This window comes from Oncorhynchus mykiss, chromosome 16 (assembly GCF_057628025.1).
Source record: "Oncorhynchus mykiss isolate SJ-2025 chromosome 16, ASM5762802v1, whole genome shotgun sequence".
Lineage (NCBI taxonomy): Eukaryota > Metazoa > Chordata > Actinopteri > Salmoniformes > Salmonidae > Oncorhynchus > Oncorhynchus mykiss.
This window is the reverse complement of record NC_143037.1, coordinates 16,079,389-16,223,567: the sequence shown is the minus strand read 5'-3', so window position 1 is coordinate 16,223,567 and position 144,179 is coordinate 16,079,389. Positions and strand designations below refer to the sequence as shown.

General features: G+C 42.4%; 2 protein-coding genes and 1 long non-coding RNA gene across 7 annotated transcripts; 2 read left to right on the top strand and 1 right to left on the bottom strand.

Annotated features, from left to right (window-relative positions):
* Window positions 1-13,343: 13,343 nt before the first annotated feature.
* Window positions 13,344-18,366, bottom strand: LOC118939513 (uncharacterized). Its single transcript, XR_005036453.2, has 3 exons — window positions 18,312-18,366; window positions 14,321-14,353; window positions 13,344-13,716 (listed from the first exon to the last, which is right to left on the bottom strand). It is a non-coding gene; the product is annotated as an uncharacterized LOC118939513 (long non-coding RNA).
* Window positions 18,367-23,355: 4,989 nt separating this feature from the next.
* On the top strand, window positions 23,356-104,619 carry pemt (phosphatidylethanolamine N-methyltransferase). 5 transcript variants are annotated; one of them, XM_090202037.1, is made up of 7 exons: window positions 23,356-23,442; window positions 39,888-39,995; window positions 61,872-61,987; window positions 73,659-73,804; window positions 80,205-80,316; window positions 99,056-99,130; window positions 104,112-104,619. In XM_090202037.1, exons 1-7 carry the CDS (start codon window positions 23,416-23,418, stop codon window positions 104,164-104,166), a joined length of 639 nt encoding a protein of 212 aa, XP_090058163.1. In that variant the 5' UTR covers window positions 23,356-23,415; the 3' UTR covers window positions 104,167-104,619. The 5 variants fall into 5 exon arrangements, with proteins under 5 accessions (XP_090058163.1, XP_036802202.1, XP_090058164.1 ...); XM_036946307.2 differs by having other exon boundaries at window positions 23,408-24,299; XM_090202038.1 differs by lacking the exon at window positions 23,356-23,442 and adding an exon at window positions 23,489-23,772.
* A 7,251-nt stretch (window positions 104,620-111,870) lies between these two features.
* On the top strand, window positions 111,871-116,859 carry rasd1 (RAS, dexamethasone-induced 1). The gene is made up of 2 exons (XM_021564919.3): window positions 111,871-115,577; window positions 115,804-116,859. The coding sequence occupies exons 1-2, from the start codon at window positions 115,304-115,306 to the stop codon at window positions 116,328-116,330; spliced, it is 801 nt and encodes a 266-aa protein (XP_021420594.1). The 5' UTR covers window positions 111,871-115,303; the 3' UTR covers window positions 116,331-116,859.
* The last annotated feature ends 27,320 nt before the right edge of the window (window positions 116,860-144,179 follow it).

The window sequence follows — 144,179 nt, the reverse complement described above, 5'->3', positions numbered from 1 at the left end:
ATGTAATGACATAATGTAATGATATATTGTAATGGAGCTGACAAACATTGGCATATCAGAAAGGACCTTGACCAGCAAGACTGGGAGAGTGAAAAACAGATTGTGCCTTTTGTTACTGTATATTTTTTTCTTATATACTGGGTATGAGTCATGATGTACTGTACAAACATCCATTTTACTGAGTGGGAGTTGGTCTTTTCAATCAACTGAAAGAGGTTTATTAAAAGTAGTGCCACCAAATGCTGTGGAAATATTCATATGGTTAGTGTGTTGTTGAGACACTTATTTTAGAAATTCAGTGTGCAATATGTGAAAACGTCAGAGAAAATGGAAAAAATACAAAGAATTGTATTGAATAGAAAAATACAATAAGTGCATCACCGTGCCTAGCTCAATTGTACAGCTGAAGTTTCTAACACAGACCTGGATCATTCTTTATTCCATGACATTGGTTTTAAGTCAGTCAGAATTCATGAAGTCATGCTCCATGTTTACCTGTTAACTCATTTTCAGGTTGAGAGCAACAGTTTAATTTTAGAGCATCCAGGCCTTATTTCTTAGAAATTCCTAGAATGTTGTCTAATGTCCGCTATATGGCTACGACAAAAATAAATAATGTCTCTACTTTCTACAGAGATAACCGTCCTCTTCATATCGTCATGGCAACCATCTGATGTGTCTGACTAGCTAACTTCATCCTTTTCTTTGTCAATATTTTTTTTATAGCCTCCCACCCCCAATAAACAGACCTCTCATTTCCTCTTGACCTTCATCCCATCTTCCAATGAAAGCTCACCTTGTAGTTGACCTAGGATTAACCATGCAATATTTGAAGCCATGGCTGTTGTGTGTGACTTACAAAACTCCAAAAAGCCAGCTGTGTTTTACAGTGAAACATTAGTTAAACATTGTGGGAACACGTCTATGAGCCACTAGTGTATAGTGCATTTAACCAAGGTTACAAAAAGTTATTGTTTTTAAAATCTTGTGATCTTAAATGCTACTCTTTTTGAAGCTATTGTTGTATCTTAATTGGCACCAGACTGAGGTTGCAAAACTACCATCTCTCTCCTCTTCTGGCTCTATGCTAAAGAAGCCCCAATGATTACCGCTGGTTACATTACTTTGTCAGGACTACTTTAAAATGTTGGTAATTCAATACCTGTCCAAGAGATGGGCAGAGTGCATTATGCAAGTAAACCAGATTTCGCCCCCGCAATCAACATTAAGTCTTGGCTCTGGGCAGAAAGCATCTCTTGTCAGCTGCGTACCACAGTTTTTTGGAGCAGTTTTACAGCTAATTTCCTGTAATTTGAGGAGGGGGGGGGGGGGGGGGGTGCACCATATAAATCCTGTTAAATTACTAGAGGGGCGCTGTCATAAGTCCTTGAAGTTCCAGAATGGGGTGAACATGGCAGCCATATCGGTCAGGGAGAAATCCAAACCAGTCTAATTGGAATGAATGGCAATAGAGGCATAATACAGATTTTACTTATGTAGGAAAATAAAACAAAGGCATGTGATTTATCAGAAATTGTGTAATAGAATTATTGTCAAAGTAAAATATTGTCATATAAATCATGTATACAGTTTACACAGGTTTTATACAATGTCAGCACAACTGTTAGTCCGGGAGCTTGATGAAATAGGTTCTCTTGGCTGAGCAGCCATGCACACAAGCCTAAAATCACCCATGTGCAATGTCAAGCATTGGCTGGAGGGGTGTAAAACTCACCGCCATTGGACTCAGAAGCAGTGGAAACGAGTTCTCTGGAGTGATGAATCACGCTTCACCATCTGGCAGAGCAACGGACAAATCTGGGTTTGGCGGATGCCAGGAGAAGCTACCTGCCCAAATGCATAGTGCCAACTGTAAAGTTTGGTGGAGGAGGAATAATGGTCTGGGGCTGTTTTTCATGGTTCGGGCTAGGCCCCTTAGTTCCAGTGAAGGGAAATCTTAATGCTACATCATACAATGACATTCTAGACAATTGTGTGCTTCAAACTTTGCGGCAACAGTTTGGGGAAGGCCCTTTCCTGTTTCAGTATGACAATGCCCCCATGCACAAAGCGAGGTCCATACAGAAATGGTTTGTCGAGATCAGTGTGGAAGAACTTGACTGGCCTGCACAGAGTCCTGACCTCAACCTCATTGAACACTGACCTCACTAATGCTCTAGTGGCTGCAGAGTCCCCGCAGCAATGTTCCAACACCTAGTGGAAAGCCATCACAAAAGAGTAGAGGCTGTTATAGCAGCTCAGGGGGGACCAACTCCATATTAATGTCCATGATTTTGGAATGAGATGTTCGACAAGCACTTTTGGTCATAAAGTGTACTTATTTCCAATGATACAACAAACATCCATTGCTGGATTTAATGTTAACGAACAAGTGTAACTTCTTAAATTGCTTTGATTGCCCAACATTTGGGATACCATTTGACCATTGCAAACCGTGGAAATTCATCAAAGGAAATCTGTTTGTTGAGAATCAATTTGTTGCTATCCATTGACCAATCTCCTGCACCGAAAAGAGAACTAAATGGTTTGTTTATTTCCCCTTTTCTCGTCACTGATTTGTCAAGATAGAACAGGGGTAAAAGGCTGCTGAGTGTTTGTTTGGACCTGAAGGCTTGATAAATCCAGGCATTATCCCATTCTTAATTTTTCCTAATAGATCTATCTGTTACACTCTGACGCATACATTCGGTTCCACTGCTGGGATGCAGTGATCAAAACTGGATATAACTGGGTTTCTCTAATTATAGTTCCTCCTTATCAGTTTCCTTGCTCTTCTCCTCAGATTTCCTGAGTTCAAAAATATCTTGTGATGTGGGCATGTAATTAAAACTTTAAATATTCCATGATGCTACACTGAACAAAAATATAAACGCAACATGAAACAATTTCAAAGATTGTAACGAGTTACAGTTCATATAATGAAATCATTATATCATTATATATATATCCTTGTCTCATCCTTGTCTCATTGCGCACCAGCGACTCCTGTGGCGGGCCGGGCGCAGTGCACTGAACGGTGGTCAATTTAAAAGACAATTAGATGTTTACAGTCAATAACAGACCATGTTTTTCTTTCCACTCCACATCCTCTATTTCACATCGGAGCAGAGATAAATGCAGAAAAAAAGCTTGGCATATCAAGAATGAAAGACAAAGGCGAGCGTCATCTTCTGTTACCTATTTCTGTGCAGTATTTTTTTTTTTTTTACGTGTTATTTCTTACATTGGTACCCCAGGTAATCTTAGGCTTTATTACATACAGTTGGGAGGTACTACTGGATATAAGAGCAACGTCAACTCACCATCATTACGAACAGGAATACGACTTTCCGAAGCGGATCCTCTGTTTTGCCCACCACCCAGGACAATGGATCGGATCCCAGCCAGCGAACCAAAACAACGTCGCCGTAAAAGGGGCAGACGAAGCGGTCTTCTGGTCAGGCTACGGAGATGGGCACATCGCGCACCACTCCCGAGCATACTACTCGCCAATGTCCAGTCTCTTGACAACAAAGTTGATGAAATCCGAGCAAGGGTAGCATTCCAGAGAGACATAGGAGACTAATTCATTGCTTCACGGAAACATGGCTCACTCGAGACACGCTATCGGAGTCGGTACAGCCACCTGGTTTCTTCACGCATCGCGCTGACAGAAACAAGCATCTTTCTGGTAAGAAGAAGGGCGTGGTGTGATAATAACAACATACAGGAACTCAAGTCCTTTTGTTCACCTGACTTAGAATTCCTCACAATCAAATGTTGACCGCATTATCTACCAAGAGAATTCTCTTAGATTATAATCAGACACGCATATATATTCAAACTTTATTTGACTCTATTTAAACTGGAAACCACATATCATGAGGCTGCATTCATTGTAGCTGGGGATTTTAACAAGGCTAATCTGAAAACAAGACTCCCTAAATTCTATCCGCATATCGATTGTGCTACCAGGGCTGGTAAAACCCTGGATCATTGTTATTCTAACTTCCACGACGCATATAAGGCCTCCCCCGCCCTCCTTTTGGAAAAGCTGACCACGACTCCATTTTGTTGCTCCCAGCTTATAGACAGAGACTAAAACAGGAATCTCCCGCGCTCAGGTCTGTTCAACGCTGGTCCGGCCAATCTGATTCCACGCTTCAATATATGTTCCGCACTGCGTCAAACAACAACATTGATGTATACGCTGATTCGGTGTGCGAGTTTATTAGCAAGTACATCAGCGATGTTGTACCCACAGCAACTATTAAAACATTCCCAAACCAGAAACTGTGGATGGCAGCATTCGCGTGAAACTGAAAGCGCGAACCACTGCTTTTAACCAGGGCAAGGTGACCGGAAACATGACCGAATACAAACAGTGTATTCCCTGCGCAAGGCAATCAAACAAGATAAGCGTCAGTATAGAGACAAAGTAGAGTCGTAATTCAACGGCTCAGACACAAGAGGTATGTGGCAGAGTCTACAGTCAATCATGGATTACAAAAAGAAAACCAGCCCCGTCACGGACCAGGATGTCTTGCTCCCAGACAAACTAAGCAACTTCTTTGCTCGCTTTGAGGACAATACAGTGCCACTGACATGGCCCGCTACCAAAACCTGTGGACTCTCCTTCACTGCAGCCGAAGTGAGTAAAACATTTAAACGTGCTAACCCTCGCAGGGCTGCAGGCCCAGACGGCATCCCCAGCCGCGTCCTCAGAGCATGTGCAAACCAGCTGGCTGGTGTGTTTACGGACATATTCAATCAATCCTTATCGCAGACTGCTGTTCCCACATGCTTCAAGAGGGCCACCATTGTTCCTGTTCCCAAGAAAGATAAGGTAACTGAGCTAAACGACTACCGCTCCGTAGCACTCACTTCCGTCATCATGAAGTGCTTTGAGAGACTAGTCAAGGACCATATCACCTCCACCCTACCTGACACCCTAGACCCACTCCAATTTGCTTACAGCCCCAACAAGTCCACAGACGACGCAATCGCAACCACACTGCACACTGCCCTAACCCATCTGGACAAGAGGAATACCTATGTGAGAATGCTGTTCATTGACTACAGCTCAGCATTTAACACCATAGCACCCTCCAAACCCGTCATCAAGCTCGAGACCCTGGGTCTCAACCCCACCCTGTGCAACTGGGTACTGAACTTCCTGATGGGCTGCCCCCAGGTGGTGAGGGTAAGGTAATAGCATCTCCACCCCGCTGATCCTCAACACTGAGGCCCCACAAGGGTGCGTTCTGAGCCCTCTCCTGTATTCCCTGTTCACCCACGACTGCGTGGCCATGCACGCCTCCAACTCAATCATCAAGTTTGCAGACAACACTACAGTGGTAGGCTTGGTTACCAACAACGACGAGACGGCCTACAGGGAGGAGGTGAAGGCCCTTGGAGTGTGGTGTCAGGAAAATAACCTCACACTCAACGTCAACAAAATAAAGGAGATGATCGTGGACTTCAGGAAACAGCAGAGGGAGCACCGCCCTATCCACATCGACGGGACAGTAGTGGAGAGGGTAGTAAGTTTTAAGTTCCTCGGCGTACACATCACGGACAAACTGAACTGGTACACCCACACAGACAGCGTGGCGAAGAAGGAGCAATCAGCGCCTCTTCAACCTCAGGAGGCTGAAGAAATTCGGCTTGTCACCAAAAGCACTCACTAACTTTTACAGATGCACAATCGAGAGCATCCTGTCGGGCTGTATCACCGCCTGGTACGGCAACTGCTCCACCCACAACCGTAAGGCTTTCCAGAGGGTAGTGAGGTCTGCACAACGCATCAACGGGGGAAAACTACCTGCCCTCCAGGACACCTACACCACCCGATGTCACAGGAAAGCCATAAAGATCATCAAGGACAACAACCACCCGAGCCACTGCCTGTTCACCCCGCTATCATCCAGAAGGCGTTGGTCAGTACAGGTGCATCAAAGCAGGGACCGAGAGACTGAAAAACAGCTTCTATCTCAAGGCCATCAGACTGTTAAACAGCCATCACTAACATTGAGTGGCTGCTGCCAACATACTGACTCAACTCCAGCCACTTTAATAATGGAAAAATTTATGTAAAAATGTATCACTAGCCACTTTAAACAATGCCACTTAATATAATGCTAACATACCCTACATTACTCATCTCATATGTATATACTGTACTCCAAACCATCTACTGCATCTTGCCATCTATATGTAATACATGTATCACTAGCCACTTTAAACAATGCCACTTTTATGTTTACATACCCTACATTACTCATCTCATATGTATATACTGTACTCTATACCATCTACTACATCTTGCCTATGCCGTTCTGTACCATCACTCATTCATATATTCTTATGTACATATTCTTCATCCCTTTACACTTGTGTGTATAAGGTAGTTGTTGTGGAATTGTTAGGTTAGATTACTCGTTGGTTATTACTGCATTGTCAGAACTAGAGGCACAAGCATTTCGCAACACTCGCATTAACATCTGCTAACCATTTGTATGTGACAAATAAAATTTGATTTGATTTGATCTTATATCGCCTTTGTCTCGTTTTTTCCCCCCACATCTAGTGCTCTCTATCCTTCTTCTATTGTAGTCTCTCCATTTCATTCTCTCTAATTCACGATCCATTTTGTATTTATTTGTGTTACTATAGCAACATGGCAATTCAACTCACTCTTGTTTTTGGTGCCTTCATCGCTGTCAGACTGCCCTAGTTTCCCCTCTCTGTAAGTGGGCCACATTAATGGCTGAAACCATAGAGGAAGAGTGTGTTTTGTTCTTCTCTCTGCTTCATTACTAACATGCAGGGGTCAGAGGTCAATCACTCAAACATCTAAAGGTGTTCATTTGTGTGGGTGGTCACATGTTTTGTTGGTGTTTGTGCAGTCGCGGTGTGTGTGTGTGTGATAGAGCTGAGGTAAGAGACAAATCCAATCAGACTTTGTCACATGCGCCGAATACAACAGGTGTAGGTAGACCTTACCGTGAAATGCTTACTTACAAGCCCTTAACCAACAGTGCAGTTCAAGAAAGAGTTATGAAAATATTTACCAAAAAAGAATAAAAAAGTAACACAATACAATAACGAGGCTATATACAGGGAGTACTGGTACTGAGTCAATGTGCGGGGGTACAGGTTAGTCGAGGTAGTTTGTACATGTATTTAGGGGTGAAGTGACGATGCATAGATAATAAACAGCAAGTAGCAGCAGTGTAAAATACAAATGGAGGGGGGGGGGGGGGTCAAAGGTCATCAGAGAGAACAGTCTATGACTTGGGTGACTAGAGTCAATTTTGGGGGCTTTCCTCTGACACGGCCTAGTTTATAGGTACTGGATGGCAGGAAGCTTGGCCCCAGTGATGTACTAGGCCATACGCATTACCCTCTGTAGCACCTTACAGTCAGATGCTGAGCAGTTGCCATATCAGATGGTGATGCAACTGGTCAGGATGCTCTCAATGGGGCAGCTGTAAAACTTTTTGAGGATCTGGGGACCCATGCCAAATCTTTTCAGTCTCCTGAGGGGGAAAATGTGTTGATGTGCCCTCTTCACAACTGTCTTGGTGTGTTTGGACCATGATAATTTGTTGGTGATGTGGACACCAAGGAACTTGAAACTCTATACCTGCTCCACTACAGCCCTGTCAATGTTAATGGGGGCCTGTTTGGCCTGTCTTTTCCTGTAGTCCACGATCAGCTCCTTTGTCTTGCTGACGTTAAGGGAGAGGTTATTGTCTCTGACCTCCTCCCAATAGGTTGTCTCATCGTTGTCGGTGATCAGGCCTACCACTGTTGTGTGGTCAGCAAACTTAAAGATGGTGTTGGAGTCGTGTTTGGCCAAGCAGTCGTGGGTGAACAGGGAGTACAGGAGGGGACTAAGCACACACCACTGAGGGGCCCCAGTGTTGAGGATCAGCTTAGCAGACGTGTTGTTGCCTACCATTAAAGAAGGTGTAATTGTGTGTTCTGCTAAGAGCTTTGCTATTTTGTCGGAACAACCATATAATAAGCTGGACATGAGAGTGTGTGACACATGTGGTGTGTCACTATCAACCAGTCCCAAAATAACACAATTGGAGATGATCCATCAAAACATTCCGATTAGAATTCAACCTATTTTACGATTCGATTTTTATGTCTGCTCCTTGTCTTTCCTTTAGCTTTCACCAAACTTCCGCCCTCTGTATCATGTTACAATAGGACAGAGTCCCATGTAAATGGTTTGAAGACATGGAATGTGTATTTAGTGGAAAGCACACCTCCTCTGAAACACACCGAGCTGCCCATCTCCACCCATACGTATACTAGGTCTAAATCACATTGTCCTGTGCTCGTATACCCGTAACCATTGTAGTGGTGATCTTAGCGATGATTTCCTTGGTGACATTGGTTTTGAGCTTTGACAGAAAAACATTTGAGAGGAAATGTGATAGTTTTTTTCCTACCAATCTCAGTTTTATCAGTAGTAGGTTTGACACAGTCAACAAAGAGAGGGAGAGATGAAACCAATGTGGAATAGGCCTACCTTATCTGGTGGATGTTTCCTCCCCTCGTTCGTCTGTTACGAGCACGCTCTTGACATTCTACTGTACAAACAATAGCAGTCTTGATTCATACGGTCTGCTTTCCCAGAAAGAGCTGTGATGTATACAGAGCACGTTGTTTTTCTTTTCAATCCCAGCAAACCAACTGAAATGTATGAGCTTTTGCTGGTTCTCACATTGACATCCCGTTGATTTATTGAAAGAACTTGTGAGTGAATCTACTCCCATTTACAGAGTGGGTTGAACTGTTCCATTGAGTCATAGTTAATTAATAGGGACTTTCCTTACCGTGCTGAGGTCGAGACACTGTGAGACCCACCAGCACCGTGTGACACCAGGTCTCCTGAGCACATTCAGCATTGTAAGAGCTGAGGAGGGTGACACACACGGGAGCGATTGCATCAAAATATTCACACAGTGGAGCCTGGGGCAAGGCTGGGGCTGGATGCTCCAGCAGAGACACATGTAAAACACATGAACCCCCCCCCCACATACACACGCACAAAAGTTATTTTCTGACTGATCACTTAGCTGACCACTCTGTTCTGATGCAATGTGGAAAACATACAACTCCAATATGCATATTAGTGTAGGACATATGATACCGTATGTTTTCTGCTCTGAAGGTTGTGGAGTTTGTCTGTTCTAACAACCCTAATCCAGGATCTGGGGTCGCTGAACAGATGAGTAAGTCAACCTGAGGAATATACACATGTAGCCACAGAGAACTGAAAATAACTGAAAAGTAGCAAACAAAGGTGGAAGAAAATGTTTGACACAAAAGCTCTGTTTTGTTAAAGGAAAACTCTTTGGGTATTTGTTTCATTAGTCCATTGTTGATATAGTCCCAAAATGTTTTGCATGTCAGATAAAGTTTTCAAGATATATAACTTTCAAAATACATAAATACAGCCGGTATAATGGCTATTGCATCACACAATGCTGCATTTTGCATCATATGATGCAAAATACATTATACTGGCTATATTTCTGTCAGTCTGTCTGTTTGGGTAGACATGAGTAACTCCCACCTGTCTTTCTGTCTCTGCCCGTTCGTTTGTCTGTCAGTCTGTTTTGAAAGCAGACAGGTCTGCCCTCGCCTAAAGCCATTGCCATGGATTCCTCAATATGTATCTGCTCTTTGCATCCAGGCAAGAATGAACCAGTTTACTGTCATTCTGGTTCACTCCGAGCAGACATACACAAAAATAATTCACATAAGAACTTTATCTCTTTCTCTAACTTAAAGGAGAATTTAGCTTTTGTATGACCAAATCTCTATTTTTGATGTAAATGGCATGTTATAGAAGGGTCCAGACACTTTTTTTTAAATAAAACTTTATTTAACACTTGTTTGTGAGAAACAAGCAGGACTCTGAAAAAACATAAACAGATGCTCCAAAAACACCAAAATACTGTACGTCCTTTTTAGAAACAGAAGTATAGTGATGCACGTCTTTAGATGTTGTACACAAGTCATTCCGAACTTTATCCGCAAAATGATGTTACATTTCAAAAAGAAGTGAAACTGAAAAACAAAAAGTGTCAGGGCCCTTCTATAACATGCCATTAAGGGGGGAAAATAAGAGATTTGGTTGTAACAAAAAAAAAAAAGAAGCTTTAAGCTCCTTCGGATGGGTCAACCTTGTGGTTCAGACTGCCCTGGGGTTCTGAGGTACAGTCATAACTGTGTGTAACAATTTGAATTGACAGTCTGGAATGTTGACCTATGACCGTCTTACCAAACATTTCTCCTGAGGGTGTTGGGAAGTATGGACATAAGCCATAGTCTCTTCGTCTCTACTTCATCATCAAAGCTATGACCAAGTATTAGGCTGCTTGGCAGATAAGAGATTGTCTAAAAATAAATACACTACCAAGCCACAAAATGTAAATTGCCTTCGTGTTCAAAGAAAGGTGGACCAAAACAGCTTGTTTTATTCTGGTTTTCCCTCAGTCTCTGTAGAACCAGATATAAACCAGGAGCTGCAAGCTCAGGCCTGTTGCATGCAGTCATAGGCCATCTTACATGAATGTCTAGACTTAAAATAACTTTCCAGACACTCAGAGAAGAGATTCTCATCTTGACTCACTGTTCTGTTCACTGTCAGTCACATTTCTTTATGTCTTCTACAGTTCTACCGTAGTGCACTAAAGGTGACAAGCTTCCTCTTCTGCAGTCTACTTCTTTTGGATACTCATGAGGTCCTGTTTGCTGATGTCTAAAATATGTTACAGTAAAGGTATATTTAGACATTTAAGGGATATTTTTTGGAAAACAAATGTTGATACATTTCAGTCATTTAGCAGACGCTCTTATCCAGATCGACAAACAGTTAGTGCAGTCATCTTAAGAGAGCTAGGTGGGACAACCACATTTCACAGGCATAGTAAGTACATTTTTCCTCAATAAAGTAGCTATCAGCAAAGGCAGAGCTAGTAAGGGGGGAAAAAAGAGTAAAGTACGAGTGTTAGTTCATTATTTTTTTTTTCAGATGGTTTTGCAAGATTGGCGAGACTCTGCTTTCCTAGATCAGGAAGCTGGTTCCACCATTGGGGTGCCAGGACAGAGAAGAGTTTGGACTGGGCTGAGTGGGAACTGCCCTCCCGTGGGTCAAGAGACCAGAGGTGGCAGAACAGAGGGCTAGGGCTGGGGTGAAGGGTTTGAGCATAGCCTGAAGGTAGGTAAGTTTCTCTTGCTGCTACGTAGGCAAGTACCATGGTCTTGCAGTGGATGCGAGCTTCGACTGGAAACCAGTGGAGTGTGAGGAGGAGCGGGGTGACATGGGAGAACTTGGGAAGGTTGAACACCAGCATTCTGGATAAGTTTCAAGGGTTTTATGGCACAAGCGTGGAGCCTAGCCAACTGCGAGTTCCAGTAGTCCAGATGTGAGATAACAATTTCCTGGATTGGGCCCTGCACCGCTTCCTCTGTGAGGTAGGGTCGTACTCTACAGATGTTGTACTCTACAGACTAGTAACCTTCCGGTTACTAGTCCAACGCTCTAACCACTAGGCTTCCCTGCCGCCCCAATGAATGGAAGAGAACTTTGGGACCTACTTTCCAATCCGTTTGACAGTGATCCTGGCTCAGTTGACGTGCCGATAAGCGAAATCGAACAGATGATCAAGCTGTCATGTGACCGAATGCTGCAGACAACGCATTCACGTCACTACGGAGGAGTTTTGGTTCCTGACTTCAAATGGAATACCCTGCCTTCTCCCTCTGAGCATTAATGCTGCAATCAAGACAACTGGGAACTCGGAAATCTCAGACTTCCAACTACAGTAAGTTCAAGACAACTGGGAAAAAAATATTTTCTTTTTTGAACAGTTATCCAACTCGATATTCCAACTCAGGAACTCAGGCCTCTTTCTAGAGCTCTGACTTTTCAACCTCAAGATCACTGACGTCATGATTTCGTATTTTTCTGAATTCCCAGTTGTCTTGAAAGCACCATACAACTCATGGTACACTTCACCAGCTCATATCTGTGTGAAGTTCAATTCAGTGCTCTCCTCTGCATTACAACCAAATATCGATCCAGGTTGAATGTGACAGCAGAGATGAGATGCGCAATGTCGACCACGCTCCCTAACTTTGAGAAACTCTGACGCAACATGCATCCAGCACATCTCATTAGTGGTGGTGAGATACGATACATTATGTCAGGCTCATTTGCAATTGACTGTCATAGCCCCACATTAAAAGTATATGATAGTGAGTTGAGAAGACAGATATACTGTTAGAATGTATTTCAATTGAGATGAACTCTGCGTTCTTGACTGCAGATCGGCAGTTCCAAACGCTGCCAGAGACCAGGAATTTCACATGGGTCGGGCGAGCAGGGTACAGTGAATTAGAAGAATTGCAGCCACGGAGTGGGGAGCGTCTATAAAGCCTAGAGGGAGAGGAGTGAATTGGGATTTTAAAAACACACACATACTGTAGTTGCCAAAGCTACAAAAGAGCAGAATGAGATCTGAAAATAACTAGGTAAGATACTCAAGTGAGAGTGGTGTGGAGTCTTCCTCTCTTTCTTTCCTCAAATAATTCTGCAGAACAACTAGGCAAAACCGCCTTTATTTCAGTTTATAGCTGCGAAAACAGGTGACTAAATTACTAATATTCATTGCTAATTGCACAATTAAAAAAATATATTTATAACCTTTCTTTCACTAACACTCGTACTTGTCTTTTCTTAATAGCACTAACTTTTCTGATACTATAACTGTGATACAAGGTTGGATCTCCTAGCTACTTAAAAAAAAAGGTAGCTCCCCAATTTCGTGGCTCGTGACTCTTGCCTCATTGCTGCAACTCCCGTATGGACTCGGGAGAGGCGAAGGTCGAGAGCCACGCATCACACTGCTTGACACAATGCCCACTTAACCCGGAAGCCAGCCGCACCAATGTGTCGGAGGAAACACCATACACCTGGCCACCGTGTCAGCGTGCACTGTGCCCGGCCTGACACAGGAGTTGCTTGTGCGCGATGGGACAAAGACATCGCTGCCGGCCAAGCTCTCCCCTAACCCGGACGACGCTGTGTCTCCCAGACAGAACCTGGTCTCGAACCCAGATACTCTAGTGGCACAGCTAGCACTACAATGCAGTGCCTTAGACCACTGTGCCACTCGGGAGGCTCTCCTAGCTACCTTAACTATAAGTCACTCCCCACTGGGCACAGATGTCAGTAAAACGTCTAGTTTTGATTTACATTTTGTTGAGTTGTCAACTATTGTGAATTTAATGTGAAATCAACAAAAAATAGCACCATGTCATTGGATTTTTAATGAACAAACATATAAAACACAACATGCAACAATTTCAATGATTTTACTGAGTTACAGTTCATATAAGGAAATCTGTCAATTTAAATGAATTCATTAGGCTCTAATGTATAGATATCACATGACTGGGCAGGGCCGCAGCCATGGATGGGCCTGGGAGGGCATAGGCCCGTCCATTTGGGAGCCAGGTCCACCCACTGGAGAGCCAGGCCCAGCCAATCAGAATTAGTTTTTCCCCACAAAATAGTTTTATTAGAGACAGAAATGCTCCTCAGTTTCATCAGCTGTCCAGTCGCTGGTCTCAGACGATCCCGCAGGTGAAGATTGTGACAGGTTGGACGTACTGCCATATTCTCTAAAACAACATTGGAGGCGGCTTATGGTAGAGAAATTAACAGCTCTGGTAGACATTCCTGCAGTCAGTATGTCAATTGCACACTCCCTTAAAACTTGAGACATCTGTGGCATTGTGTTGTGTGACAAAACTGCACATTTTAGAGTGGCCTTTTATTGTCCCCAGCACAAGGTGCACCTGTAATGATCATGCTGTTTAATCAGCTTCTTGATATGCCACCCCTGCCAGGTGAATGGATTATCTTGGCAAAGGAGAAATGCTCACTAACAGCGATGTAAAAACATTTATGCACAACATTTGAGAGAAATAAACTTTGTGTGTGTATGGAATATTTCTGGGATCTTTCATTTCAGCTCATATGGGACCAACACTTTACATGTTGTGTTTATATTTTTGTTCAGTGTAGGTTAAAAGTTAAGTGAAAAATATCCGAAATGCCATTAAGTTGATGACTTTTTGCAAATCCAATACGTTTTCCACATTGATTCAACGTCATCACGTTGATTTAACCAGTTTTTCCCCACTGGGTATGGATAAGAGCATCTGCTAAATGACTAAAATGTAAACGTACTTCTACCCACATCCAAAACCTCTCACTACTTACGTCTCCAACAGAATCATGTCATAGCTTCCCGATCTGTGACAAAAGACAAAAAAATAATCCTAATCAATAGCTATCATACGTGTGCAACAAGATAGGGATGGGTCACTATCGTCCCTATAATCACACCTCTGTGTTACGTCAATGTGGTTCTGCGGGACCTGCAGGTGGCCAGGGCTCGGTAAAGAGTCCCAGGCAGTGGCCCCGGCTGAAAATTCCCATTTACAGCTAGATAATCTGGTTGCTGTGAGATAGGTATTAACTGTAGAAGCACCTGACCTCTCTTTTATTTCCCATTCTCTCTTGCGTTCTCTATGACCCCTGTAGTGTAGTCGCTAATGTACTCTGCACTGTCTTTAACCAGTGCCATATCGAAGGGGGAAAGGGATTAGTTGGTAGGGAGGGGGTTGAGTGCAGTGCCGTTCAGTCTGCACGTGTTTGTGTGCGTATAGGGAAGAGGTGGCAGGCCACGGACATCACACTGTTGCCGGGTGGGAGGCAGGAGGGAGTGAGTCCGTGGGTATCAGTACGCTTGGAGTATTAGAAATACAGAACATTGCTCATGGCTCTCAGTCAATCTCTGTTCTCTTCATCTCCTTCTGTCTTCTACTTCTCCCTTTATCTATCACTCTGTTTCTATCTCTTTTTGAGCATAACTCTCCTTTATCCTCTTCCTCTGTCCGACTGATCAGATCAGAAGTACAAATGTATAATCTCCTTTTGCCCAATCTCTACTGGTCTTCTTGTTGTGATAAAGCACATTCACAAACAAACTGACCTTCTTAAAGTGAAACCGACCATCTTGCATGGCAGGATGTTAGTCTGCTTGATGTCTGAAAAAGGTGCTTGGGAATGCAGTACCAGTCAAAAGTGTGCAAAGCTGTTATCAAGGCAAAAGGTGGCTACTTTGAAGAATCTAAAATCTAAAATATATTTTGACTTGTTTAACACTGGTTACGACATGATTCCATATGTGTTATTTCATAGTTTTGATGTCTTCCCTATTATTCAACAATGTAGAAACTAGTTTGAAAAAATAATGAAAAACCCTGAAATGAGTAGGTGTGTCCAAACTTTTGACTGGTACTGTACATCATGAGAAAACTTTAAGGAAATTATCAGACTTAATTGTTGTGTATAGGCTTCTTCAATTACTAGTTTTAGGATACACAGTATTGTAACTATCATTCATTGCTGTGCATTCAGTCTTTTAAATGGAAAGATGAGGTACTGCATACAGATCATATGCTTAAAGACAAATTAAAATGTCTCTAAGAAATAGTATTTGCTTTGTTCTCTTTTCTATATCTCAAGGTCTGCCATTTGTAAACATCCACCCAGGCACCAACCTCTATTACAACCAATGTTCCCTCTAAACTGTGTGCGTGTGTGCCACGCAGTAGCCTTGAGACTGTGCAGCAGTCCTGGGGAGCTGCACAGCAGAGTGCATGAGAAGAAATATCAGCCCAAGGAGAAAAGCACGAGATTGAACTTCACTCAACTTTCTAGAGTTTCCCCTGTAAGTTAACAGTATCAACGTTTCCCTTTACTGTAGCAACTTGTTGTTGTGATGAATGAGAAATCGGATTCAATGAATGATGGAGCTGAGTTTGCCTTTTTCCCCAGAAATTAATTTAAGGTGCTCCAAAGCTTTTTACTATCATTCTTTATTTCATTTAACTTTGTTCCATTAGTATAGTTTATTTTTATTCAGTTTAGTCACATGATTTCTCAATTTGCCAATCGGTTGTGCAGCCAGACTTATTTGCCATTCCTTTTGCCTCATCCCTCTCAACCATACAATTTTTCAATTCCTCATCAATCCACAGGGATTTAATAGTTTTCACAGTAATTTTCTTAATGGGTGCATGCTTATTAGCAACTCGAATAAGCAATTTCATAAATGTGTCAAGTGCAGTGTCTGTTTGCTACTCATTACACACCACAAACCAACATATATTCTTAACATTAGGCCCAGCCTTTTGAACTTCGGTTTTCCTAGACACTATCTGCCATGTTGAATTCTAGTGAAGTAACCCTTTTGGACCACACTATCTGCCATGTTGAATTCTAGTGAAGTAACCCTTATGGACCACACTATCTGCCATGTTGAATTCTAGTGAAGTAACCCTTTTGGACCACACTATCTGCCATGTTGAATTCTAGTGAAGTAACCCTTATGGACCACACTTCACTAGAATTCAACATGGCAGATAGTGTGGTCCAAAAGGGTTACTTCACTAGAATTCAGCATGGCAGATAGTGTGGTCCAAAAGGGACTAAATCTGCATAATTATGCGGTTCTGGTGAGAACTAGCTAAATGTTTCACAAACTAATCCATGTTGAGTGAGCGTGCCCTCCTTGACTCAACACTGAGAATTCCAAGGTGACTTAACCTGTCATCAACCATTGTTGTCCTAAGGTGGGTTTTAATCAGTTTTAAAGCTTCTCTCGCAAGAAGCACTGCTGACTGGTGTAACAACAGAACTCTTACAATGTCGAAATAGCTCATGGAAGATGGAAGACCTCTTTATAAGGTTCTAGAAACACAACAAAGTCAAGGAGAGTAGACGGTCTGTCCCTTCCACTTTTCTCTCTCCTATCAAGAAGCCCCTTGGTTTGATGAACCTCATGTTTGAGGTCCTCTAAATCTGACTCAAAGGTCTAAGCAAAGTCAAACAGAGGCTCCTCATTCAAGAATGCTGCACTCTTCTTCTTTGAAAAACGCCTCTGCAGCTCAGCTGTGAGACTGTCAAGAACCTGATAAAAGATAGCTCTTTGGAAGCTCTCACCATCACATTGGTCACTATTTTTCTGTCCTACCATAAAATCAACTACCAGCCTAAGTTACTAGTTAGATCATGGCTAGCCCTACTCTGCAGTAAGTAACTTAGCTAGCTATAATGTGCTATATTGTGGTAATTTTTTGAGTAACGTTAACAGATTGATAATAACAATTGTTTGTTTCGAGTTCAAGTATGAAAATCTAACTGAGTTAATGGATTTTAAATTGCTGAATGTTAACTTGCTGAACACTGACATCTGTAGCTTTCTGTAGCACTGTATTACTAGCACAGATGTAAACATAATGTTAGGTTAAATTGGGAACCGATCTCTCTTATCTGATTAACTGTCTGTTAACAGAGCCAAAGGTCTAACGTTAACTTACACAGCGACTCAACTTTCGTAAAAGTTGTTCGTAAAAGTTGTAAACCCGATGCTAAACCTTAAAACTTACTTCAAATATAATGCTTTCGCCAATCGTGAAAAGAGCTTGTGGAGCTGTGGACATATTCTCTCTTCTTCTTCTGTATGTTCTTCTTGTTTATATGTATCTCGCAACCAACGTTAATATTCTCTCTTCCTCATCCTCGATTTCAAAAATGCGCAGCCGAACGTCAAAATAAATGTTTATTTCAATAAGAGGTGAAATTAGATGTCAATCAGCATCAAACTGCCAGTAGCGAATGAAATTTTGCCACCCTGGACACCCCTCTGGCTCCGCCCCTGCCTATAAGCCTAGCATCTTTCCAAACACATGCAGTGTACAGGCATGTCTTTTCGTGTTCACAACATTTTCTTACGATTACACCTGTTGCGTTTCCCTCTTGGTGCACATGTTATATACTGTGACTGATCTCCAGTTCAAAGAGCAAGATACAAAAATAAAAAGAATAACAATGAATAAATACAAAATTCGAATGAAAAGGTCCTCGCACTTCACATCACCACACATGGATGCCTATAGGTAAACGGATGTAATGATGAGAGGTGTTGATAGAAGTGTGCCCTGAGAAACATCACTCATCAAACAGGATATGCTATAGGATATTGTGTACTTTCTCAGGTGAAAAGAATCAACACGTAAGAGGCAGCTACCTCAGAAAACCTTGAAGATGTTGATGAGTGAACACCATGCGCTCAGTCAGTAATGCTGGAAAGGTGAGTTGAGGTAAACGGAGGGAGAGGAGGAGGAAGGCTTCCGACACTTACCGTCCTAATGAGATCCCCTGTGGTTAGTCATTGAGCTCTGGCCAGATGATCCCTGAAGATGATTCAGAAGAGCATACCGTAAATGGCTAGAGATATGGGATGACGGCTCTGTTGCTTCCTTAACGTAATCATCCAGGGAAAATCAGTTCATTCTTTTATCATCATCCTCTGTGCCTATCCATATCTCATCCTGTCTACACCTACTGTCAAAGCATTTAGTGTCAAAGGCTGTTGACTTTGTGGTCCTGTGTGGCTCTGTCAGTAGAGCATGGCACTTGCAACGCCAATGGTTGTGGGTTTGATTTCAGCTGGGGCCACCCATATGTAAAAATATATGCACAAATGACTAAGTTGCTCTGGATAAAAATGTTTGGTAAATGGCTTGCTGTATATGATTATATACTGTATTTCTTAGCCTCTGTGACTTACCTACAGTGCATTTGGAAAGTACAGTCTTATTCTAAAATGGATTAAATTACTTTTTTCCCTCATCAAGCTACACACAATACCCCATAATGACAAAGTGGTTTTCAGACATTTTAGCAAATTTATAAAAAATAAAAACCAGAAATACCTTATTTACATAAGTATTCAGACCTTTTGCTATGAGACTCGAAATTGAGCTCAGGTGTATCCTGTTTCCATTTATTATCCTTGAAATGTTTCTACAACTTGATTGGAGTCCACCTGTGGTAAATTCAATTGATTGGACATGATTTGGAAAGGCACACACCTGTCTATATAAGGTCCCACAGTTGATTAAAACCTGCTCCAGAGCGCTCAGGACTTCAGACTGGGGTGAAGGTTCACCTTCCAACAGGACAATGACCATAAGCACACAGCCAAGACAACGAAGGAGGGGCTTCGGGAGAAGTCTCTGAATGTCCTTGAGTGGCCCATCCAGAGCCCGGACTTGAACCTGATTGAACATATCTGGAGAGACCTGAAAATAGCTGTGCAGCGATGCTCCCCATCCAACCTGAAAGAGCTTGAGAGGATCTGCAGAGAAGAATGAGAGAAACTCCCCAAATACTGGTGTGTCAAGCTTGTAGCATCATACCCATGAAGACTTGAGGCTGTAATCGCTGCCAAAGGTGCTTCGACAAAGTAAAGGGTCTGAATACTAATGTAAAATAAATATTTCATTAATTTTTTATTTTTTTTAGAGAGATTTGCAAACATTTATAAAAATCTGTTTTTGCTTTGTCTTCATGGGATATTGAGTATATATTGATGATTTTAACTTTTTAACTACATTTTAGAATAAGGCTGTAACGTAACAACATTTGGAAAAAGTGAAGGGGTCTGAATACTTTCTGAATGCACTGTATGTGGTCATTACTGACGGTGTCTATTTATATCTTATTTAACTGTGGAAAGGGGGCTGCAATACATATCATGTTGATATGATTTTCAGTTTACTTCCATATGGCTGGTTTCATATTTATCTCCAGGGATCATGAGGAAAAATAATCTAAAACGATTGCTATGTGTATTTACAATCCCCTTCTCCAATCAGATTACTTATTTACCTAGCTCTTATCAATAGATCTTATCAATTTATAAATGACAATGCATGGAGATTGCTGTTATTTATAAGTAGATGCGTTTCCACTTGGAACCGACAGGTTCGCTCGACTTTATTCATGATTGCCTTGCGCGTAAAGGTAGTGGAATTAAGTCAAGGTCAGAATACGGCACATCTCTAGACACACCTCCGCCACACATTCATTTATTCGAGCTCCATCTTAAACGAATAGCGGGTGAATAGCATGCTATTTTCATGCTCAAGTTCAAGGTCAGAATACGCATAGAGAAAATAGCATAAAAAAGGAAATACGTTCCATTTACGCACGCCTAACTCTTACGCACGCTTAACCATGGAGATAAGCAGCGAGAGAGGAGTTCACAGGAACCAATCAAAGGTATCAGATAAGGTTTCATCCAGCATGTTTACCCATTGTTCTCTGAGAGATGGATTTATCTGCTTGTACTGGGCCAATAAGAATAAAATAAAGATTCATTTACCAGAGTGATAAATATACTGTTGCTATGCTGCTGAATATCATATTCTTTGGAGCTTGCAATAAAGGGATTTCACTATACTTGTGCACGTGACATTAAAACTTGAAACTTCTTGTCTCCACATGTTTCGATCCCATTCCCTCCATGTCGTTGTGTCATGTTGAGTCCCTCAATGCCATGATGTGCTTCTATGTCCCGATCATACCATGAATGGTTAACTGAGACTTCAGTATCAGGGGGTCAGATGGGGGATGGTGAGACAATCAGTGATATGTTGCCTGGCTACACCACACACACAGAAGTCAAGTTTCTTCTTTGTAATGAGTCTGGTTTCGGAGTACCTCCCTGACCCTTCACCGAATGCAAACAAATTCACCATTGGCTTTGGTTGGTTAAAGACGATCCTATCGCTGATTACTTTATTTTGTACAATGCCCCTCGTGCCCCGTGTCACCACAAACTACTTGATTGATGGCAGTCTCAGACTAAAGTACTTTGTTTCCAAGATGGCGTAGCAGTCAGACGTCTTTGTCTTGTCTCGTATATATCGTTTATATATTTTTCTTTGCATTCTTTTTAATATTTTTCCTAAACCTCAACTTCAAAATACTCTCCTGCATCCCGCCTCACCTTATGTGGTGTGGATCTGTTTATTTCCCTAAAGTATTTATATTTACCTCCGAACTGGAATACCTCAACTGAAGCTAGCTAGCTATCAGTCAGCTAACCACTGCTAGTGGTCATCAGCTAACCTTTAGCTCTGAAAGCTCTCATCAGTTCGTACATCGCGTTTCAAACCAGAGCATACCGGACCTATTTTTCTCTCCATATCCCCGGATTCCTACCGCAAACTCTGAACCTTTTCATCTGATTCATCGCAGTTAGCTAACCGCAACCCGGTTTGACTACTCCTGGCTAACGTTAACCAAATCCGGAGCAAGCACCAACTAGCCTGGAGCTAGCCCATGCTAGACCCATCTCCCGGCTAGGGCTCCTGGGCTACTCCTAAAGCCCACTCCTCGGCTACAATATCCGGACCCCTTCTAATGCCGGTACGGGGCATGGAACCCCGCCGATCCTTCACGACTGGAATACCGACATAATCTGCCTGAGGATCCCAACAGGCCCCTCAGGCGCGACGTCCCCTGAAGGCCAGTTCTACTAACCGCGGCCTGCTAGCTATATAGAGCATATTGGACTGTTAGCTGATCCATCGGCCAGTTTCTTGGACCACTTTACCAATTGGACTTGGACCCCTCTGGTACTTGGAACCCTACTAATCCCACGACTGGTCTATCGACATCCCTGCACAAGGAGGCAAAAACATACTTTCCCCCATTGCGACGTCCCTCTAAGGCCCTTATGCAAGCCCCGGCCTGCTAACGGCTATCTTGCTAGCCCCGGCCTGCTAACTGTCTGAATCTACTGTCTACCTAATATCAATATGCCTTGTCCATTACTGTCCTGGTTAGTGATTACTGTCTTATTTCACTGTAGAGCCTCTAGCCCTGCTCAATATGCCTTAACCAACCATGTTGTTCCACCTCCCACATATGCGATGACATCTCCTGGTTTAAACGACTCTAGAGACTATATCTCTCTCATCATTACTCAATGCCTAGGTTTACCTTCAATGTACTCTCTTCCTACCATACCTTTGTCTGTACATTATGCCTTGAATCTATGCTATCGTGTCCAGAAACCTGCTCCCTTTACTCTCTGTTCCAAACATGTAAGACAGACAGTTCTTATAGCCTTAGATTGGAAAGCTGCCACGGTCATCCCCCTCTTCAAAGGGGGAGACATTCTAGACCCAAACTGCTACAGATCTATATCTATTCTACCCTGCCTTTCTAAGGTCTTTAAAAGACAAGTTAACAACAGATTACCGACCATTTCGAATCTCACCGTACCTTCTCCGCTATGCAATCTGGTTTCAGATTTGGTCATGGGTGCACCTCAGCCATGCTCAAGGTCCTAAACGATATCATAACCGCTATTGATAAAATACATTACTGTGCAGCCGTATTCATCGACCTGGCCAAGGCTTTCGACTCTGTCAATCACAACATTCTTATTGGTAGACTCAACAGCCTTAGTTTCTCAAATGATTGCCTCGCTAGGTTCACCAACTACTTCTCTGATAGAGTTCAGTATGTCAAATCGGAGGGCCTGTTGTCCGGACCTCTGGCAGTCTCTATGGGGGTGCCACAGGGTTACGTTCTCAGGCCGACTCTCTTCTCTGTATACATCAATGATGTCGCTCTCACTGCTGGTGATTATTTGATCCACCTCTACGCAGACGACACCATTCTGTATACCTCTGGCCCTTCGTTGGACAACCTCCAGGTGAGCTTCAATGCCATACAACTCTCCTTCCGTGGCCTCTAACTGCTCTTAAATGCATGTAAACTAAATGCATGCACTTCAACCGATCGCTGCTCGCACCTGCCCGCCCGTCCAGCATCACTACTCTGGACGGTTCTGATTTAGAATATGTGGACAACTACAAATACCTAGGTGTCTGGTTAGACTGTAAACTCACCTTCCAGACTTATCTTGGCCAGGTCGCAGTTGCAAATGAGAACTTGTTCTCAACTAGCCTACCTGGTTAAATAAAGGTGAAATAAAATAAAATATGTAGCGAACGGCAGAGCAGTGGAAGAATTTAGTGTTGTCATGCTAAGATATGGGATCATGCCTCTGTTTATTCCTTAATGTAATCATCCACAGCAAATAAATGTATTAATGTATCAATCATTGATTGATTTTCATTTGCCAGTGAAAAAAGTACATATACAGTACATACATTTTAAAAACGTGACCAGGATAGCACAATAAAGTAAGAGACTAATTTCCATTGTGGTCTCATTCATCCTCTACTTTAAATGCATTTAGTGTCAAACGCCTGTTAATTTAGCCTGCAAGCACTAATGGCAGTAGGCTAGATGGCAGTAGTGAGATCCAGATAATGTTTTTGAGTAATATCAATGCATGTTATACAGCAACCTTGTTAGACTGTGTCTGCCTGCATAACATTTCAGTTGAATACGCGGTATACAATGCGTTTCATACTCAAATGTTGGTCATCGCAACAGTGATTCTGGTAAATATATGGCCTACCTGGTTGTGTCTCGCGGTTCTGTCTGTCGTTGCTCAATGACGATGACCTTTGAACCGCGTTACCCAGAAAACACCGCGCTGTCGGCTTCAGTGGGTTAGAGTTGGCTGTTGTATCTGTTCTACTACTAGTCTTGGTTAAGATGTTGTCATACATTTAGCTCAGTTATTCTGAAATGCGTTGCTATCAGCACATATAAAGCATTCAAGTTCTCAGTCAGTCGTTCTTTCTACCGTGGTGTGTGTATGAGCGGCGTTGCCGACAGGAGAAATCCCGTGCTGGATTGTTGCGGAGGGCTGAATAACGTGGATTACAGTAAGGTACACGAGTGAGTGGGTAATACATATGGTACTAGTGTGTGCGCATGACATTCAGAGAGGGAAAAAATTGGGATGGTCTACTCAACAACTAACTATCGTTGATTTGTTGTCATTCGCCACACAGTAACCCGTTTTAGACAATGTATCGAAACGAATGAATTGCCACACAACCGCCATAACGTGACATCGACCATTGTCATAGATAATAATGTGCACTGCGCAGAGCGTTGCATTCCGTGAGTGTATGTGAGATGTGACTGAGTTGGTTTAGCTACAACGCAGTGCATAACACGTTTTAGGTAGTAGGCTACAGTGTCGTCATGGTGTAGAGTCAAGCTGCTGGAGAGTTGTGGGTCTGACAGCTTATACAAATAATATTATAGCCTACTGCTTCTGAATATTGCTCGAGCCTGCATGGCTGGACCGTCTCTGGGTATGACTTTGCAACCTGGACTCCGGGGTTAGACGTAACATAGTAAATCAGGGACACTCAAATTAGAATGAAATGTTACATTTTGTAAGGTATGTATTAAAGGTACCTTGATATTTTCTAAATTACAATTTGTACAATATGTTACACATTTTCAATACGTATGATATGTTACAAATTCCAATTTGTTGTGGCTAGGTGGCTAATATTAGCTGGGTAGGGGAAGGGTTAACTAACATACTAAGTAGTTGCAAAGTAGCTAAAAAGTATTAAGTAGTTACTAAAATGCTAAAGTTGTCCGTGATGAGATTTGAACATCCAACCTTTGGGTTGCTAGACGTTCGCGTTATACCCTCAACCATCCTCCTGACGTTTGCGTTATTCTCCCACCCCGACCTTCTGTCTAATGTAACCATATCAAATGTAACATGTCATACTAATTTGAGGTCATGGATTTTTGTTTACGATGTTACGTCTTGCCTATGAGACCAGCCTGCACGTAAGCCTTTATTTATTTATTTATTTATTTATTTATTTATTTATTTATTTACCACCTTTATTTAACCAGGTAGTCCAGTTGAGAACAAGTTCTCATTTACAACTGCGACCTGGGCAAGATAAAGCAAAGCAGTGCAACAAAAACAACAACACAGAGTTACACATGGGATAAACAAATGTACAGTCAATAACACAATCGAAAATCTATATACAGTGTGTTCAAATGAGGTAAGGCAATAAATAGGCCATAGTGGTGAAGGTATTACAATTTAGCAATTAACACTGGAGTGATAGATGTGCAGATGAGGATGTGCAAGTATAAATAATGGTGTGCGAAAGAGCAGGAATAAACACATATGGGGATGAGGTAGGTTTAATGTCTACTTATAAACTGGCTACCTATTTAATCATTTAACCACTAGCCTCTTACATGATTAACAAAGGATTAGCCTACTGTCCTTCATATTACAATGGTTTTGAATCTTGTTAATGACTAACAAGTGATATCTAGACTAATGCTTTACAAACAACCAGTGGATAAGAAATATCTGATGATGGTTTGGTTATAAGCAGACCTTGAACTGAAGTATTAGCCCACCTGCTTAAACCATCGTTTCCTACAACATGCTGGAAATGTAGGCTACATTTACTAGTGCAAATTATAGCGGGTGTTTAACAGAGTCAAACCAGTAACACGTGCAGGTGGGTACACATGGTCAACTGATGTACTGTAGGCTACTTAATTCAGTATCACCACAGAGTAGGCTTGGACATGACCAGTTCAAGTGGTTTGCTGGCCTTTGCAGGCTAGGTCATTGTGTCTATGTGGGGGCGTCAAAAGCTCTTTTCAAAATGAAAAATAAAGTGTTTGCCTTGTGGTAATGGAACTCTAAAATTGACTGAACCCTGACCCCTCTCCTCCCCCATTCAAAGCCCAGTTCAAAGTCGGGTATGTCTAAAAACAACAAGTATCAGGTGAAGAAGGCACTATGCCTCAGTGTGGGGAAACCCAAACAAGCAGCGACGTATGTTCATGTTTGAATTGGAGGGGAACATGGTGTCACTACTCAGTCGTGCAAGGGTCTTGGGTTTGCAATAAAATATATATATATATACAGTACCAGTCAAAAATTTGGACACCTACTCATTCAACGTAAAAAAAACAAACAAAGTGTGTATATCAACTGGTGTGCCTTGTTAAAAGTTAATTTGAGGAATTTCTTTCCTTAGTGCATTTGAACCAATCAGTTGTGACAAGGTAGGGGTGGTATACAGTCGAGAGCCCTGTTTTGTAAAAGATCAAGTCCATATTATGGTAAGAACAGGTCAAATAAGCAAAGAGAAGAGACAGTCCATCATTACTTTAATACATGAAGGTCAGTCAATCCAGAAAATCTCAAGAACTTTGAAAGTGTCTTCAAGTGCAGTCGCAACAACCATCAAGTACTATGATGAAACTGGCTCTCATGAGGACCGACACAGGAAAGGGAGACCCAGAGTTACAGTGAGGGGGAAAAGGTATTTGATCCCCTGCTGATTCTGTACGTTTGCCCACTGACAAACAAATGATCAGTCTATAATTTTGATGGTAAGTTTATTTGAACAGTGAGAGACAGAATAACAACAAAAAAATCCAGAAAAACGCATGTCAAAAATGTTATAAATTGATTTGCATTTTTATGAGGGAAATAAGTATTTGACGCCCTATCAGTCAGAAAGATTTCTGGCTCCCAGGTGTCTTTCATACAGGTAACGAGCTGAGATTAGGAGCACACTCTTAAAGGAAGTGCTCCTAATCTCAGTTTGTTACCTGTATAAAAGACACCTGTCCACAGAAGCAATTAATCAGATTCCAAACTCTCCACCATGGCCAAGACCAAAGAGCTCTCCAACGATGTCAGGGACAAGATTGTAGATCTACACAAGGCTGGAATGGGCTACAAGACCATCGCCAAGCAGCTTAGTGAGAAGGTGACAACAGTTGGTGTGATTATTCGCAAATGGAAGAAACACAAAATAACTATCAATCTCCCTTGGCCTGGGGCTCCATGCAAGATCTCACCTCGTGGAGTTGCAATGATCATGAGAACGGTGACGAATCAGCCCAGAACTACACGGGGGGATCTTGTCAATGATCTCAAGGCAGCTGGGACCATAGTCACCAAGAAAACAATTGCTAACACACTACGCCTTGAAGGACTGAAATCATGCAGTACCCGTATATGTGCTCAAGAAAGCCAATATACATGCCCGTTTGAAGTTTGCCAATGAACAATGATTCAGAGGACAACTGGGTGAAAGTGTTGTGGTCAGATGAGACCAAAATGGAGCTCTTTGGCATCAACTCAACTCACCGTGTTTGGAGGAGGAGGAATGCTGCCTATGACCCCAAGAATATCATCCCCACTGTCAAACATGGAGGTGGAAACTTTATGCTTTGGGGGTGTTTTTCTGCTAAGGGGACAGGACAACTTCACCGCATCAAAGGGACGATGGACGGGGCCATGTACCATCAATTCTTGGGTAAGAACCTCCTTCCCTCAGCCAGGGCATTGAAAATGGGTTGTGGATGGGTATTCCAGCATGACAATGACCCAAAACACACGGCCAAGGCAACAAAGGAGTGGCTCAAGAATATGCACATTAAGGTCCTGGAGTGGCCTAGCCAGTCTCCAGACCTTAATCCCATAGAAAATCTGTGGAGGGAGCTGAAGGTTCGAGTTGCCAAACGTCAGCCTCGAAACCTCAATGACTTGGAGAAGATCTGCAAAGAGGAGTGGGACAAAATCCCTCCTGAGATGTGTGCAAACCTGGTGGCCAACTACAAGAAACGTCTGACCTCTGCGATTGCCAACAAGGGTTTTGCAACCAAGTACTAAGTCATGTTTTGCAGAGGGGTCAAATACTTATTTCCCTCATTAAAATGCAAATAAATTTATAACATTTTTGACATGCATTTTTCTGGATTTTTTTGTTGTTATTCTGTCTCTCACTGTTCAAATAAACCTAGCACGCCACTACTAAAGGACACCAATAAGAAGAGACTTGCTTTGGCCAAGAAACACGATCAATGGACGTTAGAGCGGTGATAATCTGTCCTTTAGTCTGATGAGTTCAAATTTTAGATTTTTGCTTCTAATCGCCATATATTTTTGAGACGCAGAGTAGGTGAATGGATGATCTCTGCATGTGTGGTTTCCACTGAGATGCATGGAGGTGTGATGGGGTGCTTTGCTGGTGACACTGTCAGTGATTTATTTAGATCTCAAGACACACTTAACCAGCATTCTGCAACGATACGCCATCCCATCTGGGTTGGCTGCTTTTTCGTCACTTTGCAGTCCAACTCATCCCAAACCATCTCAATTGGGTTGAGGTCGGGTGATTGTGGATGTCAGGTCATCAGATGCAGCACTCCATCACTCTCTTTCTTGGTTCAATAGCCCTTAGACAGCCTGGAGGTGTGTTGGGTTATTGTCCTGTTGAAAAACAAATGATAGTCCCACTAAGCTCAAACCAGATGGGATGGCATATTGCTGCAGAATGCTGTGGTAGCCATGCTGGTTAAGTGAGTCTTGAATTCTAAAAAAATCACAGTGTCACCAGAATTGCACCTCTTCCATGCTTCACGGTGGGAACCACACATGCAGAGATCATCCGTTCACCAACTCTGTATCTCACAAAGATACGGATGTTGGAACCAAAAATCTCTAATTTGGACTCCTCAGACCACATTTTCATCGGTCTAATGTCCATTGCTCGTGTTTCACGGCTCAAGCAAGTCTACTTCTTATTAGTGTCCTTTAGTAGTGGTTTCTTTGCAGCAATTTCAACCATGAAGGCCTGATTGACACAGTCTCCTCTGAACAGTTGATGTTGAGATGTCTGTTACTTGAACTGAAGCATTTATTTGGGCTGCAATTTCTGTGCCTGGTAACTCTAAGGAACTGATCATCTGCAGCAGAGGTAACTCTGGGTCTTCCTTTCCTGTTGCGGTCCTCATGAGAGCCAGCTTCATCATAGCGCTTGATGGTTTTTGCGACTGCACTTGAAGATACTTTCAAACTTGTTCGGGATATGGGGCAGTATTTGGAAGTTTGGATGACTGAGGTGCCCAAAGTAAACTACCTGCTACTCAGGCCCAGAAGCTAGGATATGCATATGCATTGCAGTATTGGATATAAAACACTCTGCAGTTTCTAAAACTGTTAAAGTTATGTCTCTGAGTATAACAGAACTGATTTGGCAGGCGAAAACCCAAGGACACTTTCTGTTGACCTGCCAGCCAATTCAAAGGTTAAGCTATTGAAAACAAAGACTTCCACCTCCCAAATTGCAGTTCCTATGTCTTCTACAAGATGTCAACAGTTATACATGGTTTCAGGCTTGTATTCTGAAAAACCAACGAGGAATAGTTGTTTATCCTCACGGAGTCCTCTCCTTGCGTGCGAGCTTCGTTCTTTTCCTTTCCTATTGAAAGTAGTTAGCTCCGTATGAAATATTATCGTTTATTTAGATATTAGAGTAGCTAATAATGGATTAGAAACGTCATTTGATTTGTTTGGACAAATTTCACTGGTAACTTTTGGAACTCCTATGTCTGCATTCTGAACGGGTGGATTACTGAACTCAATGTGGGATATAAAGAAGGAATTTATCGACCAAAACGACCATTCATTGTGTTCCTGGGACTCTTGTGAATGCGATCAGAGGAAGATCTTCAAAAGGTAAGTGACTTATTTTGTCGCTATATGGGATTTTGTGACACCTGTGCTTGTTTGGATATTATGCTGTTGTGAGGCGCTGACCTCAGATAATCAATTGCTGTGGTGTCACCGTAAAGCCTTTTTTAAATCCGACGATGCGGTTAGATTGCCAAGATTCTAAGCTAAGGAATCAAAATCAAATCAAATGAAATTTTATTTGTCACATACACATGGTTAGCAGATGTTAATGCGAGTGTAGCGAAATGCTTGTGCTTCTAGTTCCGACAATGCAGTAATAACCAACAAGTAATCTAACTAACAATTCCAAAACTACTGTCTTATACACAGTGTAAGGGGATAAAGAATATGTACATAAGGATATATGAATGAGTGATGGTACAGAGCAGCATAGGCAGGATACAGTAGATGGTATCGAGTACAGTATATACATGAGGTGAGTATGTAAACAAAGTGGCATAGTTAAAGTGGCTAGTGATACATGTATTACATAAGGATGCAGTCGATGATATAGAGTACAGTATATACGTATGCATATGAGATGAATAATGTAGGGTAAGTAACATTATATAAGGTAGCATTGTTTAAAGTGGCTAGTGATATATTTACATCATTTCCCATCAATTCCCATTATTAAAGTGGCTGGAGTTGAGTCAGTGTCAGTGTCAGTGTGTTGGCAGCAGCCACTCAATGTTAGTGGTGGCTGTTTAACAGTCTGATGGCCTTGAGATAGAAGCTGTTTTTCAGTCTCTCGGTCCCAACTTTGATGCACCTGTACTGACCTCGCCTTCTGGATGATAGCGGGGTGAACAGGCAGTGGCTCGGGTGGTTGATGTCCTTGATGATCTTTATGGCCTTCCTGTAACATCGGGTGGTGTAGGTGTCCTGGAGGGCAGGTAGTTTGCCCCCGGTGATGCGTTGTGCAGACCTCACTACCCTCTGGAGAGCCTTACGGTTGTGGGCGGAGCAGTTGCCGTACCAGGCGGTGATACAGCCCACCAGGATGCTCTCGATTGTGCATCTGTAGAAGTTTGTGTGCTTTTGGTGACAACCCGAATTTCTTCAGCCTCCTGAGGTTGAAGAGGCGCTGCTGCGCCTTCTTCACGATGCTGTCTTGTGTGAGTGGACCAATTCAGTTTGTCTGTGATGTGTATGCCGAGGAACTTAAAACTTGCTACCCTCTCCACTACTGTTCCATCGATGTGGATAGGGGGGTGTTCCCTCTGCTGTTTCCTGAAGTCCACAATCATCTCCTTAGTTTTGTTGACGTTGAGTGTGAGGTTATTTTCCTGACACCACACTCCGAGGGCCCTCACCTCCTCCCTGTAGGCCGTCTCGTCGTTGATGGTAATCAAGCCTACCACTGTTGTGTCGTCCGCAAACTTGATGATTGAGTTGGAGGCGTGCGTGGCCACGCAGTCGTGGGTGAACAGGGAGTACAGGAGAGGGCTCAGAACGCACCCTTGTGGGGCCCCAGTGTTGAGGATCAGCGGGGTGGAGATGTTGTTGCCTACCCTCACCACCTGGGGGCGGCCCGTCAGGAAGTCCAGTACCCAGTTGCACAGGGCGGGGTCGAGACCCAGGGCCTCGAGCTTGATGACGAGCTTGGAGGGTACTATGGTGTTGAATGCCGAGCTGTAGTCGATGAACAGCATTCTCACATAGGTATTCCTCTTGTCCAGATGGGTTAGGGCAGTGTGGTTGAGATTGTATCGTCTGTGGGCCTATTTGGGCGGTAGGCAAATTGGAGTGGGTCTAGGGGGTAGGGTGGAGGTGATATGGTCCTTGACTAGTCTCTCAAAGCACTTCATGATGACGGAAGTGAGTGCTACGGGGCGGTAGTCGTTTAGCTCAGTTACCTTAGCTTTCTTGGGAACAGGAACAATGGTGGCCCTCTTGAAGCATGTGGGAACAGCAGACTGGTATAGGGATTGATTGAATATGTCCGTAAACACACCGGCCAGCTAGTCTGCGCATGCTCTGAGGGCGCGGCTGGGGATGCCGTCTGGGCCTGCAGCCTTGCGAGGGTTAACATGTTTAAATGTCTTACTCACCTCGGCTGCTGTGAAGGAGAGTCCGCATGTTTTCGTTGCAGGCCGTGTCAGTGGCACTGTATTGTCCTCAAAGCGGGAAAAAAAGTTATTTAGTCTGCCTGGGAGCAGGACATCCTGGTCCGTGACTGGGCTGGATTTCTTCTTGTAGTCCGTGATTGACTGTAGACCCTGCCACATGCCTCTTGTGTCTGAGCCGTTGAATTGAGATTCTACTTTGTCTCTGTACTGACGCTTAGCTTGTTTGATAGCCTTGCGGAGGGAATAGCTGCACTGTTTGTATTCGGTCATGTTACCAGTCACCTTGCCCTGATTAAAAGCAGTGGTTCGCGCTTTCAGTTTCACGCGAATGCTGCCATCAATCCACGGTTTCTGGTTAGGGAATGTTTTAATCGTTGCTATGGGAACGACATATTCAACGCACGTTCTAATGAACTCGCACACCGAATCAGCGTATTCGTCAATATTGTTATCTGACGCAATACGAAACATGTCCCAGTCCACGTGATGGAAGCAGTCTTGGAGTGTGGAGTCAGCTTGGTCGGACCAGCGTTGGACAGACCTCAGCGTGGGAGCCTCTTGTTTTAGTTTCTGTCTGTAGGCAGGGATGAACAAAATGGAGTCGTGGTCAGCTTTTCCGAAAGGAGGGCGGGGCAGGGCCTTATATGCGTCGCGGAAGTTAGAGTAACAATGATCCAAGGTTTTTCCACCCCTGGTTCCGCAATCGATATGCTGATAAAATTTAGGGAGTCTTGTTTTCAGATTAGCTTTGTTAAAATCCCCAGCTACAATGAATGCAGCCTCCGGATGAATGGATTCCAGTTTGCAAAGAGTCAAATAAAGTTCGTTCAGAGCCATCGATGTGTCTGCTTGGGGGGGGGGGGGGATATATACGGCTGTGATTATAATCGAAGAGAATTATCTTGGTAGATAATGCGGTCTACATTTGATTGTGAGGAATTCTAAATCAGGTGAACAGAAGGATTTGAGTTCCTGTATGTTTCTTTCATCACACCATGTCTCGTTAGCCATAAGGCATACGCCCCCGCCCCTCTTCTTACCAGAAAGATGTTTGTTTCTGTCGGCGCGATGCGTGGAGAAACCCGCTGGCTGCACCGCCTCCGATAGCGTCTCTCCAGTGAGCCATGTTTCCGTGAAGCAAAGAACGTTACAGTCTCTGATGTCCCTCTGGAATGCTACCCTTGCTCGGATTTCATCAACCTTGTTGTCAAGAGACTGGACATTGGCGAGAAGAATGCTAGGGAGTGGTGCACGATGTGCCCGTCTCCGGAGTCTGTCCAGAAGACCGCCTCGTTTCCCTCTTTTTCGGAGTCGTTTTTTTGGGTCGCTGCATGGGATCCATTCCGTTGTCCTGGGTGAAAGGCAGAACACAGGATCCGCGTCGCGAAAAACATATTCTTGGTCGTACTGATGGTGAGTTGACGCTGATCTTCAGTAGTTCTTCTCGACTGTATGTAATGAAACCTAAGATGACCTGGTGTACTAATGTAAGAAATAACACGTAAAAAAACAAAACACTGCATAGTTTCCTAGGAACGCGAAGCGAGGCAGCCATCTCTGTCGGCGCCGGAAGAATCATGTATGACACTTGTGTTATCATGAATGTTTAATATTGCGTGTTTTGTATTTTGAATTTGGCACTCTGCAATTTCACCGGATGTTGTTGAGGTGGGTCGCTAGCAGAACGCCTGCGCCAGAAAGGTTTTAAATTATGGACTGTTGTTAACCTTTGCTTATTTGAGCTGTTCTCAGTGTTGACAACTCATTTTCAGGGGAAGTTGCTAGAGGCAAGTCACACAGAGGCTAGAGGCAAGTCACACATTCCGCTAGCGGAAACCCGCCCTACATTCCGCTGAAAAGGCAGCGCGGGATATTCAAAAACATTTTTTTTTAAATATTCAACTTTCACACATTAACAAGTCCAATAGAGCAAATGGAAGATAAACATCTTGTTAATCTACCCATCGTGTCCGATTTAAAAAAAAATGTTTTACAGCGAAAACACAACATATATTTATGTTAGATCCCCACCAAATCCAAAGCCATTTTTCCCAGCCAAAGATAGTTACAAAAGCAGAAATAGAGATCAAATTAATCACTAACCTTTAAAAATCTTCATCAGATGACACTCATAGGACATCATGTTACACAATACATTTTTGTTTTGTTCGATAATGTGCATATTTACATCCACAAATCTCGGTTTACATTGGCGCCATGTTCAGTAATGCCTCCAAAATATCCAGAGTGATTACAGAGAGCCACGTCATATAACAGAAATACTCATCATAACCTTTGACGAAAGATACATGTTTTACATATGATTAAAGATACACTTGTTCTTAATGCAACCACTGTGTCAGATTTTATAAAAACTTTACGGAAAAGGCATACCATGCAATAATCTGAGACGGCGCTCAGAGGTACACAATATTTCTCCGCCATGTTGGAGTCAACAGAAATACGAAATTACATCATGAATATTCCCTTTGATGTTTCATCAGAATGCAGTGCCAGGAATCCTAGTTCTGCAATAAATCGTTGTTTTGTTCGATAATGTCCATTACTAGTGTCCAAAGTGAAAATGCTGCCCTCTATCCCTAACATGTTAACAGTGTATTGGTAGTTTGTTAACATGGTACCTAACTGATCAACAATTAGAGGTACAAGCTAATAACAAGGTATGCTATGGTATTGAACAAGCAACTTAACTCAAATAATGATGTGTGCGCTAGGCATCTCTCTCCCAGTTGTTGTGCTTTCTGGCTGGCTAGCTGCTCGATGGTTTCCTCCAAATATTTCCACTGTTCTCGCTTACACTGCAGTGCACACTGCCACATCAGCTGTGTCTCCGCCAGTTCCAGAAAGTCCACTCCTGGCATATGATGAGTAAGTATGATGATCATGATCATAGATTGGCAATGAAATCATCTTCACTGTCCAACTGCATTGTCACGGAGCTAGAACCAGCAGAAGAGGATGGAGTGCCCTTTAAACTGTATGCTGCTGTGGTGCCAAACTGCTGCAGAACTTCACTTGGTAGTTTATGCTGGTAACAGGTATCACCAGCCAGCTTCAGTCCATACCGCACCGGGAGTATGGAGTTGAGTGTGCAGTGACATTCTATTTCTTAACTTTGACTTGACCACACTCATTTGGTTGAACAGCCATTCAACCTTCGTATTTGGGTTTGGCAAGGAGAGGGCAGCGAGTGCAGCTTTGCACAGTTATTCAAATGGATTTGACCCGGAAGAGTCTGTGTAGTTATTCACTTCACTCCAAAACTCGACTGAGTCCCACCTAAACATTTCATTGGGAAACAATTGTATCAATTGTTTGGGGCTGGTACCCCAGTAACTCAACTACTTTAATAATTTCAGTGGTGCCTTTATTGTGCTTTAGGGTTTCCTTAACACTGAACAAGGCCATGTCTTGCAAGGCTTCTAGGATGTCTGGGAGCCTTGCTTGCAGCTCCTTGCCTAAAAGCAACAATGTAGTTGATGCACTCTCTCCGAATGACCTTTTCGTCCTCTGGCGCATGACTGAGTTGGTACACCGTGCTCTCAAAAAGGTACCCAAGGTATGGTGATGGACTGAGATGTCCATCAATGGCATCCTTCAGCACAATCATTTTTGCCGTAGGGTTGACTACTCTGCTGCAAATTTATGTTAAGAGGTGTTCCAGATTGTCCAAAAGCTTGACAGGATCTGTTTGCTCTCCCTCAAATGACTTTACTGCAACTTGTATGTCAGACCAGATTGATTTAAATGTCAGGTAGACATATTTGGTCTTGTACATGGCATGGAGCACATCCGCCATGTAGAGCAATGCTCACTGGCCTTTGTCAACTCAGAGTGGAGTTCACATCTTCCCACTGGCTCAATATACGAGTTACCGCAGGCTCAATCGATAGCCAACGTGTGGCACACACTTTGGTGATCTGCAGGGGTTTCTGGCCACAATTAATGGTGGCATACACTGCTTTGTACACCTCACGTCGTTTTGGGGAAATCGAAAACCAGTTGTCGGTGTTCATGATTAAGTTCTCAACACTCGCTACAACTCCTGTACGGGCTCGGGAGAGACGAAGGTCGAAAGCCATGCGTCCTCCGAAACACAACCCAACCAAGCCGCATTGCTTCTTAACACATTGTGCATCCAAACCGGAAGCCATCTGCACCAATGTGTCGGAGGAAACACAGTGCACCTGGCGACCTGGTTAGCATGCATTGCGCCCGGCCTGCAACAGGAGTCGCTAGTGTGCGATGAGGCAAGGATATCCCTACCGGCCAAACCCTCCCTAACCCGGACGACGCTAGGCCAATTGTGCGCTGCCCCACGGACCTCCCGGTCGCGGCCGGCTGCGACAGAGCCTGGGCGCGAACCCAGATTCTCGGGTGGCCCTAGACCACTGCGTCACCCGGGAGGCCCCCAAGATCCTCTTTTTTAAGGTTACACTTCTCAAGAAACTCAACTACCGCTTTTGCTATTGATCTGGCAGCCCCCCTCCCCCTCCAATTCAACCAGCCTGAGAAATGTGGACACAACGGTTATTTTTTTTAGCACTGAAATACCAAATCCCCACACCCAGGTATTTCGAGACACTGACTTCAGTGGACTCATCCAAAAGGAGACTGAACTTCTCATCCCCCACGTCTGAGAAAATAAAGAGCCAGTACTCCCCTAATGATTTCTGTGCATTTGGAAGTTTGTTGCTGCCACAGAATCTGAAAAGGCAGATTTGCAAGCCATACCTAAATGGTCACATGCTAGCAGCGAACAATGCTCCGCAATGGCCATTGCCATAGTAGCTTCTGTGCTTTTGCAGTTATCCACTTTCTTAACCAACTGGTAATGTAGACTGCGTTGCGGGGTTGTACGGTTTTGATTTAGTTATATGCTTTGCTGTAGCACAATGTTTTTTGATGTCATACATTTTTGCAAGTACATCTGATTTGCAGTACGCACGGTATGCCCGACAATCATCCCCAATTACTGGCTTCAGCCACCCTTTAAATTCAGGTACAGTACAGACTCTTTTGATTGAGACATGTTGGTTGATGTAAGTTCTGTTCAAGATCAAACATTTGTGACCAACTAAACGCAAAAAAATAAACATCTCACTCACTGTCAACTGTTTATTTTCAGCAAACTTAACATGTGTGAATATATGTATGAACATAAGATTCAACAACTGAGACATAAACTGAACAAGTTCCACAGACATGTGACTAACAGAAACGGAAGAATGTGTCCCTGAACAAAGGGGCGGGGTCAAAATAAAAAGTAACAGTCAGTATCTGGTGTGGCCACCAGCTGCATTAACCTCTCTGGGATATGTGGGATGCTAGCGTCTCACCTGGCCAAAAGCCAGTGATAATGAAGAGCGCCAAATTCAAAATAAATTACTATAAAAATCTAACTTTCATGAAATCACACATGCAAGATATCAAATTAAAGCTACACTTGTTGTGATTCCAGCCAACATGTCAGGTTTCAAAAAGGCTTTTCGGCGAAAGCAAACGATGCTATTATCTGAGGATAGCAACCCAGTAAACAAAGACAGAAAAGCATATTTCAACCCTGCAGGCTCGACACAAAAGGCAGAAATAAAGAGTCCTCTTCACTCTAGCCTCATTCTGAACAGTGACACTTCTTCATTACACAAAGGAAAAACGTCAACCAATTTCTAAAGACTGTTGACATACAGTGGAAGTGATAGGAACTGCAAGAAATCTGGATTCCCAATGAGAAGCCATTGAAAAGAGTGACCTCAAAAAAAAAAAATCCTAGGGGTTTCGCCTGCCAAATAAGTTCTGTTATACTCACAGACCATTATTCAAAAAACTTTAGAAATGTCAGTGTTTTCTATCCAAATCTACTAATCTATCTTATCTTCTGGGGATGAGTAGCAGGCAGTTTAATCTGGGCACGCTTTTATCCAAAATTCCGAATGCTGCCCCCTATCCTAGAGAAGTTAACTAACTGCAGTGCATCTCCTCCTCATGAACTGCACCAGATTTGCCAGTTATTGCTGTGAGATGTTACACCAGTCTTCCACCAAGGAACCTGCAAATTCCCGGACATTTCTGGGGGGAATGGCCCTAAACCTCACCCTCTGATCCAACAGGTCCCAGACGTGCTCAATGGGATTGAGATCCGGGCTCTTCGCTGGCCATGGCAGAATACTGACATGCCTGTCTTGCAGGAAATCATGCACAGAATGAGCAGTATGGCTGGTGGCATTGTCATACTGGAGGGTAATGTCAGGATGAGCCAGCAGGAAGGGTACCACATGAGGGAGTAGGATGTCTTCCCTGTAACGCACAGTATTGAGATTGCCTGCAATGACGACAAGCTCAGTTCGATGATGCTGTGACACACCACCCCAGACCATGATTGACCCTCCACCTCCAAATCGATCCCACTCCAAAATACAGGCCTCGGTGTAACGCACGTTCCTTCGACAATAAACGCGGATCCGACAATCACCCCTGGTGAGACACAACCGCGACCCGTCAGTGACGAGCACTTTTTGCCAGTTCTGTCTGGTCCAGCAATGGTGGGTTTGTGCCCAGAGGTGAAGTTGTTGCCGGTGATGTCTGGTGAGGACCTGCCTTACAACAGGCCTACACGCCCTCAGTCCAGCCTCTCTCTGCCTATTGCGGAAAGTCTGAGGACTGATGGAAGTATTGTGCGTTCCTGGTGTAACTCTGGCAGTTGTTGCCATCCTGTACCTCTCCTGCAGCTGTGATGTTCGTATGTACCAATCATGTACAGGTGTTGTTACATGTAGTCTGCCACTGCGAGGACGATCAGCTGTCCATCCTGTCTCCCTGTAGCTCTGTCTTAGGCAATATATTGCAATATATATATTGCCCTGGCCATATCTGCAGTCCTTATGCCTCCTTGCAGCATGCCTAAGGCACGTTCATACAGATGAGCAGGGACCCTGGGCATCTTTCTTTTGGTGTTTTTCAGACTCAGTAGAAAGGCCTCTTGTTAGTGTCCTAACTGTGACCTTAACTGACCTTAAGCTGTGAGTGTCTTAATGACCGTTCCACGGGTGCATGTTCATTAATTGTTTATGGTTCATTGAACAAGCATGGGAAACAGTGTTTAAACCCTTTACAATGAAGATCTGTGAAGTTATTTAAATTTGTACCAATTACCATTGAAAGACAGGGTCCTGAAAAGGGGACATTCCTTTTTCTTCTGAGTTTATATTCATTGGGTTTGTCTGGTTGAACGCCTACAATCTTGCTGCTGCCGTCAGCCAACAATGATTTGCAATTTGCTGAAATTGCTGCTGGCCTGCTTCTGCCTGTGCACGAGCTGAGCGCCTGCTGCTGATGTTACTCTCAATGCACTTTTGCAGCCAGGCAGTTGTGTTGTGAGTGTTTGACAGAGAAAATCGTTTTTTGTGTCATTTGGAGGGAAATTGCGTGCATTTTAGCATTTGAGTAACTTTTCAAAAGTTCCAAATACATTTTGAAAAATGGCTAAGTTGTCATCACTGGGCCTGTTCTTGCCATAATATGGACTTGGTCTTTTAACAAATTGGGTATACCACCCCTACCTTATCACAACACATATGATTGTCTCAAATGCATTAAGTGTAAAGAAATTCCTCAAATTAACTTTCAACAAGGCACACCTGTTAATTGAAATGTTTTCCAGGTGACTACTTCATGAAGCTGTTTGAGAGAATGCCAAGAGTGTGCAATGCTGTCATCAAGGCAAAGGGTGGCTATTTTGAAGAATCTCAAATATGAAATATGTTTTTATTAACACTTTTTTGGTTACTACATGATTCCAATTGTGTTATTTCATAGTTGTTATGTCTTCACTATTATTCTACAATGTAGAAAATAGTAAAAATAAAGAAAAACTCTTGAATGATTAGGTGTGTCCAAACCTTTGACTGGTACTGTATATTATTGTCACATACACCGGATAGGTGCAGTGAAATGTGTTTTACAGGGTCAGCCATAGTAGGACGGTGCCCCTGGAGCAAATTAGGGTTAAGTGCCTTGCTCAATGGCACATTGACAGATGTACCCTTAGGTACTGGCCCAATGCTCTAACCGCTAGGTTACCTGCTGCCCTATAAATATTATGCATAAAGCCGTGAAGGATATCCAAAATTGATCACATTAGTCATCAGTCATACTGAAATACTATTTAACACTGACCGAATTAAAATACCTACAGTTCATTTTCCCATCTAGAAAAGGCCTACAACTCTGTTCATATACTCAAAGAAAACCTCTAGGCACTCATCAGTAAAACAACTCCAAATGTCAAAGTTAAACTGTCTTTTGAACTTTGACATAGAATTCTATTTCTGTGCTTCTGATATTTCTCTGTTTCTATGTCTGTCAGGTGGACATGTCAGTAATGGAGGATGTTCTGAAGCATATAGATGTCTCTGACCCCAGGTTCTGTGTTGCTGTCATCGCCATCATCTTCAACCCTTTCTTCTGGAATGTGGTGAGTAATCAAAGCATATATGTAAAATTCATAGACATGATTTCCATTCAAATTAATATTGATGACTAATGAGTAGCCAATGCATAGAAATCAAATTAATAGAATGGATCTTCACATTCAAATGTTTAGTGGCTGTTCTAGCGCAATTCTATTTATCATATAACTAGAGAGCAGTGTTTCCCAACTCTGGTCCTCGAGTACATCAAACAGTACATATTGAAAATCCAATTAAAGTTTATTCGTCGCATACACACTTTAACAGATGTATTACAGTTGAAGTCGGAAGTTTACATACACCTTAGCCAAATACATTTAAACTCAGTTTTTCACAATTCTTGACATTTAATCCTAGTAAATCCCCTGTCTTGGGTCAGTTAGGATCACCACTTTATTTTAAGAATGTGAAATGTCAGAATAATAGTAGAGAGAATTATTTATTTCAGTTTTTATTTCTTTCATCTAGTTCCCAGTGGTCAGAAGTGTACATACACTCAATTAGTATTTGGTAGCATTGCCTTTAAATGGTTTAACTTTGGTCAAACGTTTCGGGTAGCCTTCCACAAGCTTCCCACAATAAGTTGGGTGAATTTGGGCCCATTCCTCCTGACAGAGCTGTACACCAGGTTTTGTAGGCCTCCTTGCTCGCACACGCCTTTTCAGTTCTTCCAACAAATGTTCTATAGGATTGAGGTCAGGGCTTTGTGATGGCCACGCCAATACTTTGACTTTGTTGTCCTTAAGCCATTTTGCCACAACTTTGAAAGTATGCTTGGGGTCATTGTCCATTTGGAAGATCCATTTACGACCAAGCTTTAACTTCCTAACTGATGTCTTGAGAAGTTGCTTCAATATATCCACATAATTTTCCACCCTCATGATGCCATCTATTTTGTGAAGTGCACCAGTCCCTCCTGCAGCAAAGCACCCACACAACATGATGCTGCCACCCCTGTGCTTCACGATTGGGATGGGATTCTTCAGCTTGCAAGCCTCCCCCTTTTTCCTCCAAACATAACGGTGGTCATTATGGCCAAACAGTTCTATTTTTGTTTCATCAGACATGAGGACATTTCTCCAAAAAGTACAAACTTTGTCCCCATGTGCAGTTGCAAACCATAGTCTGGCTTTTTTTATGGAGGTTTTGGAGCAGTGACTTCTTCCTTGCTGAGCAGCCTTACAGGATATGTCGATATGGGACTTGTTTTACTGTGGATATAGATACTTTTGTACCTGTTTCCTCTAGCATCTTCACAAGGTCCTTTGCTTCTTCTGGTATTGATTTGCACTTTTCGCACAAGTTCATCCGTCTCTAGGAGACAGAATGTGTCTCCTTCCTGAGCGATATTACGGCTGTGTGGTCCCATGGTCTTTATACTTGCATACTATTGTTTGTACAGATGAACGTGGTACCTTCAGGCGTTAGGAAATTGCTCCCAAGGATGAACCAGACTTGTGGAGGTCTACAATTGTTTTTCTGAGTTCTTGGCTGATTTCTTTTCATTTTCCCATGATGTCAAGCAAAGAGGCACTGAGTTTGATGGTAGGCCTTGAAATACATCCACAGGTACACCTCCAATTGACTCAAATTATGTCAATTAGCCTATCAGAAGCTTCTAAAGCCATGACATCATTTTCTGGAATTTTCCAAGCTGTTTAAAGGCACAGTCAACTTAGTGTATGTAAACTTCTGACCCACTGGAATTGTGATTAAGTGAAATAATCTGTAAACAATTGTTGGAAAAATGTCTTATCATGCAACCAACTTGCCAAAACTGTAGTTTGCTAATAAGAAATTTGTGGAGTTGTTGAAAAACGAGTTTTAATGACTCTAACCTAAGTGTATGTGAACTTCCGACTTCAACTGTATGTGCGAATGGATTCTCGGACCTCACTAGCATGCCAACGAAAATAATTTAAGACTGAGACTCTCTCCAATACAACCCAACATCCTTTCAAGCACACCCTTCTCATTAACCTGTGGTGAGTTTTTCGCCGTTTCTGATGAACAAATAAGGTTTTATATGTAAGATGGCTAAATAAAGATAACAATTTCCATCATCAGCCTTATGGTGCCTGGAAAAATGGGAGTACTCTAATTTTGCAAAAGAGTTCCCTAACTGCCCTCCCAGTGAAGGAAGGGCACCCTGTGTGAAACATTCTTTTTCTTCAGATTTTCACTTTCAAGATTCTTAGTTCAAAAAAATAATTTAACCAACACCTCTGACAAAAAAAAATGCAATACCTGGTTTGCGTATCCATTGTTGCCTCAGTTAGCATTTACTGGTAGATATCATATGCTAAAATGTATTTTCTACCCTACCTGCTACCCATGTAATTTTTCTGTGAGCTGCTAAGTCGTATACCTCCACTAAACTACTTTGATTCGCATCAAAAAAGTGGGTATACGGCTTATACCTGCGTATACCTTCCACTGCACCACTGGCCCTTTGTGTTTTGCAAAAAGTGCACTTCCCTACATGAGTGAGCTAGTATTATGCTTACTATCCTTTCAGAATCACAAACCTGTCGCACACTGAAGGCCTATAGGTTTGCCACTGTGCAAACATGTCTATAATACATATAAAGACTGTTAAGAGATTGTTTCAAGAAAGGAGTGTATATATTTGGCCTGGCGAAGCGGTTTTATGCTCTGACTGAATGGAAGCTGATCATTCTGACTAGAAGAAATTGAGTCTTCACTATCGAGACCGAGTCAAAGGTATCCGAGACAAGAATGTAGTCTGGAGACCGCTCCCTAGTACTTCAACACTGATTCTGTCCATAGCTGTATACCATATAGTTAAAAGCCTCTCCCAACTTCTCTCTGTTACTCGCCTGTTTTTCCTGCCCCTCCTCGCTTTGCTCTGTTCTTCTCCCTCTATTTCTCCCAACCCATTTCTTTCACAGTTCCTCAGTTTACATATCAAAGCAATCAGTGTTGGAAGTTAATTCAATGAAACTGAACAAATTGTTAGTTGTCTATTGGTTAACATGCTGAAAGAAGTCATCTGTTTTTAAGGCCATGCCTTCAACACATTTGCAGAGACCGAGGATCTGCCCCGGGTTTAGGAGGACAACATGACACGTTTATCTGGGCTGGTTATGCAAATGCACGCCCGTAACATGCATTATCAGCTGGTTATATAACACTTTTATCTTTTAGACTCAGATGTAATATTGAAACACCAAAACAATATTGATTTCCCCCGTCAACTGGTTGATAACAATAACACTTGGCACACTAAACGTCATGAAAGAGGTCATAGTTTGTCGGCATTTGTTTTGTAGCAACTAGTGGTATTCTTCTAATAGTAGAGTGGAGAGTTTTGGGCTAGCAGCACCAAGCCCGAGTGGTCTCTGAAGTTTACAGCCAGTTCTTCAGGTCTTTTTTCTGTGTGGGTTACTCAGATCTTTTTTTGCCAGTCATTCATATCTGTTGTTCAGAAAATCTTAACACATGAAACAAAGTCAGCAAAACTCTCACCATAAGTAGAAACTAAGGGAGACAGAGGTAGAGAAATATAAACCAACTTGAGATGTTCTGACTGTGAGAGACCAGTATATAATTCTATTGAATCGGTACAGCATGTGTCCTCTCTCTCTCTCTGTGAGAATAACCTAAAAGCATTCAAGTGGGTCTGCGGGAAAGGGGAAAATAAAAACTCTATTCAATAGAGGCTATTCAATAGATCTTTTTATATAATTTCAGAGGAAAGGGTAGAGCTTCTTTTCACAAACATCTTACCCAACTTTTCTTTAGCCTGTAAATGTCTACTGGCCTTTAATTGAAAGCGAAATATTCTGAGCACTTGTAAAAATTGTGAATGTACATGGAGGATTTGACACCTGTATAGGGTTTGTTTGAATACCCTTTGGTTGTTGCCTTAGTGTATATAATTTGCTGAGTGCACAAAATATTAGGAACACCTTCCTAATATTGAGTTGCACCCCCTTTTGCCCTACGAACCACCTCAATTCGTCGAGGCATGGACTCTACAATGTGTCGAAAGTGTTTCACAGTTAGTACATTGTTGTAGTCAGACATGAGTTAGCTAGTCCCACCATAGCTCCGTCCAATATTTATTTGTGCCCCAGACATGGGTTGCACCCATAGACTTGAGACAAGTTTGTGTGTTCTAGCTGTGCAGAGAAGGGAAATGAGCTCAGTGAGATATTTCAGCGCTGGTCCTCATTGGCTGTGTCCATTTACTCTTGGTTTTCGTTCTTTTTAATCAGTGATTTGATAATGACCTGAGTAACTAGGTGTGTGCACTCAAGGCAATCACTGTGACCATAATTGATCATTGCAGAGTAGAAATGATAGTTAGCAGGTCGGTGGTTCATGAGATTTGAGTTGTGTAGCAGCTCAGCCTCAAGGTCTGGACAGGACTGTGTGCCCGCCCTACCCCTTACGTTCCTCTGCAGCGGGCTCATTCAGCCATGTTGACATTGAGGTAATGGCAGGGTCAGCCTGTCCCTCTTCTTTCTTCTTATCTCTCTAACTCTATGGCTAGCTGGTGGCGCTAACGTCAACCAGATTACACAATTCTGATTACACTCTCTCACAACCTCTATTTTGTATCGTCTGAGATTCCCATAGATTGGAAAGTTGCCACGGTCATCCCCTTCTTCAAACTGCTACAGACCTATATCTATCCTACCCTGCCTTTCTAAGGTCTTCAAAAGCCACGTTAACAAACAGATTACCGACCAGTTCGAATCCCAGCGTAACTACTCCGCTATGCAATCTGGTTTCAGAGCTGGTCATGGGTGCACCTCAGCCACGCTCAAGGTCCTAAATGATATCATAACCGCCACCGATAAAAGGCAGTATTGTGCAGCCGTATTCATCGACCTGGCCAAGGCTTTCGACTCTGTCAATCACAACATTCTTATTGGCAGACTCAACAGCCTTGGTTTCTCAAAATAATTGCTTCGCCTGGTTCACCAACTACTTTTCAGACAGAGTCAGTGTGTCAAATCGGAGGGCCTGTTGTCCGGACCTCTGGCAGTCTCTATGGGGGTGACACAGGGTTCAATTCTCAGGCCGACTCTCTTCTCTGTATACATCAATGATGTCGCTCTTGCTGCTGGTGATTCTCTGATCCACCTCTATGCAGACGACACCATTCTGCATACCTCTGGCACTTCTTTGGACATTGTGTTAACTAACCTCCAGACGAGCTTCAATGCCATACAACTCTCCTTCCGTGGCCTCCAACTGCTCTTAAATGCAAGTTAAACTAAATGCATGCTCTTCAACCGATCGCTACCCGCCCGCCCGTCCAGCATCACTACTCTGGATGGTTCTGACTTAGAATGTGTGGACAACTACAAATACCTAGGTGTCTGGTTAGACTGTAAATTATCCTTCCAGACTCATATTAAGCATCTCCAATCCAAATTAAATCTAGAATTCGCAACAAAGCATCCTTCACTCATGCTGCCAAACACACCCTCGTAAAACTGACCATCCTACCGATCCTCGACTTTGGCGATGTCATTTACAAAATAGCCTCCCAACTCTCTACTCAACAAATTGGATGCAGTCTATCACAGTGCCATTCATTTTGTCACCAAAGCCCCATATACTACCCACCACTGCAACCTGTACGCTCTCATTGGCTGGCCCTCGCTTCATACTCGTCGCCAAACCCACTGGCTCCAGGTCATCTACAAGTCTCTGCTAGGTAAAGCCCCGCCTTATCTCAGCTCACTGGTCACCTTAGCAGCACCCACCCGTAGCACGCACTCCAGCAGGTATATCTCACTGGTCACCCCCAAAACCAATTCTTCCTTTGGCCAACAGGGTTTTCCCAAACTCTGTCCCCGGGACCCCAATTGCACATTTTTGTTTTTTCCCTGAGCACTACCCAGCTGATTCAACTAATCATCATGATTTGATTATTTGAATCAGCTGTGTAGTGCTAGGGCAAAAACCAAAACGTGCACTTGGGGTCCCGGGGACAGAGTTTGGGAAAACCCTGTTGCATTTCAGTGTAGAAAGTAATTTTGGTGCAAAGGGCAACATCGTCTAATGCTAGGTCGTGAATCTAGCTTGGTTGACATTATAACCTGAGTGTAATATTATTTTTTTCACCTTTATTATAGGACCGAGTTTGTGAAACGCTGCCACACAGTAACAGCACAGCTTCTCCCACCAAGTTGAAGCTCGAACTGCTCCTGCACATGCTGCACACGGCTCCTGTACAGACAATGAAAGATATCAAATTCAAATCAAATTTTATTGGCTGCATACACGGGTTTAGCAGATGTTATTGCGGGTGTAGCGAAATGCTTCTGTTTCTTGCTCCAACAGTGCAGTAATATCTAACAATACACACAATCTAAAGTTAAAGGAATGGAATTAAGAATATATAAATATTTGGACTAGCAATGTCAGTGGCATAGACTAAGACACAGTAGGATAGAATATAGTATATACAGTTAGTATATCAGCCAAGACCTCAGAAAACAATTGTAGACCTCCACATGTCTGGTTCATCCTTGGGAGCAATTTCCAAACGCCTGAAGGTACCACGTTCATTTGTACAAACTGTAGTATGCAAGTATAATCACCATGGGACCAAGCAGCCATCACACCGCTCAGGAAGGAGATGCGTTCTGTCTCCTAGAGATAAACGTACTTTGGTGCTACAAGTGCAAATCAATCCCAGAACAACAGCAAAGGACCTTGTGAAGATGCTGGAGGAAACTGGTACAAAAGTATCTATATCCACAGTAAAACTAGTGCTATATCGACATAACCTGAAAGGCCGCTCAGCAAGGAAGAAGCCTCTGCTCCAAAACCACCATCAGAAAGCCAGACTACAGTTTGCAAATGCACATGGGGACAAAGATTGTACTTTTTGGAGAAATGTCCTCATGTCTGATGAAACAAAAATAGAACTGTTTAGCCATAATGACCACCGTTATGTTTGGAGGAAAAAGGGGGAGGCTTGCAAGCTGAAGAACACCATCCCAACCGTTAAGCACGTGGGTGGCAGCATCATGTTGTGGGGGTGCTTTACTGCAGGAGGGACTCGTGCACTTCACAAAATAAATGGCATCATGAGGATAGAAAATTTATGTGGATCTATTGAAGCAACATCTCAAGACATCAGTCAGGAAGTTAAAGCTTGGTTACAAATGGATCTTCCAAATGGACAATGACCACAAGCATACTTCCGAAGTTGTGGCAAAATGGCTTAAGGACAACAAAGTCAAGGTATTGGAGTGGCCATCACAAAGCCCTGACCTCAATCCCACAGAAAATTTGTTGGTAGAACTGATAAGCATGTGCGAGCAAGGAGGCCTACAAAACCTGACTCAGTTACACCAGCTCTGTCAGGAGGAATGGGCCAAAATTCCCCCAACTTATTGTGGGAAGCTTGTGGAAGGCTACCCAAAACATTTGACCCAAGTTCAACAATTTAAAAGCAATGCTACCAAATAATAATTGAGTGTATGTAAACTTCTGACCCACTGGGAATGTGATGAGAGAAATAAAAGCTGAAATATATAATTAATTTACTATTGTTCTGACATTTCACATTCTTAAAGTAAAGTTGTGATCCTAACTGACCTAAGACAGGAAATGTTTACCTTGATTACATGTCAGGAATTGTGGAAAACAAAGTTTTAAATGTATTTGGCCAAGGTGTATGTAAACTTCTGACTTCAGCTGTACATATGAGATGAGTAATGCAAAATATTTAAACAATACATCACCCTAAAAGACCCTCTTCATTTATACAGTGGATTCTGAAATGGCAACATACACTCTGGTACAGCATGCCTTTTCACCCACACAGTGCCCAACACCTCCCTAACACAATAGCATTGTTGAGTTTTTGACATGACATTTTTCACTCATTCTCCGAGGTGAATGAGGAGGCTTGATGTAAGTTGGTGGGCGGCGGTGGTTCCATTGGAGTTATCAATCGGTGTTGAAGGAAAAACTGCAATCAAACCTCGCTCCCATCCACCTTTCACACTCACCAACACTACAGGTGCCTCACTCCTATGCCCGTTTTAATAAGCAGCCTCTCAGGCCAAGAGGTGGAAAATGCAACTGATGTAGAATGGGTGCCAGCCCATTAGCCAGCAGGGCCGAAGGACCCCTTTTCACCCCTCGGGTGTTTTATTGAGCCCAGCCCAGAACAATCAACCAGACCATGAGTCAGCAAGAATGAAAGGAGCTTAGCAGAACTAGCTGACAAAGGATAAGAAAAGAGGGGTGAAGGGATGAGAGGAGAAGCACAATATAATAAAAGTCTAGCAGGGAGATGTACTGACCATTTGGGCAGGTAAAAAATAATTCATAAAAATATGTTTTACAGGGTGGAATAGAAAGGAAGTAAGATTACTTTTCATTTCAATTGAAAATTGAAATGGAGGGGAGATAAGGGTGAGGGAGCACATCATGAAAGGGAAGCAAAAAATGTGAAACAAAGTGAAGAGAAACGTGATGGGGATTCTGCATGAAGCCTCACGTGTAGTAGTCTGGTATTCAAGGTTCCACCTTTGCTCATCTGAATGAATAGTTTGAATTCAGAATTTTCACTATAAAGCAACATTGGGCAACTCTTCATCTTAGATGGTAGCTACTCCATGTCTTTCCATTGGCTGCCGACATAACAATCTATTAATGTTATTATTGCCAAGGTTACTTTGTTACTACTTCAGACTGTCAAGTGGACCAGGGACATGAGGCTGAGGGATGGGGCTGGAGAAATGTAATCACTCTCAAATTCATAGTCCTTGCATTCACACCGCTGTCTGACTATCCATGAGATCAAAATTATAGTTTTAACCATGTTTTGAGACTATACGGTGTTTTATTTAGATTTGAGTTATTATTTTAGGTTATAGTTATGGGGTAAACAAGCTTATATTTTGGGTTTTTATGGGATACAATAATTGATCTCACAAGGCATTTAGAAATTATAATCTGCAGCATCAATACCATTTAATATACCATTAATTTTAAAGTCCATAAATAAAATCACAAAATTATATTCTTATGAGCTGCTGCACCATACAGCCCTTTGCATATAATTGGGCCACCATGATCTTATCTTACGTTTAATCGTAATTAGTTATATTTAGCCTAATTTATTAGCTTGGATGTTTAGCGTTCCTTTGGATATGACAACTATGGAGCGTGTGTGTGTGTGTACACTCACATTTTTTGCAGTTAGCTCCGAACCCAGCCACACATGCATGCACACCCACAGGTTTTTTTTCCTGGCTCAAAAAGGTTGCTTAAGTGGTGAGCGTAGCGGCGTCGTGGCAATGACCATGGTCAGCCCGTTGGCGTGGCTGAATTCGGTCCCGGGCAAGAACATTTTTCAGGCCCCCATCTTGTGTTTTACAGCCAATTTCCTGCAATAAAAAATATATACAGTGGGGAGAACAAGTATTTGATACACTGCTGATTTTGCAGGTTTTCCTACTTACAAAGCATGTCTGTAATATTTATCATAGGTACACTTCAACTGTGAGAGACGGAATCTAAAACAAAAATCCAGAGAATCACATTGTATGATTTTTAAGTAATTAATTTGCACAGAATTTTGTGGCACCATGTAAGTTGCGCCGAGGTACGCCACAAAGGACGAACCACTGTATGCATTTTTACTTAACATTCATATGTCCTACAACCAGCTGCAGTGGGTTTAGAGCTAGACTGTTTGTTTTTTCAGGGTTTCCTATGAATTTGAAATTCACCTGGATAAACAAGACAATGTTAAAGGCCAGATTCAATATGGTAGCCTCAATGCCCAACTCAGGTGTTCATTAATTCAAAACCTAATTTGCACTCACTGTATATAGACTTCTACTGTATTATTGACTATGTTTTGTTAATTCCTTGTGTAACTCTGTGTTGTTGTATGTGTCAAACTGCTCTGCTTTATCTTGGCCAGGTCGAAGTTGCAAATGAGAACTTGTTCTCAACTTGCCTACCTGGTTAAATAAAGGTGAAATAAATAAGTGTTCGGAGATTTTGAGAATCTGCATTACTTACACTACCGGTCAAAAGTTTGAGAACACCTACTCATTCAAGAGTTTTTCTTTTCTTTTTAAAATGTTATACATTGTAGAAAAATAGTGAAGACATCTAAACTATGAAATAACACATGGAATCATGTAGTAACAAAATCAATAAACAAATCACAATAGATTTTCGATTCTTCAAATAGTCATCCTTTGCTTTGATGACAGCTTTGCACACCTTTGGCATTCTCTCGCATCAGTAAGACGTATTTGTTTTTGTCCCATGTAAATATTCAGTCTTTTTCGTTTTTCTGGTATACATTTCATTATATTTCAATCTCTTTTTTACCATTTTCGAAGTAAATATACCTTCCTGCAACCCGCCTCGCACAATGTGGTACGAATCTGATATTTTTTAGACCTAATAACTGGAACCTCCATCAGAAGCTAGCCAGCTAATTAGCTACTAGCTATTTAGTCCTTGTTAGCCACTGCTAGCGGTCTTTACCTTTAGCACGGACACCAGCCACTTTAGCCCGGATAATACCTGCCAGTCTGCACAGTGCGATATCAGCCCTGAGCATATCGGACAGCTACTTTTTTCCACTACATCACCGGATTCCTGCCGCAAGCTCTGGACCATTGCACCGGATCTTCGCAGCTAGCTAGCTGCTACCATGTGGCTATTGTGGCTAACACCCTTGTCCAGAAGCATGCACCAGTTAGCCTCGAGTTAGGCCCATCTCCCGGCTAGCAAGCGAAGTACACCAACTACAATGCCTCTCTTGCCAATCCTCCCGCCGATCCATCATTACTGGTCTGCTGATCTGCTGACGTAATTCGGCCGACGTGCTCTCAACCGGCCTAAGCATCGTGGATGTGGTGAAGATCCATCTGCTAGCCCCGGCCCGCTAGCTTCATGAAAACTGTCTCCCTCTCACCTAGCGTAGCAATTCACTATGGAACGGCTCCCTGTTTCATCTATTGCTGCTCATTGGACCCTATAATCACACGGCTACACAGCTGATGCCTGCTGGAATGTTCATTAACACGGTACTTAATTTTTTTATCTGTCGGCCCCAGCCTGGAATTCAGGCCCTGTATGTAGCCAACTGACCCTCACTGCCCATTTATCACCATTTACCCGTCGTTGTCTTAGCTGTTTACCCATTGTTGTCTCACCCGTGGTCTTAGCTCTTCCAATCAACACCTGTGATAGCTTTATGCCTCTCTCTGTCCGTATGCCTTGTATACTGTTGTTTAGGGCAGCTCTCATTGTTTTATTTTACTGTGGAGCCCCTAGTCCTGCTCAACATGCCTCAGATAGCCCCCGTGTCCCACCCCCACACATGCAGAGACTGCACCTAGCTTAACTAACACCTCCAGAGATGCAACCTCTCTCATTGTCACTCAATGCCTAGGTTTACCCCCACTGTACTCGCACCCTACCTTTCCCTTGTCTGTACACTATTCCCTGAATCTATCCCTCCAAGCCCAGAAATCTGCTCCTTTTATTCTCTGTTCCCAAAGCACTAGATGACCAGTTCTTAAATCCTTTAGCCGTACCCTCATCCTACTCCTCCTCTGTTCCTCTGGTGATGTAGAGGTTAATTCTTAGGGCTAGGCGTCCTGTCAACTGGACACCTGTTGACAACAACCGGTGAAATTGGAGGGTGCGCAATTCAAATAAATAATTGTAGTAACATACATTTCTGAACATACAAGTATATCTTATATCGTTTAAAATCTTATTATCTTATCTTAATCTTAATCTTAAATTAATCTTAAATTATTGTAATCTACCTGCATTGTCCGATTTACAATAGGCTTTACAGTGAAAGCATACCATGCAAATGTTGAGGACGGTGCCCCACATCAACATATTTTTCAACCAGCACAGGCTTCATAAAATCACAAATGGCGATTAAATAATCACTTACTTTTTGAAAATCTTCCACTGTTTGCAGAACCAAGGGTCCCAGCTACACACAGCCATTTTTCCAGCCAAAGATGGGAGTCACAAAAAGCAGAAAAATAGATCAAATGAATCACTAACCTTTGATGATCTTCATCAGATCACACTCATAGGACTTCATGTTACACAATACATGTATATTTTGTTCGATAATGTGCATATTTATATCCAAAAATCTCAGTTTATATTGGCGCGTAACGTGCAGTAATGTTTTGATTCCAAAACATCCAGTGATTTTTGCAGAAATACTCATAATAAACATTGATAAAAGATACAAGTATTATTCACAGAATTTAAAGATAGACTTCTCCTTAATGCAACCGCTGTATCAGATTTCAAAAAAACTTTACGGAAAAAGCATAATCTGAGAACAGCGCTCAGAGACTAATCCAGCCAGAGAAATATCCGCCATGTTGGAGTCAGAAGTTAGAAGTTAGAATCTTCATCAGAAGGCACTCCCAGGAATCCCAGTTCGACAATAAATGACTGATTTGTTCAATAAAGTTCCATAAACTCCATCATTTATGTCCAAATAGCCCCTTGTTGTTAGTGTGTTCAGCCCAGTAATCCATCTTCATGAGGCGCGAGCACTTTGTCCAGACAAACTCGAAAGGTTCCGTTACAGGTCATAGAAAGTCAAACGATGTATGGAATCAATCTTTAAAATGTTTTTAAACATAAATCATCAATAAGGTTGCAACTGGAGAATTCCTATGTCTGAAGAAAAGCACTGGAACGAGAGCCCACTCTCTCGTGACCGCTCGTCATGAAACCACTCTGCCAGACCACTGACTCAAACAGGTCTCATGAGCCCCTCCTTTATAGTAGAATCCTCAAACAAGTTTCTAAAGACAGTTGACATCTAGTGGAAGCCGTAGGAAGTGCAACTTGACTCAATAGACACTGTGTATTCGGTAGGGCAAGCTTTGAAAATCTACAAACCTCAGATTTCCCACTTCCTGGTTGGATTTTTCTCAGGTTTTTGCCTGCCATATGAGTTATGTTATACTCACAGACATAATTCAAACAGTTTTAGAAACGTCAGTGTTTTCTATCCAATACTAATAATAATATGCATATATTAGCATCTGGGACAGAGTAGGAGGCAGTTCACTCTGGGCACGCTATTCATCCAAAAGTAAAAATGCTGCCCCCTATCCCAAAAAGGTTAACCTTTTCACACGTACCAACACACGGGTGTGATCATCCTACAATGGTCCCTGTAGCGTACGATCAAACCGGTGTGATTAGAACGCTTATTTAGAACGGCCAGTTTCGAATGATGCAACAATCAGCATTTGAGTTGCCCACACTTTTTTCAGAAACATTTTGCACAAACACAGTCCTTACAAAGTTATGTCCAGAATGTGAGGTTTATTTTTGGATGCAATTTTCAGACATTCACAAAAGTATCTACAGCATAACACAATCATCCAAACCACAAAAAATGTAGTCTACATTTGTCCTAGCGCTAACTGAGGAAAAATTGACGTAACACAAGCGGTCATATTTGTATAACTCTCGCTGACAAAGTACAATATGAATTAGCTAATAGCAATGACTATAATTAATCACATCACGGGTGAGCTCACCATGGATCGAAATAATTGAGTAAAACACTCTCTAGAAATCCGGACAATGGGTAGTTTTTGCGCACTGCCATGCTTTTTGTTTCCCTCACAGAAACCATAGATTATAAGAGGAGACAAGATGAGTTTGGTCTGTTTATAGTATGCATGTTCAAGGGAGGTGGGGGGTGTCGTCCAATATTGTCGACATCCCATCATTCATTTCCAGAAGTCCTCAAAAAATGAGTGAACCCTTACTCACCTCATTTTGTTATAACATCTTTGGTCCAACAGACGAAACCCAGAATGCATTGTATGTCAACAAACATGGATACACACAGCTGGAATTATCTTAGCTCATCATAATCAGTACAACCTACAAAAAAATGCAGTAATTGGAATGCATGCAAACAATTGGGAAGTGTGTAGGGGAATTTTGTCCGGGGCAGAAATGTCCCAAAAATGAATTGTCCGCAGAAGTAAAAATGACAATTTTTCTGTGAATGAATGAGGAGGCGGAACACACCCCAATTCAAACTGTTCTTAGAAAATAAAAACTTGTTTGAAAATCATTTTAAATTGAAGTTGTTGAAACAGCCTATAAATAAAAACAGGCTGCGTGCCTTGGTTTGAGGGCAGAGCGGATTAAATGTACTGTTGCGTAACAATCACATTCTGGAATGGAGAGAACGTTCTAACATCACGTGCATAAAATAACTCACTCTGGGGCGACTGTTAGAAATATTTGGAACGGGGTGAAAAGGGTGAAATGCTAGTAAAATGAAATGCATGCTCTTCAACCAATCACTGCCTGCACCCGCCCGCTCGACTAGCATCACTACTTTGGACGGTTCTGACTTAGAATATGTGGACAACTATAAATACCTAGCTGTCTGGCTACACTGTAAACTCTCCTTCCAGACTCACAGTAAGCATCACCAATCCAAAGTTAAATCAAATCAGATGTATTTATATAGCCCTTTGTACAACAGCTGATATCTCAAAGTGCTGTACAGAAACCCAGCCTAAAACCCCCAACAGCAAGCAATGCAGGTGTAGAAGCGTGGTGGCTAGGAGATTATAACAGAACATGGCCAAGATGTTCAAATGTTCATAAATGTCCAGCATGGTCAAATAATAATAATCACAGTAGTTGTCGAGGGTGCAGCAAGTCAGCACCTCGGGAGTAAATGTCAGTTGGCTTTTCATAGCCATTAAGAGTATCTCTACCACTCCTGCTGTCTCTAGAGAGTTGAGAACAGCAGGTCTGGGACAGGTAGCACGTCCGGTGAACAGGTCAGGATTCCATAGCCGCAGGCAGAACAGTTGAAACTGGAGCAGCAGCACGGCCAGGTGGACTGGGGACAGCAAGGAGTCATCATGCTAGGTAGTCCTGAGGCATGGTCCTAGGGTTCAGGTCCTCCTCCGAGAGAGAGAAAGAGAGAGAGAGAGAATTAGAGAGAGCATACTTAAATTCACAGAGGACACCGGATAAGACAGGAGAAGTACTCCAGATATAACAAACTGACCCTAGCCCCCCAACACATAAACTACTGCAGCATAAATCTAGATTTGGCTTCCTATTTCGCAACAAAGCCTCCTTCACTCATGCTGCCAAACTTACCCTCGTAAAACTGAATAACTATCCTACTGATTCTTGACTTTCGGCGATGTCATTTACAAATTTGCCTCCAACACTCAACAAATTCGATGGAGTCTATCACGGTGCCATCCGTTTTGTCACTAAAGCCCCATATTCCAGCCACCACTGCGACCTGTATGCTCTCGTTGGCTGGCCCTCGCTAAATATTCGTCGCCAAACCCATTGGCTCCAGGTCATCTATAAGTCTTTGCTAAGTCTCCGCCTTATCTCAGCTCAGCTCACTAATCACCATAGCAACACCTACCCGTAGCATGCGCTCAGGCAGGTATATTTCACTGGTCATCCGCAAAGCCAACACCTCCTTTGGCTGCCTTTCCTTCCAGTTCTCTGCTGCCAATGAACGAATTGCAAAAATCACTGAAGTTGGATATTTATATCTCCCTCACTAACTTTAAGCATCAGCTGTCAATGCAGCTTACCGATTGCTGCAGCTGTGCACAGCCAATTTGTAAATAGCCCATCCAACCAACTACCTACCTCATCCCCATATTTGTGTTCTTTTTGTTTTTCTGCTCTTTTGCACACCAGTATTTCTACTTGCACATTCTCATCTGCACATCTATCACTCACAATTACTAAATTGTAATTACTTTGCCACTCTTGGCCTATGTATTGCCTTACCTCCTTACTTCATTTGCACACACTGGATATTGTGTTATTGACTATACGTTTGTTTATACCATATGTAACTCGGTGTCTTTGTTTTTGTCGCATTGCATTGCTTTATCTTGGCCAGGTCACAGTTGTAAATGAGAACTTGTTCTCAACTGGCCTATCTGGTTATATAAAGGTGAAATAAAAAACCAGCTTCCCCTGGAATGCTTTTCCAACAGTCTTGAAGAAGTTCCCACATATGCTGAGCTTTTGTTGGCTGCTTGTCCTTGGACCACTCTGCGGTCCAACTCATCCCAAACCATCTCCATTGGGTTGAGGTCAGGGGATTGTGGAGGCCAGGTCATCTGATGCCGCACTCCATCACTCTCCTTCTTGGTCAAATAGCCCTTCCACAGCCTTAAGGTGTGTTGGGTTATTGTCCTGTTGAAAAACAAATGATTGTCACACTAAGCCTAAACCAGATGGTATGGCGTATCGCTGCAGAAATCTGTGGTTGCCATGCTGGTTAAGTGTATTGAATTCTAAATAAATCACAGACATTGTCACCAGCAAAACACCCCTACACTATAACATCTCCTCCATGCTTTACGGTCGAAAGTGCACATGCAGAGATCATCCGCTAACCCACACCGCGTCTCACAAAGACATGGCGGTTGGAACCAAAAATCTCCAATTTGTACTCCAGACCAAATGACACATTTCCACCAGTGTAATGTCCAATGCTTGTGTTTCTTGGCCCAACCAAGTCTCTTCTTATTGGTGTCCTTTAGTATTGGTTTCTTTTCAGCAATTCAACCATGAACAGTTGATGTTAAGATGCGTCTGTTACTTGAACTCTGAATCATTTTTTTGGGCTGCAATTTCTGAGGCTGGTAACTCTAATGAACTTATCCTCTGCAGCAGAGGTATCTCTGGGTCTTCTTTTCATGTGGTGGTCTTCGTCAGAGCCAGTTTCATCATGGCGCTTGATGGTTTTTGCAACTGCACTTGAAGAAACCTTCAAAGTTCTTGAAATGTTCCGCATTGATTGACTTTCATGTCTTAAAGTAATGATGGACTGTCGTTTCTCTTTGCTTGGTTGAGCTGTTCTTGCCATAACATGGACTTGTTTGTTTTCCAAATAGGGCTATCTTCTGTATACCACCCCTACCTTGTCACAGCACAACTGATTGGCTCAAACGCTTTAAGAAGTTAAGAAATTCCAAAAATTACCTTTTAACAAGGCACACCTGTTAATTGACCTCATGAAGATGGTTGAGAGAATGCCAAGAGTGTGCAAAGCTGTCATCAAGGCAAAGGGTGGCTATTTGTAGAATCTCAAATATAAAATATATTTGGACTTGTTTAACACTTTTTTTTTTTGGTTACTACTGCATGATTCCGTGTGTTATTTCATAGTTTTGATGTCTTCACTATATTCTACAATGTAGAAAATAGTACAAATAAAGAAAAACCCTGGAATCAGTAGGTGTGTCCATACTTTTGACCGGTGGTGTATATTTAGAATTAAAGTGCTTTAGATTCATGATTTCACTCTTGATTTAAAATGATTATGGATGGATAACCGATTTGATAGTCTCGATCTCCTGCTCAAATAATGCAATGTTTGTCTCCATAGCTGATTCGTCCTCACGATAGCCAGTGGAGTCAGACTGTAGGAGCACAAACAACGGTTTGCATGGAAACCATTGCTGCTGGTTTTGTAGCGTTGAATTTCAATATAGGATTCAGCCCTTCTGTCTCGTCGAGTGGGGATAAGGTCACTCTCTCGCTCTCACTCTCGCTCTCTCTGTCTCTGTCTCGCTCTCTGTGTGTGTGTGTGTTTCATAACCATTTTGTCTAGAATTCTAAACTCTGGCTTTTCTCTGCACCCTGCATGTATTATTTTCCCCAAGGCTTTGACTAGTCAGGGCTTCCTGTAAGTTGCTCTGGATAAGAGCATCTGCTAAATGACTGAAATATAAATGTCTAGTGGAACAACAGCCACAGTGTGCTATAGATGAGGTTCACCTTGACAGGGGAGAAGGTATTAGTATCGCTTTTTAGACAAGACCGTAATGGTTTTGTCTTTTGGTTGTTTAGTTATATATCAACTGTGCATCTAGACTAACTGTCGAAGGCTGACATTTCTGGTATAGTCTGTGTGATCAGATGAGATAGAAATAGGATCTAATCGAAGATCTAAGACAGATGCTCTAATTTCATTTTCTGAAATGGTTAAACAGTAAATAGCATAGCTGTAGGAGGGGAGGAGGAGTTCTAATGTGTAGCCAGTTATGCATGTGATTAGGGCATGTTCTGTTCCCTCTGTTTCCCTGGGCTGGGGACAGGGACGGAGCGCGGCCGTGCATTAATACGGGGCATGAATCTCATGTGGTGATTAGGCTGGTTCTAAGGCCCTGTCAGAGAACCGGGCCCCGGGGGACTGAGCCTGCACCCACTAAGACACTCAGTACCTCTGTAATAGAGCCTACACAGACACATTTAAGAGCTCCTAATGCATCATATCAGAGACGAGCCAGGACCTTGTTGTCTGAAATACACCCGTGGTAAGTAACTGGATGGAGTGGCCTGTCCAGGCTGTTACCTAAGCCTTGATTGAATCTGTGAATGGTGCTGGCACAGAATGCATTCACACAGTGTGGTAAAGCTTTGATCTACCTGTGTATTTATAGTATCTTCTGTCATAAAGCATATAAGGTACAGTTAACTGCCAAAATAATGGAAACACTTAGTAATTGAGGGATACAAAAGGAATTAAAGGCAGGTACTTCCATACATATGTGGTTCCTGAGTTAATTAAGCAATTCATATCCCATTATGCTTAGGGGCATGTATAAAATTGCTGGGCAGGGCATTATTTTGGATACCATGGCTATGCCCCCATAGGATGACAATGCCCCCATCCACAGAGCACGAGTGGTCACTGAATGGTTTGATGAGGATGTAAACCCATTTGATCACTTATGGGATATTCTGGAGCGCTGCCTGAGACCGAACACTAAATGGTGAAATTTCTTGTGGAAGTATGGTGTCGCATCCCTCCGATAGAGTTCCAGACACAAGGTGCAAATATTCTGTAATATCAAAGTGAAAGTAAATTCTAACATTGACTAAAGATGGATGAAAAATGAAATGCTAATGTACCTTGGTTAGATAAGTATTCACCCCCCGAGTCAATACATGTTAGAAATACCAACAACAGTCGTCTTGGGTAAGTAAGTCTCATAAGCTACCTGTGTTGTGCAATATTTTCCCATTTGATTATTTTCATAATTCTTCAAGCTCTGTCAAGGTGTTGGGGATCATGGTTAAACAGACGTTTTAAAATCTTGCCATAGATTTTCAGACAGATTTAGGTCAAAACTGTGACTTGGCCACTCACCCACTTGGAACATTCATTGTCTTCTTGGTAAGCAACTCCAGTGTAGATTTGACCTTGTGTTGTAGGTTATTGTCCTGCTGAAAGGTGAATTCCTCTCCCAGTGTCAGTTGTAAAGCAGACTGACGCATGTTTTCCTCTGGGATTTTGCCTGTGCTAAGCTCCATCCAATGTCTTTTCATCCTGAAAAACTCCCCAGTCTTTGCCGATGTCAAGCATACCCATACCATGATGCAGCCACTACTACCATGCTTGAAAATAAGGAGGTAGTTACTCAGTGATGTGTTGTTGGATTTGCCGCTAACATAAGGCTTTGCACTTAGGCCTAAAAGTGTATAATTATTATTATTAAAAAATGTTCAGTATTACTTTAGTGCCTTATTGCATAAATACAGTGCCTTCAGAAAGTATTTACCCATTTACTTTTCCCCACATTTTGTTGTGATAGAGCCTGAATTTAAAATGAATTACATCGAGATATTTTTTTTATCACTGGCCTACAACCAATATCCCATATTGTCAAAGTGGACTTATGTTCTACAATATTGTAGTTACTCTACAATATGAACCTAATTGACAGCGTGAAAAGAAGGAAGCCTGTACAGAATAAAAAAATATCCTATTTGCAATAAGACACTAAAGTAAAACTGCAAATAATGTGGCCATTTTGTTTTTTTAAAGTCCTGAATACAAAGTGTTATTTTGAGACAAATTCAAATCCAGAAAAACATCACTAAGAACCACTTCATATTTTCCAGCATGATGGTGGCTGCATCCTGTTATGGGTTTGCACATTTTTACTCCCTTTTTGGTGGTTACATTTGTGTCTCATCGCTGCAACTCCCCAATGGGCTCGGGAGAGGAGAAGGTCGAGTCATGCGTCCTCCAAGACATGAAGCCAGCTGCACCAATGTGTTGGAGGAAACACCGTTCAACTGAAGACTGTCACAAGGAGTCGCTAGAGTGCGATGAACCAAATAATGGCCCTCCCCTAACCCGGACGACCCTGGACCAATTGTGAGCCCTATGGGACTCCCGAACGCCCAAACACTGCGATGCAGTGCCTTAGACTGCAACTAGGGAGTTTTTTATGATAAAAAGAAACAGAATAGTTTAACTCCTAGAGGAAAACCTATTTCAGTCTGCTTTCCAACAGACACCGGGATACAAATTTCTCTTTCAGTAGGACAACAAAGTGTGAATAAATCCAAGGGGTATGAATACTTTTGCAAGGCACTGTAGTTTCAGTGCCAATGAGTTTTGAAGTACCTTCTGAATTCCTGTTCAGAAGAGTGCAGAGAAAGGTGACAATGATATTACACAGCTGAGGAACATGCTTCCTGAGAGTATACTTTTTCATATTGCAAGAAAATATACTTAAGTATACTTTCAAAAACGTATATTTAACTTACATATATACATACATATATTTGAAGCATACTCAAAGAAATGCATGTGCACAAACATTGGCTTATTCCCCAGCATCATTTTCTGCAGTTGATGTTTTGATTTATAATATGATATTGTTTCTCATATTTAGCTTATTCAAATATTTTGATATTCATTTTATAACTGAATAATGTAGTACTTTTAATTACATATACATTCCACATTTTTTTTAAATTATCATTTATTACCAAAAACGTATGTGAACAACTAAAGTGTGAAATCCCAATGGTGCATATATCTCATAAGTGTTAATTGTAAAGGTAACCTTTACATGGCTCAATACAGTAACTAATGTCGTTAATGAGTAGAAGTATACATGAAATACATTATAAATGCACTTTTTTTGTAAAGAAAATACAGGAATTCTGATTCAAATACAACTTATAAATATAGAAATATACTAAAATGGTATTTCATATTATATCTTTTTTGCTCTGTATCTAATATAATAACAATAAACTTAAGTACAAAAAAGTGTCTCAATTTAGATGTTATATGTATTTAATATACTTAAATGCTAATAAAATGAACATTAAATGCATTACATTTATTTAAAATTGTTCCAATTTAGGTAATTTTAAATATACTTAAAATATGTTCTAACATGTATTGACTCAGTGGTGGGAATAGTTATGTAAATGGATTATTTCTGTGTTTCATTTAAATAAATTAGCAAAAATGTCTAAACATTCACTTTGTCATTATGGGGTATTGTGTGCAGATGGGTGAGAATCAATACTATCAATACTTTCTGAAGGCACTGTAATTGTTAAGCCCAAGTTGTTGTTTTGCTTTGACAAAGTCATTTCTGAAGATATATTTATTTATTTTCTGTTTTGTCGTGGAAAACTGACTGTCGAGCATGACACGTCAACCCTGTTGCCCATAGATGTGCTAGACATGTTTTAAGCTTGCATTCAATTGCCACTTCCTGTTGTACACAACAATCTTCGATTCCCCCTGTCACTTGGGGATTCATGGCAGATTTATTAAGGTGACATTGTCCACCCTCTTACGGTCAACCCAGTCACTTTAATTGTCACCTTTTTTATTATCATTTTTTAAATTTAATCTCTGGAGATGGGAAAACATGTTTGTTATGAAGTTGAACCTATACTTTTTATAACAATGTTGAAATAAATAGTTATTTTAGTTATATTACATATTTAGTTATATTCTATGACCAAAAAGGCACTTTATTCATGAAGTAAAACTTGTGTTGCAGGTGGCGCGTTGGGAGCATCGTACGAGAGGCTTGACCAGACTGTTTGGGGGTCCCTATCTGGCCTGCTACTGCCTAGGCACCCTCATCATCCTCCTCAATGTCTACCGCAGTCACAGGTTGGTGTCCATCTCTCTGCGCTCTCTGCCTCTCTGCACTTGTTCTTTCTGCGCTCTCTCTTGCTCGCTTTCTCTAGCTCTCTCTCTGCGCTCTCTCTAGGTCTCTCTCTGCGCTCTCTCTCTGCGCTCTCTCTAGCTCTCGCTCGCTCTCTCTGCCGCACTCTCTCGCTCTCTCTGCCGCGCTCTCTCTGCCGCACTCTCTCGCTCTCTCTGCCGCACTCTCTCGCTCTCTCTGCCACACTCTCTCGCTCACTCTCTCTCTGCCGCACTCTCTCGCTCACTCTCTCTCTGCCGTACTCTCTCGCTCACTCTCTCTCTGCCGCACTCTCTCTCTCGCTCACTCTCTCTCTGCCGCACTCTCTCTCTCTCTCTCTGCGCACTCTCTCTCTAGCTCTCTCTCTGCCGCACTCTCTCACTCTCTCTAGCTCTCTCTCTGCCGCTCTGTCTCTGCGCTCTCTGCACTCTTTCTCTCTGCACTCTCTCTCTCTGCGCTCTCTCTCTCTGCGCTCTCTCTCTCTGCGCTCTCTCTCTGCGCTCTCTCTCTGCGCTCTCTCTCTGCCGCTCTCTCTCTGCCGCTCTCTCTCTCTGCCGTACTCTCTCGCTCACTCTCTCTCTGCCGCACTCTCTCTCTCGCTCACTCTCTCTCTGCCGCACTCTCTCTCTCTCTCTGCGCACTCTCTCTCTAGCTCTCTCTCTGCCGCACTCTCTCACTCTCTCTAGCTCTCTCTCTGCCGCTCTCTCTCTGCGCTCTCTGCACTCTTTCTCTCTGCACTCTCTCTCTCTGCGCTCTCTCTCTCTCTAGCTCTCTCTCTGCCTCTCTCTCTCTGCCTCTCTCTCTGCGCTCACTCGCTCTCTCTCTCTGCGCTCTCACTCGCTCGCTTTCTCTCTCCCTCCCTCCAGGTGATTGTTATCCTCCTTGTTTACTTTAAAGACAGGGAGGGGGGGGGGGGTTACTTGCGTTTGTGTGAGTGGTAGTAGATCAAGGTTATGTTGTATTTATCTCTGATAGTGAAGGGAAAAACAGCCTTCTCCTTCGTCACACTCTTCACACTTCAATTTCCGCTGTGACCAGTCATGTCGAATCCACACTATGGTCAGTCTTATGGCTGAAGGCTGTACAACGGTAACTTTTTGTACTGGTGACCTGTAACTGCTGCAGAATGTCCATCGTGGCGATGCACATTTTAGTTCTAAATCGCTGTATGTTTCTGCAGTATGTTGGAGTACAAGTGTAGCTCAAGGCTGTGGCTCCCAAGACAAAGTGATCTTAAGTTATAGCTAATACCATATCTATCTTTGTCAAGTATCACATGAAACATAGTATTAGCACAAACTGGAGAGACCTTTAGGGGTTTCCCCAAGAAGTGACTGTCTATTCTCTTTTTCCAAATCATTTGCATAGTTGGCCATTATGATTGAAGTGGAAAATGCTCTTTGGAAAATATACAACTTTCATTGAAATGAATGGACCTCTCAGCTCCTCTCCATATTTGGACAGAATGACCAACAGTTTACTGCTTCTGGTATTTTCCTGTTTGTGTTTGTGAGGAGTAACTATCCATTCATAGAGAGCTACTTGTCTGACTTACTCCATCAGTTTAGACAGACAGACCCACTTTTACTTAGTGAAACTAAATGTTGCACAAGTTACTTCTAGTTTCCTGGAATGGATGGCTTTCCCACCCCAAGACTGTCCTTGCACTAACCTGGTCGTGAGGGGTGAGTAGGGGTGGAGGGTGTGCCCCTTTTCCTGGTAGGCAGAGCTGGTTTTGAAAGACGTATTCCGAAAGTACCCAACACCAATTTATCTGACAGTTTCAATTTCCAGCCTCCACCCTCCCATCTCTCCCTGTCTGGTAGCCCATTTAGACATAATGACAGCTCTCAGAGGTGTGGGGAGTAGAAGGGATGTGGAACACAGCTTTTGTGCTTGTATTTATAATCTGCCTTCACCTCTGACGTACTGAATGAACAGAGATTGACAGATGGAGCAGTGTGTTAAACCCTTAAGTTAGAGTAGTGTGACCTGACCTCTTCAATTGCACAACACACACACTCTCGCTAGCTCACCTCGTGGCTTAGTCCGTCCCAGCATGGTGCGTCTGAGCTCTGAGTATCCTAGAGTTAGAAAGTTAGTCTGTGTACACACACAAGCACCACGGACATGCACAGCTTATATGAAGATAAACACTCATGCGCTCGCACTCATGCACACACACACACACACGCACGCAACAAGATTGTGAATATTTGCATGAATGCCATGCTAATCTTCTAAAAGCTATGCCAGTCCCTCTTGCCCGCAACGCCACAGCTATTTTGTCACCACCTCCCTGTGGGCACCAGTCAACAACAATAACACTAACCGAGCCATGGAGAACTTCATAAATTAGCATTTTTAATGAAGACGTTTGTGAATGATTTTTCCCTCTGACCTTTAGGGATGAGATTCTCATAACAAGAATAGACTGAAGAGTTTCAGAAGAAATGTATTTGTTTCTGGCCATTTTGAGCCTGTAATCGAACCCACAAAGGCTGATGCTCCAGATACTCATCTAGTCTAAAGAAGGCCAGTTTTATATTGCTTCTTTAATCAGAACAACAACTTTCAGCTGTGCTAACATAATTGCAAAAGGGTTTTCTAATGCTCAATTAGCCTTCTAAAATTATAAACTTGGATCAGCTAACACAACGTACCATTGGATCACAGGAGTGATGGTTGCTGATAATGGGCCTCTGTATGCCTTTGTTGATAATCCAAAAATAATCTGCAGTTTACCCCTATAATAGTAATTTACAACATTAACAATGTCTACACTGTATTTCTGATCAACTTGATGTTATTTTAATGGACAAAAAATGTCATTTTCTTTCAAAAACAAGGACATTTCTAAGTGACCCCAAACTTTTGAACAGTAGTGTATAAAAAATGAATCAATGCCTTTGAACAGCACTATAATTCTCTAAGAGCTCTTGATTTAGACTCCCTTGATGATGACTCAATTGAAGTGTCTAGATTATTAGGACTTTACCAGTTTATGAGCCCTAAAAGCTCAAACGAGGATGAGGGACCCTTTGTGCTGTACTGGCACCAGAGTGCTCTCAAGTTTTTATAAACATTTACAGTGCATACGGAAATAATTCAGACCCCTTGACCTTTACCACATGTTACATTACAGCCTTATTCTAAAATGGATAACATCGTTTTTCCCCCACATCAATCTACACACAATACCCCATAATGACAAAGTAAAAACAGGTTTTTAGAAATGTTTGCAAATGTATAAAAACTACTGAAATATCACAATTAAATAAGTATTCAAACCCTTTACTCAGTAATCCTCAAGTCCTCTTAGGTATGACGCTACAAGCTTGGCACAGCTGTGTTTGGAGTTTCTCCCATTCTTCTCTGCAGAGCTTCTCTAGCTCTGTCAGGTTGGACGGGGAGCGTCGCTGCAAAGCTATTTTTATCATCTCTCCAGAGATGTTCGATTGGGTTCAAGTCTGGGCTCTGGTTGGGCCACTCAAGGACATTGAGACTTGTCCCGAAGCCACTCCTGCGTTTTCATGGCTGTGTGCTTAGGGTCATTGTCCTGTTGGAAGGTGAACCTTCGCCCCAGTCTGGAGCAGGTTTTCATCAAGCATCTCTCTGTACTTTGCTCTGTTAGTCTTGCCCTCGATCCTGACTGGTGTCCCAGTCCCTGCCGCTGAAAAACCTTCCCACAGCATGATACTGCCACCACCATGCTTCACTGTATGGATGGTGCCAGGTTTCCTCCAGGCGTGACCTTTGTCATTCAGGCTGAACAGTTCAATCTTGGTATCATCAGACCAAAGAAACTTGTTTGGATTAGTAGTTATAACTAGTGATTATGATTGATTGTTTTTTATAAGATAAGTTTAATGCTAGCTAGCAACTTACCTTGGCTTTTACTGCATTCGCGTAACAGGCGGGCTCCTCGTGGAGTACATGTGGTTAGAGCGTTGGACCAGTTAACTGTAAGGTTGCAAGATTGGATCCCCTGAGCTGACATGGTGAAAATCTGTCGTTCTGCCCCTGAGCAAGGCAGTTAACCCACCGTTCCTAGGCCGTCAATTGAAAATAAGAATGTGTTCTTAACTGACTTGCCTAGTTAAATAAAGGTATTAAAAAATATATTTAAAAAATTAATCGGAAATCGGCGCCCAAAAATACCGATTTCCGATTGTTTATGAAAACTTGAAATAGGCCCTAATTAATCGGCCATTCTGATTAATCAGCCTCTAGTAAATAGTGTGGTCTACAGCTTATCATGAGATACTCTACCTCAGGCGTGCAAAACCTTGAGACTTTTTGTGCACCAGCTGTTGTTTACAAATATACGTAGGCGGCTTTCCAGAGGCTGCTGTTCTATCCTGCCGAAAACTTGTAAAACCCGCCAGCTGTATGTTATTCATGTCATCGTTCAGCCATGACTCGGTGAAACATAAGATATTACAGTTTTTAATGTCCCGTTGGTAGGATATACAGTGGAAGTCGGAAGTTTACATACACTTAGGTTGGAGTCATTAAAACGTGTTTTTCAACCACTCCACAAATTTCTTGTTCACAAACTATAGTTTTGGCAAGTTGGTTAGGACATCTACTTTGTGCATGACAAGTAATTTTTCCAACAATTGTTTACAGACAGATTATATTCACATAATTCACTGTCTCACAATTCTAGTGGGTCAGAAGTTTACATATGCTAAGTTAACTGTGCCTTTAAACAGCTTGGAAAATTCCAGAAAATGATGTCATGGCTTTAGAAGCTTCTGATAGGCTAATTGACATCATTTGAGTGAATTTGAGGAAACCGGTACAAGAGTATCTGTCTCCACAGTAAAACTAATCCTATATCGACATTACCTGAAAGTCTGCTCAGCAAGGAAGAAGCCACTGCTCCAAAACCGCCATAAAAAAGACAGACTACGGCTTGCAACTGCACATGAGGATAAAGATCGTACTTTTGGAGAAATGTCCTCTGGTCTGGTGAAACAAAAATATACACTATTGAGAGAGTTGGATGGGGGACTAGTATACTTAATGGAGGCACAAAGACCACTCCAACTGTTTGGCCATAATGACCATTTATGTTTGGAGGAAAAGGGGGGAAGCTTGCAAGCCGAAGAACACCATCCCAACCGTGAAGCATGGAGGTGGCAACATCATGTTGTGGGGGTGCTTTGCTGCAGGAGGGACTCGTGCACTTCACAAAATAGATGGCACCATGAGGAAAGAAATTTATGTTGATATATTAAAGCAACAGCTCAAGACACCAGTCAGGAAGTTAAAGCTTGGTCGCAAATGGGTCTTCCAAATGGACAATGACCCCAAGCATACATCCAAAGTTGTAGCAAAATGGCTTATGGCCATCACAAAGCCCTGACCTCAATCCTATAGAAAATTTGTTGGCAGAACTGAAAAGGCGTGTTCGAACAAGGAGGCCACTAGACACCAACGCTGTCCTTGATATCTAGAAGCTCTTTTCGGTCATAAGATACGGTGGCGGAACATTATGTACAAAATAAGTTACCAATAACACGAAAAAAACGCATACAATAGCACAATTTGTTAGAGGACCGTAAAAAGGCAGACATCTCGTCCGGCGTGGTAAGGGTTTCTGTTTTCTATTTTTAATAGTTTTGCAATAATGTCTAAAAAACTGTTTTTGCTTTGTCGTTATGGGGTATTGTGTGTAAATTGAGGTTTAAAAAATGATTTAAATCTAGATGTGGAAAGGGGGACTGAATACTTTCCGAAGGCACCGTGTAATGCAACGCATGTTCGCGTGTGCGTCTATTTGTGCATGTGCAAGGATACAACACTACGTCACATAACACCTCCGAGTGGTCTTTGTGCCTCCATTAAGTATACTAGTCCCCCATCCAACTCTCTCAATAGTGTATACAGGTATAGCTGTCTTAAATGAAGCTATTCAAGGGTCTGGTTATAAGAAGCAATAGTTGTAGTAGTTGCATAGAGGCTTCGGGTTGTAATAGTGTTTGTAGATGCTTCAGTGTTTGACAGTGTTTTTTGTATTTTTCTTCTGTGGCCCTTAACATCATATGAGGTTCAATAATCACATCCTACTACAGGAGGTTGCTGGCACCTTAACCTGGGTAGGACGAGCTCGCGGTAGTGTTTGATGCCATTCCATTCTCTCTGTTCTGGACATTATTATGAACCGTCCACAGCATTCTGTGTCTATATGAAAACCCTGCTGTCCTCAAGAGAAGCTATTCCCCCCCAAACTCCCCAGACTCAGCCTCTCCTGGCTATTACGGCTTCTGTATTTCTCCCACTCACAGGAAACGTTTGACGAGAAATGATAAATCAATAAAGTAATCAATAAATCCCTTCCTTCATAGGATAACGTTTATTTTGATCTCCTCTGTTCATTCACATCTATGCTCTATGCTATGCTCGCTCTCAGTCTCTCATGATGGGACCGAAGAATTTAAGGTTCTTTTGAACTGTTGAAAGTACTGTATGTATCTCAATGTCAGAGAAAAAATGTTCACTACTCACCTTCTCGACATCCCAGTTTCCTTCAGATGCTGCTTCAAGATGCTGTTATAATCAGGTCTAACTCTTTAACTGTCACAAATTGTTGCAGTATGATTACTCACTCTCTTGAGTGGGGCGTATGTTTATCAAATCTGTTATGTTTAACACCTAAGGTACCATGACAACTTTCTGTGCCTCAGGAGACCCTATTCAGTCAACCAAGTGACAGGAGTCTCAAGCTGTGAGAGTGCCTTGTAAAAGTATCGAGTGCCTTACAAAAGTATTCAGACCCCTTGGATTTCTTCACATTTTGTTTTACAAAGTGGGATTAAAATTGATTTAATTGTCATTTTTTATTAACAATCTACTCTTATGTCAAAGTGGAAGAAAAATTAAATATACTGTACCTGTCAAAGGTTTGGACACACCTACTCATTCCATTTTTCTTTATTTTTACTATTTTCTGCATTGTAGAATAATAGTGAAGACATAAACTATGAAATAACACATGGAATCATGTAGTAACCAAAAAAGTGTTAAACAAATAATTTGAGATTCTTAAAGTAGCCACCCTTTGCCTTGATGACAGCTTTGCACACTCTTGGCATTCTCTCAACGAGCTTCACCTGGAATGCCAACAGTATTAAAGGAGTTCCCACATATGCTGAGCACTTGTTGGCTGCTTTTCCTTCACTCTGTGGTCCAACTCCTCTCAAACCATATCAATTGGGTTGAGGTCAGGTGATTGTGGAGGCCAGGTCATCTGATGCAGCACTCCATCACTCTCCTTGGTCAAATAGCTCTTACACAGCCTGGAGGTGTGTTGGGTCATTGTCCTTTTGAAAACAAATGATAGTCCCACTAAGTGCAAACCAGATGGGATGGCTTATCGCTGCAGAATGCTGTGGTAGCCATGCTTGTAAAATGTGCCTTGAATTCTAAGTAACAGACAGTCACCAGCAAAGGACCATCACACCACCTCAGTGCTTCACGGTGGGAAACACACATGTAGAGATCATCTGTTCACCTACTCTGCGTCTCACAAAGACAGGGCGGTTGGAACCAAAAATCCCAAATTTGAGTTCATCGGACCAATAGACAGATTTCCAATGGTCCAATGTCCATTGCTCATGTTTCTTGGCCCAAGCTAGTTTCTTCTTCTTATTGGTGTCCTTTAATAGTGGTTTATTTGAAGCATGAAGCTGGTTGAGAGAATGCCAAGAGTATGCAAAGCTGTCAAGGCAAAGGGTGGTTACTTTGAAGACTCTCTTATATAAAATATAGTTTTTTGCTTAATACATGATTCCATGTGTTATTTCATTGTTTTTGATGTCTTCCCTATTATGCTACAATTTAGAAAATAGTAAAAATAAAGAAAACCGTTGAATGAGTAGGTGTGTCCAATCTTTTGACTGGTACTGTAATTTACAAACAAAGCATATGTGTTTAGTGAGTCCGCCAGATCCGAGGCAGTAGGGATGACCAGTGATGTTCTCTTAAGTGCATGAACTGAACCATTTTCTTGTCTTGCTAAGCATTCACAATTAATACTTTTGGGTGTCAAGGAAAATGTATGAAGTAAAATGTACATTATTTTCTCAAGGATGGTAGTGAAGTAAAAGTAAAGTACAGATACCCAAAAAAAACTATTAATTAGTGCTTTCAAGTATTTTTACTTAAGTACTTTACACCACTGCCATGAACCCAATGGTCATCTGTGGTGATGACAGCCCGTTTAGAGTTTTCCAAAAGGCACCTACAGACTCTTAGACCATGAGAAACAAGATTCTCTGATCTGATGAATCCAAGATTGAACTCTTTGGCCTAAATGCCAAGTGTCACATCTGGAGGAAACCTGGCACCATCCCTACGGTGAATCATGGTGGTGGCAGCATCATGCTGTGGGGATGTTTTTAAGCGGCAGGGACTGGGAGACTAGTTAGGATCGAGGGAAAGATGAACAGAGCAAAGCAAAGTACAGAGACATCCTTGATGAAAACCTTCTCCAGAGCGCCCAGGACCTCAGACTGGGGCAAAGGTTCTTCCAACACAGCCAAGACAATGCAGGAGTGGCTTTGGGACAGGTCTCTGAATGTCCTCGAGTAGCCCAGCCAGACCCCGGACTTGAACCCAATTGAACATCTCTGGAGAAATCTGAAAATAGCATTGCGGCGACGCTCCCCATCCAATCTGACAGAGCTTGAGAGGATCTGCGGAGAAGAATGAGAGAAACTCCCCAAATACAGGTGTGCCAAGCTTGTAGCGTCACACCCAAGAAGACTCAAGGCTGTAATTGCTTCCAAAGGTGCTTCAACAAAGTACTGAGTAAAAGGTTTGAATACTTAAATAAATGTGATATTTCCTTTTTTAAATACTTGTCTGAAATCTTGTTTTTGCTTTGTCATAATGGGGTATTGTGTGTAGATTGATGGGGGGGGGGGGGGACAATTTCATCCACGTAACAAAATGTGGAAAAGTGAAGGGGTCTGAATACATTCCATATGCACTGTGTGTGTGTGCCATTCAGAGGATGAATGGACAAGACAGGAGATTTGAAGTGCCTTTTGAAAGGGGTATGGTAGTTGGTGCCAAGCGCAATGCTGCTGGGTTTTTCATGCTCAACAGTTACCTGTGTGTATCAAGAATGCTCCACCACCCAAAGTGGGACAGCAGAGGAGAGAGCAATATGAATGAATGAGCCAAAACCTTCAATTTTCATGACCCAGACAACTTGACACAACTGTGGAAAGCATTTGAGTCAACATGGGCCAGCATCCCTGTGGAACGCTTTCTACACCTTGTAGAGTCATGCTCTGACGATTTGAGGCTTTTCTGAAGGCTAAAGGGGGTGCAACTCAATATTAGGAAGGTGTTCCTAATGTTTTGTACACTCAGTGTGTAGGGAAAATGGCCCACTAGTATTATTATTATTATTATTATTATTATTAGTAGTAAATTTTTCCAGCTCTGATATTTTCTTCAAGGACAAAAACAGTTGCGATGAAAATCAATGCACTGCACGAAAACAGGTCCCTTTTCAATTAAAGAATTTGCTTCGGTTGTCTGGTTATTCATCATGTCTGTTGTGTTCTATAGCTGTGTATTAGTAAGAGTGAAAACATGCTACATGTCGATGAAAACTCATACAGTATGTGTTGTCGGACATCTTGTCTCTGCCTGTGTTCTAAGAGGGTTTGGAGTGGGTTTAGTTCACTTTTTTATTCATAATGACTCCTAGCTGACATAGTGACCCAGAGACCTAGAAAATATGAGATTGAAGCTACACCCCGGCTGACTCTTCTCTACGAATCTGGAGATTCGTCATTCCTTCTGTTCTTAAAGGAAACACCAACATAAAGGTCCTTAATAAGGCGTTGGGCCACCACAAGCCGCCAGAACAGCTCGAATGCGCCTTGACATAGACTCTATAAGTGTCTGGACCTCTTGGAGGGATGCGACACCATTCTTCCATAAGGAATTCCATCATTTGGTGTTTTGTTGATGGTGGTGGGTAACGCTGACATATTTTTTATGTTTTCATTGTGCTCCTACATGTCTTTGTGTGCACTTACATTTTTCATCTTAGCTGCAAACGTGCTCTTTGTAAAAAAAAAATATAGAAATAATAAATAAATCAAATAGGTTACCGTAGATCCCTGGCCTGCATGTGTGTGCGCGCATAGCTTTTGTTTGTGCATGCGTACATTATGTATGGAAAACTATTTTCCAGACCATAAGGGGAAACTAGGTTGGTATCAGAAGAAAACTAGGTTAGCAAAGCTGGCAGGAGGGTCTGTGTTGTTGTGATGTGCACATTTCTGTTGCATTGCATTCAACTTCAAAGGCAGACTACCAGGAATTGTGTGTGGGTGCTGGGATCCTGGTAGGAAAACCTGCTGCCGAAGACTCACTGTGGCAGCTGTGATTTGAGATGGAAGGGGAGGAGTAACTCACTGTTTTTGTAATTCTCTGTTACTGTCATTTTCATTGGTCATTGTTCATTATTTTTGCTTCAGTTGAAGGTAGGTTTCTGTCTGTCATTTGTCACCAGCTTTTTGTGTGTGAAAATAACAAGAAAAATGAATGTCACCTTTAAACTCTGTCTGGTTAACATCAACTCAGGGAGATAGTTCAAGATTGACGTCGAAGTTGGATGTCTATCCATGTCCTGAGGATGTCGGGAAATGCTTTCAAAACCGGCCACTAGAGGCAACAGTGAGCTATTTCCATCAAGTAGGCTCTGGTTTTATTAGGGCGTTGTGAATGGGGGTGGTACATGATCCCAGTCGTGGAAACTGCTTTTAATTTTTTTGTTTAAACCCTATCCAAAACCTTAACCCTTACCTTACCCATTCAGAATGAGTGCCTTAACTTTTAAAAATGTTTACATTTGGAGAAATGGAATGATACAGAACAGTAGGAGCAACAACCAACTTCGAAATGTAATGTTTGGACAAAGTAGATGAAAGAGACTGTGAGAGCCTGTTGCATAGTTTCCATGACAACAGCAAATAAATCACAACCAAATAAAGTCATGGGAAACGTTTTCTTATCAGATCATGGGTTAAGTTGGGAGTCCTTCAAAGTTTTACTGTGTACTTTGATATTAAATGTAATCAAGATCATTCTGCGTTATATCGCTGGTGTTCCCTGATCATTTATCATGAAACTCTAAACATGTTATGGGTACTGTGCGTAGAGGGCTCAGAGTATACACAGTATCTGTGTTTTTCAATCCAAACCCCTGGGAAAGTTTACTTTTGGCCATCATTATCAGATACATTGCTTAAATTGTTTGTGCTTGCTCTTCTCAGCAAAACATTAACCCAAGTTTAATTTCAGTGATGTGTTGACCTTAAGAAACTAGGCCAGCTTTGCGTACTTCATTGACATACATTGAATCATCTCTCCTGTTTCATATGTATGATTATGTTAACAAAAACCAGGCTGCCTGCTAATTTCTAGCCTTATCTCCCCTTCCCCCCTTATTTTCTGTTCTCTCTTCTCTCTCCACTTCTCTCTCATCTCCCTTCGCTTCTCTCTGTTCTTTCATCTCCTCTTTTCCTCCTCTCCATCTGCATCTTTACCTCTTCCTATCCCTTAATCCTCCCCTTCTCCCCCACGCCCTTTCCCTCTCTCCAGTATGACAGTGGCGATGAAGGCCCAGGCGAGGTGGGAGGTGATGGCCAGCCCAGAGGTGTTCTACGCGGGGGCAGCTCTCATGGCCCTGGGCTCTGTCTTGGTGGTCACCAGCTTCCTGGCTCTCGGATTCACCGGGACCTTCCTGGGTGGGTCTTAAAGTTTCTCTCCACTGCTTTTCAGAATATATTATAGACCTATTATTTTTCTTAAATTTGTGTTTCATTTGTTTTTATTGTGGTGACATATGTGCAAATGCTGTGCTCTCGCAGAAAGGTTGTGAGACTTGGCGTTAGCACAGTAAATACATAAGACTTAAAAAGTGCAGTGTGTGGGGAGTTTCTTTTAATACATGTACACTGAGAGTCCAAAGAATTAGGAACACCTTCCTAATATTGAGTTTCGCCCCTTTTGCCCTCAAAACTGCTTCAATTAATCAGGGCATGAACTCTGTAAGGTGTTGAAAGCATTCCACAGGGCCCCATCTCAACTTCAATGCTGTCCTTTGGGTAGTGGACCATTCTTGATACCCAGCAGCATTGCAGTTCTTGACACACTCAAACTGGTGCGCCTGGCAACTACTACCAATGTTACCTCTAGACTGCGGGCCTGCAGCTCCCCTCAGACTGCCGCACAGAAGAAATTAAAACTTCACTCAACTTTCTAGAGTTTCCCCCTTTAGTTAACAACATCAATGTTTCGCTCTACTGTTGGAATTGTGATCGAATCAACGCAATATTAGCCACTTTCAATATAACACAGCGACTTTTCGGTTACTGGCCCGCTATGCTACATGCTGCCCTGTGGTTTTACGCCGCTCTATGATTTGGTATCAAACACCCATAGGGCTCAGCTGCTTACTCAGCCTCTGTTCACGCTCCGTCTGTTGTCCTCCTAAGGCCTCTTGTTGTTGTTTCAATGTTTTTGTATTGCTCAGGTCCCTTTTTCTCCCTGCCTCAGAGCTTGTTTAAAAATAACTATAACTCAATGTTGACTCACTCTGAATCCCACAATGTTTTGAAGCTCCTGGGTCCAATTCTTCTGTCAGTTTCTATGTTTCTTTTTTATGTCTTCTACTGCGGAGGTCAATAGGCCCTGAAGGAAGATAAAGGTGTCAACATTACGCTTGGAATAATCAAATCATGCAGCGGTTACTTGTGTTTACTGCCATAAGGTGTGAGTGGGTAACTGTGATTTAGAATGAGCTACAGTGCCATAGCTCCTAAAGTGATACCAAGCCCATTGGCTGTGGAGCAGCTAAGTGAACAATGATGGCTGTTTATGAAGTTAGTGTTTATCCTCATAACGGGTGAAGTTGGAGGTTTAGGTGGGTAGACTAGGACGAATAACAAACCAGTTGACATGAGGGGAGGTAAACTGACTAGTGTGTTTTGAGGTGATTCTGAAGAGAGTAAGTGTTTGTGGGGCCTCCAAACCTCTAAAAAGATAATGTTGGGTGCGTGCAGCTACACCTTTTTCGAAATTGTGTTCATAAGAGCGGGGATGATAAACAGAAAATTATCGTGACGACCGAACTGACCACTTACCGAGGATGTCAGTAAATATAAATAGTTACCTATACGGAAATGTGATGTTTGAAATGAATTAAGTCTGCTAATATGGCCAATTGCTAATGGGTACGTTGATAGCAATGCCATTCAAATTAGTAGTAGTTTTAAGGGTAATGTAAAAAAGTAACGGAGGTGCACATTATTGTTATAAACGTATCATTCTAATGGGTTTTTGTCCATATACCACAGCTCTTGCATTCATGTTTTTCTCTGAAACTTTCTTTATCATGTAGACAGAGAACATGAGCTTACCACTTCTATTTTTCACCTTTAAGCCATCATGTGAATGCTGAGTGTCATTAGTTTTTTTTTTACGTCAAGAGACCGGTATTTCTAATACTCAAAGAATACATAAAGCAGAGCCACATCAGTTTGGTGGGGGGGCTTGGAGTCTCTAGATAATGTAGTGTACTGTAAAGAAACCCTCCTTCAGTGACTTTGGTCATTTGTCAACAAATCTGGGTTTGAAGTCTCGTAACCAAATTGAAAAATATAGTTATCTTCTAAAGTGACGCAGAGAAAGTCAATTTAGCTTACCATGGTTTTGTTATGACCCCCTAAAAGCCAGGTTTCTATTCAGCAAAGATTTGTTGATGTAAGTCTATCACACAGACTACATAATGTAACCCATTATATATAAAAACATGTATTTACCTGCCTCTTACATTTGGCATTTTAAAGAGAAAATGAAAATGGCCATCTGTGTGAATTAGAAAATATCAACTTGTCTGTTTTACTTAGAGAGAGAGGTACTGTTTGTATGGAAAATAATTCACACTGCAGTCGAAGCCATGCGGGTTCTCCAGTTACACTGAGCAATGCCTCAGCCTACACCTTACTTTAGTGTAACCTCTGTTAATTAAGTAATTAACTAGAGAGTCGGCCACCACTAAATAATATTTATAGAGCTGTTATCTTCCGAATAAACTCTTAAAAGACCTAATAAGATTTTACATCAATCGCAGTCAACATTAATCGTCATCTTAATTCAGTCTCATCTGAAAGTTGTACATTCTTGGTTATCTGCACGAACCCTGGCTAACAAGTTGAATCAGCAATACAAAATTGGGTTTAATTGTTTATTTACTAAATACCTAACTAATCACACAGAATTACACATAATTAAATCATAACTTGATTACAAATTACGTCATAAAGGAAAACGTACCTAGTGGGCGGAACAGATATGACAGCTTGCTACACAAAAGAAAAGGGCTGGGTTTGAGTGAAAGAGTGGGAAGACTGAAGAACAAAGGGCAAAGCTGTGCTATCGTAAATACAGTGTCTTATACATTCTAAATTACCGCCCATTTGGAAAAGGAAAATGCAATAAATATTTACTCTGAGCTGCGCTTCGGTAGGTTGGTGGTATATGGAAGGCCGTGTTGTCCAACCGAGTCCTTTGTCCTTTGAAGAATGTCTCTGGTTGTCAATTGGATACGTTGTAGTAACGCCGTTGTGTGGTAGACGGGATACTCTGTCTGTTCCTTCCTAACCTTCGTTTGCAGCGGCTGTTGCTAACTCAACAGCTAGGAGGTATCACTTCTGTAGTGAATAAGAGTTCAAAGTTCATACCATTCGCAGCCAAAGCTCACGCTGATGTTGACTTCGTTCTGTAGTTATTATCTGAACCATTCTGACATCGGACCGTTGTCCCCACATCCTCGGAACAGGAGGTTATATTGTCGTCAAGGCTTTATATAAGAAGGGAGAGGAGGGCGTGTTTGAAAAGTTTTATAGCCCATGTGGGGTCACAGGGGCGGGCCACTGATTAAGCAGAGCCCTACTTTATGAAAACCCAAATCTCACATTTTAGAAGCTAAAATCACATTTCATCCCTTCACGAATAATTTCATATTCAAACATTTAAATTGAACAACAATTCCATGTGAATCCGATAACTCTGATGTGTAGACTTTCCACTGTAGAGTTTATGTCATCTTATCATTGATGAGAAGGTCTCAGATGACAACCGAAGTGACATCATATTCATTAAGTACCACCGCATATGTTCAATTGGTCAGATTACCAGAATATAGTTCATTTTCCCCCACCTTCTGATGTTCCCAGAATCTCTATGTTAACCAAGGGTTTAACTCTGAATTTAGTTTAGCTCCTCTATCCTGCTTCGAAGTATACCCCTCGAATTATAAGTGAAATAATCTGTCTGTAAACAATTGTTGGAAAAATGACTTGTGTCATGCACAAAGTAGATGTCCTAAACGACTTGCCAAAACTATAGTTTGTTAACAAGAAATGTGTGGTGTGGTGGAAAAACAAGTTTTAATGACTCCAACCTAAGTGTATGTAAACTTCCGACTTCAACTGTAACTCCATAGTATACCCCTCCTCACCCTAATGCAAAAATCCAGAGATGTTGCCAAACCAACCATAATAGTGCATTTTTGTGTCGTCTGTGTATGGTGGGAGAGCTCCCACTGGCAGGTTATGCAGTCGGCAGCCAGGTGCTCACTGAGTTATACCCCAGATCAGAGACTCCTGCCACCAGCCTCACTCATGCATTCCCTCCACCTTCCTCCATTTTATAACCATCCACCAAGCCAAAATATTTAGCCATTAGCACCCTGATACGAAAGTGAACATATTCTGTACTTTTATATTCATATAATCATTCGTACTTGTATGAATGATCACTTCAATTACACGAGCAAAAAAAAATCCACTTTATTTGGAATGGCAAGCCAGACAAAATTCAATGGGCCTATTTATATAATTAATATGAATTCGGAGGGCAGAAATGATTAAATATTCATGCATTAGACCTCTCGCTAAAGGCTTCAGTCATACGAAACTATACTTAAATCCAAACTGGTTCTCTAGCAGATTAGCAAGAATGGCACACCCAGTGTTCAAGAATGGCCTTTTGAAAATGAATGAATCTCCAAAATATTGCTATTTTTAAAACCATTTTTTTGGTTTTATTCCACCCGAAAAGACAGAACAAATATTATGGTTAATCTCAAACACACAAATTGATTTTAAAAAACATGATTTTTTGAGAATTTAAAAATAAATTGACAAAGATACGTTTTTTATCATAAATCGAACTGGTGGAGTTAATGTATGTCACATGCAGTTAACAAAAATATATGGACATTTCTGCTCTATCCGAAGTTACAACCAACTGATTGCAGCATTACCACAAAAATGGAGGAGGCAAGTGGAAGGGGGAGAAGATAAGGAACTTGTCTGTCCTGCATTAAAGACCAAAATTGGTTAAAGATTGTGATAAATAAAACTGGTATACTTTTTTATTTAAGGACCAAAAAATGTACAGCTGTGCCATACAGGTTGCAAAATAGTTGGGAGGAGATTTTCGATGTACCGATTCCATGGCATATGGTTCATGAATTGATGCATAGAACGACGCCGGATTCAAAACTTAATTTAAATTATTATATCAAATTCTTGCAATCAATAAAATGTTATTTATATACATGGGGGATACAACCATCCCAGCTCTGCAGATTTTGCTGCGAAGAGACAGAATCATTAGATCACTTGTTTTGGTACTGTCCATATGTAGCTTGTTTTTGGTCGAAGGTTCAGGAATGGTCAAAAAAAATAGCAACATTTATTAGGAGCTAACTCTGAAAAGAGCGCTTTTCGGTGATTTGAAAAGTCATAGTCAATCAATCAGTAATATAATACAACTCTTAGCAAAAATATTGATTTAATTTGCAATCTGTAGAAACGATGAGCATATAAAGGTTCAGAACCTTTGTAAAACATCACAAAGTGGAAAATACATATATGGCAGTTAGAAATCAAAACCGGATGGTCTTAAGAGATAGATGGGAGGGGTTAAGGGTAGCTGACGGCTCAGACTAAAAACAAACATAATAAAACTGATGTAAAATATACTGTCTGCAAAATGTATATAGTATTTATAAGCTGGGCGAAGTATTGTTGTCCATTAGTTTACTCCAATTAGGGGAGGGGGTTGTTTAAAAATATATGTACAGTATTTAAAATAATATATTTACTATATATTTACAAAGAAATATACTGAAACAAATATATCAACGCAACATGCAACAATTTAAATGTTTTACTTAGTTACAGTTCATAAAAGGAAATCAGTCAATTGATATAAATTAATTGGGCCCTAATCTATGGATTTCACATGACTGGGCAGGGGCGCAGCCTAGGGTGGGCCTGGGAGGGGATAGGCCCACCCACTTGGGAGCCAGGCCCAGCCAATTGGAATTCGTTTTTTCCCCACAAAAGGGCTATATTACAGACAGAAATACTCCTCAGTTTCATCAGCTGTTCAGGTTGCTCGTCTCAGACGATCCCACAGGTGAAGAAGCTGGATGTGGAGGTCCTTGGCTGGTGTGGTTACACGTGGTCTGCGGTTGTGAGGCCAGTTGGACATACTGACAAGTTCTCTAAAATGACGTTGGAGTCGGCTTATGTTAGAGAAACTAACATTCAATTCTCTGGCAACTGCTCTGGTGGATATTCCTTCAGTCAGCATGCTAATTGCACATTCCTTCAAAAAGTGAGACATCTGGGGCATTGTATTGTGTGACAAAACTGCACATTTTATAGTGGCTTTTTATTGTCCCCAGCACAAGGTGCATCTGTGTAATGATCATGCTGTTTAAACAGCTTCTTGATATGCCACACCTGTCAGGTGGATGGATTATCTTGGCAAAGGAGAAATGCTCACTAACAGGAATGTAAACAAATTTGTGGCACTTTTTTATTTTTATGAAATAAGATTTTTGTGCATAAGGAACATTTCTGGGATCTTTCACTTCAGCTCATGAAACATGGACCAACACATTACATGTTGCGTTTATATTGGTGATTGGAAATGATGCAGACAACAACATTAATAGAGCCACAATCTATCTGCAATACTAAAGCTTATCAGTGTGCCTTGTGAGGGTAGTGTATCTGGTCACCTGTAGTGTGATGTATTGAAATCTTATGTCCGTGTTTCTTCCAGGTGACTATTTTGGGATCCTGATGGAAGAGAAAGTGAAAGGTTTCCCCTTCAATGTAACTGAGAACCCTATGTACTGGGGCAGCACTGCCAACTATCTGGGACTCGCATTCATGTAAGTCTGTGTGTCCGTGTCTGTGTGTGTGAGAGAGAGAGAGCTTGTGGGTGCGAGAGAGAGCGTGTTTGAGTGTATGTTTGTGCTAGGTGTGTGTGCATTGGTTTGTTTGTTTGGCTAGCTGAAAACCCATAATTCTCCGGTCCCAGACCCACTCACACTCACACTGTCTGATTGGCCAGACATAATGACAGCACTTCACTTTGTAGTGAAGTAATATTCATCATAACAGGAAGTCGGTACAATGGCTCCGTAGGACATACATTACATGACCAAAAGTATGTGAACACCTGCTCATCGAACATCTCATTCCAAAATCATGGGCATTAATATGGAGTTGGTACCCCCTTCGCTGCTATAACAGCCTCTACTCAAATCAAATCAAATTTATTTATATAGCCCTTCGTACATCAGCTGATATCTCAAAGTGCTGTACAGAAACCCAGCCTAAAACCCCAAACAGCAAGTAATGCAGGTGTAGAAGCACTCTTCTGGGAAGGCTTTCCACTAGATGTTGGAACATTGCTGCAGGGACTTGCTTCCATCCAGCCACAAGCGTTAGTGAGGTCGGGCTGATGTTTGGTGATTAGGCCCGGCTCGCAGTCGCCGTTCCATTTCATCCCAAAGGTGTTCAATAGGGTTGAGGTCAGCGCTCTGTGCAAGCCAGTCAAGTTCTTCCACACCAATCTCAACAAACCGTTTCTGTATGGACCTCGCTTTGGCATTCTGAAACAGGAAAGGGCCTTCCCCAAACTGTTGCCACAAAGTTGGAAGCACCGAATCGTCTGGAATGTCATTGTATGCTGTAGCGTTAAGATTTCCCTTCACTGGAACTAAGGGGCCTAGCCCAAACCATGAAAAACAGCCCCAGACCATTATTCCTCCTCTACCAAACTTTACAGTTGGCACTATGCATGGGGGCAGGTAGCGTTCTCCTGGTGTCCGGCAAACCCAAATTCTTCGGTCAGACTGCTAGATGGAGAAGTGTGATTCAGTACTCCAGAGAACGCATTTCCATTGCTTCTGAGTCCAATGGCGGCGAGGTTTACACACCTACATCTGATGCTTGGTATCACGCATGGTGATCTTCGACTTTTGTGTGACTGCTCAGTCATGGAAACCCATTTCATAAAGCTTCCGATGACGTTGTTTCCAGAGGCAGTTTGGAACTTGGTAGTACGTGCTTCAGCACTCAGCGGTCCCGTTCTGTGAGCTTGTGTGGCCTACCACTTCGCAACTGAGACGTTATTTCTCCTAGACGTTTCCACTTCACAATAATAACACTTACAGTTGACCGTGGCAGCTCTAGCAGGGCAGAAATTTGACGAACTGACTTGTTGAAAGGTGGCATCCTATGATGGTGCCACTTTGAAAGTCATTGAGCTCTTCAGTAAGGCCATTCTACTGCCAATGTTTCTCTATGGAGATTACATGGCTATGTGCTTGATTTGATAAACCTGCTTGCGTCTTTCCTTGAGAGATTTCTTTCGTCTTGACAGGGGGAGGACTGACTGGCCCTCAAGTATTGTTCTTGTGTTCCTGGGCCATTTGCCATGCGGCCCCAGGTGTAGTCCCATGTAGCATAATTTGTAGAGCATGGCACTTCCAACGCCAGAGTTGCGGGTTCCACTAGTATGAAAAAAGTATGTAAATGTACGTTCTTAAGCGTCTGCTAAATGACTAAAATGTAAATGCATGAAAATTGTACAGACAGCACATGAGATGGTGGGGGCTACATATTCTCCACTCATCAGACAGAACAGGAAGGCCAGAATTACCCCTAATGGAGGTCTCAGTGTGCACTAGGGCTCAGTTGGTAGCCTAGACTGCAACTCCAAATCAGCCTGTACTCACAGTGTAAAATACAACATATTGTCTGCTGTTGCTCTTTCCGCTGTTGTTCCTTCCTGCACACTGTCTTGTACTCTCATTATATGGAATTAGTTTGATGATGGTATAAACGGTTCATTCTCTTGTCATTAGGATGTTAACTATTCCATCAACATGTTAAATGTGCAACCAGAGGGAAAATAATTCAAGATCACCTGTACTCCACACACAGAGATGCGTACAAAGCTCTCCCTCGCCCTCCATTTGGATAATCCGACCACAACTCTATCCTCCTGATTCTTGCTTACAAGCTAAAATTAAAGCAGGAAGCAACAGTGACTCAGTCTATAAAAAAGTTGTCAGATGAAGCAGATGCTAAACGACAGGACCGTTTTGCTATCACAGACTGGAACATGTTCCGGAATTCTTCCTGTGGCATTGAGGAGTACACCACATCAGTCACTGGCTTTATCAAATAGTGCATCGAGGACGTCGTCCCCATAGTGACTGTACGTACATACCCCAACCAGAAGCCATGGATTACAGGCAACATTCGCACTGGGCTTAAGGGTAGAGCTGCCGCTTCAAGATTTGGGACTCTAACCCTGAAGCTTACAAGAAATCCTACAATGCCCTGTGACGAACCATCAAACAGGCAAAGCGTCAGTACAGGGCTAAGATTGAATCATACTACACCGGCTCCGATGGTCGTCTTATGTGGCAGGGCTTGCAAACTATTACAGACTACAAAGGGAAGCAGCCGCGAGCTGCCCAGTGACCCAAGCCTACCAGACGAGCTAAATCACTCCTATGCTCGCTTCGAGGCAAGCAACACTGGGGCATGCGTGAGAGCATCAGCTGTTCCAGGCGACTGTGTGGTCACGCTCTCCATAGCCGACGTGAGTAAGACCTTTAAACAGGTCAACATACACAAGACTGCGGGGCCAGATGGATTACCAGGACGTGTGCTCCGGGCATGTGCTGACCAACTAGCAGGTGTCTTCACTGACATTTTCAACATGTCCCTGATTTAAGTCTGTGATACCAACATGTTTCAAGTAGACCACCATAGTCCTTGTGCACAAGAACGCAAATGCAACCTGCCTAAATGACTACAGACCCGTAGCACTCACGTCTGTAGCCATGAAGTGCTTTGAAAGGTTGGTAATTGCTCACATCAACACCATTATCCCAGAAACCCTAGACCCACACCAATTTGCTTACCGTCTGAAAAGATCCACAGATGATGCGATCTCTATTGCACTCCACACTGCCCTTTCCCACCTGGACAAAAGGAACACTTACATGAGAATGCTATTCATTGACTACAGCTCAGCGTTCAACACCATAGTACCATCAAATCTCATCACTAAGCTAAGGATCCTGGGACTAAACACCTCCCTCTGCAACTGGATCCTGGACTTCCTGACTGGCCGCCCCCAGGTGGTAAGAATAGGCAGCAACACATCTGCCACGCTTATCCTCAACACTGGAGCTCCCCAGTGGTGCATGCTCAGTCCCCTTCTGTACTCCCTGTTCACCCACGATTGAGTGGCCAGGCACGACTCCAACACCATCATTAAGTTTGCAGACGACACAACAGTGGTAGGCCTGATCACCGACAACAACGAGACAGCCTATAGGGAGGAAGTCAAAGACCTGGCCGGGTGGTGCCAGAATAACAACCTCTCCCTCAACGTAACCAAGACTAAGGAGATCATTGTGGACTACAGGAAAAGGAGGACCGAGCACGCCCCCATTCTCATCGACGGGGCTGTAGTGGAGCAGGTTGAGAGCTTCAAGTTCCTTGGTGTCCACATCAACAACAAACTAGGATGGTACAAACACACCAAGACAGTCGTGAAGAGGGCACAACAAAGCCAATTCCCCCTCAGGAAACTAAAAAGTTTTGGCATGGGTCCTGAGATCCTCCAAAGGTTCTACAGCTGCAACAGCGAGAGCATCCTGACTGGTTGCATCACTGCCTAGTACGGCAACTGCTAGACCTCCGACCGCAAGGCACTACAGAGGGTAGTGCGTACGGCCCAGTACATCACTGGGGCAAAGCTGTCTGCCATCCAGGTCCTCTGTACCAGGCAGAATCGGAGGAAGACCCTAAAAACTGTCAAAGACTCCAGCCACCCCAGTCATAGACTGTTCTCTCTACTAACACATGGCAAGCTGTACCGAAGTGCCAAGTCTAGGACAAAAAGTTTTTACCCCCAAGCCATAAGACTCCTGAACAGGTAATCAAATGGCTAACCGGACTATTTGCATTCTGTGCCCCCCCCCACCCCTCTTTTTACGCTGTTGCTACTCTCTGTTTATCATATATGCATAGTCACTTTAACTATACATTCATGTACATACTACCTCAATTGGGCTGACCAAGCAGTGCTCCCGCACAGTGGCTAACCGGGCTATCTGCATTGTGTCCCACCCACCACCCGCCAACCCCTCTTTTACGCTACTGCTACTCTCTGTTCATCATATATGCATAGTCACTTTAACCATATCTACATGTACATACTACCTCAATCAGCCTGACTAACCGGTGTCTGTATGTAGCCTTGCTACTTTTTATAGTCTGTCTTTTTACTGTTGTTTTATTTCTTTTATTTCTGTACCTATTGCTCACCTAATACCTTTTTTTCACTATTGGATGGCGCCTGTAAGTAAGCATTTCACTGTACGGTCTACACCTGTTGTATTCAGCGCACGTGACAAATAAACTTTGATTTGATTTATTTCAGAGTGTGCATGCAGGACACAAAAAAACTCTACCTGCAGCAAAGAAACAATTGCATTTCGGTACATGATAAAACATAGGGATGCAAAACATTGAGGGAATTGCGTCTAATCTGTATAAATAAAGACTCATTTAGATTATAATTTTGGAGCTGGGGAACAATGACGAGCACTACAAATGTCAAACGTCACTCTGTGTATTGCTGTTTATGAGTTTCGAATCACTTCTCCTTCAGGAGCGGAAAACTGTATGTGTTTGTGGTCTCCATGACAACAGTGACCAAACCACTGGTGAGTGGCTTGGTACTGTTGCTAGGCAGACACAGCAGGAGAGAGCAGCCTATTACTGCAGCCTATTATCCTTCTTTCCTGCAGCTCCCTTTTTTCCCTACTTTTCTCCCTGCACTCCTTCTTTCCCTCCATTTTCAAATCGTTTGAGTTGCTAGGCAGCGGTATCGCCCCTGTGCCGTTCCAGCATCCCCCCGTGCTCGAGCGTCAGTAACCCCAGGGATGAAAGGGCTACAGTCGGACCATGAGGTGCGCCGGCCACTCATATGTGAACTGGTGACCCCCACGTGTGACCCCCACGTGTGGCTCAGTGGTCAGATATTGGTTTCGAAAGGCTGTTTAGTCACACAAACTATAGCACTGCACCATTGTATCAATGATGCAGACTGATACAGTACTGGAGATGTTGCATTACTGCATGTTCATTAATTTCTTAACGTCACATGACTGTTCAACAGTTATGAGGCTTCATCTCCTGGGATCATTCTTAACAGGTGCCTGGTGCCTAGTTTTTTTTAGGGATTTAACCACTTCTCTGTCTCCATTGCCACAAAATAGATTTTCACGTAGGCTACAATTTCTGCTTCCCTTGCTCTCCTTAGCTCATCCAGGCAAAGCACCTCCACACACTCACCCACTTTTTCCACATTTTGTTACGTTACAGCCATATTGTAAAATTTGATTAAATCGTTTTTTTTTCTCATCAATGTCCCATAATGACATAGCAAAAACTTCTTTTTTTTTACATTTTTGCTGATTTATAAATAAAATGTAAACTGAAATATGACATTCACATAAGTATTCAGACCCTTTACTCAGTAATTTGTTGAAGCACTTTTGGCAGCGATTACAGCATCAAGTCTTCTTGGGTATGAAGCAACAAGCTTGGCACACCTGTATTTGGGGAGTTTTTCCATTCTTCTCTGCAGATCCTCTCAAGCTCCGTCAGGTTGAATAGGAAGCGTTGCTGTTTTCAGGTCTCTCCAGAGACGGGTTCAAGTCCGGGCTCTGGCTGAGCCACTCAAGGACATTCAGAGACTTGTCCCTAAGCCACTCTTGCTTTGTCTTAGCAGTGTGCTTAGGGTCATTGTCCTGTTTGAAGGTGAACCTTTGCCTCAGCCTGAGCACTCTGGAGAAGGTTTTCATCAATGATTTATCTGTACTTTGCTACGTTCATCTTTGCCTGGATCCTGACTAGTCTCCCAGTCCCTGCTGCTGAAAAACACACCCACAGCATCATACTGCCACCACCATGCTTCACTGTAGGGATGGTGCCAGGTTTCCACCAGACGTGACGCTTGGTATTCAGGCAAAAGAGTTGAATCTTGTTTTCATCCGACCAGAGAATCTTGTTTCTCATGGTCTTAGAGTCTTTAGGTGCCTTTGGCAAACTCCAAGCGGGCTGTCATGTACCTTTTACTGAGGATGACTGGCTTCTGTCTGGCCACTCTACCATAAAGGCCTGATTGGTGGAGTGCTGCAGAGATGGTTGTTCTTCTGGAAGATTCTCCCATCTCCACAGAGTAACTCTGGAGCTCTGTCAGAGTGACCATCGGGTTCTTGGTCACCTCTCTTCCCTGATTGCTCAGTATGGCGGGGCAGCCAGCTCTAGGAATCCTGGTATTTCCAAACTTCCATTTAAGAACGATGAAGGCCGCTGTTCTTTGGGACCTTCAATGCTGCAGACATGTTTTGGTACCCTTCCCCAGATCTGTGCCTCGACACAATCTGGTCTCGGAGCTCTACGGACAATTCCTTCCACCACATGGCTTGGTTTTTGCTCTGACATGCACTGTCAACTGTGGAACCTTATATAGATAGGTGTGTGCCTTTCCAAATCATGTCCAATCAATTGAATTTACGCACAACACCCCATAATGAAAAGTGACACATCTTTGTAGAAGCAACTTTCAATACTTTGTAGAAGCACCTTTGGCAGTGATTTCAGCTGTGAGTCTTTCTGGATAAGTCTCTTAAGCGCTTTCCACACCTGGATTGTGTTTCGAGCTCTGTCAAATGGTCCTTGATCATTGATAGGCAACCATCTTCACGTCTTGCCATAGATTTTCAAGTAGATTTAAGTCAATCCTGTAGCTCGGCCACTCAGGAACATTTACTGTCTACGTGGTAAGCAACTCCAGTGTAGATGTGGACTTGTGTTTTAGGTTATTGTCCTGCTGAAAGATGAATTCCCCTGCCAGTGTCTGGTGGAAAGCAGACTGAACCAGGTCTTCCTCTAGGATTTTGCCTGTGCATAGTTCGTTTCTTTTTTATCCTGAAAAATTCCAAAGTCCTTAATGATTACAAGCATATCCATAACATGATGCAGCCAGCACTATGCTTGAACATATGGAGTGGTACTCAGTATTGTGTTGTTTGGGATAAAATCAATACAACACTTTGTATTCAGGACAAAAAGTGAATTGCTTTGCCACATTTTTTGCAGTATTACTTTAGTACCTTGTTGCAAACAGGACGTATGTTTTGGAATATTTGTATTCTGTACAGGCTTCCTTCTTTTCACTCTGTCAATTAGGTTAGTATTGTGGAGTAACTACAATGTTGTTGTTGTTGATCTATCCTCAGTTTTCTCCTATCGCAGCCATTCAACTCTATAACTGTTTTACAGTCACCGTTGGCCTCATGGTTAAATCCCTGAGCGATTTCCTTCCTCTCTGACAACTGTGTTAGGAAGGACGCCTTTATTTTGTAGTGACTGGGTGTATTGATACACCATCCAAAAGGTAATAATCATTTTTCATGGGATATTAAATGTCTGCTTTTTGTTTTACCCATGTCCCAATAGGTGCCCTTCTTTGCAAAGCATTGGAAAACCTCCCTGGTCTTTGTGGTTGAATCTGTGTTTGAAATTGAACACCCTGAACAGCTTCTACCCCCAATAGATAAGACTGCTAAATAGTAAGTTAAATTGTTAACCAGCAGCTACCCGGACTATCTGCATTGACCTTTTTTGCACTAACTCTTTTGACTCATCACGTACGCTGCTGCTACTGTTTATCTCTCATGTTGCCTAGTCACTTTACCCCTGCCTACAGTATACATACATATCTAAACACAAATACCCTTGTACCCCTGGACATCGACTCATTGTGTATTTCTTCCTTGCTGTTATTTTTTAAATTATTTCTCTTTTTTTGTCTCTGCATTGTTGGGAAGACCCGTAACTAAGCATTTCACTATTAGTTTACGACACCTGTTGTTTATGTAGCGTATGACAAATACAAATGTAAATGATTTTGTTTGGTCTTAAATCCCCCAGCATATCGTTTTATTTTGGTCTCAAATCCCCTAGCATGTCATCTAGGTTTTATTTTGGTCTCAAATCCCCCAGCATGTCATCTAGGTTTTATTTTGGTCTCAAATCCCCCAGCATGTCATCTATGTTTTATTTTGGTCTCAAACCCCGTAGCATATCATCTAGGTTTTATGTTGGTCTCAATTCCCCCAGGTTTGCCCTTCTATTCAAGTCTCAATCCCTCTGTTACCTTCTCCTCCTTCCTATCCGCTCCTCTCTCCTGTGGTCATCCTAGGGCCATGACGTTGAGGCCTTCCACCCTGCCTGCATGGCGGATGGACACGTATTGAACAGAATGGAAAACATTTCCGTATTGAGCAGAGCGTTAGGAAGAGTCACCCACCCAGCGATCTGGTCTGCAGCGACAACACCGACAACCTGTCGCCCTGTTCCCTTCGACGGAATCTCATTGACCCACTTTCTGCTGTTCAATTTGAGATGACACTTTCCCTAGGTGACGGCCATTATGTGTGTGTGTGGGGGAGTTGTGTGTGTGTGTGGGGGGGGGGGGTTCAGTGTTTGCACTCGCCTTTCAGTAGTGATAATACATGTGCAAAGGCGTTTGTTAGATTAGCTCTTGTGCTGAATTCTGAATCTATAATCTTTGTCATTTTGGCACAATAAGTTCAGGATGTTTTTACACAATGGATAACTTCAGTAGGTTGTGAAGCAAAACAGAGGACCAAAGCAATTCCCAGGTAGTCACTGTTCTCATACAGTTATTCTGAATTTACCTCTGTGTGAGTGTCTGTGGGTGTTCTCATGAATTCGTCGTCTCTGAGCATGTGGGGATATGTATACACGTTTGTTGTATTCCAGAGGTGGGTGGCTTGGTCACGTCATCAGACAAAGAGTGTCCTTCAGGTGTGTCGTGGTCACCTTGACCCAAGTATCCAAACCTCCTCCTCATTTACCCACTGACTTTCATTCACTCTCATCTTCTCTCCCTCTTATTTAGTCTCCTTCGGTCTGTCATCCACCTCTCTCCTGGCCCAGAACAGGACAGCGGGAATCAAATTAACATTGATCCCACTGCTCCAATTAAGAAAGGTAATCAGATAACAGGAGATATAAAGATGAATGGTCCTCAATGAAATGCAGAGGAGGGATCCTCCCTTGGGTGAGAGCCAGCCTGGTTACATCTACCGGCCTGGTTGCGTCTGCTACAGTGGCAGCCATACCAAGGCCAGGTCCTCCTTTACCGTCTAAAGCAATGATAATGTATCCTTTCATAATGGAAAGAATACTGTACGTTGTTTGTTATCCGACCCACACACTGTATATGTACAGTATATGTAACACATTGCCCTGAGATACAACTTTGAAAATGGAGAAGGACAAAAAGTAATCCCCTTTTCCTATAGGTGGGAATGAGAATGTCTATTGTCATGTCCTCCCAGCGATAACCCCAAAGTTACACCAGAGATAAAGGATTACCTTTTTTTTACCTGACATCACAAATGTCATATTTCTCTGGGCGGAGATTGGGGAAAAGGGTCGAAAAGCAATAGGAAGATCGATTTCAAATGGTGACCCCCAAAGGCTGTTGAAGAAGGGTGAACACCATTTTGGGGAAATGTGTTGTTCAGTACAAACCAACATGCAACGTAGCAAAACATTGAGGTGAATTGATTTTCTTCACGATGTCCACCATTGCTCCTGCACCCAAGAAAGCGAAGGTAACTGAACGTAATGTCTATCGCCCAGTAGAACTCACTGTTATCATGGAGGGCTTTGAGAGGCTAGTTAAGGACCATATCACCTCCACCTTACCCGACACCCTAGACCCACTGCAATTTGACGACAGCTCAGCCTTCAACACCATAGTACCCTCCAAGCTCATCATTAAGCTCGGGGACCTGGGTCTGAATCCCGCCCGTGCAACTGGGTCCTGAACTTCCTGACTGGCCGCCCCGTGCAACTGGGTCTTGAACTGGCCGCCCCAAGTGGTGAAGGTAGGCAATAACACTTCCACTACGCTGTTTCTCAACACAGGGGCCCATCAAGAGTGCGTGCTCAGCCCCCTACTGTACTCCCTGTTTACCCATGACTGCGTGGCCATGCACGCCTCCAACTCAATCATCAAGTTTGCAGATGACACAACAGTGGTAGGCCTGATTACCAACAATGACGAGACAGCCTACAGGGAGGAGGTGAGAGCCCTGGCGGAGTGGTGCCAGGAAAATACTCTCCCTCAACAAAATGAAGAGGCTGATTGTGGACTTCAGGAGACGGCAGAGGGAGCATGCCCCTATCCACATCGATGGGACCGCAGTGGAGAAGGTGAAAAGCTTCAAGTTCCTCTGCGTACACATCACTGACAATCTGAAAGGGTCCACCCACACAGACAGTGTGGCAAAGAAGGCACAACAATGCCTCTTCAACCTCGGGAGGCTGAAGAAATTGTCTTGGCCCCGAAGACCCTCACAAACTTTTACAGATGCACCTTTGAGAGGGTGGTGCGGTCAGCCCAACACATTACCGGGAGCACACTACCTGTCCTTCAGGACATCTACAGCACCCGGTGTCACAGGAAGGCCAAGAAGATCATCAAGGACCTCAACCACCTGAGCCACAGCCTGTTTACCCCGCTGTCATCCAGAAGGCGAGGTCAGTACAGGTGCTTTAAAGCAGGGACTGAGAGACTGAAAAACAGCTTTCTTCTCAAGGCAGTCCACACTGCCACTAGCCGGCCTCCACCCAGTACGCTGCCCTGAACTTGGTCACTGTCACTATCCGGCTACCACCTGGTTACTGATTCCTGCACCTTAGAGGCTGCTGCCCTATGTACAGAGACATGGAACACTGGTCACTTTAATAATGTTAAATACGGTTTTGCATATGAAAATGGGTATATACTGTATTCTAGTGAAGGCCATCCTTTTCAACTATTTCTGTGCATATACTATATTGTTTATCTGAAGAATACGTGGATAGAATAGTATATATACAACAATAGTTGAATAGGATGACCTTGACTAGAATACAGTATATACAGTTGAAGTTGGAAGTTTACATACACCTTAATCCTATAAAAAATTCCCTGTCTTAGGTCAGTTTGGATAATTTATTTTAAGAATGTGAAATGTCAGAATAATAGTAGAGAGAATTATTTATTTCAGCTTTTATTTCCTTCATCACATTCCCAGTGGGTCCGAAGTTTACATACACTCAATTAGTATTTGGTAGCATTGCCTTTAAATTGTTTAACTTGGGTCAAATGTTTCAGGTAGCCTTCTACAAGCTTCCCACAATAAGTTGTGTGAATTTTGGCCCATTCCTCCTGACAGAGCTGGTGTAACTGAATCAGGTTTGTAGGCCTCCTTGCTTGCACACGCTTTTTCAGTTCTGCCCACAAATGTTCTATGGGATTGAGGGCTTTGTGATGGCCACTCCAATACCTCCTGCTACAACTTTGGAAGTATGCTTGGGGTCATTGTCCATTTGGAAGACCCGTTTGCGACCAAGCTTTAACCTGACTGATGTCTTGAGATGTTGCTTCAATATATCCACATAATTTTCCTACCTCATGATGCCATCTATTTTGTGAAGTGCACCAGTCCCTCCTGGAGCAAAACACCACCACATCATGATGCTGCCACCCCTGTGCTTCACGGTTGGGATGGTGTTCTTTGGCTTGCAAGCCTCCCCCTTTTTCCTCCAAACATAACGATGGCCATTATGGCCAAACAGTTCTATTTTTGTTTTATCAGGCCAGGGGACATTTCTCCAAAAAGTATGATCTTTGTCCCCATGTGCAGTTCCAAACCGTAGTCTGTTTTTTTATGGTGGTTTTGGAGCAGTGGCTTCTTCCTTGCTGAGCGACCATTCAGGTTCTGTCGATATAGGACTCGTTTTACTGTGGATATAGATACTTTTGTACCTGTTTCCTCCAGTATCTTCACAAGGTCCTTTGCTGTTGTTCTGGGATTGAGTTGCACCTTTCGCACCAAAGTACGTTCATCTCTAGGAGACAGAACGCGTCTCCTTCCTGAGCGGTCAGACGGCTGCGTGGTCCCATGGTGTTTATACTTGCATACTATTGTTTGTACAGATGAACGTGGTGCCTTCAGGCGTTTGGAAATTGCTCCCAAGGATGAACCAGACTTGTGGAGGTCTACAGTTTTTTATCTGAGGTCTTCGATTGACTCAAATCATGTCAATTAGCCTATCAGAAGCTTCTAAAGCCATGACATCATTTTCTGGGATTTTCCAAGCTGTTTAAAGGTACAGTCAACTTAGGGTATGTAAACTTCTGACCCACTGGAATTGTGATACAGTGAATTATAAGTGAAATAATCTGTCTGTAAACAATTGTTGGAAAAATGACTTGTGTCATGCACAAAGTAGATGTCCTAACTGACTTGCCAAAACTATAGTTTAACACGAAATTTGTGGAATGGTTGAAAAACAAGTTTTAATGACTCCAACTTAAGTGTATGGAAACTTCCAACTTCAACTGTACATAAACATTATTAAAGTGACCTGTGTGTGTATACATACATACAGTGGGGCAAAAAAGTATTTAGTCAGCCACCAATTGTGCAAGTTCTCCCACTTAAAAAGATGAGAGAGGCCTGTAATTTCATCATAGGTACCCGTCAACTATGACAGATAAAATGAGAAAATAAAATCCAGAAAATCACATTGTAGGATTTTTAATGAATTTATTTGCAAATTATGGTGGAAAATAAGCATTTGGTCAATAACAAAAGTTTATCTCAATACTTTGTTATATACCCTTTGTTGGCAATGACAGAGGTCAAACGTTTTCTGTAAGTCTTCACAAGGTTTTCACACACTGTTGCTGATATTTTGGCCCATTCCTCCATGCAGATCTCCTCTAGAGCAGTGATGTTTTGGGGCTGTTGCTGGGCAACATGGACTTTCAACTCCCTCCAAATATTTTTTATGGGGTTGAGATATGGAGACTGGCTAGGCCACTCCAGGACCTTGAAATGCTTCTTACGAAGCCACTCCTTCGTTGCCCGGGCGGTGTGTTTGGGATCATTGTCATGCTGAAAGACCCAGCCACGTTTCATCTTCAATGCCCTTGCTGATGGAAGGAGGTTTTCACTCAAAATCTCACGATACATGGCCCCATTCATTCTTTCCTTTACAAGGATCAGTCATCCTGGTCCCTTTGCAGAAAAACAGCCCCAAAGCATGATGTTTCCACCCCCATGCTTCACAGTAGGTATGGTGTTCTTTGTCCTCCAAAAAAGTTATATTTTGGTTTCATATGACATTCTCCCAATCTTCCTCTGGATCATCCAAATGCTCTCTAGCAAACTTCAGACTGGCCTGGACATGTACTGGCTTAAGCAGGGGGACACGTCTGGCACTGCAGGATTTGAGTCCCTGACGGCGTAGTGTGTTACTGATGGTAGGCTTTGTTACTTTGGTCCCAGCTCTCTGCAGGTCATTCACTAGGTCCCCCCGTGTGGTTCTGGGATTTTTGCTCACCGTTCTTGTGATCATTTTGACCCCACGGGGTGAGATCTTGCATGGAGCCCCAGAACGAGGGAGATTATCAGTGGTCTTGTATGTCTTCCATTTCCTAATAATTGCTCCCACAGTTGATTTCTTCAAACCAAGCTGCTTACCTATTGCAGATTCAGTCTTCCCAGCCTGGTGCAGGTCTACAATTTTGTTTCTGGTGTCCTTTGACAGCTCTTTGGTCTTGGCCATAGTGGAGTTTGGAGTGTGACTGTTTGAGGTTGTGAACAGGTGTCTTTTATACTGATAACAAGTTCAAACAGGTGCCATTAATACAGGTAACGAGTGGAGGACAGAGGAGCCTCTTAAAGAAGAAGTTACAGGTCTGTGAGAGCTAGAAATCTTGCTTGTTTGTAGGTGACCAAATACTTATTTTTCCACCATAATTTGCAAATATATTCATTAAAAATCCTACAATGTGATTTTCTGGAATTTTTTTCTCATTGTCTGTCATAGTTGAAGTGTACCTATGATGAAAATTACAGGCCTCTCTCATCTTTTTAAGTGGGAGAACTTGCACAATTGGTGGCTGACTAAATACTTTTTTGCCCCACTGTACATACATACATACATACACACACACACACACACACACACACACACACACACACACTGGTCACTTTAATAATGAAGTCATTAAACTTTTTTTTATTTGAATAGAGCCCCACAGTGTCATAATACCCATAAAACCTAGCAGTCAAACAGGGAAATGGTTTCAATAATTTTTCCACTGTTCATTTTTCCCATGGGGAATTTTAGAAACACTTAATATAAGGCTTACCCTGGCGATGTTTTGATAACCGTGTAAATCTCTCTCGGACAAGGTGACAGGTCTATCAATATATTTGGCACTATTTACTCTCAGATCAGAAAATGATCATTAGCATCAAAGTAGACATCATGCAAGACTACAAATCCCTGCAAGCATCTGCACATCATCTCTTGCTGACACCTTTGCTAACAGGTACTATGTTAAGTTAAAACTTGTACAAGACAGTTCACAGAATTGTCAATTTAATTACATTTTGCCAATTTATTAATTTCAAAATTTAGCTAACATTAGTTAATCTAGAGATTCTCACCTTTGCCTCAATTTGGCAGTCTCGTCCAGATCATCATGGCATTTGTAGTTCTTTATGATAGCTAATTAGCATTTCATGTTTGGGGGTTAAATACAGGTTGATTGATAAGTCACCTTTTCCTATAGAGAATTTTCACGTTTATCAAAACGTCACACAAACGTAAGCCTACATGAAACACAGCCCTTATTTTAAGTGTTTCTAAAATCCCATATGGGATAAATGAATGGTGGGAAAACAATTGGAAACATTTCCTTGTTTGACTACTAGGTTTTATGGGTATTTTACTCATACTTTGGTAATCTATGCACCCCAGATATATATGTGTTTTAGCCAACTTTGACCATAACTCTGACGGTATGGTATGACAACAATAGGCAAAAGGTTTCTAAAGATTTTATACAGATCTTAGAGCACCAAACCACTACACATTACTCTCTATAAAATTGACCAAAGTCACATAAGGCTATAGCCTAAAAGTAGTACACCATAGGGAATGTCATCTGACATGTAGCCACGGTCTGTAGTAGAGGCCCTACAAACAGCTCATACTAATATGCAGGCCATGTTGTGTGGCATTTAGTCACGTCCAGACTGGGTGAGTCTGACACATGCTGCTGTTCTGAGTCAGTGAAAAGCTCTAGTTACAGTACTTTACATGTCTGGCTCTGCACGGCCAATTCACGGCTCATATAACATAGGACAGTGTGGGATGTAGGGATGTAGGGCAATGGGGATGTCAAAATATAGCTAGTGACCCATATTATCGAGTGGGTTTGTCAGCTGCATAGAATAGATATTTATTTGATCTGTATAATGAATGTGGCTCACTTCGGGATCTGGTGCTGAATAAGGTATTTACTTATTATATGTTTGCACCAGATGGTAACAGAAAAGTCCAACAACAAGTCCTTGTTTGCACTTTCCTTGACGAGGTAGTTTCTCGAGCCAATGCTAACTAGCATTAGCGCGATGACTGGAAGTCTATGGGTATCCACAGAGATGTGCTAATGGTATCCACTAGTTCATCTGACACTGGGGAAGTAGGTTAAGGGCCTCGTTGAAAAAAGTATCCCTTTAACTTCACCTTTATTTCACCTTTGTTCCAACTTCTCGCTATGTTTGAAACCCACTGCAAAATAATGAGTACAGACTTTGCACAGAAGCATAACACTTGATAAATGGTGACAGCTGTTTTGGTTAGGCTCGATTACTCAAGGTGACGCTTTCTTACAATTAACATTCAGTTGTCTCTGAATGAAATGCAATGGAAAAGGGCACTTTGACCAGCAATGCCCATGTTTCATTTACCCCCCAGCAGACCTTAGGCAGCAAGTGTGTGTGTGTGTGTGTGTGTGTGTGTGTGTGTGCGTGTGCGTGTGTGTGTGCGCGCCTTCCATTTCGTTCCCAAAAGCCTTCCATATCTCATCCCTCACTGTAAATGCTACTGCTGCTCAATATGTATGTGATTAGTGCCTAATTGAGTCCACGTGAAGCGTGGCCAGACTCCATCTGAAAGCAGAGTGGTCATTTGCTCCCTTAGTAATCGCTGGTGCAGAAAAGAAATAGTCTTCAGTTGTTCCCCTTACATAGAGGATATGTAAGCCCTAGTAACTTTCTCTCTCTCCTTCTCTTGTTGTCCAGCTCGGTACAACTTCTTTCAGCTTTGTCCATATCCTCTATAATTACTATAATTGCCGATAACACAGGCGCCTGAAATTGACATCCGATTACAAAACACATGGCTTGAATCCAGCCTGATCATCTCCTGTTGTTTGTCATCCCAATGATCCCACAACATCATTCATTCACACTCCCCCTTTAAAAACACTGTATATAATCAACTAGTATCATGAAAGTATCATCTACATCAGTAGTGGGGAACCTTTTTTCTATCAAGGGCCATTTGGATATTTATAAATTAATTCAGCGGCCATATTAAAATGTGCTATTTTCTGCTTTATTCATGTTTTAATGTGACTTTAATCACTGACATTGGTTTTATAGTTTAAATATGACTTTTATGACATTTCTTGTGTCCTTGAGTATTTAGAAAAGTGCAAATCCTATTTAAATAAATATTAGTATTGTAAATAATGTTGTTGTTATTATGATTACTTGTTCAAGCTCACCTCTAATGCGATGGCTGAAACTGCTTATCTTTGAGGCGTTTGATGTCAGCTGGCAGAGAAGACGACGCTACTCGCAGCTGGTTTTCCAGGTTTGTGTCAGTTAGTCTTGAGCAGAATCGAGTCTTTGCAAGAGTCAGTTTGGTCGTCCCGAACACAGATGCAAATTTAAGTGCATGTCTCCTCAGAACAGGAAAATGCTCAGCGCTAACATACATTTTGTAGAGCTCAAGGAGAGGAAGGTTGTTGTACCTGGCTTTGAGCTCGTTATTGCTTTGCAGCTGAATGACTTTGTGTCGTAGGCCATCCGGCACATCCGCTGGTTCGACGTTAAACGGGGTTGCAAATATATTCAACTCCAGTTGTTTACTTTTCACATCCTTAAACAAAATCCTTAAGCAAAATGCCTTTGCGAGCTTTCCACACTCACCGGCATATTCCGACATAATCTCAGGCTCTTGTCCTTGCAGAGTAGGAAAATGAACTGTGTTACCCCTTTCTAGTTGGACTTGCCACAGCTTTAATTTCGCTTCGAACAATTTCACATTTGACAGCAGATCGCTGAGAAGCTGGTTCGGCCCTTGAATCTTGACGTTCAAGTCATGTCCACCATGAAGGCCAAATCACACATCCACTTGTCATCACTCAGTTCCACTACAGGTTTCCCCTTCCTCTCCATGAATTGTTTTACTTCCTCCTTCAGTCCGTAAAACCGCACGGGTATGTTTCCACGGCTCAACCATCGCACCTCACAGTGGTAAATCAGATCACCATACTCCGATTCAAGATCATTCAATAGCTCCTTAAACTGCCGGCTGTTCAGCCCTTTGCTTTTGATAAAATGAATGGTCGACACTACAGTTGCCATTACATTGGTCGGCTTTAGGGACTGTACACACAGACTTTCTGATGTATGATGCAGTTGCATACACTTGGATCCAGATTGAGACGACTCATGTCTTTTTTCACTAATGAGGTTAACCCCTTTTTCGAGCCAACCATGGCTGGCACTCCATCTGTAGTAAGGCCACATAATTTTTCAAACCGTAGCTCAAATTTGCTTAAGCCAAGTCTCTCAAACAAGTCCGCACCTCTGGTGGTGCCATGCATGGCTTCCAAAGACAGCAATTCCTCCCCTGTGTCAAACTCAGCGGTAATCCCACGCACAAAAACTGCAAAGTGGGCGTTTTTTGTTGTCAGTCGTTTCTTCACATGCCAAAGAAATGTCTTGCGGAGTCCTTCAATGTTTTTTCCTTCCAGATGAGGCTTCAGTTTCTTTGCGATAAGCTCGCTCACCACAAAACTTACATAACATTTTCCTCATCCAAATGAGGTTTCGTAAAGGCGGCTTGGTGGGCACCCACGCCCCACTGAAGAGCAATGACTTTATCCACGCGAAGTTGTTCTTGCAAACTAGGCATACAGGCAACTAGGCATACAGGTTTGCCTTTCACTTCGACAAAAAAATATGAATTTGTCTTGGAAAGCGTGACACTCCTCATCTACTTTTCTTTTCTTTACTGTAGTCATTTTTATGATCTACAGGTGCTCGATGATGACGAGCTGTCTGGTACCGCCAAAGCTTTGGGGGAGGTGTGTGGGTGGGTTTTCTTTTTACGTTTTATTTTTGTGGTAAAACAGATTTTTTTATTAAATATTTTTTTATTTATGAATTGGCTCGGGGGCCTGATCAAACGGTCTCGTAGGCCGTATACGGCCCGGAGGCCGGACGTTCCCCACCCCTGACCTACATAATCAGATTGTATCATTTGCCAGTGGAATAACATATTTACTTTATGAATAAATGTACATATTGTGAACATATTATAATGCTCTTCTCCCTCCTCCAGGAATGCCAGTCCGGTGGGGTTGGTGCTGACAGCAGTGGTAGCCATATCATACCAAGTGGCCATCATCTTTGAGGGGTAAGCATCTCTCTTGTTTTCTGTCTGTTCACTGTGGCTATCTTATCACACTCTTCTGTCTCAGCGGTGAACAGGGTTCGTAGCCTTGTGAGGCGCTGAACAAGTTGGCTCCGTCAATGCAGACACTATCAGATCACATCCAGTTAAATGGACTGACACGTACAGGGCAGGAGGTAGCCTAGGTAAGAGTGTCGGGCCATTAACCAAAAGGTCTCTGGTTCAAATTCCCGAGCTGACTAGTTGAAAAATCTGTCAATGTACCCTTGGGCAAGGCACTTAACACTGTTTGCTCCTATATGTCGCTCCGGATAAGAGCGTCTGCTAAATCAGCTATTCTCAAGTGGTGAGTCACAACCCACATTTTTTTTATGGGTCGCCGGTATCTTGAGTTACAAATGATTATAAAAAATCTGGTGAAAAAAATACTCCAGTCTGAACGTTAACAACTTAAACCAGGTAGAAAGTGAGTAGAAATGATAATGAACTTACATTTTTTTATACTTTAATATCTGAAAAATGTTTCTTCAATCACAGCATTTTCAATATAGAGCTATTAGCAGCACTATTTTGGTTGATTTTATGGTCTCAAGCCAGTGAGTTTAACATTATTCATCAAAAATATGAGCAAAATTGTATTATTGACAATGAAAGAGGTGGGGATGTTGTTCTCTTGTCATATAATTGCTACATTTACTATCAATATAGCATAAACAAAAATGTCCATGTATTTTGTCAATTTGTTTTTGCGATTCAAATATTGGGTCGCGAATGAAACAAACTGGTTCAATTTGGGTCCCGAGGCAAAACCAGTTGAGAACCACTGTGCTAAATGACTAAAATTAACATAAATAATGTTACATGTTGATCTCCTTGATTGGCCTTGGCCTTGTTAAGTTTGGTTGTTTCTTAGCATGTGTTGCATCAGATCAATGTGATTTTAATCATGATGATGTGGGATGACTAAGTTGAATAAATAAAAAAAAAGCCCAATAGGCTGATCACAATCCAGCCTCCCTATGGGTTTTTCCCTCGGTTTTTACAATGACAGAAGTTTAACTTTACAGTCACAGTTTAGTTCCGAGTGACAGAAGTGTTTCTATAACAGTTGTTACTGTTAGCAGACCAACATCTGTCTCAATGCTGAGTCACATCAAGCCCATACAAATCCACACTCCCTCGTGCTGCACACATGAAAGGGTTGAGTGAGGATAAAGAGAAAGGTTTTGTCTTCTTGTCCCTGATCAAACTCCCCAGCAAGCGTTCTTAAACGTTATATTAGTGAGAGATGGAGTGAGCAGACAGGTGCAGTATCTGTAGGTAATATGCGATGAGACATAAAATAAAAATAAATGTTTCAAAATGTTTATTTTTATCCTCCAAAGAGGTGGATGGGTCATTTTTATATATATACACACACTACCGTTCAAAAGTTTGGGCTTACTTAGAAAGCTATTTTTTTTTTGTCCATTAAAATTACACGAAATTGATAAAAAGTACAGTGTAGACATTGTTAATGTTGTAATTGACTATTGTAGCAGGAAACGGAAGATTATTATTTTTTTAAACTTTTTTTTTAACTTTACGGAGTATCTACAAAGGCGTACAGAGGCCCATTATCAGCAACCATCACTTCTGTGTTACAATGGTACGTTGTGTTAGCTAATCCAAGTTTATCATTTTAGAAGGCTAATTGATCATTAGAAAACCCTTTTGCATTTATGTTGTACTGATTAAAGAAGCAATAAAACTGGCTTTTAGACTATGGCCAGAAACAAAGAACTTTCTACTGAGAAATGAAGGCTATTCCATGCGAGAAATTGCCAAGAAACTGAAGATTTCGTACAATGCTGTGTACTACTCCCTTCACAGAACAGAGCAAACGGGCTCTAACCAGAATAGAAAGAGGATGGGCTACATGCTTCAGCACTTGCCGGTCCCGTTCTTTGAGCTTGTGTGGCATACATCATCGCGGCTGAGCCGTTGTTGCTCCTAGATGTTTCCACTTCCCAATAACAGCACTTACAGTTGACCAGGGCAGCTCTAGCAAGGCAGAAATTTGACAAACTGACTTGTTGAAAAGGTGGCATCCTATGACGGTGCCTCATCGAAAGTCACTGAGCTCTTCAGTAAGGCCATTCTACTGCCAATGTTTTGTCTATGGTGATTGCATGGCTGTGTATTCGATTTCATTCATACACCTGTCAGCAACGGTTGTGGCTGAAATAGACCAATCCACTCATTTGAATGGGGGTCCACATACATACACTGTATTTATGTGCTTTCGGAAAGTATTCAAACCACTTGACCCTTTCCACATTTTGTTACGTTACAGCCTTATTCCAAAATGGATGAAGTTATTTTTTTCCCACATCAATCTACACACAATAACCTAATGACAAAGCAAAAATATCACAAGTATTCAGACCGTTTACTCAGTACTTTGGCAGCAATTACAGCCTTGAGTCTTCTTGGGTATGACACTACAAGCTTGGATGGAGAGTGTCAGAGATGGAGGAACGTTCCAGAAGGCACCTGCCTAAATAAGGTCCAATAGTTTATAGAGCATGTCAGCACTCTGGGACAGGATTGTGTCGAGGCACAAATCTGGGGAAGGGCAACCGTCTCTGCAGCACTGCACCATTCTGGCCTTTTCTGGTGGAGTGGCCAGACGGAAGCCACTCCTCAGTAAAAGGCACATGACAGCAGACTAGGAGTTTGCAACAACCCTAAGCAAACAGCAAAGACGATGCAGGAATGGCTTTGGGACAAGTCTCTGATCCGGCAGGGCTCCCGAGTGTGTAAGCGGTCTAAGGCACTGCATCTCAGTGCTAGAGGCATCACTACTACTGTATCACAACCGGCCGTTACCGGGAGTCCCATAGGGCGGCGCACAATTGGCCCAGCGTCGTCCGGGTTAGGGGAGGGTTTGGCCGGGGTAGGCCGTCATTGTAAATAAGATTTTGTTCTTAACTGACTTGCCTAGTTAAATAAAGGCTAAATAAATAAAAAGACGGATGTGGAGGTCCTGGGGTTGTGTGGAACATTTTTGGTATGTTTTATTTCAGCTCATGAAACATGGGACCAACACTTTATATGTTGCGTTTATATTTTTAGTTTAGTACAATACCAGTCAAAAGTTTGGACACACCTACTCATTCAAGGGTTTTTCTTTATTTTGACTATTTTCTACATTGTGAAATAATAGTGAAGACATCAAAACTATGAAATAACACATGTTGTAACCAAAAAAGTGTTAATCAAAATATATTTTATATTCTTCAAAGCAGCTCCCTTTACCTTGATGACTGCTTTGCACACTCTTGGCATTCTCTCAACCAGCTTCACCTGGAATGCTTTTCCAATATCCTTGAAGGAGTTCCCACATATGCTGCGCACTTGTTGGCTGCTTTTCCTTCACTCTGCTGTCCAACTCATCCCAAACCATCTCAATTGGGTTGAGGTTGGGGGATTGTGGAGGCCAGGTCATCTGATTTCAGCACTCCATCACTCTCCTTCTTGGTCAAATAGCCCTTACGCTGCCTGGATGTGTGTTGGGTCATTGTCCTGTTGAAAGACAAATGATAGTTCCACTAAGCGCAAACTAGATGGGATGGCGTATCTCTGCAGAATTCTGTGGTAGCCATGCTCATTAAGTGTGCCTTGAATTCTAGAAAAATCACAGACAGTGTCACCAGCAATGCACCTTCACTGCTCCTCCTCCATGCTTCACGGTGGGAACCACACATGCAGAGATCATCCGTTCACCTACTCTGCGTCTCACAAAGACACAGCGGTTGGAGCCAAAGGACAGATTTCCACCGGTCTAATGTCCATTGCTCGTGTTTCTTGGCGCAAACAAATCTCTTCTTCTTATTGGTGTCCTTTAGCAGTGGTTCCTTTTCAGGAATTTGACCATGAAGGCCTTATTCACCCAGTCTCCTCTGAACAGTTGATGTTGAGATGTCTGTTATTTGAATTCTGTTAACCATTTATTTATTTTGAATGCAATTTATGAGGCTGGCAACTCTAATGAACTTATCCTCTGCAGCAGAGGTAACTCTGGGTCTTCCTTTGCAGTGGCAGTCCTCATGAGAGCGTGTGTGTGTGCGGTCGGGGGAGCGTGTGTGTGCGCGTATGGTTGGGGGAGCTTGTGGGTGTGGTATGTGCGTGCGTGCTGTCGATGGAGCATGTGGGTGTGTGAGCAAGAGACATCACCACCCCCAGTGATGGACAACAGAAAGGTGATTGTTAGCTGCCTGTCTTTGGATGACACACCAGACCGGTCATCAACACAGGGACACATAAAGACATACTCATTTACTCACCTATCAAAATAAACATCAAGGAGACTCAGGGAAGAAGATATGCATCAGAAGATGCTGAGATTGCATTTCCCTGATACTGCATTCACAATCACTCTACATGAAACTAAGTGTGTGTCAATCAAGTCCGTGTTCTATTTCAGTCGGGTGCCAGTGCACTGCAGAACTAGGATGAGATTACATTTCTATGCCATTGTATTCCCTCTCAAGGCGTTCACAGATATTGTTGATTCACATTGAATTTAAATAAGCGTTATTGTTAACATACATTTGTAAGCTCAATTCTCATCCCAAACATCCTTCAATATTTGATGTCCTACCTCCCACTCCTTTACAGACTAGTAAAATAATAGGTAGCTCTGTTTACTGTACCTGTCCCTGTCCTTCCCACTCAAAACATATCCCTCCCCAGTCTCCACCTACCTATTGCCAGTCCATCGGTAGGGAGGGAGAGTGGCCCTGCAGTCAAATTTCTGTATAGGACGTGGCCTTAGAAGGAGGCTCAATGGTGCAGAAAAGTGTACATCAATGGATAACATGCAGGATGAGGGACACCTTTTACAGACACACACGGGGCTCCAGGCACGGGTTGGTACAGTGGAGGAACAGTAATACTCTCTTCTCCTGTTTATGTGGGTTTTTTTCTCTGGTTTTTACAGACCTTTCACCGAGGATATCTATCGACAGAGAGCACAGTGCTGCAAGCACAAATAAAGAGGAAGGATGGACTGTGTTTGTCCGAGGATCATACCTACAGATCAGAGACTACCAGACTGACTACCAGGCCACACACCACGTCAGCCTGCTACACAGAGCACGAGAGGTGGGCTAGAGAGAGAAGGGATGGAGGGTGTTTTTGTATTCTGGCAAAGATCAAGTACACAGTCTTCATCCTGGCCCAATTCCAAGATATTCTACTTCTCTTTATAAAAACTTTGATCCCTGCTTGCAGTATTTTAATAGCAAGTCTTAACAATGCAAGGGCTGGATCAATCGTTTTCAGCTTTTAAATTGAATGCTCTGTAGTTTTCATATTTCACACTATTTAGTCGTGTAGTTTTTATCTCAAAAGCCAATGACAATCATTCCATAATATCTTCTGCATGGCTATGTTTGCAGAGTCCCATGTATCTTAATGAAACTGTAAATACAGATCTGATCCCATAACTACCTGAACTGTTGTTTCATTACCAGTCTGTCTGTCTTGTGTTCTGTGTTGTTGATTAACACACCATCAACATTATAACTGAAGTATATGTTCTAAATAGCACCACATCCCCTATTAAGTGCACTACTTTTGACCAGAGACCTTTGTTGCTTATACAGTGCCTTGCAAAAAAAAAAAATCCTATTTTGTTGCATTACAACCTGTAATTTAAATTGATTTTTATTGGCATTTCATGAAATGGACATACACAAAATAGTCCACATTGGTGAAGAGAAATGCAAAAAAAATTACTTGTTTAAAAAAATTCTAAAATATAAACAGGAAAGTGGTGTGTCCATATGTATTCACCCCCTTTGCTATGAAGCAACCAATGCAACCAATAACCTTCAGAAGTCACATAATTAGTTAAATGAAGTCCATCTGTGTGCAATCTAAGTGTCACATGATATGTTACATGATCTCAATATATTTACACCTGTTCTGAATGGCTCCAGAGTCTGCAACATCACTAAGCGAGGGACACCACCAAGCAAGCGGCACCATGAAGACCAAGGAGCTCTCCAAACAGGTCAGCGATAAAGTTGTGAAGAAGTACAGGTCAGGGTTGGGTTCTAAAAATATATCAGAAACTTTGAACATCCCACAGAGCACCATTAAATCTGTTATTTAAAAATAGAAAGAATATGGCACCACAACAAACCTGCCAAGAGAGGGCCGCACACCAAAACTCACAGACCAGGCAAGGAGGGCATTAATCAGAGAGGCAAAAAAAGACCAAAGATAACCCTGAAGGAGCTGCAAAGCTCCACAGTGGAGATTGGAGTATCTGTCCATAGGACCACTTTAAGCCATACACTCCACAGAGCTGGGCTTTATGGAAGAGTGGCCAGAAAAAAAGCCACTGCTTAAAGAAAAAAATAAGCATACACGTTTTGTGTTCGTCAAAAGGCACGTGGGAGACTCCTCAAACATATGGAAGAAGGTACTCTGGTCAGATGAGACTAAATTTGATCTTTTTTGCCATCAAGGAAAATGCTATGTCTGGCGCAAACCCAACACCTCTCATCACGTCGAGAACACCATCCCCACAGTGAAGCATGGTGGTGGCAGCATGTTGTGGGGATGTTTTTCATCGGCAGGGACTGGGAAACTGGTCAGAATTGAAGGAATGATGGATAGCGCTAAATACGTGGATATTCTTGGGGGAAACCTGTTTCAGTCTTCCAGTGATTTGAGACTGGGACGGAGGTTCACCTTCCAGCAGGACAATGACCCTAAGCATACTGCTAAAGCAACACTCGAATGGTTGAAGTGGAAACATTTAAATGTCTTGGAATGGCCTAGTCAAAGCCCAGACCTCAATCCAATTGAGAATCTGTGGTATTAAAGATTGCTGTACACCAGCGGAACCCATCTAACTTGAACGAGGTGGAGCAGTTTTGCCTTGAAGAATGGGCAAAAATCCCAGTGGGTAGATGTGCCAAGCTTATAGAGACATACCCCCGAGAGGCTTGCAGCTGTAATTGCTGCAAAAGGTGTGGCTCTACAAAGTATTGACTTTGGGGGGATGAATAGTTATGCATGCTCAAGTGTTGTTTTTTTCTCTTATTTCTTGTTTGTTTCACAATAAAAATTATTTTGCATCTTCAAAGTGGTAGGCATGATGTGTAAATCAAATGATACACCCCCCCCCCCCCCCCCCCACACACACAAATTATTTTAATTCCAGGTTGTAAGGCACCAAAGTAGGAAAAATACCAAGGGGGGGGGGGGGGGGGGTGAATACTTTTGCAAGCCACTGTATTTAGCATAACTATCCTAGGTTCAGATGAGAAGCACACTTACTCATTGGGGTTTTAAATGGACCTGTGTGAAGCAGCCACTGATTAAAGGCTTGGGGAAAGTCACATCAATAGATGTGTGGTCTATTGGTCAGACAGACACTTTTGCTTTTTTCTTCTCATGTTATGGATGCAGAAACTTTTACTGTGGCCAAATCAGGCTCACTCTGGGAGAGAGAGTGAAAGATGGGGAGGGAGAGAAAGGGAGGAGAAAATGTACATGGACCATTTACAGAGCTGTAAGTTCCCCTGCGGTGCAGCACTGTGTCCCCGGGGGGAGTTGACATTGCCATTGTATTCACTGAGTCGTTCTGAACTTCTGACGTGGGTGGGATATACGGACGGACTGGTGTGGTTTCAGTGACAATGACCGTAACAGCAGCTGCTCACTGATTTGCTCCAACACAGTTACGCTGCCGAAAACAAGTATACCAGACCATTTATTACCCAGTCTGTTTACAATCAGACCAGGAAATCTGACCAATGAAGACTCTCCCAGACGCTCTTAAGCACACTTGCCAGATTGATTGCTTGACTGATGCTATTATTTGAATAATAGTATGTAGTTATTAAGTCTGCTTGTTATTTAGTTAACTGGGTTATGATGGGACCAGGTAGTCACACACAGTCAGACTTGTTGCTATGCAAACCCTTAATAAACATTGATGGAACAGCAGCTCTGCCATGAGTCATGGTCTGGGGTTCTGTCTGGAAGGGATGGGTGGGTGCAGGGAAGGTATAACTAGACCCTAAAAACTACCAAACTTGGTATAACTACACACTAGAAACTACCAGATATATACTAGTATGCCTTCAGTCGTTGTTTGGGGTTTTGACTGGAAGGGATGGGTGGTTGCAAGGAATGTTTAACTAGACCATTAAAAATGACCAAAAAAAATGACCAAAAAGGTATAAACACACACTAGAAACTACCAGATACATGAACGTTCACTTCACCAATGGCCATACGGTGTTTGAACATGTCTGGAAGAGGTGAATGCAGAGAAGGTATATTAGAAACTAGTGGCATCTACTGAACATTACAAAACTGATTGTGTAACTTGTCTTACACCAGGGCTCTCCAACCTTTTTCACTCCAACCCTAATCTAGCACACCTGATTCTAATAATTAGCTGGTTGATCAGCTGAATCAGGTTAGTTACAACTGGGGTTGAAGTGAAAACGTATAAGAGGAGGGTAGCTCTCCAGGAAAAGGGTTGGAGAGCCCTGTGACTTACAGAATTACATCTGCTTACAAAAAACTGTCTCAAACACCAGATCAACACACCTCCTGCATCCAGCAGCTGGCCAGTGTTAAGTGTTAAGTGAACTCTGGACACCCCATGTTTTGCAGCTTGTGGGAACCGTGTTTGTACAGGGCAACTTCCCAGTATGAGTGTTGTATTCCCATCACCGTCTGTGTAGCAATCCCCCAGCATGGCTGCTGATGCACCAAGCTGTGTGTCCCCTGCCTGCCTCTGCTTCTCTCTGTCCCACACATCCAGAGTCCTTTGTAACCCGGCTGTTTGATGTCCTCTATTTGCTTTGTACATTTTGTGTTCCACATTATTCTCCTCCATCGCCTCTGGACCCGTAACCAGTTACCTGCATCCTTGTCTTCTCCTATCACAGATCCTATCACAGATATCTGACATTAAAATGGCCCAATGGTCATCTTTTTTTCCTATGTGTGTTTTGTGGTCTCGCTCCCTGCAGGGTTTTTTTTCACATTCACAGGGAAAGTGAATGTCATTTCTTCCTCTCATTGGTAATGTGGAACGAGGGAGGTGAAGGATGGGTGGATACAACAGTGGGAAATTGAACCCTGTCTTTCATGTCAGGGTCCTGTCTCCTTCCCTGGTTCCCTCCTACAGTGTTAAAGAGAGATCACCTCTCCTTCTCTCTGTGTCAATGTTCTGTCTCATCCCTTAAGCTCTGTAATAAAGGCCCTTTGTGTCCACCGCTACCTAACCGGTTATACGTTTTTTTTATTTTTTTTATTTGAACTCCTTTTTAATGTGTCATATCTTGTCTGCATTCACTGTCATTTCTTAGAAATCCTTCGCCATGCTATCGGAAAGGGCTCTTTTTATTTAGCTCTGCTTGACTGTCTCTTCTGCAGCCTCTCTCGCACACAATGTCATATCTATACAGTCGATTGTTTGTTCTAGTCTATTGCGTGAAAAAACATGCATAATGCATCATGATTAAAAGGTTCAGTTTCTTCTGCTGTTTCCGTGGAGCCATTGGCCTGAGTGTGTTCCATTGCTATGTGCCTGTATTGCTTTAGAGACAAGGGCGTAACTTTTGATTGCATATTGGGGGGTTGACATCCAAGAATATACCCCAATCACAACTGAAATACCATTTTTTTTTCTATATTACTATTACTGTGTTCTTAGGTGGCAGGTAGCCTAGTGGTTATAGCGTTCGGCCAGTAACCAAAAGGTTGCTGGATCGAATCCCAGATCTGACAAGGTAAAAATCTGTCGTCCTACACCTGAGCAAGGCAATTAACCCACTGTTCGCCAGGCACCGAAGACGTGGATGTCGATTAAAGGCAGCCCCCCCCCCCCCTCCCCCACACCTCTCTGATTCAAAGGGGTTGGGTTAAATGTGGAAGACACATTTCAGTTGAAGGCATTGTTGTACAACTGACTAGGTATCCCTCTTTCCCCTTACTCTTAAAAGGCCCAAATTATGTTTTCCTTTATTTTGTATAATGTTATACAACAGCTGGTGCAACTAAGGGCTCTATAAAATCTGCATTGCAGAAGTTCAGCTTTACGGCGTGATTTAAATTTGAAGGCAATGTTCCTGCTTTAGCAGAGACGGTATTCACGATAAACGCTGCATATGTCGGTTCCATCACAAATTAACTTAAAATGTATATTTTGAACTCTGCAACGTTTTAGCTTTACAGATTGAATAGAGACATTTTTTTTGTCATTTGTACTTTTGGCTTGCCTGGTGACATCACCAGTATCGACCACTCCCAGACAGTCCTAGCAAAATTCTTGCTTGAGAAAGTTTTTTATTAAAAAATTTGTGTTAAATTTTGTCAATTTTATTAGAAAAGTATTACATTAAGGTACTTAATTGTAACACTGATATAAAAACGGCTGCATTGAGTCTTTAAAGACATGCTCCGGAACTTTGTCAACGAGTAAATATTTTTTAAATATGAGACTTTGGGTTGGATGTGTCAATGTTAAGTTCATACAGTACATGCATAATATATGAGCAGAATTACTGTTTTACCTCAAATAGCCACAAAATCCCTAGTTGTAAAGCGACTGTTTTCTGGAAGCTGTGCTGCGCCATTTTCCCTATATTTTCCCCCATGTAGGCCAGCCTCCTAGCAATTCGAGTTTCAGCCAATGAGCTTCAGCCCCTCGCCATTTGAGTGACAGCTAGCAAGATGCACACATAGAAGAGTGAGAGAGCGAGCAGTGACTTGGTGCACATATCTGAACAAATGTGACTCAGTACGCAATTTTCAGGGACCAGTTTTGGCTCATGAGAGCTACTTGCAGAACTACTGGCTAAAAAGTTCTGGAGAATCTCTTTAACATTTCAGAAAGTCACCACCACACCCCATCTTTATACATTTAGGCCTAGATTCAATCAGGTCAAGCGTTAACCAGTAATAGCAGACACCCAGATATTTTGGCAGTGTCGGATGTTTTGGCATTGTCAGAAGTTGGAGCCGTCCAATCGGTGAGCAGCTGCTCTCGCGATCATTGTCACGAAGCTACATCCACCCCACCCACTGTTATTAGAACGAGAAAGTGTAGGCTATATAGAAATAATTCAGCTCAAATTGAAAAATCATAAAGGAAATCATTATTATAATAATAATACTTAGGATTTGTGTCATCCTAATCAAGTGTTCGTAAACCAGGCTGCATGGGATTTCTGGCAATGTCTGCTTTAGGTGTAATGCCAGGAGCCACTTGTGGATTTGACACCTCTAACCCAGTTCCAGCTCTATGCAGATGTTGGCTAAAGCGGATCTGATTGATTTGAGCCCTTTAATGTCAAAAACAATTATTCTTTGTGTACCCTTCACCACGCTTCCCTCTCACTCTGGCCCCTACCATGACAACCAAATTAAATCCGAATGTAGGCAACATTTGTTATAGCACTTAGTCAGCAAAGATGAGGAGTTGAACTGATAGTGCCTTATAATTGAAATTCTCACCTGACGATCTGTTCGTCCTCTCCCTGCCTCAGCATGGGTGACGCTCTCTCACTCTCACTACTGCCTGTCTTTGACCCCTGCCATAATAATAGGACCAAATACCATTATCATATGACAAAAAATGGATGGGGTTAGCTTATTAACACAAATTAGATTCTGCTTTTATTAGCTAAATTATTTATTTGCTGGCTGGCAATATGTATGGCTGGCAATATGTATAGCTAGCTAGCTGACTGCATACTACCAGTCTATTACAGAGCAGCAGGTAGCCTAGCAGTTAAAAGCGGGCCAATAACCGAGGCTACTGGTTCAAATCCCAAGCAGACTACTTGAAAAAATCTGGAACTTTACGCTAAATCCTCCTATAAGTCACTCTTTATAAGAGTGATGGATGAGAGTAACTGCTAAATGACTCAACTAAAATGAAGCTGCAGTAGAAAAAGGGAAGATCCAGATAATGTGCGTGCTAAAATAGGCAACCTTTTTACAAAATATTATCTCATCACCAATATTTCGCTAGTCATAGGAATACAACATAGGAACATTTACATTTATGAAATGCTTGTTTTAAGCTTTCAAAGCATGTATACATTGGAGCGCTCGTGAATATACGGTGCATTCGGAAAGTATTCAGACCCCTTGACTTTCCACATGTTGTTATGTTACAGCATTATTCTAAAATTGATTAAATTGTTTTTCCCCCTCATCAATCTACAATCTACACAATCTACACAATACCCCATAATGACAAAGCAAAAACAGGTTTTTAGACATTTTTGCAAATGTATTAAAAATAAGAAACGTAAATGAAGGCTATTCCATGCGAGAAATTGACAGGAAACGGAAGATCTCGTACAACACTGTGTACTACTCCCTTCACAGAACAGCTCAAAGAAGAGTGGCAGGCCCCGGTGCACAATTGAGCAAGAGGACAAGTACATTAGAGTGTCTAGTTTGAGAAACAGACGCCTCACAAGTCCTCAACTGGCAGCTTCATTAAATAGTATCAACGTCAACAGTGAAGAGGCGACTCCGGGATGCTGGCCATCTGGGCAGAGTTACAAAGAAAAATACATATCTCAGACCGGCCAATAAAAATAAAAGATTAAGATGGGCAAAAGAACACAGACACTGGACAGAGGAAGATTGGAACAAAGTTTTATGGACAGACAAATCTAAGTTTGAGGAGTTCGGATCACAAAGAAGAACATTTGTGAGACGCAGAAAAAATGAAAAGACGCTGGAGAAGTGCTTGACGCCATCTGTCAAGCATGGTGGAGGCAATGTGATGGTCTGGGGGTGCTTTGGTGGTGGTAAAGTGGGAGATTTGTACAGGGTAAAAGGGATCTTGAAGAAGGAAGGCTATCACTCCATTTTGCAACGCCATGCCAAACCCTGTGGACGGTCCTTAATTGGAGCCAATTTCTTCCTACAACAGAACAATGACCCAAACTATGCAAGAACTATTTAGGGAAGAAGCAGTCAGCTGGTATTCTGTCTATAATGGCGTGGCCAGCACAGTCACCGGATCTCAACACTATTGAGCTGTTGTGGGAGCAGTTTGACCGTATGATACGTAAGAAATGCCCATCAATCCAATTTGTGGAACGTGCTTCAGGAAGCATGGAGTGAAATCTCTTCAGATTACCTCAACAAATTGCCAACTAGACTGCCAAAGGTCTGCAAAGGCTGTAATTGCTGCAAATGGAGGATTATTTGACGAAGCAAAGTTTGAAGGACACAATTATTATTTCAATTAAAAATCATTATTTATAATCTTGTCAACGTCTTGATTATATTTCCTATTCATTTTGCAACTCATTTCATGCACATTTTCATGGAAAACAAGGACATTTCTAAGTGACCCCAAACTTTTGAACGGCGGTGTATGTCCATGTGATATTTCCGTTTTTTGTTTTTAATGCATTTGCAAAAATGTATAACCTGTTTTCGCTTTGTCATTATGGGGTAAAGTGAGGAAAAATCTATATTTTATTGATTTTATAATAAGGCAGTAACAAACTATGTGGGAAAAAGGGAAGGGGTCTGAATACTTTCTGAATGCATTGTACAGTAGCTACCTCTCCTCAGCAAACACCGCAAAGAGAAAGAGAGAGAGCAGTTAGTGAGCTGTTACTGCAGACCAGAGTAATACATTACCGACCGATGAAAAGGGAACAAGAGGATAAATTGCAGGGAAAGAGAGGTTCAATTCCTTTTTCCCCGTTCTTCTTACAAGCTGTGCTCAACTCTTTTTCCTGTTTACCACGAGGCTGGCCGGCTGCCTCTGGGGACCAGGCAAAATCAAAAGCTATTTAGCAGCGGGGGACACTGAGGAGCCCTGTGGTGCGAAACCACACAAAGCCAGTAGCTGCTTGACGCTTTACAGTGGTGATTTTTTTTCTCCAATCAATCAAACTCATCATGGTATATTATTGACCTGTTTCTAATATTACCTGTGCACCAGGCTCCGGGTCAGAGAGACCCTGGGTAAGTCATCATAAACAGGTTGTGGGTAAATTGGGTCACAGTACCTCTGGATTCTCTCTTTCATAACCCACCAGTGGTTTCGCTGAGAGGCCGGCACACGTCCCACTTGGAAGTCCACTTCAGTGAGTCAGCCAGCGGGGATGCCTCTGCCACCCTCCACCTCAGGGAGGGTTGAAGTTACATACTGATTACTAGGCTAGTGGCCAATCATCAAAAACACCTTCCTCGATAGGCCCACTCCACTAGTCCAAATGTAGCAATATCAGCACTAATGGGTTACATGAATGTATGTTGCTAATCCCCCCTCCAGCCAGGCATATTCTGTACTTTTTGACTGTGTGTCACAATATCAATTTAACCACTTTTGCAGTCAAATATTTCTACACAACCATCCATTTCATATATGGTTATTAGGCATGTGAAAAAACACAGTTGTGTTTTGTTCTACCTTGGATAGGGCTATCTACAAAATGTGGGGGGCCTTGCCTCTAGCCTATACCTAGTCTCTCGTGGACAGGCGCACGTAAAAGGAAGGTATCTGGATACGACGACTATCGAAGAACTTTGTTCGCATATTTTGAATTACGGAACAGAGAGGGGACATTTGGCCCATGCTTTGGGTGCATTCCTCTGCCCAGGCGTAGCTGACGTGTGCTTGATCTTACAATGCCTGGATAGCTATCTCATGTAGCAGCTAACCACATTATATGTTATAGCAATCTGTCAGTCGATGACATACTTGATGACATGGCACGCAACCATTGGCTGTGACCCTAGTCTCACAGGGAGTTGGGATATGCAAAAAAACACATTTCCATTTCACACCTCATACTTGTACATGCAGTGAAACAGGACAAATACGCGTACCGGAACACATGTAAGTGCAGATATGTGTACACACAATGGCTATGCATTATGCAGCCACACACTGAGGGAACCATCTCTAAATACTGTGTCTATGGCTAATAATCACACAAAGCATGTTTGCTAAGGCTCATGTATGGGTCATAACATGAGTGCCCCCTTGTGGTAGGCTTTGTAAATACACATGTTCTTCGTGCACAACAACACTTTTTTGACAGGCCTTGAATTAAGAACTACTAATTTATAGATACTTTAGAATTGATTGGGCATGAAGCGCAAAAATACTAATATAGGTACCATTGACTTGCATTGGATTTGTGCCATAAATGCCAATAAGCAGTTAGCAATTGAAACAGTGCCCAGGTAAACAAAACCAAAGCATGGATTGCTGTCATACCTTATCCATAGACTGCTTACAGGGTAGGAAACCAATATGTCCCTTTAACAAAACATATTCGTGTTAGCTCAATAGGAATCAACTAAGTGCACTGTTGAATAATACAAGGCTACATTTTGTTACACTTGAATTAAATTAGTTAATGTCTAGAATGACAATTTCATTTCCACCTGACTGAATGTGCATGGGCAGTTTTCCTTTTAATCAAACAAACGATCTGACACAGTTAAATAGTAAAAGGACAGATTGTGTAGGCCCACTGCTCTGACGCATAGGAATTGGCTGGTATGGAGTGTTATTTTGAGTCACAAGTCCTCACTTCCGTTCTGTAGATTTACTATTACTAAAGTTGTCCAAGGTCCATCATCATTCCAAACAGAATGTCCCAGAGTAGTCTAAATGACGGAAATTGTGTAATTTATTAACAATGTAATATTGCAGAAAGCAGGCATTACGCACAATATTACTAACAATAGATGAAGATAAATATGCGGATGCCCAACTGTCAAAGTCGAGTCAATGCTTTGTTTATCTCCGTCTTCTCATGTGCTTTAAGCTACAATGCTTTGCTGTCCCAGTCCCCAGGGTAGTTAGTTGGTCAGCCGTTCTCAGTCTCAGACTGGAACTGACTGATGCATCAGTGGGCACCTATTTTACATTCTGCTCAATGGAGCACTGAAACCCGTGACGTCGGGAGAGGGAGGGCTCCGCTTTCACCTTAAATATCAGGCGCTCACTGTAGTTCAGACAGACGCAACAGAGCACACTAAGAACTATTGAACGGTAGCCTACTGTTAAATCCAACTTTGGCTGAATCTATCAAACGAAACGAAGTGTCCGAACACATTTGACTCACTCTAGGCAACTATTTAGGCTACTTTAGAATCATGATCAAGAAAATGTCTCCTTCAGAGAACGATTTCGATATCCCGGCAAAGAATTGCTGCAGGATGGTGATTTTGGGATCCACCAAGGTGGGCAAAACAGCCATCGTGTCCCGGTTTCTGAACGGAAGATTCGATGAGGAGCAGTACACGCCGACCATCGAGGACTTTCACAGGAAACTGTATAGCATTAAGGGAGATGTATACCAACTGGACATATTGGATACCTCAGGCAACCACCCGTTCCCTGCAATGAGGAGACTATCCATACTGACAGGTAAATATTCCATCTCTAGTTAATGCGACTCAAAGAGTACATGTCCAATAGAAATCTGTAGTCGTGCATTTTTGTAGCCTCAAGGGTGTATGTACTGTGCGCGCATTTTGCATTGGCTGCACAACGCGCCACTGGTGCCATTACGCATGTAAATACTGTAGCCTATGTCAATGTGTTTCGTAGAAGCTAAGATACTAAATGCGTTGCTCCTCTTGTTTCCCTTCAGGTGATGTCTTTATCCTGGTCTTCAGCTTAGACAACAGAGACTCTTTCCAGGAGGTGCAGAGGCTCAAGCAACAGATAATTGAGACCAAGTCGTGCCTGAAAAACAAGACAAAGGAGAACATTGACGTTCCTCTTGTTATCTGCGGAAACAAGGGCGACCGGGAGTTTTACCGGGAGGTGCAGAAGGAAGAGATTGAGCAGTTGGTGGCGGGAGACGAGCAGTGCGCATACTTTGAGATCTCAGCCAAGCGCAACACCAACGTGGATCAAATGTTCCAGACCCTATTCACCATGGCCAAGCTGCCCAATGAGATGAGCCCGGACCTCCACCGTAAGGTCTCGGTGCAGTACTGCGACATGCTTCGCAGTAAGTCCCTGAAAAACAAGAACAAGAAGGACAATGGAGACGCCTACGGCATCGTGGCACCATTCGCCCGGCGCCCGAGCGTCCACAGTGATTTGATGTACATAAAGGAGAAGGCGATCGGCGGACAGGGAAAGGATAAAGAGAGATGTACTATCAGTTAAGACTGAGATTAATCTTATAGATCTTGAAACCAAAAAGGGTGTGCTTCATTTGTGATGCACCTGACAGACGGGGCTTGGGCGAGCAAAGCTGCCCATGCCGCTTACCGTCGCTCCGTAGTGAGGACACTTGAGACAGCGATGCCGAAAGCGGATGTGCTCCGGGCGCAATGACACTGACTAGTTTCAGACACTCCGCACACGTGGAAGCGCATGTCCACGAGACTTTTAAGAATGTTACTTTGTTCTGTTAAGAGCCTTTTGTGATGTGGCTTAAAATATTGTGATATTCTTCACAAATGCGTAAAATGTATTGTTTTGACATCAGCTTTTACAGACAGGCGAGAAAAGAGACTTCTGGCTTGTGCAATGTTGAGAATAGTTTTACATTTTGTAACACATTTTATAACAGATAATTAATACTTGATTGTTGCAACCTGAAACATTTAATATTGTGAATGTATATTTTGTGTCAGTCAACTTTTGCAAAAAAAAAAAAAAAACTGAAAAAAATAAATACACATAATCTGAATCTTCTGTTTCTTCATGTTTTTCTTCTCTTACAAGTGTTTTGAAATGGCCCACACTTCACTCATCACTCCATACACCTACCTAGCAGTAGGCCTAGAGATCCAGGGAAACTACTTAGGCTAAACATCAAAGCATGAATTAATGATGTAGCTGCAGTAAGACAATTGCTAGCCAAATGTCCCCCTACCACACCACATGTTTAGTGATTGATAAAGAATGCAGCCTAATTGATGTCAGAACTATAACTACCCAGTGATGGAACATACACTACATGGCCAAAAGTCGAGCATCTCATCCCAAAATCATGGGCATTAATATGGAGTTGGTCCCCCCCTTTGTTGCTATAACAGCCTCCGTTCTTCTGGGAAGGCTTTCCACTAGATGTTGGAACATTGCTGCTAGGACTTGCTTCCATTCAGCCACAAGAGCATTAATGAGGTCAGGCACTAATGTTCAGCGATTTGGCCTGGCTCGCAGTCAGTGTTCCAATTCATTCCGAAGGTGTTCGGTGGGGTTGAGATCAGGGCTCTGTTCAGGCCAGTCAAGTTCTTCCACACTGATCTGGACACACCATTAATGTACAGACCTCGCTTTGTGCACAGGGGTATTTTTATGCTGAAACAGGAAAGGGCATTCCCAAAACTGTTGCCAAAAAGTTGAAAGCACAGAATTGTCTAGAATGTCATTAAATGCCGTAGCATTAAGATATCCCTTCAATGGAACTAAGGGGCCTAGCCCGAACCATGAAAACAGCCCCAGACCATTATTCCTCCTGCACCAAACTTTGCAGTTGTCTTTATGCATTCGGGCAGGTAGTGTTCTCCTGGCATCCACTAAACCTAGATTTGTCCGTTGGACTGTCAGATGGTGAAGTGTGATTCATCACTCCAGAGAATGTGTTTTACTCTGCTCCACCGTCCAATGGTTGTGAGCTTTACACCACTGCAGCCGACACTTGGCATTGCACATGGTGTTCTTAGGCTTGTGTGTGACTGCTCGGCCATGGAAACTAATTTCATGAAGTTCCCGGCAAGCAGTTCTTGTGTTGATGTTTCTTCCAGAGGCAGTTTGAAACTTGCTAGTGAACATTGCAACCAAGGACAGACGATTTTTACATGGTACGTGCTTCAGCACTCAATGGTCTCATTCTGTGAGCTTGTGTGGCCTACCACTTCGCTCTGAGCCGTTGTTGCTCCTAGACATTTCCACCTCACAATAACAGCACTGACAGTTGACCGAGGAAGCTCTAGCAGGGCAGAAATTTGACGAACTGACTTTTTGGAAAGGTGGTGCTACGTTGAAAGTCACTGAGGTCTTCAGTACGGATCATTCTACTGCCAATGTTTGTCTTTGGAGATTGCATGGCAGTGTGCTCGATTTTATACACTTGTCAGCAACAGGTGTGGCTGAAATAGTCAAATCCACTAATTTGAATGGGTGTCCACACCTGTTTTTGTGTATTTAAAGGGACATGCACAATCTCAGCCTTTTCACCTTTTGCACTATTGTTTTTTCTTGGCCTACATACTACAATAAATAAATCTTTTTTAAAGACTTCTGAGTTCAAACTTTGCAGTGTGCAGATGTCTCTCTCCTTGGTGCCAGACACAAACGTGTGAAACGTCACACAATAAAGCATGTAAATAATGTATAGCCTGGAACAGGGTTATTCAACTCTTACCCAACGAGGTCTGGATCCTGCTGGCCTTGTTCTACCTGAGCAGCACCCACCTGGTGTCCCAGCTCTAAATAAGTCCCTTATTAGAGGGGAACACGTTTTTAAAAAGAGTGGAACTGGCTTCAAGGTCCAGAGTTGAATTTTAGGGGCCTAGGCCTATATGTATATCCTGTAAATTCATACACAAGAACGGTGACATGTCTTGATTATCCTACGAAGACTGGGACAAGATCTTCTAGAACCGTTCCAACAAAAGAATCCCCCTGCTTTCTGTAACATTCTGTTTGTCCCTCTGGTTTAATCGCTGAAATGCATTATTACGACGCTGATTAATATGCACAGTTCTCTCTTGGCAGGTGACTGCTTTGTGTTTGCCAATATTATTTAGTGCTCTATGACGCCTTATCATAGGACACAAGCAGGTTGTACTATTGGCCAACTGCCTAGAACCAATATAGGCCATGTACCATCCTGTATTAAATAGATCTTACTGAAATTTTCCAAAGACCACAGTGTCCCAAAATGTAACATTACAATATGAACAATTCTGGGATGAAATTCACAGCCCCCACCCCCATTTGTACAGAAATGACAGAAGGCACCAGTGTCACATTGTAAATGTGGATGGGTGTGAATTCCAGGCATTGCGCATACAGTACAGCACTTGGACAATAAAGATACTTCAATGGGCTAGGCCTGTCTAGGAATTTGCTTTGGTGTGTCTATCAATCATTGTTATCAGCGAATACTTCAGATAGCATACATGACTGAGGAGAAAAAAAATATTCCTACAATGAGAATGTTTATTTCTACAATATGTCATAAATACAAACATACAATCTGTAAAATATATAGTATTTAACACCTCTTATCAGCTGTTATTCATGACAATTCTGTTCTCTAACTGCCCTATATTACAGTGGTTCCCGACTCCTCTAGTTCCCCAACAGCACACATTTTTGTTATAGCCTCAGATAAAAACACCTGAATCAACTCATTGAGGGCTTGATGATTATTTGACAAGTTGAATCAGGTGTGCTTGTCCGGGGCTGCAACAAAAATGTGTACCGTTGGGGGTACTGGAGGACTGGAGTTACAATCTAAATGTGTACTGTTGGGGGTACTGGAGGACCAGGGATACAATATAAATGTGTACTGTTGGGGTACTGGAGGACCAGGGTTACAATATAAATGTGTACTGTTGGGGGTACTGGAGGACCAGGGTTACAATATAAATGTGTACTGTTGGGGGTACTGGAGGATCAGGGTTACAATATAAATGTGTACCGTTGGGGTACTGGAGGACCAGGGTTACAATATAAATGTGTACTGTTGGGGGTACTGGAGGATCAGGGTTACAATCTAAATGTGTACTGTTGGGGTACTGGAGGACCAGGGTTACAATATAAATGTGTACTGTTGGGGGTAGTGGAGACATCAGGGTTACAATAAAAATGTGTACTGTTGGGGGTACTGGAGGACCAGGGTTACAATCTAAATGTGTACTGTTGGGGTACTGGAGGATCAGGGTTACAATATAAATGTGTACTGTTGGGGGTACTGGAGGACCAGGGTTACAATATAAATGTGTACTGTTGGGGGTACTGGAGGACCAGGGTTACAATATAAATGTGTACTGTTGGGGTACTGGAGGACCAGGGTTACAATCTAAATGTGTACTGTTGGGGGTACTGGAGGACCAGGGATACAATATAAATGTGTACTGTTGGGGTACTGGAGGACCAGGGTTACAATATAAATGTGTACTGTTGGGGGTACTGGAGGACCAGGGTTACAATATAAATGTGTACTGTTGGGGGTACTGGAGGACCAGGGTTACAATCTAAATGTGTACCGTTGGGGTACTGGAGGACCAGGGTTACAATATAAATGTGTACTGTTGGGGGTACTGGAGGATCAGGGTTACAATCTAAATGTGTACCGTTGGGGTACTGGAGGACCAGGGTTACAATATAAATGTGTACTGTTGGGGGTAGTGGAGACATCAGGGTTACAATAAAAATGTGTACTGTTGGGAGTACTGGAGGACCAGGGTTACAATATAAATGTGTACTGTTGTGGTACTGGAGGATCAGGGTTACAATATAAATGTGTACTGTTGGGGGTACTGGAGGACCAGGGTTACAATATAAATGTGTACTGTTGGGGGTACTGGAGGACCAGGGTTACAATATAAATGTGTACTGTTGGGGTACTGGAGGACCAGGGTTACAATCTAAATGTGTACTGTTGGGGGTACTGGAGGACCAGGGTTACAATATAAATGTGTACTGTTGGGGGTAGTGGAGGACCAGGGTTACAATATAAATGTGTACTGTTGGGGTTACTGGAGGATCAGGGTTACAATATAAATGTGTACTGTTGGGGGTACTGGAGGACCAGGGTTACAATATAAATGTGTACTGTTGGGGTACTGGAGGACCAGGGTTACAATCTAAATGTGTACCGTTGGGGGTACTGGAGGACCAGGGTTACAATATAAATGTGTACTGTTGGGGGTACTGGAGGACCAAGGTTACAATATAAATGTGTACTGTTGGGGGTACTGGAGGACCAGGGTTACAATCTAAATGTGTACTGTTGGGGTACTGGAGGATCAGGGTTACAATATAAATGTGTACTGTTGGGGGTACTGGAGGACCAGGGTTACAATATAAATGTGTACTGTTGGGGTACTGGAGGATCAGGGTTACAATATAAATGTGTACTGTTGGGGTACTGGAGGACCAGGGTTACAATATAAATGTGTACTGTTGGGGGTACTGGAGGACCAGGGTTACAATATAAATGTGTACTGTTGGGGGTACTGGAGGACCAGGGTTACAATATAAATGTGTACTGTTGGGGTACTGGAGAACCAGGGTTACAATATAAATGTGTACCGTTGGGGGTACTGGAGGACCATGGTTACAATATGAATGTGTACTGTTGGGGGTACTGGAGGATCAGGGTTACAATATAAATGTGTACTGTTGGGGGTAGTGGAGGACCAGGGTTACAATATAAATGTGTACTGTTGGGGGTACTGGAGGATCAGGGTTACAATCTAAATGTGTACTGTTGGGGTACTGGAGGACCAGGGTTACAATATAAATGTGTACTGTTGGGGGTACTGGAGGACCAGGGTTACAATCTAAATGTGTACTGTTGGGGGTACTGGAGGACCAGGGTTACATTAGAAATGTGTACTGTTGGGGGTACTGGAGGATCAGGGTTACAATATAAATGTGTACTGTTGGGGGTACTGGAGGACCAGGGTTACAATATAAATGTGTACTGTTGGGGGTACTGGAGGACCAGGGTTACAATATAAATGTGTACTGTTGGGGGTACTGGAGGACCAGGGTTACAATATAAATGTGTACTGTTGGGGGTACTGGAGGACCAGGGTTACAATATAAATGTGTACTGTTGGGGTACTGGAGGATCAGGGTTACAATATAAATGTGTACTGTTGGGGGTAGTGGAGGACCAGGGTTACAATATAAATGTGTACTGTTGGGGGTACTGGAGGATCAGGGTTACAATCTAAATGTGTACTGTTGGGGTACTGGAGGACCAGGGTTACAATATAAATGTGTACTGTTGGGGTACTGGAGGACCAGGGTTACAATATAAATGTGTACTGTTGGGGGTACTGGAGGACCAGGGTTACAATCTAAATGTGTACTGTTGGGGGTACTGGAGGACCAGGGTTACATTAGAAATGTGTACTGTTGGGGGTACTGGAGGATCAGGGTTACAATATAAATTTGTACTGTTGGGGGTACTGGAGGACCAGGGTTACAATGTAAATGTGTACTGTTGGGGGTACTGGAGGACCAGGGTTACAATATAAATGTGTACTGTTGGGGGTACTGGAGGACCCGGGTTACAATATAAATGTGTACTGTTGGGGGTACTGGAGGACCAGGGTTACAATATAAATGTGTACTGTTGGGGGTACTGGAGGATCAGGGTTACAATCTAAATGTGTACTGTTGGGGTACTGGAGGACCAGGGTTACAATATAAATGTGTACTGTTGGGGGTAGTGGAGGACCAGGGTTACAATCTAAATGTGTACTGTTGGGGGTACTGGAGGACCAGGGTTACATTAGAAATGTGTACTGTTGGGGGTACTGGAGGATCAGGGTTACAATATAAATGTGTACTGTTGGGGGTACTGGAGGACCAGGGTTACAATATAAATGTGTACTGTTGGGGGTACTGGAGGACCAGGGTTACAATATAAATGTGTACTGTTGGGGGTACTGGAGGACCAGGGTTACAATATAAATGTGTACTGTTGGGGGTACTGGAGGATCAGGGTTACAATCTAAATGTGTACTGTTGGGGGTACTGGAGGACCAGGGTTACAATCTAAATGTGTACTGTTGGGGTACTGGAGGACCAGGGTTACAATATAAATGTGTACTGTTGGGGGTACTGGAGGACCAGGGTTACAATATAAATGTGTACTGTTGGGGGTACTGGAGGACCAGGGTTACAATATAAATGTGTACTGTTGGGGGTACTGGAGGACCCGGGTTACAATATAAATGTGTACTGTTGGGGGTACTGGAGGACCAGGGTTACAATATAAATGTGTACTGTTGGGGGTACTGGAGGATCAGGGTTACAATCTAAATGTGTACTGTTGGGGTACTGGAGGACCAGGGTTACAATATAAATGTGTACTGTTGGGGGTAGTGGAGGACCAGGGTTACAATCTAAATGTGTACTGTTGGGGTACTGGAGGACCAGGGTTACAATCTAAATGTGTACTGTTGGGGGTACTGGAGGACCAGGGTTACAATATAAATGTGTACTGTTGGGGGTACAGGAGGACCAGGGTTACAATATAAATGTGTACTGTTGGGGGTACTGGAGGACCAGGGTTACAATATAAATGTGTTCTGTTGGGGGTACTGAAGGACCAGGGTTACAATATAAATGTGTACCGTTGGGGGTACTGGAGGACCAGGGTTACAATATAAATGTGTACTGTTGGGGGTACTGAAGGACCAGGGTTACAATATAAATGTGTACCGTTGGGGGTACTGGAGGACCAGGGTTACAATATAAATGTGTACCGTTGGGGGTACTGGAGGACCAGGGTTACAATCTGGATATTTCAGTAAGACTTTATGCAACATAGTAATTCATTATGAAGTGTTATTGGCTGAAAGATGTAGCTCTGGTCCAGGGCACTTCGTGCAGCTTGCAAATGCTGAGCCCAGCCTTCCTCCATCATCAGCAAGCCGCATGTAGCTTCACATTAGTATCATGGCAGCAACACTAGCTGGATCCTATTCACCATAAGAATTCCAGTTTTCGGATGTAAAAATCTGTGCTAAAACGCCGTGTATGATACGAAATCAATATTTTTGCATAATGTTAAAACAATGTAACAGAAACTCGTATATCTACATGGGGGAAAAATCTAAACTAAAAGAGAATGACTACTTTATACAAGATAAAGAATAGTATAAGGTGGAGCACATTGAGAAATGGTTGGAGCTTAAGTAAATTAATGTCAAGAACATACAGTGCCTTGTGAAAGTATTCGGCCCCCTTGAACTTTGCGACCTTTTGCCACATTTCAGGCTTCAAACATAAAGATATAAAACTGTATTTTTTTGTGAAGAATCAACAACAAGTGGGACACAATCATGAAGTGGAACGACATTTATTGGATATTTCAAACTTTTTTAACAAATCAAAACGCCATGAGGTCCGCCATGAGGACCGCCACAGGACCGCCATGAGGACCGCCACAGAATGCCATGAGGACCGCCACAGGACCGCCACAGGACCGCCATGAGGACCGCCACAGGACCGCCACAGGACCGCCATGAGGATCGCCACAGGACCGCCACAGGACCGCCACAGGACCGCCATGAGGACCGCCACAGGACTGCCATGAGGACCGCCACAGGACCGCCACAGGACCGCCATGAGGACCGCCATGAGGACCGCCATGAGGACCGCCATGAGGACCGCCACAGGACCGCCATGAGGACCGCCACAGGACCGCCATGAGGACCGCCACAGGACCGCCACAGGACCGCCATGAGGACCGCCATGAGGACCGCCATGAGGACCACCACAGGACCGCCATGAGGACCGCCACAGGACCGCCATGAGGACCGCCACAGGACCGCCATGAGGACCGCCACAGGACCGCCATGAGGACCGCCACAGGACCGCCATGAGGACCACCACAGGACCGCCACAGGACCGCCACAGGAAAGGAAGACCCATAGCTACCTCTGCTGCAGAGAATAAGTTCAACAGAGTTACCAGCCTCCAAAATTGCAGCCCAAATAAATGCTTCAGAGTTCAAGTAACAGATACATCTCAACATCAACTGGTCAAAGGAGACTGCGTGAATCAGGCCTTCTTGTTCAATTTGCTGCAAAGAAACCACTACTAAAGGACACCAATACTAAGAAGAGACTTGCTTGGGCCAAGAAACACGAGCAATGGACATCTGTCCTTTGGTCTGATGACTCCAAATTTGAGATTTTTGGTTCCAACCGCCATGTCTGAACGGATGATCTCAGCATGTGTGATTCCCACAGTGAAGCATGGAGGAGGAGGTGTGATACTGTGGGGGTGCTTTTCTGGTGACACTGTCAGTGATGTATTTAGAATTCAAGGCACACTTAACCAGTATGGCTACCACAGCATTCTGCAGCAATACGCCATCCCACTGATTTTTTATTACATTTTTTATTTCACCATCAATTAACTAGGCAAGTCAGTTAAGAATAATTTCTTATTTACAATGACGGCCTACCCTGGCCAAACCCTAACCTGGACAACACTGGGCCAATAGTGCGCAGCCCTGTGGGACTCCCAATCACGGGTGGTTGTGATACAGCCTGGAATCAAACCAGGGTCTGTAGTGACGCCTCTAGCACTGAGATGAAGTGCCCTAAACCGCTGAGCCCCGAGTGGCTTAGTGGGACTGTCATTTATTTTTCAACAGGACAATGGCCCAACACACCTCCAGGCTGTGAAAGGGCTATTTGACCAAGAAGGAGAGTGATGGAGTGCTACATCAGATGACCTGCCCCCACAATCACCCAACCTCAACCCAATTGAGATGATTTGGGATGAGTCGGACCGCAGAGTGAAGGAAAAGCAGCCAACAACTGCTCAGCATATGTGGGAACTCCTTCAAGACTGCTTGAAAAGCATTCCAGGTGAAGCTGGTTGAGAGAATGTCAAGAGTGTGCACAGCTTCCATCAAGGCAAAGGGTTTTTACTTTGAAGAATCTAAAATATATTTTTATTTGTTTTACACTTGGTTACTACATGATTCCATATGTGTTATTTCATAGTTTTGACAATGTAGAAAATAGTCCAAATAAATAAAACCCCTTGAATGACTGGGGTGTCCGAACGTTTGACTGGTACTGTGTATAAAGTGTAATATTGGGATGCAAAATGTAATACATTTCAACTCTAATTTTGAAATGATACAGCTGGCTTCATTTTTTAAGCCAATAACAATGTGTGTGAGGTGTATGCGTAGATTTGTTTAAGACTACCAAGAAACACGTTGTGATGTAACAGGGTTTAAATTACCCTTAAGCACATTGCAGCACAGTTACAGCAACTGATTTGGATCAGGAGGTCAGCGTAGAGACCTCATGCTTCAAATAACATTGTGCTTGTTGTTTGGAGAGTCAATTGAAGAAGGCCTCCAGTTGTTTGGATGATCCTATTAAATAAAAATGAAGTGCCTCATTTGGATGGGCCAATGATAGGGGGTGGTGTCTGTGCAAGGCTACAGGGCATTTGAACCTGGGTCCACTGATCCAATAAATAAAGGGCCTAACATACTCTTACTGCACAGTGATTTCAATTAGAGATGTTCATTTAATTTGGGTTGAAATAATATGTTTCTATTTGGTATTTACACTGAACGAAAATATAAACAACATGTAAAGTGATGATCCCATGTTTCATGAGCTAATAAAAATATCCCCAGAAACTTTCCATACACACAAAGAGTGTATTTCTCTCAAATTCTGTTCACAAATTTGTTTACATCTCTGTTAGTGAGCATTTCTCCTTTGCCAAAATAATCCACCCACCTGACAGGTGTGGCATATCAAGAAGCTGATTAAACAGCAAGATCATTACACAGGTGCACCTTGTGCTGGGGACAATAAAAGGTCACTTTAAAATTTGCAGTTTTGTCACACAACACAATGCCACAGATGTCTCCTGTTTTGAGGGAGCGTGCAATTGGCATTCTGACTGCAGGAATGTCAACCAGAGCTGTTGCCAGAGAATTTTATGTTAATTTCTCTACCGTACACTGCCTCCAATGTCGTTTCAGAGAATTTGGTAGTACGTCCAACTGTATAAATCCCATTTAATTATGAATCCCATTTAATTTATTTAATTATATATTTGTATTTGTAACTTTCTGAAATTACTGTCTCATTGACTAGTTACTGTGTTAGCTAATATCTACATTACAGCCTTAATATGCATTGGCATGTCGTGACAAGCCACAATTCAATCACATTTACCAAATGACAATCATAATGTAATGGGCTTTTTCAGTGAACAATGGTACATTACCAGATAAAATGGATTTGTGTTCGATTAGCAGATGTGATGTTAGTGATTCCAAGACCAGGTTGAAACTTTTCTCGTTTCAATATGACACTGCTGACCACTAGCATCATACCAATGACATAGCTCTGTCCTGGGGGGTTTTGTCTCATAATGTATCATGTTCAGCAGAGGGAGTTTCTTACAGTAGGTGAAAAATATTTACAACTACTGTATTATACATATGTCTATTGATATATGTCTGGCCTAAAAACAAGCATGGAACATTCCATTCACTCACTAGCATCATATCCGGTTAGAGACAACAGTCAATTACAAATTATTTTTCTGCAACACTGCAATATCCATTTTGGGGACATGGTCTCCAAATACAGATGTCCTATTGCTCTAAACCTGACTTTGGTTAAACAGTAAACAGGAAGAGGGAGGGGCCAATTCTGCTGATGTGTAAGTGGCTGTGTGCAGGATAGTGTTTGATCTATTTGGTTACATTCCAAGAAATGGCCATTGAAATACCGCCTCCCCCTAATTGGGGAATCACATGAGTAGAAGAACCTTTGGTCAGGACATCCATGAACGAGCAACTTGGAGCTGTTATTATGTTGACATCCCCTCACACCTGGCTGCATGAACAAACACACACACATGCACACACACACACACGCAAGCACACACACACACAAACACATGCACAAGCACACACACACACACAAACACACGCACACACGCACGCACGAGCTCACGCGCACACACACACACGTACGCACCCACACGTACTCACCCACACACCATACAGACAGAGTGTTACAGGCATACACCCACCCACAGGTGGGGGCTGTGTATGAGTAGGCCTGTATTGAACAAGGTGCTCCTAAATTACTTTATCAGGACCTACACTATATATACAAAAGTATGTGAACACCCCGTCAAATTAGTGGATTCGGCTATTTCAGCCACAGTGGAAAGCCTTGTCGGAAGAGTGGAGGCTGTTATAGCAGCAAAGGGGGGGATCAACTTCATATTAATGCTCATGATTTTGGAATGAGATGTTCGATGAGCAGGTGTCCACATGCTTTTGCTCATGTAGTGTATCGTTCTCCTTCAAGAGGTAAAAAAAAAAGTCCAACTTAAACTTTTTGCACTTGCACAAAATGGCTTTCCTCGACACATGCGCATCTTTCTCGTCTTTGGATATAAAATATTCTGATGGAATCATCCTTGTTTTTATTGGGTGGTTTTCATCCCCTTCTCCGAGCCTGCTTTGGGGCTAGAAGCTGGCCGTAAACAAACAAGAGATAAATTCAATTACAGATGATATCAGCTCAAAGCGTTCCGGTTGGGTTTGATGGGCCATTCTCTGACGCATTCTCTCGCTTAAACACAAAAACATGCCCAGTCTTCCTAAACCCATGCAAATTGCTCCAACCCCATGATAAACACCCTGTCAGGGCTTGTGACTCTGTTAGGCCCTGATATCTGTGCTTAGTATCAGTCTTAATAATTTCCTTGTGTTTTTTTTATGTTCTGATGATCTTTGTCTGGTCAGTTGTCTGACATGACACAAGATTTTAGATGGCATGTTTTCATTTATGTTTGATTCAATATATACATGACTAGTTAACCTCTGAGGTTTGGGTGTGTCTGTTGTTTGTGTGATTGTGCATTTGTGAGTGATAGATCTTGCTCCATCATATCCCTTTGATTTCTAACTCGGTATGTCACTTTGATTTCTTTTAGTTAGGCCGAGTCACATTTTCCTGGAAATGTGTGGACATTGGCCAAATGGATAAAACCCCATTTAACTGATGACCTCAATTTGACAGGAAGTGGCCTCAAAATGCTTTGTTACTATATCATGTGTCCAACCCCCGATTATAGATCTCCTTGGTTGCTAGTTCGAATACCCGACCCGAGTCAACTAGGTGAAATCTGTCAATCTGCCTTTGATCTAGGCACGTAACCCTAATTGCTCCAGAAGTGGGATATGCAAAAAATACATTTCCATTTCACACCACACACTTGTACGTGTGAAACAGGACAAATACAAGCACCAGTGGAGGACGGATCATAACAATGTCCGCTACGGAGTCAATGGAATGGTATCAACCTCACGGAAACCACATAGTTCGATGCCTTTCCATTAACTCCATTCCAGACATTATTATGAGCTGTCCTTCGCTCAGCAGCCTCCACTGACAAGCACGCCCTATTTGACATGAGGGTTGCCATGGTCCATTCACATGTATAGGTGATAATGAGTGTGTTCATGAAAACGATCCTATGATCTTCCTTGCTCCTGAGTTAACATAAGTACCTAAGTTGTTACAGAAGTAGCCTGAGTGAGTGTGCAGTGGAAGTGCGTAATGACACCAGGCCTTTGCTGGGAGAGCAGGACCTTTGCACAAATTACCCCTCCATTCGATACACCACATCACCAAAAGTATGTGGACACTTGCTTGTCGATCATCTTATTCCAAAATCATGGGCATTAATATGGAGTTGGTCCCCCCATTGCTGCTAAAACAGCCTCCACTCTTCTGGGAACGTTTTCCACTAAATGTTTGAATTGCTGCGGGGGCTTCCATTCAGCCACAAGAGCGGTCAAGCACTGATGTTGGGTGACTAGGCCTGGCTCGCAGTCTGCATTCCAATTCATCCCAAATGGGTTTGATGGGGTTGAGGTCAGGGTGCAGGCCAGTCAAGTTCTTCCACAACAATCTCAATAAACCGTTTCTGTATGACCTCGCTTTGTGCACGGGGGCATTGTCATGCTGAAACAGGAAAGGGCATTCCCCAAACTGTTGCCACAAAGTTGGAAGCACAGGATCATCTAGAATGCTGTAGCATTAAGATTTCCTTTCACTGAAACTAAGGGGCCTAAACCGAACCAAGAAAAACAGCACAGACCATTATTCCTCCTCCACCAAACTTTACAGTTGGCACGATGCATTCGGGCAGGTAGCGTTGTCCTGGCATCTGCCAATCCCAGATTAGTCCTTCGGACTGCCAGATGGTGAAGCGTGATTCATTACTCCAGAGAACACGTTTCCACTGCTCCAGAGTCCAATGGCGGCGAGCTTTACATCACTCCAGCCAACGTTTCGCATTGCGCATGGTGATCTTAGGCTTGTGTGCGGCTGCTCGGCCATGGAAACCCATTTCATGAAGCTCCCGACAAACAGTTGTTGTGCTGACATTGCTTCCAGAGGCAGTTTGGAACTCGGTAGTGAGTGCCGCCAACAGAGGACAGAACATTTTTACTCAGTGGTTGCTTTCTCCGCATGTGTTTCTTTACCTCTACTTTACGCACACATTTTTGTGGTCTCCTTCCCTTCACATTTCTCACTGTCAATCGTGAAGGATAATTCTTCAACTTTTTCCAGTGAAACGTCCATGCAGCATCTGCTTACCGGCCGTTTGACCTCAATCAGTTTCATTGGGATATGCATTTAGATCTTATTGAGATTTACATTGTTGTTTTGATGTAGCCTACAGTGATGTTGAATGATATACAGTGAGCGAATTTCAGATGGTCTTAATTAACAAACTGTAGCATAGCCAACTTGACAATTTTTTACCTAGTTGCCATAGTTGGCCATATAAGAGAAAAATGCAGGGGTGTTTTTGTCTAATCAAAAAATATTATTTTATTTGTCACATGCGCTGAATACAACCGTGAAATGCTTACTTACAAGCCCTTTAATTAACCAACAATGCAGTTTTAAGAAAATAGAGTTAAGAAAATATTTACAAAATAAACTAAAGTAAAATATAAATATAAATAAATAACACAATAAAATAACAATAATGAGGTTATATACAAGGGGTACCGGTACCGAGTCAATGTGCAGGGGTACAGGTTAGTCGAGGTAATTTGTACATGTAGGTAGGGGAAAAGTGACTATGCATAGATAATATACAGCAAGAAGCAGCACAAATTTGGGGGGCTTCAATGCAAATAATCCGGGTGGCCATTTGATTAATTGTTCAGCAGTCTTATGGCTTGGGGGTAGAAGCTGTTAAGTAACGTTATAGTAACGACTATGCTATTATATTCAGTTATGTTATCTAGAATGTTATCAATATGTGATCTTGCAGACATTGATACAGTTTTGATCTAACGTTATTAAACCAGCACCATTCGCCAGAAGAGTAGAGCAGAGACTGCATAAATTAGAGAATAAACACATGCCCAGAATGTGATCCATCCCCACATGCCAGAAGCTTCGGGACCTTTCAAATTTGAGGACATTTGGATCCAAAGCCACATCCTTATTAAAATGCAATTTTCGTACTTGTAATAAGAAAGTCAGAAGAGAACAAGTTTGACCACATCATTTTTCTTAGTAATTGGGCGTAGGAGGGGTGGAGGGGCTGTTCAGAGAAGTCCAAGCTTTTTCTTCTAAAGGGCACAGTAATGTACGGACAGCCTGCATAATTTACAGAAGCTCTATTGTCAAACCTTTCAATGGTGAGCATAATTCGAAGTGATGGAGTTCTTTTAATGCCTTCTCTTTACAGTAAAATAGTTTGCCAATGCCATTACTGATGACTGCAAGAATGGGCATAAAGAACACCTGAGAATCTATGGCACGAGTAGGTCACAGACTCCCCAAATGGACACGTCAACATCCTGGCCCTTTGGAACATCCTGTGAGCTGACACAACATGTTTCAGTAAATGGCTTCCTCACACATACTTCCCATACCTCAGTGTGTTTACCTAGCCAAGTAGCCATGTTTCTGCTGTAACCTACACCCTTCATAAGGTATTTGCCGTTAATAATGAACAATTAATGAGTTACCGCTTGGTTATGGTTGTCCTCCCTCTGCAAACACTGTGTGATAGGCACAAGGCTGATGTTTTTATGGGTCAACTGTTTCTTATACAGTTGAAGTCGGAAGTTTACATTCACTTAGGTTGGAGTCATTAAAACTAGGTTTTCAACCACTCCACATATTTCTTGTTAACAAACTATAGTTTTGGTAAGTCGGTTAGGACATCTACTTTCTGCATGACACAAGTCATTTCTCCAGCAATTGTTTACAGACAGATGATTTCACTTATAATTCACTGTATCACAATTCCAGTGGGTCAGAAGTTTACATTCACTAAATTGACTGTGCCTTTAAACAGCTTGGAAAATTCCAGAAAACTATGTCATGGCGTTAGAAGCTTCTGATAGGCTAATTGACAACATTTGAGTCAGTTGGAGGTGTACCTGGGGATGTATTTCAAGGCCTACCTTCCAACTCAGTGCCTCTTTGCTTGACATCATGGGAAAATCAAAAGAAATCAGCAAGAACTCATAAAAAAAACTTGTAGTCCTCCACAAGTCTGATGCATCCTTGGGAGCAATTTCCAAATGCCTGAAGGTACCACGTTCATCTGTACAAACAATAGTACGCAAGTATAAACACCATGGGACCACGCAGCCGCCATACCGCTCAGGAAGGAGACGCATTCTGTCTCCTAGAGATGAATGTACTTTGGTGTGAAAAGTGGAACTCAATCCCAGAGCAACAGCAAAGGACCTTGTGAAGATGCTGGAGGAAACAGGTACAAAAGTATCTATATCCACAGTAAAACGAGTCCTATATCGACATAACCTGAAAGGCCGCTCAGCAAGGAAGAAGCCACTGCTCCAAAAATGGCATAAAAAAGCCAGACTACGGTTTGCAACTGCACATGGGGACAAAGACGTACTTTTTGGAGAAATGTCCTCTGGGCTGATGAAACAAAAATAGAATGAAACAAAAAAGTGTGAGGATTAGTTGATTATTTGAATCAGCTGTGTAGTGCTAGGGGCAAAACTAAAATATGCACCTCTTGGGGTCCCGAGGACTGAGTTTTGGAAATACTTCGTTAGAATCTACCTGACATACAAGGTCTCACACAATGTCTTTCTGTTTAGTGCACAGAAACATCAATACTCAAGGCCAAATTACAGCGATAGTAGCTTGTGTCTGGTCTGCACCAAAAGAAGAGAGACTTTGCAGAATAACCCGCTGAGAGTAAGGTCACATGATCAAAATAACAAATGTGTCTCCTACTGGCAGAGAGTGTCCTCTGTTAACTGTTGACATAAACACATACCAAAGGAGGTTACTGTATATATATACTGAACAAAAATATAAACGCAACATGCAACAATTTCAAAGATTTTACAGATATGCATCTGTTGGTCACAGAAACCTTAAAAATAGGTATGGGCTTGGGTCTCAAAACCAGTCAGTATCTGGTGTGACCACCATTTGCCTCACGCAATGTTGCACATCTCCGTCGCATAGAGTTGAACAGGCTCTTGATTGTGGCCTGTGGAGTTGTCCCAATCTTCAATGGCGGTGCGAAGTTGCTGGTTGTTGGAGGGAACTGGAACAGGCTTTCGTACATGTTGATCCAGAGCATCCCAAGCATGTGTGTATAGATCCTTGAGACATGGGGCCATGCATTGTTGTGCTGAAACATGAGGTAATGGCGGTGGACAGTGGGCCTCAGAATCTCGTCACGGTATCTCTGTGCATTCAAATTGCTATTGATAAAATGCAATTGTGTTGTTGTCCGTAGCTTATGCCTGGACCATACCACAACCCCACTGCCACCATGGGGCACTCTGTTCACAACGTTGACATCAGCAAATCGCTCACCCACACAATGCATTACACGTTGTCTGCCATCTGCCCGGTACGGTTGAAACCTGGATTCAACCTGGATTCATCCATGAAGAGTGCCAGTGGCCATGGAAGGTGAGCATTTACCCACTGAAGTCGGTTACGACGGCGAACTGCAGTCAGGTCAAGACCCTGGTGAGGATGATGAGCATGCAGATGACCTTCCCTGAGATTGATTGATTTATTTATTTCACCTTTATTTAACCAGGTAGGCAAGTTGAGAACATGTTCTCATTTACAATTGCGACCTGGCCAAGATAAAGTAAAGCAGTTTGACACATACAACAACACATAGTTACAACAACACAGAGTTACACATGGAGTAAACCAAACATGCAGTCAATAATACAGAAAAATAAGTCTATTGTAACGATTGTCTTCCTCTTCTGATGAGGAATAAGATGGATCGGACCAATGCGCAGCGTGGTAAGTGTTCATGTTATATTTATTGGAACAGAAACACTGAACAAAATAACAAAGAGAGTGAAACAAAAACGAAACAGTCCTGTAAGGTGCAGCAACACAACAGGAAACAACTACCCACAAATCATAGTGGGAAAACAGGTTGCCTAAGTATGGTTCTCAATCAGAGACAACGATTGACAGCTGCCTCTGATTGGGAACCATACCAGGCCAAAAGCAGAAATACAAAACATAGAACAAAAACATAGAATGCCCATCCCAACTCACACCCTGACCAAACAAAAATAGAGACATAAAAAAGGAACTAAGGTCAGGACGTGACATCTATATACAATGTGAGAAAATTAGGTGAGATAAGGGAGGTAAAGGCAAAAAATGGCCATGGTGGCGAAGTAAATACAATATAGCAAGTTAAACACTGGAATGGTAGATTTGCAGTGGAAGAATGTGCAAAGTAGAGATATAAATAATGGGGTGCAAAGGAGCAAAATAAATAAATACAGTAGGGGAAGAGGTAGTTGTTTGGGCTAAATTATAGATGGGCTATGTACAGGTGCAGTAATCTGTGAGCTGCTCTGACAGCTGGTGCTTAAAGCTAGTGAGGAAGATGTGTTTCCAGTTCCAGACATTTTTGTAGTTCATTCCAGATGGTTCCTGACAGTGTGTAGAAATTCTTCGGTTGTGCAAACCCACAGTTTCATCCGCTGTCCGGGTGGCTGGTGAAGTTGCCGGATGTAGAGGTCCTGGGCTGGCATGGTTACACGTGGTCTGCAGTTGTGAGGCTAGTTAGACGTACTGCCAAATTCTCTAAAATGACATTTGGGCAGCTTATGGTAGAGAAATAAACATTCAATTATCTGTCAACAGCTCTGGTGGACATTCCTGCAGTCAGAATGCCAATTGCACTCTCCATCAAAACTTGTGGCATTGTGTTGTGTGACAAGACTGCACATTTTAGAGTGGCCTTTTATTGTCGCCAGCACAAGGTGCATCTGTGTAATGATCATGCTGTTTAATCAGCTTTTTGAAATGCCACACCTATCAGGTGAATGGATTATCTTGGCAAAGGATAAATGCTCACTAACAGGGATGTAAAAATTTTTTTTTTTTGAGAAATGAGCTTTTTGTGCCAATGGAACATTTCTTGGATCTTTTAATTCTGGTCATGAAACATGGGACATACTGCATTTATATTTTTGTTAAGTATATCTTAGTCTGCACAGACAGGTGACAGTCCGGGTGTGTCTTGATCTCTCTCATTATGTATTCATGGGAGCACCTTCTGTTGTTATTGTTTGAAGTCTTTGAAGTGAGTTTGCTAACTTAATTTTTCACATCAGTACGCTCTGATGAGTTCACAGGCTTGTAACCATAAATTACTGTGCATGGCTGTAAGCGAGATGAACAACAGATACCCTTTTGTGATACAGTAACCTCCTTTGGCATGTGTTAATGTCAACAGTCAACAGAAGACACTGCCAGTTGGAGACACATTTGTTTTTTTAATTAGCGGGTTATTCTTCATTATAAACTGGGTGGTTTAAGACCTGAATGCTATTGGCTGACCGCCATGGTATATCAGACCGTGTACCACGGTTATGACAAAGCATGCATTTTTACTGCTCTAATTACGTTGGTAATCAGTTTTTAATAGCAATAATGCACCTCAGGGGTTTGTGGTATATGGCCAATATACCACGGCTAGGGGCTGTATCCAGGCACTCCGTGTTGCGTTGTGCGTAAGAATAGCCCTTAGTCATGGAATATTGGCCAATATTGGCAAAGACGGTAAATTAGTTTTTTTTGTTATGGGGCCTTATGATACTGACAGAGTTGGTCTGTGCTAAATGCATAACACTGGCCCATTGTCAGACTCAGTTTCAGTGTAAACGCCCAAAGAACTGGAGCAAAAAGAAGGTAGAGGAACGCTGGCGGTGTCTAGAGTTGTCTAAAGGTTTCTAGAAGTGGTTTCCTTGGTGGTGGTCACAATGTTTGTTATAGTGACAGTGAGGACGTCATGATTCCCATGGGGGTGTTTTCCCGAGGTGACCTCACGTCACATCCCAAAAAGAACTAGGAAGTGAAGATTTAGATTGTCAAGATATGAGTCATCGTAAAAATAGAGACCGATCTTGCTGCAGTTACTCTGTTCATAACTGTGGTTTTGTACATTGTAGTGCTGTTAATTGGATAGGAAACGTAATTGTTCATGTCATTGCATAATTCTGACAGTGTTGACTGCTCTTATTTATTGAATAGGATCACCTGCATACAATGTCATCCATTACATCATGTGTTATGAGTATCCATGTGTTGACGTCACTGTGCTCACTGATGCAATTTGCAAAGAGTAATGACAGAGACAAAATTACAAGACAATGGTTATACACTGAATTATTCAAATTAGCTGATTTCAATGGCATGAAGTATGCTATGATCATACAATCTGCTTCAAGTGCAATTTGAGCAACTTTTTTTTTTCTTACATTGCCTTTTCTACGCACATTATTCAAAATGATCTCACAAACTCACTGCAAAAAGTGATTAAAGCTGTTTGTGACATGACTCATTTAGTTTTGCCAATGTGATCCTGGTGATTGTACTTGTTTACCTACAGGTCCAGTCAAAAGTTTGGACACATCAAAACTATGAAAAAAAGCATTCGAGGTGAAGCTGTATATAGAAACATGTAGTAAGCAAAAAAGTGTGAAACAAATCTAAATATATTTTATATTTGAGATTCTTTAAAGTAGCTACCCTTTGCCTTGATGACAGCTGTGCACAGTCTTCAAACAAAAAGCATTCTCTCAACCAGCATCACCTCGAATGCTTTTTCAACAGTCTTGAAGGAGTTCCCACATATGCTGAGCACTTGTTGGCTGCTTTTCCTTCACTCTGCGGTCCAACTCATCCCGAACCATCTCAATTGGTTTGAGGTCGGGTGATTGTGGAGGCCAGGTCATCTTATGCAGCACTCCATCCCTTCTTGGTCAAACAGCCCTTACACAGCCTGGAGGTGTGTTGGGTCAATGTCCTGTTGAAAAGCAAATGACAGTCCCACTAAGCGTAAACCAAATGGGCTGGTGTTTCATTGCAGAATGCTGTGGTAGCCATGATGGTGGGCCTTGAATTCTAAATAAATCACTGATAGTGTCACCAGCAAAGTACCCCCACACCATCAAACCTCCTCCTCCATGCTTCACACTGGGAACTACACATGCAGGGATCATCTGTTCACCTACTCTGTGTCTCACAAAGACACGGAAGTTGGAACACAAAATCTCAAATTTGGACTCATCAGACCAAAGGACAGATTTCCACCCGTCTAATGTCCATTGCTCATAATTCTTGGCCCAAGCAAGTCTCTTCTTCTTATTGGTGTCCTTTAGTAGTGGTTTCTTTGCAGCAATTCGACCATGAATGCCTGATTCACACATTCTCCTCTGAACAGTTGATGTTGAGATGTGTCTGTTACTTGAACTCTGTGAAGCATTTATTTTGGGCTACAATCTGAAGTGCAGTTAACTCTAGTGAACTTATCCTCTGCAGCATAGGTAACTCTGGGTCTTCCTTTCCTGTTGTGGTCCTTATGAGAGCCAGTTTCATCATAGCCCTTGATGGTTTTTGCGACTGCACTTGAAGAAACTTTCAACGTACTTGAAATTTTGCAGATTGACTGACCTTCATGTCTTAAAGTAATGTTGGACTGTCCTTTCTCTTTGCTTATTTGAGCTGTTCTTGCCATAATATGGACTTGGTCTTTTACCAAATAGGGCTATCTTCTGTATACCACCCATACCTTGTCACAACACAACTGATTGGCTTAAACACATTAAGAAGGAAAGAAATTCCACAAATTAAGAAGGCATACCTGTTAATTGAAATGCATTCCAGGTGACTACCTCATGAAGCTGGTTGAGAGAATGTCAAGTGTGTGCAGAGCTGTCATCAAGGCAAAGAGTGTCTGCTTTGAAGAATCTCAAATATGAAATATATTTTGATTTGTTTAACACTTTTTTGGTTATGACATGATTCCATGTGTGTAATTTCATAGTTTTGATGTCTTCACTATTATTTTACAATGTAGAAAATATTAAAAATAAAGAAAAACCCTTGAATGAGTAGGTGTGTCCAAACTTTTGACTGGTACTGTACATTTTCGCCTCTTAAGGGGAAAGTAATCTAAAAGTAACTGAATGTAATTATTTTACTGAGTTTGGGTAATCCAAAAGTCACTTTTTACAATTTTGGACAGGTAAATAGTAACGGATTACATTTAGAAAGTAATCTACCCAACCCTGGTTGTCCTTTATAACTCCCTCTCTCCTATTCCCTTAAACACTCTGTCCTGTCCTTCTTCACTGCGTAGATCAAGGTTGGTTGGTAGCTACAGTACAAGCAGCAGTACTTACTATATTGTGACGCCGATATGAGTTGCCAAAATCAATTCCAAGAAGAAGCCAATTGCCCTCTTTGTGTCCAAATGTGAACCTTCACTGTTGTATTTTTGTTCAGGGAAATACAGTTTTATCTTCTGTTCAAATGGGCCCATTAGTATGGAACAAAAGTGTTACATGTCAAGGCAATGTCTGTCTGGTTCTCTACATGCAGTTATGTAGTTTCAGTTAACTCAGACATTTACCAGGAATCTGCAACAATGAGGCAATAATGAAGATGTTGACGATGGTGATCGTCATCATTGTCGTCATCATCATCACCGCCATCACCCTCATTTGAGCTTCAAGCTCTCACAGTCTTACATCAGAATTAGACGTTCATCCATGTTTCAGAAATTTCACATTTCAAAGATGATCCAAATGTGTTTAAGTGTTTAAAGTTCAGTTTAGGCATTTACTCTGAATTTCTAAGGTTAGGGTTGGGTTTAGGCATTCAACCAGAATTCTTAAGGTTAGACATTAACTCCGAATGGTTAAGGTAAAAGTTAGTTAAGGTTTGGGATAGGCTTAACAAAAATATCCACAACAACTCTTTATCGCTGGATTCAAATATGCAACCTTTGGAATCAGAGGCAGATTCCTTCTGCCAGTGTAACGGTTCTCCTCGTCATCTGAGGAAGAGAAGTCAAGATCGGACCAATGCACAGCGTGGTATGTGTCCATGTTAATATTGAATAAATCAACTGAACACTGAATAACAAAACAACAAAGAGAGTGAAAAAAACATTCCTGTAAGGTGCAAACACACAAAACAGAACTACCCACAAAACCAATGTGGGCAAGAGCTACCTAAGTATGGTTCTCAATCATAGACAACGACAGACAGCTGACCCTGATTGAGAACCATACCCGGCCAAAAACAAAGAAATACAAAAACATAGAAAAAAGAACATAGAACGCCCACGCTAGTCATACCCTGGCCTAACCAAAATAGAGAATAAAAAGCCTCTCTATGGCCAGGGCGTGACAGCCAGCCTCATCCATAACATCCTAGCAAAGCCGAAACCTACTTGAATGTAACAGAGCTCACTGTTGCCCCTAGTGGACGGTTTCCATGTCATCTCCCGATGTCCTCAGACATGGAAAGACGTTGAATACTGACTTGTACCACAGGTGACCTGCCTGTACTTGAGTGCCACCAGCTTGTACAGTGGTTCCTCCTTTAAAAGTTGCGTCTTACTGCGGCACACCTTGCGGTCTGCTGCAGTATTCTGTGGCACATCGTTTAATTGTCATTCGATAGTATTTCATATTGGCATAAGGGCACGCTGAAGACCAGGGTTCAATTCCCGACGGGGAGGAAGGAGTAGGCAGTCCTTGTAAATAAGAATTTGTTCTTAACTGATTCCATATGTGCTATTTCATAGTTACGATGTCTTCACTATTATTCTACAATGTAGAAAATAGTAAAAATATAGAAAAATCCTGGAATGAGTAGGTGTGTCCAAACTTTTGACTGGTACTTGCTTAATTGATTTGATTAATATTATGGTGTTTCTATTCCATGACACATGAAAAATCCTCTTGGTTTCTGTTAGGATGGAACGGAAAATATGGCGTTGTACAACGTGACCGTCGGCAGTACAGTACTGGGCTATTTAGCTAAAGAATCCCTGTGTCGTGCGGACGGGATACCGGGGTTCAATCCCCTGACAGGGAGGAAGGAGTAGGCTGAATAATTTTGCACACCCAATTTTTCAGTTTTTGATTTCTTAAAAAAGTTTGAAATATCCAATAAATGTCGTTCCACTTCATGATTGTGTCCCACTTGTTGTTGATTCTTCACAATAAAATACAGTTTTATATCTTTATGTTTGAAGCCTGAAATGTGGCAAAAGGTCGCAAAGTTCAAGGGGGCCGAATACTTTCGCAAGGCACTGTACATACTGTAGAATGATAAATCATGCAATTATTATTCTCAAGCTAACCAAAAACATTTAGTTATGAACACCTGTTCTCACCATTTTCAGTTTAATTCATCTAACTTTCTTTCATGGCACCTCATAAGCAGGCAATGTCATATTTGTTTCATAGTTGATAAATAATCATATTTCATGACAGTGTAACGGTTAGCTTTTTTTTACAGAAGAAGAAGAATGAAAGAACACAATATGTCTGTCAGGGAATGCTATTCTGATATGTCAGATGAAGAGTTAGACCAGAAAGTCAGGGCCATTAAGGCAAGAATGTCCCATGCGGGCTGTAGAATGGTCAAAAGAAGTCTCAGAGCAATGGGCCATCGTGTACAATGGCGAAGAGGTAGGGAGTCATTGCAGCGTGTAGATGGTGCAGGTATCATTGCCAGAATGATCCAGCTTCGTTGCATTGCTCGGCAAAAATACTCAGTTCTTGCTCCCCTGTCTCTCGTCCACATTGATACAAATCATAAATTGATAAGGTACTAAGATGTATAATGTCTCCATAAAATTCATAGACAAATTTTCAATGATATATGACATTGGAGTTGTTCTTCATCAACTGGTAATACATAAATAATGAAGCAGGTTAATAGGTTAAACATTTCACTTTTAATTCCAATGTTTTTTTTCAAGATACAACATTGTCATCTTTGGCAGTATAGATGGATTTTCAAGGAAGGTAAGTATATTATTTTGTATACATATTGCATATTTCCCATCTCCTAATGAACAACCACAATACCAGTCTGGTGTTAAGCTTTCTGTGCTGTATTGACGTATCCTGAAAATGACATCTGCTGCTTTAGATTGAACGATCATATCTCAGTTATTGTTTTCATATCTACAAAAAACAATCTATTTCCTTTACTTTCAGAGTTCGAGCTGATCAAGGGGTCGAAAATGTAGATATTGCCAGATGTTCACTGTCCGAGGAACAGGCCGTGGAAGCTTTATTGCTGGCAAAAGTGTCCATAACCAGAGGTAATTAAACTGTTCTGTGTTCTTTTTCTCTCTTCCTCTCTGTCTGTCTTGTTGTACATAGAACCTGTCTCACATGCACAGTTTGGAGGAAGAAGGATACCTTGACCTGTCGAATTCTATCCACCTCTTCTGTGTGGGATATGTGGTCCTACCTTGTCTGTAGGCAGATCTGCAGCATTTCACAGAGAATTGGAATAATCACCCTTTAAGTACCTGACACCTCACCAACTGTGACATATCAGAATGCTCCAAACACCTAGGCACATCTTTGTTTTTGCCTTATGTCTAATAATGTTATTATCTTCGATTGTTTCTCCTCATGTGTCTGCTTTTCAGCATGAAGTACTCTGTAGCCACCAGGTGAGACCACACACAATAACAGTCTCTCTCCTTCAGTTCATCCTTCTCCCTAAATCCTCTAGGTTATATCAACTGTGTTGGTGAACCCCTCCCGCATCTGAACTGGCTGACACAGAGGGCACAGCATGATCATAGGTGAGAGGTCACTTGGTTGGGACAACAGGAAGTATTATTAAAGAGATGCTTTACATTGAAATACAGATAGAGATGTAGTAGTCCCAGAGTTAATGATCCAAGGTCAGTTTTGCATTTCACCTTCTGATGATTATGATGACTGACCATGTTAGAATAAAAAACACAAGGCTTAATCTTGCTCTCTCCATCTGTTTCTCGTCTGCAGGTAGGTTTTAATGTGAGAGAGGAAGTCAGTCCCGTCATCGCCACCTCACCCGCTCTTAAGATAACCTTCGGGCCAACTGGGGGTCCAAGGCTGGTTAGGAGAGACACTGCTAGAGACACTGTAATTGTCATGAACTGAGAGAATATTAGGGTAGCACTGTAATTCATTAAGAATATGCTGTCTGGCTCTGTTCTTACCTCTTTCCCATTCTGTCTTCTACACCGCTCTCCCCACCTCGTCTTTCTTCCTCGTTTTATAATGCACACCATATGTGCATTGAAGTACAGATTGAACTTATCATAATTATAATGCATGTATTTATAACACCTGAATAACGAACTTCTTTCAATAAAGTGTTTCACATTCTCCACTGGTTGAAATTAAGTATCTCAAATACTATCCTGTGTCCTCAGATTAATGCACATAAAGGGAGTTAGATATGCATCGTTTTTTTTTCTGTATATATGAATTACAAATCAGCCTTTACTTAAATCATGTTTCTAGTCTATTGCATAGTTACAATGTGTAATCATTGATGTCCCAGGAGCATGAGTGGTAAACACTGTTGAAGTGTATAATTGTAATACATACATGCAGACACAGCATCATTCAAAGAATGGAGTTTGATACACCTGGTATTGGATATGACTGAAAAATAATGTCTCACAGAGATTCATACCTGAACCGCACCTTTATTTGCCTAGGAAAAGTACATGATCAGTGAATATATTCAATGTACAGGCTACAATGTGGGGATCTCATGTGTGGTAATAACTACAGTACATGTATATAGGACTCGCATCCTTCAGAGGAAACACCGTGCACCTGGCGACCTGGTTAGCTTAGCGTGCACTGCGCCCGGCCCGCCACAGGAGTTGCTAGTGCGCGATGAGACAAGGATATCCCTACCGGCCAAACCCTCCCTAACCCGGATGACGCTAGGCCAATTGTGCGTCGCCCCACGGACCTCCCGGTCGCGGCCGGCTGCGACAGAACCCAGAGTCTCTGGTGGCACAGCTAGCACTGCGATGCAGTGCCCTAGACCACTGCGCCACCCGGGAGGCAGCATACAGTTATTTTTATCCTCCACTACACAATAAGCAAGTAAATAGTTAGCTAGCTATGTTACTTCAGCTGCATTGCACGGCAAGGCAAGCTTACACAATTGTACATTCAATTTGCAGTAAATGCTTTAGTTAGCTAGATTCTTTACATCCACTGTTTCCCAAGATGACAGCCTGGTTTGCTGGTTTTCTCAGGAGTCCCTAAAACATTAAACAACACGAATTACAATGTCATACTCATGTCATAACACCAGCTAGCTTGCTGGCTAATGTTAGCTAGTCAGCTAACTTGCTAAATAGCGATTTTCGTAAACGAAAAAATATGCACAATCGTTTGTCTCTACATTAACTAACATATTCCTCTCAATTGTCATTTTTTTGCTTGAGGAGGAATATCAGACTGACACAGTGGCAGTTGAAAGAGGCTAGCTAAGCAGCATTTTTGATGGAAGAACAGAGACACATTACACACTGTAGTGTGGTCTTATCTGTGCCAGAGAGAGCATGGGTAAGACACAGTGTTCCACCATGTTGGGGCTTGTGTGAACACCGGTGTGTCGGTGTACATATCGTATAGTTATGGCTAAGATAGGACCCAGTGTGCACGCATTAAAGACCCCAGAGAAGGGTTTCAGTGTATGATTGTTCTAGTAGCACTAACACTAAGCACATAAGTGAAGTTTTTTTAGTGTCAACTTGTTTGTCGTGCTTTGTGTACGTAACTGCTCGGGTGTGTATGATCATGCAAGCATTTCACTGTCAGCGTTTGTACATGCAGTAAACTGTGTACGTGACGAATACATTTGATTTGATCTAGCTATGTCTAGT

What these genes read in the sequence shown, in the direction of transcription:
- pemt (XM_036946303.2), top strand. Translation starts at nt 23,703, where the DNA reads ATGAGCGGCGTTGCCGACAGGAGAAATCCCGTGCTGGATTGTTGCGGA. An exon ending in ATAACGTGGATTACAGTAAG is followed by an intron (nt 23,778 to 39,887) that starts GTACACGAGTGA and finishes TATGTCTGTCAG; the next exon opens with GTGGACATGTCAGTAATGGA. An exon ending in TATCTGGGACTCGCATTCAT is followed by an intron (nt 80,317 to 99,055) that starts GTAAGTCTGTGT and finishes TCCCTCCTCCAG; the next exon opens with GAATGCCAGTCCGGTGGGGT.
- rasd1 (XM_021564919.3), top strand. Translation starts at nt 115,304, where the DNA reads ATGATCAAGAAAATGTCTCCTTCAGAGAACGATTTCGATATCCCGGCA. An exon ending in GAGACTATCCATACTGACAG is followed by an intron (nt 115,578 to 115,803) that starts GTAAATATTCCA and finishes GTTTCCCTTCAG; the next exon opens with GTGATGTCTTTATCCTGGTC.